A 115,745-nucleotide genomic window follows, 5' to 3' on the forward strand; every position below is an offset into this window, starting at 1 on the left:
TTTATGGAATCTCTGAATCTAAAATGAATCTAAATTTTTTTCGTACTTATGAAACCCTATTCATATATATATATATATATATATATATATATATATATATATATATATATATATATATATATATATATATATATATATATATATATATATATATATATAAAATAAATAGATGTGTACTCTTTGATCATTCCCATATTGATTTCAATTTAAGAGCCACCGGTATACAGCTGTTTCAGCCTATTGGGTATCGTCAGTACAAGGCAGGCGGTCCTCGATTAAAGACAAAATGAGAAAAAAACAAGAAAGTACTTGATAAAAATAGCTGTGTAAACGCAAACGAAACATAAGTGGAACCACCTATTGGTGTGACACCCAAGTCAACTTGCAAAGTTGTATTCTAATTTCAGATGTGTTAATTCATTTTTTCGAGTATATATTCATATTTTTCACTTCTCAATTCATGATCACCATTAATTGTGGAATCTTAAGATGTTTGTATCCTGATTTCAATTGTGTAATTTGTTTTGGCATGTCTATAAACATTGTGTTTCTCAAGACGAATAAAGATACTAATGATATTATTATATTATTATATTGGTTCACAAAAATCCCAAGATACCAATTTTGAATGAAATCACATAATAATATCAAACCTCAATAATAATTATAAATATTCATGATTTCTAGTCGAAATTTCTTTACATCGGACCACACAAACCGTACCGCTTGTTCATCAAATCTGAAAATAAATCACAAATTTCTTCATCTCATTATGAATTAGTTCATTTGAAATAATTAAATTTCAACCCAGTAAATCACGCGCTTTATTATAAAGCCATACATAAATAAAAATCTAGTAAATGGTAGAAAGGCTGGCCTCATTTCCATAATCATTAATAATAAATCAGATACCCTGTAGGAACTATTTCAAGAGAATATATTCTCACCTGAAATGATTTATTTTATAAATATATAATATCCCTCCGATTATCAACTAAACCAACCGCCACTGTGTTATGGTCCAACTTACTTCAAATTTAAACAAACTTACTTTAACCTCTCATTACCCGCCACGATACCTGTTTTAAAATACATGTATTGTATTAGTATAGGCATAGCAACTCTTATTATCACTCTGAGCCTCAAATAGAACGGGTAAATGTCGATGCTTCGAGCTCCGGAGCGACACCAATGTTCCTCACATGGTCAAAAACGAAAACACGTATAATATTTTTAATTTTAGTTCTGTGGCCTAACCACAGGATATTGTTAACTGTTCTGTGGTTCTTTATCTACTTTCCTGTGGTTCTAAGCTGTCCACAATTCGCGGCCGCATCACTGAACTCAAAAAGTAAAGAACCTTGAGGATAGTCTATACTATCGATCAGAAATAAAAGGCTAATGTACCGACACAACTATTCACTACTCTTCCATGTAGATTTATGAAAAATAAGATTAATATTGAAAAAAAAAATACCACGCTGCCCATGCCATACAAAAAAACTGCCGACATTCGGTAACTATTTAGTTTCCAAGCCATTCTAATTGACATTAGTCACCGTATAGAAGTAAAACCTAAAAACGTTTAGTTGTTGTTTTAACTGCTGACATGGTGATGAGTGAAGGTGTCGAGAACGACCATTCACAAAAATGAACATAAATGCCATCGGCATTGGCAGAAAACAATAGTTTTATTTAGTTTCACATTCAGTCCATTATCTGTTTACCGTTTGATATCACCATTTGTTGAATACACTAGCGTCCTCAATGGTAGACATTTGTACCTATACAAGTTGGTGTTGGTGGAAGCAGTGGAAGATTATTAAATTATAAATTCATCAGTCATCAACTCATATTCATCATGTCCAATCAAATTTCGAATATATCCACTCCTGTGTGAGTGGTTATCGATAAAATATAAATTGAAACAAAAACAACAATTGACAGACACGTTAGTATTAGTTAATAGTATACTCGCATACAAAATAAAGGAAAGCATTGATTTACTTCAGAAAATTTAAAAAAAAAGTGAAATTTGTGACCTTTTATAGTTTTACGTCCTGATTATTTACAGGAGGTTGTTCATTGAAAAAATGAGAAGATACCTACTAGTTTTGTATTTTCGTACACAAAGGGGGTATTTGTTCATGAGATAATTTTTCCATAATAATTCCTTACATTTTCCTTTAATTGAAATTATGGATATTCGCCAGCAGAAACAATATGAAAATTTTCTGGAGCCCAGAAGACAAGAGATTAGTAATTTTTTGTGGATATCCAAACATTGGGACCCAAAAATTGCATTCAAACAGGGGTCAAGAAGACCCACACCAGCTTCGCACAAAGAAGCAGTGTTGCAGAGCCCCAGAATACAAGAATTGTTGAATGAAGTAAGTTAAAGGGATACCTATTACTGCCATAAATTCAAAATATAAAACATTTTTTCCATATTGCACTAAAAAGTGTTTTGATATTCTGAATTGAAGTCTGAAAAATGTTATTGATTTGTTGGTCTCAGATCACTTAGGGTATAGAAAGTTAATTAAGTGTTCAACTCTTAGGCCGTTACTCCAGAGATCAAGTGATTACAATTATCATCAAGAATTTTGAACCTCAACCTTTCATTGACCTTTGATCTGCTTCAGATAAAACTCATCGATTTGTCTAGATGCATCTCAATGAATATCAGATTCCAAATTTAAATTAGTTATTCATATTATAACTTTGGCCGTACATTTGCAATTCTCTTTTATGAAAATAAAATGTTCATTTAACAATACTTCAACCCTACTATTTTTGGAGCGCAAAACTCATAATCCTCCATATTTTGCTACTTTTACAATGTATTCAAAATGCTTCTGTATTTTTTCACCACAATTACTAGGTAGTTACACAACAATTAAGAGATAAACATGAATATAGCATCTTGTATTAGAAGAAAAGTTAAAACAAATGACATAATTAGTCAAGATCAAGTTTTTGATCTTATATTTCTCTTGTATTTGCACATATAACTTTACAAACTATTGAGAATGAACTTCAACTCCCCAATATTAACAATAATGTCAATCATCTGATTCAAAAAAGTCACTTCATCACTGCCGATACATATTGCTGATGGTCATGGCTGCTACTTTCCTGAAACATAAGTTAGCAAAATTTCAAAGTATTTTAAATTGGTTGTTTTCATATAATAGCCCTTTGTTGCCACCTTTTTGATTTGCTGATGGTCATTTACATATACCTGCTTAGCAATTTCAACATGTATTTGTTTTCTTCATGGTTAACATTTCTTCCACAAAGAATAATAATTTCTGTCCCTTTCAGCTAAAGTTTGGAGCATTTTACTATTAACGATTCTAGTTTCAATGTTGAACTATTGCAGACCCTAGTAGAGTTTCAATAGCCGGTAGAATTGCCAAAATGATAGATAATTCTTATTCTTTTTGAAGTTAGTACAGTAATTAATTAATGAATTATTCAAATCATAACAGAGAGATGCTTGAAAAATGTGTTGAAAGAATTTCCAATGGGTGGTCAATTTATACCATCTGCTATGGAGTAGCTTTGGCAGTTGAAAGGGGTTGAACTATAAACATCCATTGTGGTTTTCTTATATAATGCATAGCAACCCCAAAAGTCTTTTGGATAAAAATAATTTTTCAAACTATCCAATTATTGTAGGCAATGTAAACTATTATCTGTATTTCAGTTATTTGGAAAATATTGATCAATTAAATAAAAGTAATCACCCAAAATAACTAATGGGCAGTGCTCACTCCAAATAATAATTTTTCTGGTGTTTTTTTTTTCAGCTGAGCAGACAACAAAATATTCCAAAATCTCAACTAGAGAAACAAATTCGAACAATACTTGATGAAATAGGATATGACAGAAAAATGAAAGTCGTTAGATGGCTTGGGTTAGCCTTAACAAAAATATGTATGAAAGTTCTTTCTGGTCTATATATAAATACAGCCAAAGTTCAGGAGGTATGTTACAAGATAATTTTAATTTATCTTGTTTGTTCAGATCATGGAATATTTAAATGTATAAGTTGCACAATTACTACAAACACTTGAACTGCATGAAAACAATAAGTACTTATATAGAAATTCTTCATATATGGATCAAGTACATACAAGAGAAACATTTAGTCCACTTGTTAAAAACTTTTTATATTCTGTTCTACAACTATTTGAGAAAGTGATAAATCATTGGATATTTTCCACTTAACAATAACAATATTTTATAATACCTTTCATTGTAGATATTGAAACTTAACTGTCAGTAATCAGTAACTCAATACAAAATAAACTGAATAAGGGTTAATGTTCAAAATATCTGTTACACTGTGGTATTTGGTTGACTTGGTCGTTATAGGCATTTATTCTAGCTAAAGTAATTTTTTTGATGAAAAGTTTATATTCCAAAAAGCACCAAATCATATTGTTTTTGTACATTCTTATTTGTGGAAAATCACTTCAAAGTAGATTCATTTTGATGTGACATCTGTCAGCCTGTAGATCCACTATGTTACCTAGAAACAGCTCGAGTTAGTTCCACATTTCATGAACTTGTCAATTATAATTTGTAATCATGCTAGAAATCGCACGTTTGAAGGTTATACTTTGTTAATCCTTAGCTCACACAAGTTTTGACTTTGAAGGGTTGTCGTTTGTAGGGGGCGACAGCTGGTTAACGGAAAAGCAGATTTTATACATATAAATGTTTGAGAAAACCACTATTGTCGTTTCATATACTTGGGAAAGCTACAGTGCTAGCGAATCATGTTGTGATTATATTTTTTCAAATTAAGTTTGTGGAGATCAAATCGTGAGGTGTAGTTTTTGAAATTACTATGGATCTTCATCAAGTAACGGCCGAATCAATCAGAAAAAAAAACACTATTGATTCCCTTCTAGCAGTGCGCGCCTCCTATTAATTATTTCATCCAAGTAGTCTTTCACTATGACCTAATTTTACAGGGGTGTAATATCTTTTATAAATTGAAGGGTAATTTGAAAAATATTTGCTAACTACTGGTGACCTGAAATAGTCAGGGAAAATTCAAATTTGTAAAAAGTCAAGGAATTATGTGCCTAATACTTGAAAGTTAGGGAATTTCCACTTGTTTCTAGAAATTTCAAATATTTTTCAGTATTGTTTATCAGATCCACATCATTTTACTGAGATTTTCTGCAGTTTTTTTTATCTGATAATATTGTATTTAGTCATAACATGGTAAAATATCTTTTTTAGCAAGAAAGTAGTTGTTTTCCGGCAGGTATTTCTCAGAGCTTACTTTAGGAAGAGGCAAGGTTGGATTTGGAAGTATGTAGGCCCTGGAGCAATAAAAGAGTGGAGGCCTCCAATTCATACAGCTGATATATGTATATATATATTAGCTGACCCGGCAAGCATTGTTTTGCCACATACATTATTTCTATCAGAACAGTAACACAACTACTATTAATCTCTTAATGCCATAGTGTATACAATATTTTTCGTTAGTCCATGTTTATCTAGCTTTAACAGTGTTTTTCATTAATTTTTTAACGACTAATCCCGTGCCGTTACACATCTGTGGTGGATTCAAATTAGGAAGCAATCCAACCTTCAGTTGTAAATTATGCAAGCCTGGCAAATCCAATGAGTTCAAAAACTCTATTGGATAATTCACAGCAAACTGTATCTACACTCAATGGATAAACAATAATAGTGCCCAAAAACTGCGTAGGCAGTGAGAGAAGGCTTATTCTGTGAAAGAGAGGAGACCGGCTTCGTTCTCATCCCTACTCTGTGCTGTTTACTGAGTGAGAAGTGACATCGGTAGACACCTGGCGGAAATAACTGATCAGAGTTAAAAATTATTAAATTACTAAATTCTCCATTAGAAAATAGAGATTGGTGATAGAAGGGTAAAAATTGAGGGTTATATGTATTTTTCAATGCTACATCATAAAAAAATCATTTTGTCCAAAAAATTATTAAAAATATGTTTCTGGCTATTTACCCTTCGTCAATACGGTACGGTACAGCCAAGTGTAAAGGATAGATAGGCAACACTTGGTTGCAAAAAAGGGTCGAAAACAAACAAGCTGATTCACCATCAGGGGCCAACTGCGGTTTCGTGTCATCGTCGGAAGACCTTGTGATTACAAGGACTAACTCCCAACTTCGTCACGGGTGCAGGATGTCACGCAGGTTGCCATAGCTGCTATAGCTATAGCTCTCTCACAGAATAAGCCTTCTGTCACTGCCTACGCAGATTATGGGCACTATTATTGTTTATGCATAGATACAGTTTGCAATATCACCCAAGCTGTGAATTATCCAATAGAGTTTTTGAACTCATTAGATTTGCCAGATGTGCCACCACATAATTTACAACTGAGATTGCAATTTTTTCCATTGAAAGTGAAAGTTGAAATAGGTTGGCTCTGATTGATGATCAAAATTTAGTGGTTGAAATTTACTCAAAAACTTCAGTCTTTTTTCTACTTGTTATGCTAAGTATTATCCAGTTATCTGTGTCAGACTTTGGTGAAGTGCATAAATAAACTCAGAAGACATTAAAGTTCTAAAAGTAGATTTACCTACAAAAACACCAACAGATAAAGTTAAATAAAACGAAGGGACAATATTGACGTCAATTTCATTCTTGAGAGGATTGATACCCAATTAAATTGAACACTAATTTAGAAACATTATTTCATCAGAATGTCCAACAACTTCAAGTGTTACAAAGGCAAAGAGTGCCCAAATTTTTGTTGTACTCAGTGTTTTAACATGTTCCACACTAGCTGTGTGGACAGGGTAAAACAAATCACAATGGGAGGTACAAAAATACTATGCTCTAAAGAGTGTATGAAGAAAAATAAACAAGAGGCAGACCTACCTAAAAAAAGTGAAGACATAATAAATAAATTTAAGAAGGATAATGCAGAAAAAGTTATTGTGATAGAAAAACTAAATATAGACTGGGAAGATAAAGTTAATAAGTTGAGAAGAGATAATCAAGAGAAAGACAGCTACATATAAAGAGATTGAGAAGAGCCTCAAGCGATTTTCAAGATGAAGCTGGCAGCTTGGAGGAGGATCTTATGAAAAACATTAAAAAACAGGAAAGGGAACTGACAAAACTGAACTCGAATAAAGATGAATTGGCACTGAGAAATGAAGATCTCCAGATGAAATTGGATGAAACATTGAAAGAGATGTCTAAACTGGAGAAAGAACTGGGCGAATTTAACAAAATCAACAAAAAAATGCTTACATCGATAGAAACTTTTCAGCGCAAAATCAAGTAAATTTGAATGAAATAGAGTGTATCCGACAAGAAAAAAAATTCCACATTGAAATTAGAAATAAAAAAAATATCCAAATGTGATACTCAACTAAGACCTGGTCCTAGCTCGCCAAAAATCGAGGGCAAAATACTGCCAAACAATTTTGTGGAAGAAAATAAGCCTCATGAAACTTTGAAAAAATTGCCTGAATCATCAGATGTAGAAGGTTATGATAGAACATATGTAAGCAAATTGTGTATGGGTTGAGTCTCTCCAAAAAATCAAATCCTTATTTTATGCGATGAATTTGGATATGGTTTGGGAGAAATGATATCTAGATTTAATAGGGATAGGTTTACTGTTCAAACTATCATCAAACCAGGAACGTTGATTGAAAACATAATTGAAGATATTGTCAACTTGTCGAAAGATCTAGACAGCAATGATTACATCTCAGTTTTGGCAGGGCCAAACGATTTTAGGGCGAATAAATATCCTTCATTCAGAAAAATCAATAGTCTTCTGAACCTCTGTACAAATACAAACATAATACTATCTTCTATACCCTATGGAAAGATGTATAGTGTTAATCAACTTATCTATAAATTTAATATCAAATTATAGAATACACAAAAAAGCTAAATTATTATTCTCAAGGAGATATTTCTTTCATGGAGATTAACAGCCGCGGTGATAAAAAGCTTAATATTCATATCATAGCGAAAACTGTATTAAACTATAACATTCTAACGAAAAAACATGGAAGTAATTTGAAATATGTTTCTATATGCGACGATTGTTTAGAACAAGCTCAGAACATCCTTTCTATAGACCTGTGATATCCCAAGAAATTAATTCCAAGAGTGAACAATGTTCTGGAATAGTGGTTACAATTTCAAATCTAATACAAAAACCTGCACATTATTTTACTGAATATTCAGTCCCCTAGACGTAAGTGGGACGAACTTTATGTACTTCTGAATAGTCTGAATTTTCCCAATATAGTATTGTTAACAGAACATTGGTGTAATAGTAATGAGCCTATATACATACCTTGCTACTCTGTGGTATGCAGAAACTCCAGAGCAGACTCGAACCACGAGGGAACATTTATACTGGTGGCTGACACTGCAGTTACCGATTACTCTTTCTCTCAAGTCGAAAAGTTCAATGACCTCTTGGATGATAAAACATTTGAATTCACAATCTGCTTTAGCAAAAATTATAATTTATATGTTGTTTGTCTTTACCGATCTCCCTCTACGGATGTTAATATAATTTTGAGAAAACTAGAGCTTCTATTGTCTGACCTGCCGATAAATAGTTCTATAATCATAACAGGCGATTTCAATATCAATTACAATGACTGTGATTCTCTGGTTAATGAGTCACTGAAGAACTTATTTTTATCATTTGACTTAAGAATGCACGTTGATACGGTTACTCGCATTTCTCGATTTTCTACATCCTGCATCGACTATGTCTGTAGCAATATTGACAAGCAAAATGTTTCATGCACAGTTATTCCATCCGGATTATCTGATCATGAAGCAGTGATATGTTCTATTCTTTTAAAATCAACAAAAAAACAAACCATACATAAGTATGGTACATTGTTCAGTCTTTCAAAATATGATAGGTTCTATCAAAACTGCCTTGAAATGGACTGGGTGAGCATACTTTCTGAATGTGCATTGTCCGATGTGTTTAATAAATCGTTTCCAGAACAAATAATTAAAAATAAATGTAAAGTGCCATGGGTGACAAAAGGACTGAAAACATCCTCTAGCAACCTGCGCTCACTGCATTATATCAGAAAATTCACAAATGAAACATTTTTCTGGAACTACTTCAATGATTACAAAAAAGTCTATCGATTCACTATCAGTCTAGCTAAGAGGATATATTACAGCAACAGAATGGGGGAATCAAAGAATAAAATTAAAGAAACTTGGTCAATTATTAGTGATATAAGAGGTAAAACAAAAAAGAAAAACTCTGAACTCCCACTTAATCCTAATATAATAAATGAGTTCTACTGTTCTATTGCTAAACAGTTGAGTAAAACAATTCATGATACATTGATCAACTTAGACAATATAAAAATTCATGACAGTCTTATTTTATATGACACTGACCTTAATGAATTGTTCAAAGCACTCCATGACATTAAAAACACGGCCGGATATGATGATATTTCCGTTAAGATTCTTTTGAATTTACCACTCAATGCTCTACGATTCTTTTGAATTTACCACTCAATGCTCTACAAACTTTGGTCGCCCTTATTATTACCTCATTTAGAACTGGCTCATTTCCTTCTTCTCTGAAAACTTCCGTTGTCATTCCAAAACATAAAGGTGGTGATTTAGATAATCCCTCCAATCTGCGTCCTATTTCCTTAATACCGACTTTATCAAAAATTATTGAGAAATTAGTCAAAGTACGTTTAGATGAATTCTTAAAACTGCACTGTATTATAAGCAAAAACCAGTTTGGGTTTCAGGCGAAAAAAGATACAAATGATGCTATCTTTTTTTTTATATGAACTTTACTCTGAATTGAATGCTGGTGAAGTAGCTGCCGCAATTTTTTGCGATATTTCAAAGGCGTTTGATTGTGTCAATCATAAAATTTTATTAAAAAAACTTCATAAATATGAATGTAGAGATGTAACGAACACTTGGTTCGAATCGTACCTTTCAGGTCGGAGTCAAATGGTGAGGACAATGGAACTCTCGGAGAACAGGGCCATTGAATCTGGTGTACCACAGGGTTCTGTGTTAGGACCTATTCTGTTTCTGTTATATATGAATGACATATCTATGATTAATAAATCTGGTAGTTTCACTCTACTTGCGGATGATACTACAATATTATGGAAAGAAAAAACTCAATGGAGCTAAGGAAAATAATATCATCCGACTTGAAGAAGGTGAAGAGCTGGTGCGATGCAAGTTTACTCTTTCTCAATGTGTCCAAAATGTATATATCATTCAAATGTTCGCTTGATCAAATTTCAATAGACGCTGCCATATTAAAAAATAAATTAAACACAAAGTTTCTCGGTGTATTCATTGATAATAGGCTGAAATTTGATGAACACCTTAAACAACTAAAGAGTAAGATCTCCTCCGCAGTTAGAGTAGTTTCAAATTAGTTGGGTTTCCATGTCGCAAAGACAGTTTACCATGCACAGAGGGCACTGAGATGTCTCTATAAAGTCAAACCCAGAGAATCGTGCAGGAATTTATTCACTGCTAATAAAATCTATCCATCTAGGGGTTCTGACCACTATAGTCTTCTCAATCACTTTCAATTAATTTCTTTAGAAAAAAGGAAAAGATGTGCTTCAATAACCTTTTTGCATAAACTACTGCACAGCCAAGTAGACTGCCATTGCTCCTGTCAGAACTGAACTTTAGGGTACCCGTGCATTGAAACCCGTGCGGAGCCGAGGCGGATTGCCAGTTTTCGTATAAATTAATGTTCATATGAAAGTAGTAGTTTTGAAATGATTTTTTCTTTCGTGTAATTCAATGTTCATGAGAAAGTAATTGTTTTGGGAGAACTTTTTCTTCCAGTTCATATCTAAAAATAACTTTATATGAAAATAACTAAACATCTTTATAAAGAGTTTATTTTTAAGTTTACCACATTTTATATATTCTTATAAATAGGTAGAAGAAAAAAGGCAATAAGCTTTTTTTTTACAAAAAAGTGAAAGTACAAATGTGAGGTGTATTGTATTGTCTTTATTATCCCAAGAAACATTGAATTTTTATGAATAGGGATGAACTAAAGATACAAATTTAACAAATTGATGAAATATTGAACAAAAAAACACAAGTAATAGGTATTGAAAACTGAAATGAAAATAAAAAAAAAAATTATTGAATAAGGAAACACAAGTAAAATAATATGAGCAAACAGTCAAATGTGAAATTATCCAGATTTAATATAAAAGCATTTAGATGATTCTGGCTATATGAAAAATCATATAATCCTGTATTGTTAATTCAATTCATTGAATAATTTTTCAATTGTTTTTTTAAATTTAAGAGCGTTTTAGATTTTTATATTTCTTCAGGAATTGCATTATATATTATTATAATTCCATCATAATGAATCGATTTCTGTTCAAATTTAGATTTGAAAGTACTAACTGATAATAATTTTGTTTGTCTAGTGTTATGACTACGAATATTATTGATTTATATGGAAATTATGTTTGAAATTTTCGATGTATTTGTTGTTGAATGAATGAAACAAAAAATGTTTGCTTGTGTGGTCCACCACCATGCCCCCCCACCACCACTCGGGGTTGAGTGCCACTGTTACTATGTGCAGAAGTTGAAATATCATCCGTCCACCCCTACTCACTTCCGAATGATCCTCAACCTGCTGCTTGGCACTTCAGTCAAATTGAAATCTGACCTCTCGTGATTGGAAGTCAGCCTCTAATACTTTTACACCAATATATATGACTATTTGTAAAACCTGACTCTACTGTGTGTAATGTGCACATGATGGTCCCCTGTAACTTGTTGGAGGTGGGTGTTGTGTGTCGCGGACTAATTTATGGGTGTTAGAACCAGATTATGTGTGTGTGTGTGTGTATCTGTAAAAAAAATTATACTTACCGGGGCCGCCGGATGACGACTCTCGGCGTCAAAACTGCGAGAGGGACAAGCACATATGCTTGTCCTTCTCGCAGAATCTGGGAAAATCCCTATTCAGTGCCTCGTGAATATCACGCAGCGCTGGGTTAGGGTATGTCTGGATATTCTCGAAGATATTTTCGGTGTGTCTGATAAATGTATCCTCATACTGGGTGCTAAGATCCAGGTCCCGGTAGATGAATCGTTTGGGTATGAATCTGCGATCGTTTACGGCAGCCCGTAAACAGGTGTTCATAAACTTTTGGATTTGGCGTCTGTATCTTTCTGCGTACTAGCCCCAGGCAGTGGTTTGTATAATGTGTTCAAATCTAATAAATTTTTTTGTTTATACAAATTCAAGGTAGATTCAGAATACGATAATTTATATATGCATTTGATAGTTTTATTTTATAAAAATTTCGAAGGTTTCGTTGTGGATTTATTGGCTGATCCCCAAATAGTTGGTAAATAGAAAAAGTTCAGTGAACTTTCTTGAGCCACTTGTGATATACTGTTTGGAACCTTTGGTGTAGTAATGAATATTACTGGAGTTTTTTCCCAACACCAAATCGTTATTTTTACACCTCGACACGTGTTTCGATCACCAAGTGATCATCTTCAAGAGGAAGATAAAACTAATAACTACTCAAAACTAAAGCTACTTATACTAATCAGGTACATCATACAGGTAGGTAATCAGTAATACCACCCATACAAGTGTACCACCCTCAATTAATTTTACAATTGGCCTTTCTATTATTTACAATATGTCCTTATGTATGTTTAAATGTTACAGCTATATATAGAACAATTTTCAGCTATATAAAATTAGTTTCACAATATTGCCTATCTAAATATATTTACAATGTGTCTTTTTGTAGTAATCAGTAAACCCAACAATATTATTTCAACAGGCTATATAGTATGCTATTTGGTATTGGTCCGTTGTCGTTATTCATAATATTATTATGTTTACTTATTTCCACACTCTCGTAGGCATCTAGTTGCCTGTTGTTATTAACTTATCTAACTAATCTTAAAGAACTGAAGTCTATGGAATGGTTTTGTTGCAAAATATGATGGGCAACTGCTGATTTTTCAATTCTTCCATATTTTAAGTGTGCTATGTGTTCCTTATATCTCACTTTAATAGATCTTTTTGTCTGTCCATAATATTTTGCATCGCAGTCCTTACATTCAAGTTTGTAAATTCCAGACTTTTCCGAATTCTCGACTTTGTCTTTTGGACTTCCCAAAAGGTTCTGCAGTGTATGACTTGTTTTAAAAACCACCTTCATACCTAGTTCTTTGAAAATCTTTCCAAAGTTTTTCGTATATTGGTGGTATGGAACTGAGATGTATTTATCTTGGTTTTTGTCCTTTCTGAAAGTCGAGATTTCGTTCATTCTTAACCTAAACTTCTTTTTCCTAATTATGTCATCTACAATACCCCTCGGGAAACCGTTAGTGGCTGCTATTTCCTGTATTGTACGTTTTTCTTTTGTGAACCTATCATGTGTTAGAGGGAAAGTCAAAACACGATTCACCAAAAAATTCAACCCAGCACGTTTGTGCTGTCCACAGTGATGTGAACTGTCAGGAATATACTTGTACGTGCTTGTTTCTTTTCTAAATATATCGTATTCTAACCCTCCATCTTTGCTCCTCATTACCAAAACGTCAATAAATGGTAGTTGTCCCTTATTTTCTACTTCATACGTGAATTTTATTGATGGACATCTATTATTTAAAAAGGAAACAAAGTCCTCGATATTCGATTTTTTGGTATCGAATACCGCGAAAATATCATCCACATACCTTAGCCAAATCCTAGGAAAATACTTTGACTTTTCTTTAGTTTAGTTTAGTTTAGTGAACCAGACAAATATGAAAATGTTGGTAATTAACCATCATTAAATCAATCTCTATTCTGAGAGAAATTCATTTTGTAAAAAAATCGTCAATATTGATATTAATCAGTTTTTGAATCAAACTAATTTCATTATAGATCAAGTCAGTGATGGGAAATTGTCCAGTCATATTTGTACCTAGTCATCGGAGTTATGGAGATTTTATATTGATGGCATACCTTACATTCACATATGATGTAGAAATACCTGCTGTAGCTGCAGGCATGGGTAAGTAGTTCTAACATTTAGAAGTTGTGAAACATTATTTTGTACAGTACGAGTTGTTTCACAGACGAGGCGCCGTTTCTGGAATGAAGCGAGTACTGTAATAACACCTAACGGACATATATGTCATTTTGTTTCATTCTGTACTTACTATATTTTATAAATGAATTAAATTTCAAATTTTATTGTGCGGGTTAAAATAATAGTACCGATTTAAAATTAGAATTAAGAGACTATTCTATAGTTTCTCAATATTTTCCATTTACAAAAGTTGATAGAATCATATATTTTACAAGTAAGAAGACTTGAAGATTATCAATAGATATAAAGTCTACTAAAATGAAAATACTAATTTTAGTTGAGCAAAATATATAGAAAAGGATAATTAGGAGTCTATTCCATAGTTTTATAATATTCTTCATCTGCTAAAGTTGCTAGAAATATTTACTTTATGGGTAAAAGTACCTGAAAGATGTCAATAGTTATAGGTCCCGATGAAATAAATTTTGGAGTCTATTTCATAATTGCATGACCTTCTTTCACTAAGGTTGGTTGAAGAGTAGTTGAGTGGTATGTATATCCATGGATCTTTTTTTCCTAATAAATATTAGAAACGAGGGTGCATAGTACGTATTTTTCTAGTTGGCTATGACTTTGGATTATAAAAATTACTTTTAATTGTAGTTTTCATCAGTATACCAAAAATAGTGTACAAAACTTGTACATTTTCTGCATTTTTTATTGAGAACTAGTCGAAAGTGAAACGTCACTAAATTTATAAACAAAAAGTGTTGCTAGGCAACACATTACTGTATCAGGTAATGTTCGATTTGTTGGTCGCAAATGAGTAAAGGGTAAGTTGATTTCCTGGACAGAATGAAATGAAGTATTTTCAAGCTTCAAGCAGTAAGTTTACTTTTCAAATGTAATCACTTTCCATATAGGTTGATAGGTTATTCAAATATGAAATGTATTTAAAGATGATAATCATTGTCATTTCTTCAATCATTATTTACTAGTTATACTACAATCTTTTTTTTCTTTTGAGTTTCTTGACAACTCAGAATAATAGGTTTCTGGCTAAATGAAAAGTTAGTTTTCAGTATCCATTCCGCATAACTAATTAATTTTTCAGATTTTCATGGTATGTGGGGTATGGGAACAGTACTGAGAGACACAGGAGCTTTTTTCATGAGAAGATCATATAATGATGATAGTTTATACTGGACAACTTTCAAAGAATATGTTTTTCAACTAGTCACCAAAGCAGATGTGCCTATTGAATTTTTCCTTGAGGGCACTAGAAGTAGAAGTAATAAATCATTGCCTCCAAAATTTGGTAATTTCCTTATTTCATCCATATATATTTATGCCAATAAATCGTTTTTCCTAAATTTCAGGACTCCTGTCTATGATTTTGAAAGCACTATTTTTGTCACAAGTGCCAGATATACTATTCGTTCCGATTAGTATTAATTATGACAGAATTCTTGAAGAAAACTTATTTACTTACGAGTTACTTGGAGTTCCAAAACCAAAAGAAACCACATCTGTGAGTTTTTTCAAACAAGGAAAGCATAACCATAAAATTAGTGTTTTATTTAGGGCTTCTTCAAGTCGCTCAAAATCATAAAAGAACATTTTGGGGATATTTTCATTCATGTAGATGAAGCAATATCTGCCAAGAAATATTTTGAGGGCAAAATTCAGAGAACTTCGCATAACGTTGGACCCATTCACCAACAAGATATGACAGAAGAAGAAAAAAATCTTATACCACAATTTGCAAATGAGATTGTACATAGGCAGCAGAAAAATAATGTTTTGACTGTATTCAATTTGATAGCACTTGTTATAAATAACAATTATGCCAATGAAAGAGTTTCTTTTACCTTGGATGAATTGACGAAACAAGTAATGTGGATGAAACAAATTCTGGAAACGTTGGGATGCTTTATTCACACAACAAATTTAGAAAAGAGTATCAAAGATTCTTTCATCATACACTCCAACTTAATTAGACTGGATTCCAAGAACAAAGTGTGCTTGATATCGAATGAAGTAACTCAAGAAAAGATCAGTCCTTTGAAATTGAAAGGTCATGCCTTGTCCGACAAAACAATGACTTACTCTGTTCCATTTATTATGTTACAGATTTATGTCAATCCAAGTCTTCACTATTTTGTAGACGTGGCTATTTTAGCCATTATTTTGAACAAGGGAAGTAGTTTAATTAAAGGTAAGTTTTGATCTTGTAGTTTCATTGATAAATATACCAAGCTAAAGAAGAAAATGTATCTCCTATTCTTTACTTTATTACACACGAGTCTGTTGTTTATTGTGTTCCCTGTGTCTACAATAACCCAAGTTTTTCATTATTTTCCTTATATGCAATTAGATTTGAAATATGTATTAATACCACCTAGTTAATAGTTATGAGAAAATCAGGGAATATCACTTGTTTTTTCTAAGTTTGACATATTGAAGAATCTCCCACACCACTTCAACTTTGAAAAGGTGAAAATAGAACCTCTTGCACTTTTCCCAATCAAGAGAAATGCAATACTCGCGTTTCACAAACCGAGTTGGCGAAGAGATGAACAAAACTGCATTGCATTTTTAGTTATTGAGAAAAGTGCCTTCTTTATTATTAGTCGGTGGGCTATGGTTGAAGATTGGCAGTAAACAAATCTAAAGAAATGAACTTTAAATGCTCAAGCCAGTTGCGAATATACCTACACAGTAGGCTGAATGGACTGACGCCTATCAGAAAACAACTACTCCCCTGGCTAATACCACGAAGGGCGTTGGATTATATCCGGCAGGCGTCAGTGCAGAAATCTTCACGGAAAATTTCCTGCATATGCAATTAGCAATACAACGGCAAGAGCCGACCTTCAATTTTGGAACGGGCACACTTGCAGACCGGTTTCGGGCTCATTAGCCACTCATCAGTGCAAGATAGTGGACATCATCGACCTAAAGTCAATGATTTTCCATAATTGAAAATCGGAATTCTTTCAAAGTATTTCATTCCTCTTCCCAAGTTGGAGTGAACAACAAAATGTCACTCCATCTAGTGGACGAGGTACTAACCAACTGCATATCCAGGGGAGTAGTTGTTTTCTGATAGACGTCAGTCCATTCAACCTACTGTGCAGGTATATTCGAGACTGGCTTGAACGTTTAAAGTTCATTTCTTTAGATTTGTTTACTGCCAGTCTTCAAGCATTGCCCAGTGACTAATAAGAAAGTTTTTCTTCCTTATTCAGAGGAATTGGGCAAATTACGGATATGCAGTTGGTTAGTACCTCGTTCACTAGATGGAGTGACATTTTGTTGTTCGCTCCAACTTAGGAAGAGGAATGGAATACTCTGAAAGAATTCTTATGGAATATCATTTACTTTAGGTCGATGATGGCCACTATCTTGCACTGATGAGTGGCTAATGAGCCCGAAACCAGTCTACAAGTGTGCCCCTTCCAAAATTAAGGGTCGGCTCTTAGTTGTATTGCCAATTGCATATGCAGGAAATTTTCTGTGAAGATTCCTGCACTGTCGCCTATCGGATATAATTCAACGCCCTTCGTGGTATTAGCCAGGGGAGTAGTTGTTTTCTAATAGGCGTCAGTTCATTTTTTTAGAAAAGTGCCTTCGTTCTTTTTTTATCTCAATATATCTATTTATTTATTCACAATCTGGCAATTATCTTAATTTTTCAGATGAATTATTTCAGACCTACTACTTCTTGAGATCTCTATTTGCGAAGGAATTTATCATTTTCACTTCTCTGATGGGAATGGTATGTCTATTTTTCACATTTGCTTAACGTTTAAACTAATATTTTCTATAAAAATTGTATACTGGTTATTTCAGGAATTTGAAACTGCTGTAAATAATGGAATAAATTTTGGCGTAATAGAATGTACTGACAGTGGCTGTCATTACCAATTGGGAAGTAATAACAAACTGACAGAATTTCTATTAAATGCTTTGGAGCCATTTCAATTATCTTATTTCATCACTTTCTCTGTGCTACAGGTAAATATATTTTCCTTAAACTCTATCTAAATTACTCTCCAAGATGACAATGGGAACCATGAATATATCTCAAAAGGTTGATAAGAATTGAAATGTCAAGATTGTTGATGAAAAAAATTATTATCCTCAGTTTTCAAGTGCTTACTGAATACATAAATTGAAAAATAATCTCATCAATATACAAGCAAAAAAAACAACAAATAACAATTAATATAGGAATTTGTATACAACATATATTCACGTAAATGTTGGTTGTATTTTATATCACTGTATAAAATGGACAAAACCCAATATAATTATTACAGGGAAACAATTCAAATGTAAGAAATATTATTTTTTCTAATGTAGATGATTCCTAAAATTTTTTTCTATTTTAATAGAATCCAGCTAATACTTGAAAAATACAGTGCCCATTTATAAATTTTTGCAGTTTTGCATGTCGCAGTTTTGTAAACTGTTTAGTGGAAATCACACAATAAAGTATCACCTTGATACTTAATTTTCAATCATCAAAGATTCACATTAATCTTTTTTTTTCTATTTAACAATATCTACAATTCACAATTTGGAACATTTCAAAATTGACCTGGCAAAAATAGAGTCCATTTTCAGCTTCACTCCTGACTCTTTGCAAAGTATCGCGAGTAATTGTTGTACACACTTCCGTAATCCGCGCACGCAACTCCTGAATAGAGTGACACTGAGTCTCCTAGACTTGAGGTTTTGGGTAACCCATAGGAAGAAATCTAAAGGAGTTAGATCTGGTGATCTTGGAAGCCATTCCACAAATCCTCGGCGCCCAATCCATCGTTCTGCATGAGCAGTATTCAAATAAGTCCTCACAGCAACAACAAAATGAGGAGGATGTCCATGTTAAATTCGTCTAAATTATTTTCGACAGTTGCCACTAACAGTGGATGTATCACTGTTTCCAGCATTTCTAAATAGAGGGCACCTGTCAGATTTTCCTTGATGAATAACAGACCTATAATATGGTCACCCAGTATTCCTGCCCACACATTAATTTTGTGGGGAAACGGTATAAGTTTCGCGAAAAAGTCGAGGATTTTCATCAGACTAGTACCTCACATTTTGTCTATGCATGTGACCATTAAAAAAAAAGTAGCCTTATCCCTGAAACAAATGTTTTTCGAATAGCTGAGATTTTGTAAAATATTGTTAGAGACAACTTCACAATATTGTAGACGGCGATCCGTCAGTTCATGCACCACTTTTATTTTGTAGGAATGAAATCAAGTGAGCAATCACTCATCACCCCATGCTATTTAAATGTTTCAAAAGAGTTGCTTCCCCCCCAGTAAGGGATGAAATTAGGGGTGAACTGTTCATACTCAAATGTATATTGTAGAAATCAAAAATCGACGTGTCTCGCCGATTTTCCTAACAAAAGTCCAGTAACGAGTTAAATAGAGGGGGGGGGGGGAGTTAACACTTACGATGCACAGTGTATACATTTTTTTCAGTTTTTTGAGGACATAAATATGTTTACTATTGAAGGGAAAATTACACATACATTCGATATTTCAATTCATCAATGTACTTTTTATCACTTTCAGGGAGCTTCATTGCTAACAGATGAAAAAACCATTCTTGCCAACGTCCAGCAAGTTGTAGAAAATGCTATAAGTATAAATAAGGAATTCATACATCCATATTGTTTGAATTTAGACACATTAACAAATTGTTTGAGTACGTTATGCAGCATGAATATAATGAAAAAAAGCAGAAGGTGAGAACAACTGAAATTATATCTGCCAAAATCTGCTAACCAAAGATTTTTGTTGAGAGCAAATTGATAGTGATGCAATATTGTCATTTCAGGGATAACAAAAATATGTATTCTGGAAATTCAGAAAAATTAAGGGAAATATGTGAAAGATTTGGTAAGTGAATAGCTTTGAATTATGAATTAGTCACTCTTACTTTTTAATTTCAGAGATATACATTCCAAATTGCCATATGAGGAAAACTACTGTCCTGAACTTGACTCTTCAAAACAAATTATAAAAACTACCTGAAATATTTTAGATGTGTGGACTGGTGTACTACATTTTTGTGTTCATTTTTTTTATTACTGTTTGTGTTTTTTGTTTTACATAGATCTTGTTATGTTGTGCAATAAATTGAACAAATTATAAGTATATTGTTCATTGCCATCAACATTCTTTGGGATGGATGTAATAGAGCCTCGCCTCCCCATGAAGCATACTTCCGTATCCTCCACTTGTTTTGAACAGAGTTTTGGTTTTTAAGGAGCGTGCCATTTCACACTGCAAAACTGCATTATTGTCTAATTAGTCAGTAACTTGTATTTACAAATTTTGTATAAAAATATATGATCGAAACATTTATATGGTTAGCTTTCTTAAAATAGCAAACGTTTTGAAAAGTTTATATTCTCGTACTCGCAAACATTTTTCTTAAAAATGAAGAAAATGCAAAATGTGGGGTGGGTAAGAGGCTAGTCAACTATTTTAATGATGAATTACGTTCAATGAAAAGTACTTCACAAGGTTGTGTATAGTAATTACATATACCCAAACATTCTAGCGACATGGCAATATTTAGGAAATTACTAAAAAAAAAATATGAGAATATTTTGATAATTTTAAACGAATCTAAGACAATAAAAATAAAGCTATTTTGCAATTGGTGAACTATGTACAAAACGGCAGGCCTAATGAGTTCACATTTTTTTAAAATATAGTCAAGAATATTGTGCAATAAAGATAATCTTCAAGTATTCGTAAACCTATAAACATTTTCTTACTGCCAATTACGAATAATTAAATGGCACTTGTTATTTGCAAGGTAAAGAATATCTCTAATTTCGAAATATTCAATGTAATCCATTATTATTGTGATTGAGCCGAACCATTCTGAGGGGTATTAAACTGAGCTTCTTCATTATCCCTATTTTTGTAAAAATTTTGGAAATTTTAAACAAAGAGCGCCTAATGAGTTGTTTCAATAAGTACTATTTTCTCAATGGTCACTAGTTCGCTTTTATTATGAAAAATTCTACAACTGATACAATGGTAAGGGTAATTTAACATGTTATTAAAAATGAATAGAGTGATGAAGCTACTTTGTGGGATCTGGGCAAGGCGTTTTACTGTCAATCATGATATTCTTATTGATAAACTGGAATTTCTTGGAATACGAGGTATCGCCTTAACTTCATATATATCATAAACTCATTCACACACACACACACACACACACATATATATATATATATATATATATATATATGCCTGCCCGTCAGTGTCGGGCAGGTCCTCGATTGAAGACAAAATGAGAAAAACCAAGAAAGCACTTGATAAAAATATCTACGTAAACGCAAGCGAAACATAAGAGGAACCACCTATTGGTGTGACACCCAAGTCAACTTGCCAATTTTTTTATGTCAGTGTTGGTGGTTTGACCAATCAACCGACAACTGCGGTAGCAGAAATTTATATATATATATATATACAGGGTGTCAAAAGTACGAAAAAAATTTTGATTTATTTTTTGTATCTACGACTAAAGAAAAACATTTCAAACTTGATGCACTAATCAACGTTTATCAAAGTGATAATTTGAAGTTATACTTTTTAATTTTCGTAAACCAGTATTGTAGTTACGATGGTATGTGGCGATATTTTCTCTCATATTTTCTTTGGACAACCGAATAGACAAAAGAGCGCTTGACATCAGTTAGGCTCATCAATACTCAACCTCAAAGTCATAACATTCCATTTGCCTTAAAGTAAAGGTTTCTGAGATATTTGAATTCCAATTAAATCTCTTTAATATTTACGTGCGATTTTTCAAATGATTTAATGTTTACCTTCAAATTACAAAAAAAATAATTAAAAAGTGAAAACAAATTATTCAATCATTTTCACATCAGTTTAAAGGATGAAGTAGAAAATAAAAGTAAACTAAATATCCAATTGTTTATTAATGATGCATTAACACCTTTGCTTTAAACGTTCTTGGCTTATTGGGAGCTTAAAATTTGTCAAATCACAATTTTTAATGTAACAGCAATATATCAAATGAATAAATACTTAACTACTAGTTATATCATTGGAAAAATATAAATATTATTTACAATAAAATTTACAGCCCATACATTATTTGTGAAGTTGTAAGTTGAAAAAAGTCTTGGTGATAAGTTTTTTTCATATTTGAAGTATTTGGTAAGTTGAACTGAAATCGAGCCCCATACAGAATTTGTAAATTAAAAAAATGTAAAAGAGGTATTGTCTTCATAATTTAAATCCCATAAATAAAAGTCACGTTTGTTTACTTTTTTTTATTAAGAGTTCTTTGTTTCTCAGCATGTATGACTACTTCATCCTCAACCTGAAGACCTTTTCTTCGTCTAACATCTTTCCTCAACTTATTCGCCCTTAAAGAATTTTCAACATTGATAGTTTCATCTTCCTCGTCTTCTTCAATGGGTTCGTAAAAAGGATCACCATTTAGTATTTCATAATGGCTGAATCTCAGAGTTGGATTAGCCTGACCGGAAGTAGTTTTCCTCATTTCGTTAGCAAACCCCTCGCTTTCAATAACTGGAATTTGAGCTTTCACAAGAAATACTTTTTCTTGTTCGTCCATACCCACATTTTCCAGTATTTTACCATGTCTTCTGTTCACCACTGAATATACTCTGCCTAAAATATTTATATTGACTTGAATTTCTGTAATATACATCGGTTCCATTAAACGTTGCTCCTGCTTTTCAAATGCTTTTTTGAAAGTTTCACGAACACTGGACTCAACAACAGAAGTTGACTGGGGTGAAATATCTTCTGAATATACTTCATTCACCATTTCAAATTCACTTACTATAAAGGCACAGTTTGACAATGATTCCTCACATATAGGACCTGCTTTACATATACTGTTGAAAGCTTTCAGTATGCAATGGTCAAATAAAGCTCTTTTGTCAGTACCATTTAGTTCAGTAAATATATTACGTTTATAATTTGAAGTATCATTAATCAGGACATTTAAACAGTTACTTGTTCCACCCACACTCCAAATGTTCTCGTGTAAACCAAACCAGCATTGATGACCGGAAGTAAACGCTGTTTTCAACTCTTCTTTTACATGTGACAAATTCCTTCTTGTTATCTCGCTTTTGAATGTTTTTTCACAAGCTTCTGTTGACTCATTTTTTTTCCCAAAACATTGTTTAGCAATGTCAATAAAACTCCTGTGGCGGTGCTCTTCAACGGTCTTTAATAGCTCATGGTTATTTTGAATAGTTTTTCTTATATTTTCTGGTAAAGATACAGCTATTACAGATAATACAAAGTGTGTTGAGTGCAGAGATTCATATTTAGAGACATCCTTCTTGAAATCATCGGAAGTTTGTAGAATAGTTTCTCTTAGGGACACCATCGGACTTGAAACATGTACTTCAATACCAGTAAAAATATTTTTCAAATCTTCTAGACATTTTTCCAAATGTACGTCTCCAGCTGTAAGCAGTACGAGCTCTCCTGTTTCTTGCATGATAACCTCTACACAGGAATCACTTTGCATAAGGAGTTTTAATCCTCGCCGGAGTATAGTAAGATCTTTCAGGTTCACAGGTTCTATTGCATGACGAACTACTGGATCAGTTCTAGGTCTTTCAATCAAAGGAACAATATTTAGTATTGTAGATAACGTGGCAGTTCGAAGAACTTTAGTTTCAATTCCTCCAATTCCACAGAAATTCCCAGCTGGTATTGAATCTACCAGCATTAATTCTCTACCAAATAACATATACAGTTCTTTGATAACAACTTTATCAACAAATTCATTGTGTTCAACAAAATCTTCTGGATTAGTTGAAATTTGCAACTCATCTGGCAAATATGCCCCTTTCATAACATAAATTTCCTGGCCAATTCGAAGCGTACCAGTGAATACTCTTGCCAATGCAATTACAACTATATTTTCATGTATTTCATCTTTCTGATTCACACCATCTTCTTTATCACATGATTTTGTTTGTTCTTGACATGGTTTTTCTGGTTGTTGATATGGCTTCTCTAGTTCTTTATTTGACTTGTCTTGTGACTCGTCTTTTTCTATTTTAATGTCCCTATTTCGAGGTTTGATAATGAATGCTTTTGGTCTATTTTGTGAAAGATTTTCTACATGAACACAAAACATTTTGGAAACATAAACTATTGTTGGCGTTTCAGCAACTGTAGAAGCATTTTCAAAATAAGGCATTATATTTTCCACGCAACTGTTCAAATAAAAGTCTTCACAAAATTTATTCCAATTGAGTAAATATTCTATTTTGGTTTTTTCAATTTTACATGGTGAAGGTATAAGCTTCAGACACTGTAGAAAAATTATAAAGGCCAAAGGTTGCCAAGCTTGCAATATAGCCTGTACCTGTGTTTTTGGATCATTGGAGGTCATATCCTTACTAATATTTTTAATGCCCAATTTCTTGATCACAGAAGTTGCTTTATCCCTTTCCATTCTTATTAAAAAGGTTTCATAGATATGTACTACAGTTTTGAGACATAATTGAATAAAAATGTTACTTTTTTTCTTGGCAATTGCTCCTTTTTTTACCTCCCTCTTAGAATCAATATAAAAATCAAAATCCCACATTTTTTCATTCAAGGAATCTACAGTTTCATTTTTAACAAAATCCACGAACATTTTTGAGATTTGTCTTGTTGTAAAACCCCAACCATCTATACCACTGGCAAAAATAACATTTCCAGTTTCTGGACTAAACAATAGTCCAGTATCTTCTATATCCACTTCATTATTGATATATTCATATTGATAAAGTTCTGCTACAATAGCGTTACAACCTTCTAAAACTCTGAGTATACACTGAAAAATGTCATCAATGTCTTTTCTTAATTCGACAACAAGTCTATCAAATTTATTCAGAACTAAAATCATTCGTGTGTGTTCTTCAAAAGCTCTTCTAATCGATTCTCTGGTTTGAACACATACTCCTTCAACGAGATCAACCAATATAATAGCACCATCACATACCCTTAAGGCAGCTCCCACTTCAGTGGAAAAATCTATATGACCTGGGGTATCTATCATATTCAACAGTATTCTTTTGTTTTTCCCATCTTCGTCATTCACAACATTCAATAGAGAAACAGCACTACTTTTCATAGTTATTCCACGTTTTTGTTCATCAGGTCTATCATCCAGATATCTTCTTAAACCTGCCATTCGTTTACTAACCAAGCGATTAGTAGCAAGAAGAATATCGGCCACAGTTGTTTTTCCATGGTCGACGTGAGCCAATATACAAATATTCCTTATACATTTCAGATCAGCACTACAAAATTTTAGTTCTTCAGAAGTTGGTTTTAGTGAATCCATTTTAATCTGAAAACTAACATGATAATGTACAACATTAGGTTATTGCAAATAATGTTTCAAGTTGATGAAAACAATCATCTGTCAACAGAAAGAGAGAATGGGCCTTAATCAAACTTAAACGCTGTAAAAATTTCAAACTTTATTGGAATGAATAAAATGGAAGACAGTTTACCTTTGTTAATTCTGTGATATGAAGATATCCACGTGAAGCTGGAGTGTGTGCAATTAAAATTTCCTACACCTGTGAGATAAACCAGCCCAGAATTAACAAGACTATCTTAGACCGGGACTTATGGATTGAATTATTTCGGAGACTTATTTATTACTTATTTATTACCTAAACATAACATGTTGAACTTATCATTAGAAAGAGAGTTAAGCACGCATATAGGTGTTCTCTGAACCTAGTCTTTCGTACTGTAACCACAGTAGAAGTAGAAACGAAACTAAAAAGCTTAAAGTTAAAGCACTGAATAATTGTTTACTATTCTGTGACTAATGCAAAGAATATCGAATATCGGAACTACATAAACTTTTTCTTCTTCTTCTTCTCTTTTTTTGGTCTTTGCTTCCTTTCGGCGGAGTAGACCAGTCTCCTCCTATTGCATAACAGATGTTATGCAACAGTCGCTTCGTCCGGGGACGTACTGTGTCTTGCTTAACGTCTGTATATTGTTGATAGACACTAAGTCCACGTGAATTGGAATTTTGTTGCATAATTGAAACTTTAGGCTTGAGTATCTGCGTTCTATCTTCACTTGCTGTAAGGTACTCACCAGACAAAGAATACATACAAAGGTTGTGACATTAGGATTGAAACTAATAAAATTGGGATGAGGAGTGGATGTGGGTGTACCTCCCTCCCCTCGCTATTATAATTTAATATGGTTATATTCCATGAATTTGCATATAATTTTTATTATGCTAATATTTAAACTTCCCAGGACTGTAGACAAATTTAGAGGAACTGTTATTCCTTTCTGTATGAATTGATTATATATATTATTTTCTGGACTAGTAGTAATTGTACATTCAAGAAAAATATAGTTTAGGGTTTCTGGTTCGCCGCATTCACAATTTTGTGTATCGCTTACCTCTATACGAAATAAGTGTGTTTCAATCATACAGTGACCTGTTTTCATGCGTATAAGACTTACTATATGTCTTCTATCCATTGAGGGAACTTTCCAGTACCATGGTGTTACTGGGAATTCCGAGTGGATCCTAAAATATGCTTTACCTTTTACTTGTATATTTTGTCTCCATCGTACGTAAAATTGTTATTTTTTGTTTCAGGTATGGAATGAAATTATTTTTATCTATTTTCATATCCAGTGAAACATTTGAAGGAGTACCAATTTTTGCCAACATATCCGTTTGTTCGTTGCCTACAATATTATTGTGTCCAGGTATCCAAGCAAATTTGAAAGTAATGTTGTTCTGTTCTGCCCTATTTAGTAAATATTCTATATTTAGCGTAATATAATCACTGTTTACCTTGTTATCTGTTATCTGTAGTCTGAATTCTATCCAGAGCACTTTTAGAATCAGAAAATATAAAGTATTTCTTAATATTCTTGGATATACTACATAAACTTAACTGTGGCTTTACTGATCTGTGACCCAGTTATGGGGGAATCGAATACAGAACGACGAATGATTCATTGTATTCGATTCATTCGATTAAATAAAAACGATTCGATTTTGAGTTGTCGGTTCAGTGCTTGGTTTAGTGTTACCCCTATATGTCCTACGATCCTACGGTCGACGTAAAAATGACAAAGCACAGAAATTTTGACTTGCGTTGTTTAAGTTATTGAGGCTTTGGCCCAATCAAACTCAAATGGAAAAGGCTTTTATTTTCAAAAATTGTAAGAGCAGAGTTCCGATTGAAAAATAAAAGGTTCATTCACAATTCTCATATGATTATTATATAACCAACAATTAGGCTTTGTTCCAGCTACATCCCAGCTTAGTAGGAAATCTAGGGGTTCATTGTAATTAATGGAGTTTTCAATAATTACAAACTCCATACTTCATTAATAGTATATTATTCAACGAGCGTATAATGATGGCTATTATTCACGAGGTGAAGTTTATGGCCACGAGTCGCAGACGAGTGGCTTAAATCACCGAGAGAGTAATACGCATTATACGCGAGTAGAATTCTATACTTTATTCACGATTACCTACTACCTACTAAAATATTTTGTTGAAGTTTCTTTGGTGTAAAATTTTGTTACATCACATACATATTTTCAGAAACATTATCATTTCATTCTAACAAATATATCATACAAAACATTATTGTTAATCTATTCACAGTACAAAATTATAATAATTATATAATATACCTTGATAATTAACACAAAAATCTATGTATTTAGCTCAAAAAATATCACAACGTATGTAATCTTACAAGATGATATTTATATTACAAGATATTTATTTATAGTATTATTTGAACAATTTTTCAAATCGCTGGGATAGAATTAACATCAAAACCAATGTTTTGGTGACCTGTTGAAACATTTGAATTATATGTACAAAACAATATGATAGGTATTATAGCTAAATCAAGGAAGCATCTGACAGCAATGATGAATGACTCACCACCACCAACAAATGACCAAGGACAATCACAACCACGAGTATACCATCTTCTTTAATTTTGGATGAAAATCAATTTTTCATTCGTTTATTGAAGCTATTCGATATCTCTTAAGGCTAGTTCATGTTGGAACGAACATCGCATAAAAAGTGCGATTTAAAATGGCGTCGTGTTTATCGTAAAAAAGTTGAAAAAATTGAACTTTTTTGCGATTTCCGCAAAATATTATACGTCAACATACAATGAGGTTATATTGCTTTGACTCTCGTTTTTTTAAGCCCATACATCGAAATTGAATCCGAAATGGACGAATGTGTCAGGTTGTTCAAATTATATCAACTTTACCGTAAAAAGCTTCATTGAGAATACCCCGTCTTTATAGTGGAAAATATTTTCAAAAATAGAAGGAAATATGGAGAATATCACAATCTTGTGGCTGAAATGAATGAGAATTGGTGATCCAGAGAAATATTTCATCTATTTCACGGTCACTCTCTCATTATTCGAAAAATTATTGAATTTGGTTGGCCCCTTATTAAAGAAAACTCATTTTGCAAAAGAACCCCTCTCCCCTGCAGGCAGTAACATTGAGATAAGTGGTTTGAAGACACGCCTCCATTAAACAAAACTTGAGAAAATTGTTAGTCCTATATTCTGATATGATGGGGTCTGGTCTTGAAAGTCGTAATTCGTATGAGTCGTATGTCGTCATTCAGGTTCATGTAATAAAATTCAAAATTCAACAATGAAATCGCTAGATCTTGCCCGCTTCAACATGAACAGGGTATTTTGACAATTGAGGCAAATTTGCGGAACCGTAAAAATATTACCGCAATCGTTCTAATATGAACTTGCCTTTATTCGATCCATCACTACATCAACCCACAGACTAAAAAGAGACGGATGCCGTGAGTGGCAAGAGATGTTTTCTGGCGTTTAACCCCCAGAGTAACAAAAGACAATAGAGAGGCCTTTTCCATTGATATTTATTGGTTTCAAATGCCTTTTGTTGAAGTCAGAACAAGAAGGTAAAGTTTTAGTTTCACATTGATTGTTTCCATCTGACAATTTTTTAATGATCTTGGCAATTTTAATTTTGTTCTTAAGTGAATTATCTATATTTAATTCTTCAGCAACATTGGTAAACTACCAGCCACAGAGTCTCTTCAAATGTGTGATGTTTCCACTTTTATCAGCAAATAACGTCGTTGAAGTTCGACGAATGCTATATAGCCTGTGTAATTTTTAAGACTGGATGAATTTAAAAATTCTACGATTCTTAATCCGCGATTCCTGAAACTGTGGATCAAAGGGCTGATTCAGTTTTTTTTTTGTAATTCACGAATAATTTGTTATGTATGGGTTAACCGTAAAAATAAATATTGTCTATACAACAGCTGGGTTTTTTGCCCAATTCCAACAATAGTTCTCTCAACATTTGTTTTGGAATCTGTTTTTTCCACAAGCAACATGTCTTCCTTGTTGTTTATTAGATCAATTGTCATTTTTGTAAGTCCTTCCCGTCCACACGCACCGGCTAACCCAATAATTGTTAGTACCTGAAAATAAAGCAGATTGAGTTGATATTTCCATATCCAACATTCGTAGGATATAACGAGAACAAATCATACACGTTTTCTTATCTAGAATTTGTTTTTTAGGCTATATTTGCAGCAGCTGCTGCATTTGAATTTTCGTAAGGCACATTTTCAAACGCACTATCGCTGCTGCTTTCCATAGTTTTTGCAATAATTGCGAACAGATACCATGCAAACTTTCAAAAATGAAAATGTCAACTGATTTCATGTCAAATAGCTGTCAGACGTTATTTCGCTACCGCTACTATAATCACATATATTTAATCTGTGCTATAATAATGATCAATTTCATTTGTCAAAACCATACCTATCGAAATTTTCATATTTACAATGACAAAAACTCTGTGATTCTTCCCGTCCTGGTCCGGTAAAACGTACTTCTCGAAATATGCCAGAAAAATATTACTTTCTCAAAGAAAAAGCATCCGGGAAGAAAGTACTTGCAGAAAAAATAAAACATATTTTGACAAAAACATTCAATGTACGGCATTCTTGATTCTTCATAAAATAAAGAGATCCAACATTCAATTCACAAAGGTGCTAAGCGTACACCAATGTTTTCATTCGAAAACGATTCTTGTTCCATCTATTAACATGTGTAGAAAGTTGGGTCAATCACGTCTCTCGCGTTGACAGCTTTTGATAAAACAAAAGCGATGTCATTGTCTAAGGCTAGGACCAAGGGGTACATATACCATGGGTTTCTAAACATCTTGGCAAAATTGCTAATGCTGATGATTTATCACCAGATTCGGTGACTTTCATGCCAATGTGGTGATTATTTTTCATATTTCTGTGATATTTTGGTGATTTTTGTTTTTTATGGCAAATTTGAAATTGAGACAGAGAAGAAGAATGCTGCGCTTATCAGTCGCACAGCCTGGTAACTGAAAACAATCTGGCAGACAACACACAACTCTTACCTTTTATTTAGCGTATGAGTTCTATGTTCAATCCTTCTCTTGTCTAAGGTTCAATCACATATCTTTTGTGGTTCTGTTTCCAATTGAAATACTAAACCTAACATGTTTTCTTTTAGGTATTATTTGTGAATGACAAGTCTAACTAACCAATTAATGATGTATTTTTTGTAGAAGTTGTTCGTTCTCCAGTTGATACAGATTCATCAGATACAAATACAAATATAATCCCCGATGATATTGAAACAAAACAAATATCCAAACGGAAGAGTAATTAAACGCATAAATACACTTCTCAATGAAAAAAAAAGTTTGAATTCAACCAAGCAAATTAGAAAGCAATAATTTTTTTGTAAATGTTGTAACGTAGATTTGCAAGATGGAAACGCATCAGTACGAAAGCATTAAAGGATGAAAAAACACATGAATAATGTTACAACTTTGAAATTTCTGATGGTATGCTAAAAAAATATGATCAAAAAATGTACGAATCAAAAAAATAGTAGTAGGTAGTTGATGATCAAATTATTCTTGACCAATCATTTTCTGTTTGTTTTTGTTCAAATATTTATTTACAAACTTTGTATCTAGTTTTGTTCACAATTTCCTATTAATTTTTCGTTCATTGGCAGAATTTCTGAAATTTGGTGATTTTTTTTCAAATCTGCTAATTTATGCTCCATAGATTTGGTGATTTTAAATTTTGCCCACCGGCAACACTGCGTCTTGGTTATAATATACATATTGTCTAAGGAAGTTTGAAATTTTTAATCGGAAATCGAAACATGATAAAGGATCTTTTCAAACTTGTTAAAGATGAAAATTCTGAAGAATTTAGGATATATGCAGAATTCAAAGAGAACTGTTTTACGTTAACCATATGGCAAAATTCCAATGCGTGGACAGTTCGTGTAGGTAAATTATGGATATGAAGCTGCTAATTTGAGATAAATCACTTGTAGGTACAGCATGATAAAATACTTGCTTTAGCAGAGAACCTAGAGTTAAATGATACTGAGTATTATTCTAGAATTATAAAAATATTGAATGAATTGCCAGAAAATGTTGATTTGAAAATTGGTCCTGAAGATTTCAGTATTTACTGTAGACTGGAAAACAAAATCAGAATAAAATATTTTTTTTGTCCAATGGAAAAGGTAATGAATATTATGCCATACATTCCATGTTACTAAAAATTAAGACTATTTCATTACTCAGGTGTGTTACAGCAAATGTGTAGAGAATTTATTAGACAACTTCTACCTAAAAAGGAATGATTTATTGTTGAATATAGAATCAATATCAAAAGAAAATGATGAGCTGAAGAAAAGTAAGTTTTCAGTACAGTAAAGTTTGAGAAAATATTTTGTTTTTTTTTTTCGAAGGTAAAAAAAGGATTGAATCTGTTTTACAAGAATTCATTGAGCGAAAAAAACGTGATGATCAAGAATTGTACAGTAATTTCATTCTTGTTTTGAATGAAAAGAAAAGAAAAATTCAACAGTTGAACCAACTGGTAGAAGCCTTTAAACAAGGAAGACCTAAGTTGAATCCACTGGTTGAGGTCAAGAGAAAGAAGTCAAACAAACTTGCAATCAAAGCAGAACTTCCAACGAAAGAAGAAGTTTCTAACTCCGATATTGAAAGTGATTCGGCTGGCTCTCAAACTCATACAGAAAATTCAGATGAAGAAAGTGGCAACACCAGTATACTACCAAGTACATCAAAACACATGCACAATTTTCTACTTGAAGATAGTCCTCCTCGTGAGACCCTACCAAAACGGGTAAAAATTGAAGAAAAATGTACTGAAAATGAAACCCACCTTTCTGGTGGTTCTAAAGGCAAGCTAGAAGACTTCAAAATGGAAGTTACTGATGAAAATTTTGAGAAATCTCCAGATGTTAGTTTCAGCACTCAAGATTTGTTGGATCACATTTAATAGGCATATTTTACAAGTGTCTTGAGTTCAATATTAGCCTTTGAATAGAACATGACGGATTTTTAAGTTTATAGTTTCGATAAAAAATCTGAGGCAGCCTAAAACGTAATTTGTGAATTCACCAATATTATAACAAGAAATTTTTGGGAAAGGTTATGGCTTTCTATTTCTCCATCTGTATACATAAAAATGTATACAGATGAAAGAATGAAAGTAATTCATTCCAAAATAAACTTAACAAAGTTTTGTAGATCATATAAAGAAGTGGCTTTCAATACAAAATGTGTGAAAAATACCTTCTCAAAACAACTACTTTTATATAAACATTGAATTACACGATACATTCCCACATTTTTTCATAGAGATGGAGAAGTAGAAAGCTAAAAACTTTCCCAAAAATTAATCCCTCCTTTCAATTTAAAGTAATTTTTAATATATAATATTTAAAAAATTATAAGAAAAGCAGATATAATAATCATAAAAAAATATATTTTACCCAAAGATACATCAATTCACAATGGAACTTAACAATTAAACCATCACCCCTTTTCTGAGATGGATACAAACAACTAAAATGAATAACAATGCTCGTGCCTGGCTCGCTTGAATTGACTGACTAATTCCCATCCAATCTCTCGGGCCCGCGTTTTTATTTTTTGGTTACCACGTTTTTTTTCACCCATGTCGATAGTGGTTTCTTACAAAAGTTTTGCAATAAATGAAGTTTCCCTTTTTTTCCTGAACAATTTCTATAAATTGAGCTGGAATTCCTTTTTAAAAATACTTAGGGTAGTTTGGTCTTCAATGGTAGAAGTTGATTTTATTAAACCACTGAGTAAACCATGTTTTTATGTTGTGCCAAAAATTATCCAAAGATTTTAAATGATTAACAACAGAAAATGTCTCAAATTGAAGGAATTCATGTTTTCCATTTGTTACAACTTGTGACACATACATACACACCTGTGTAATTTTTTTCACATAAAATTGAACTGGAAAGCATAGAATGGGCACATATTTTTATTATTTGTTTCTTGGAAATACTTGAAAATTCGAGTTTGAAATTGAAGTTTTGGGATTAAAATCATATTTTCGATATTAATTTCGAGTTTTAAGTTGAAGTTTTGGGTTTAAACTCTGTATCCTATTAAGAACGGCCCAACTTCTTGGTAAATATATATTGCAGACAAAAACAGTCACAAAGGTTCTTATCAAGGGAGCTACGTTTTGGCATACAGTTACATTTGTTTTTATTTTGCGTTTCTATAGAAAGTCTGTTCTGTTCAATAATACATACTCGTACCTTCTAGCGATAACTTTTTTTCTGAAATTCATTTCATAACGGGTACTGAAACATAGTATATGCAGATCGCATACCATAAATTGTCCAATTCTAAAATAAATTGTCCAACTCTTCTTGCTCGAGTTAATCTTCATGTTCCTTTTAGAAAAACACGAAATAATCTAGCTTTAGCAATAGATTACTATGGGTGTAACTATGCAGAATAGACACAAATGAGAAGAAGACTAAATTTGATCTCTTTCATATTTTCGAGTATACCCTCAGAAATGAGTTACGAAATATTGATTTTTAAACCACAAGTATATGTCGATTTCTTCCACTGTGATTGTATTGTTTTTGTTGACATTCTATTAAAGATTTAACTTCAATTCAATCAAGGGCGGATTTATGAGGGATAATGGGTGATCCCCCCGACATCAATATTCAATACTGAAATAAAAGGTTGCACTGAAACCTGTCGCATTGCAGAGCTACAACGCACGTTTCACCAACTGAGTTGGCGTCTTGAGGAGATGATTTAAACTAAATCATATCTCTGAAACTGTCTATTCATATCTAACAGGGTACATTTTCACTTTCGGACATGATTGGATGGAAATTCGCATGAAATTTTCTCGTCAAAGTTCCCGTTAAATTTAACAGAGCAATTCATACAGAGATAAACAATGAACTGCTCTTAATTCTCATGCCACACTTTACTATTTCCAGACTTCTAAAAGCCTCAAAAAGTTTAGTGTTAAGTACCGATCTCAACAATTTCTGATAGCTTATTCAAAAAACACTTCAGTTACGGATTTTAATTAAATATCGGCCAATTCCATCATATAATTTCAGATAGTTTTCATTTTTTCTATGGCCGTCCTCCAAGGCGTTATGAGTCTCCGAAATCGGGGTGTTCAGAATCAGAATCATTTTATTCATCACAACAGAATACACATTGTGTGGTGAAAACTACAGAATATGTAACTTATCAGACTAGTCAAAAAAAAAATATTTGTTTATAAAGTAGATTGACTAAAATTGATAAAATATAGACAATACAATATCTAGTGTTTTATATATATATATATATATATATATATATATATATATATATATATATATATATATATATATATATATATATATATATATATATAAAATAAAAAATAGGGATGGACAAAGGGATTATAAAGTGGGAATATGGTACAACTGCATAAAAAAGAGTATAATAAGAATGTACAATTATAACAATTACACAACGAATTTAGTTGAGGTTTGTACAATTATAATTTTAAAATATAGTCAGGAGCCCAGAAACTCTTCTACGCTATAGAAAGCTTTATCGCTGAGATATGTTGATATTCTAGTCCTAACTGCTGACTTGCTACCGCTCATATCTATTAGATTTTTCATCTTATTGAAACATTTCACACCGACATATTTTGGGGAATTTTGACCAATGAGAAGCCTGGAAAAGGGCAGATGAATATTTTCCTTATTCCTTGTATCATGTGCATGTATTTGATCATTTTTCAGAAACGTATTTTCATTGTCCTTTATAAACAATATCAAGTTCAAGATGTAGAGACAAGGTAACGTTAGTATTTTAGAATTTCGGAATAGTGGCTTACAAGATTCTGAAGGGTGAGTTTTATTCATTGTGAGTTGAGGATCCCCAAAATATTATTCCATATTGCATAGCTGACTGTGCCAGTCCGAAATAAAGAATTCTCAGTACATCAGCTGATACTGTATCCCTCAGATTCCTAATAATGTATGTGATTGTGCTGAGTTTTGAACATAAAGTGGTGATATGGTTTTCCCATGAAAGTTTCCTATCAAGCACCACACCTAAGAACTTCATACTCTCTTTGCTTTCTATCGATTTTCCATTGACTGTTAAGTAGAGATCATTATCAGGATTCATATTTTTTGGTAAGAATCGAATATGATAGGTCTTAGCAGTGTTTAGTGCTAGTCCATTTTTACTACAATAGTCACTGATTTCCTTTGATGCCTTATTACCATTCTTTACTAGTTGTTCATTATTTAATAATAATAATACTTTATTTCCGTGTAGACAATATACATTGTATAGGAATAGTCAATAAAAGAAATAAAAATAAAGATAAAAACATAGTATAAGAAACATACAAGTTGAAACAACACCTTAAAACTAAAAAAATACCCTACTTATCTAATCTAAAAAATTCATTCAAAGAATAAAAACATTGTTCAATTAGAAAACTCTTTAAATTTCTCTTAAACATCACATAATTATGTTCTTCCCTTAAATGATCGGGCAGTTTGTTGAATATTTTTATTCCAATGTATTCTGGTGCAAATGAAGTTATTCTTAGTCTTGCATATGGCACATGAAATCTATTTTTTGTTCTAGTGTCATAGTGATGAACATTTTTATTCATTTTGAAATGTGTTTTGTTTTTGAATATGTAGCTGCATATTTCAAATATATAAACAGATGTGAGTGTTATGATGTGATAATTTTTGAAAATTTGTCTGCAAGATTCTCTCCTTGAGACATTCGCAATACACCGTATAATGCGTTTTTGAGCAATGAATACGTCATGAGTCATGGATGACCCACCCCAGAAGCAGACACCATACCTCAGTCTTGAATCAACTTGAGCATAATAAATGCTCATTAGTTGAGTGGTAGTTAAAACTGTCCGCAGATTCATAAATAAAAATTTCATTGAATTAAACTTAGAAATTAGATGCTGGCAATGAGCATTCCAGTTCAAGTTTTCATCAAGAAGAATACCCAGGAATTTAACACTTTTATTCGATTTTGAGTATGTCACATTATCAGCACTGAAACTGAAGTCTTCCATCCTATTTTGTCTATTATGAAAACGAATAATATTTGTTTTATCCGAATTAAAAAATAAATCATGATAATTGAAAAATTCTGATATATGTTCAACTGCAGAAGCACATTTGTCTTTCAATTTGTTCTGGACATTAAAATATTCGTATCATCTGCATAGAGAATGATTTGATCTGCAGCAACACAGGTGTTCTTTACGTCGCTCGTGAATATTATAAAGAAAAAAGGTCCCAGAATGGAGCCTTGAGGTACACCTTTATGATAACTTTCTCTTGTCTTTGATTTTATGGAATCTAGTACAACAGTTTGTTTTCGATTGTCCAAGTAGGAAGTTGCCCAGTTTAGAGCAACACCACGAACTCCTATAGCTTCTAGTTTGAGTCTTAATAAGACTATAGTATCAAATGCCTGGCTTAGATCATAGAATAGGCCAACGACATTTTTTCTTTCATTTAATGCTCTATATATGAATTCCAAACAGTCATAAATTGCAGTATTAGTTGATTTATTTTTTCGAAATCCGTTCTGAATGGATGGCATTAGTTGGAAGTTCTCCAAATAAGCTGTCAATCGTGTGGAGTATGATGTCTCGAAAATGTTTGCAATTTGATTTTGTATGCAGATAGATCTATAATTTTTCATTTCGTTTATAGAACCTTTGTTCTTATAAACTGGAATGCATTTAGACTCTTTGATGGTACGAAATATTCCAGACGTGAATGAATCATTTATTAGTTCACCTAATGGCTGGGCAATGAGTTTACTAGCAGCCTTCAGGACCTTACCATTTATGCCATCCATTCCTGCTGCAGGTTTAGATGTTGTTTTTGAGATGATTTCCTGAACTTCTTCAGGTGTTACAGGAGTTAGGAAAAAACTTTTATGAAATTTATCGAAATGTTGATCAAGATTTGGTTTAGGACAATTCTGAAAGGAATCTATAAAATAATCATTGATTTAGTTGCTTTTTTCCAGTGGATCTGTTATCAGTTCACCATTGTTCTACGTGTTCTTTGAAAAAAAATTTCAATAACTGGCTTAGGCTGACGGATGTATTTTCTGTCACAGTCCTCACAGCTTATTTTATATATCCCGACTTCATTTTCCAACATTTTGTCTTAAGGAATACCTAAAATTTGTTTGAGTGAACAAAAGTTTTGGAGGCTACTTTCATGTTCAACTTTTTGAAAATTTTGTCTAATCTGTTAGGTTATCTTGGTTCACACGGAACGAACTTTGAATTTGAATTGAGATTGCAAAACTCGATAAACGTTCCTGGCACGTAGAAGATCACAAATAATTTTTAATTATGTAACGAATCTGAAGCCGTCCCTGACCCATACGCCAGCTGATTCATTGAATAAATACATGACTCACTGCGAAAGAATGCAGTTTGACACCGCCGAGAAAATTCTAGGTTAGTACCGAACAGACTACAGAATTCTACCATGGATCTCTACCGACATATAAGGCCGGCTCTCGTCCAGAAAGGGCAGTTGAGTTTAGAAAGTGAATCGAGCAGTTAAACAAGGAATGCAAATAGTGAAAATAAATTAAGCGTTAGTTGCTAAGTGTTGAATATAAATTATTTTGTGATAGTGAAATATTGTTAGAAATAAATTTGTTTAAGACAGTTAATTCTTTAATTTGTTACAATTGGTGATAAGAAGTGGATTTGTAAAATAAATCTGAACGCGTGGTAGACAATCTTTGTATTGCGGTGGAATTGACGATAAAACTGGTGATTCGTTGTATTTCGTGTGGATGTGGAAGTGGACAGTACCGGACTACGGAAACATAAACTGATTGACCTTTCTCGCAAAAAATAGACTTTTGAAAGTAAATAAGTGTTTTCGGACTCGATTAAAATAAGTGGACATATACAGTTTTGTAGAAAATAGACAATAAAAGACAAAATGTGGTCGGGGAAAGTGCGCTAAGTGGACCTGAAAGTCGCCGAATTGAAGCCAAAATTGGAGCTAGATTGTTCAGGAAAGAAATTAGTACTTCATAAGAGACTATGGAATAATTTGACTGAATCAGGAGAAGATCCCGAAACATATTTATTCGAAGTTTCTGGAGGTGATTTGAGTTCAATGAGGAGCAAACTCTATGAGAATACCAAATCGCTGAAATTCGGTAAGTCTGGAGGAGAAACTTCTGGAAAATTCGAAGTGCCTGGAGGAGAAACTTCTGGAAAGTTCGAAGAGTTTGGAAGGCAAGCTTCGCGAAAATTCGGCGAGTTTAAAAGATGAACTTCAACAAAATTCAAGTGAAAGGTTCGATGAGAAGGGGCAATCATCAGCCTGTATCCAGCAAGCCCCCGTAAAAAACGCAGATGCCCTGTCACGGAGACCATGTCCTAATGACTGCTCACACTACCGACGAGCAGAAGAGAAGCAAGCAGCTATTTGTAGAACTACAGCTGTAGACGACAACTGGGAGGACAATAAGATCAAGGAAGACCAAGAAAAAGATCCATATCTTGGTTTTGTCATCGGATGGAAGAAAAGTAATCAAAGACCATCGTGACAGGAGGTTGCAGGTTATTCGGTAGCGGTTAAGTCCTACTGGGCCCAATGGAACTCCCTTGCCTTGGAAAACGGGTTTCTGAAGTTTTGGATTCTGAAGACGGTGGAGAAGAAAGGCCCCAGACAGTGGTACCCAGAAACAGACGACGGGAGGTGCTCAAAGAAATCCATGATGGAGTCACTGGAGGACATCTCGGAGTAACGAAAACCCTCCAGAAAGTAAGTCAACGGTTTTACTGGGTTAATTGTCAAGCCGACGTCAAGGACTAGAAAATGTGCTGTCAGTAAGGGACCTCGGATACGACCGAAAGCTCCAATGCGCCAGAATAACGTCGGTAGTCCCTTTGAGAGAATCGTCATCGACATCGCCGGCCCGTTTCCTGAGTCCGACCATGGGAACAAATACATCCTGGTGTAGCCATGGACTACTTCAGTAAGTAGGCAGAAGCCTGTGCCCTGCCCAACCATGAAGCCTTTACCGTCGCTGACGTCCTGGTAAAGGAATGGATATGTCGATTCAGTGTCCCATTGGAGCTGCATTCGAACCAGGGCAGAAATTTCGAGTCCAACCTGTTCCAAGAAATATTTAAACAGTTGGACATTCGAAAGATCAGAACCACAGTTTTACATCCACAGTCCGATGGAATGGTGGAACGAATGGATAAGACCATAAACCGCCACTTGTCCAAGATAGTCTCTGACCATCAAAGAGACTGGGCCAGTACCTCCACCTGTTCATGTTGGCCTATCGTTCGGCAGTGCACGAGTCAACCGGCCAAACCCCTGCCAGTATTATAATGGGCCGAGAGCTGCGGCTTCCTTGCGATCTGAAATTTGGGACGCCGCCAGAACAAGACACTGCGGGGGAAGACTATGTCAGCAGGCTACGGCAGAGAATGGACGACATCCATGAACGAGTCCGTCTGAACATCCGGAGTGCCAGCGATATGATGAAGAAGGCCTATGAAATCAAGGCAAATGCTGAAGGATTCGAAACCTGTGACCTAGTTTGGCTGTACAACCCTAAGCGACGCTGTGGATTATCACCGAAGTTGCGGAACTCGTGGGAAAGTCCGTACAAAATCATGAAAAAGATTAATGACCTCGTCTACCGAATCTATAAGCCACCTCGAGGAAAGCCTAGGGTCGTCCATTTTAATAATAATAATAATAATTTTATTGCAATACGATCTACAAGTGGACACAGCAAAAGTCAAACTTTCGAGAATTTAATTCTCATTTACCCTGGAATTACCAATTTTAAAATTAACAGATATTATTGTATCATCATCGACAAATTACAGTTGAAAATTATATAAATTGAAGGGTTTTTCAAAAATATTCATGATAAACAATATTTACATAGCTATTTTTATTAATGATTTTCGTAACAAATTTCAAATTAGCCAGCAGTTAAACAAATAGTAGCATTTATGTCTCAAGTAAAAAATGACTGAACTTCTAAACTTCTTGAAGACTGTGATATTTTTAGGTTCCTTCGGTAGAGAACTATAAGCTTTTATTGCCTGATAGTAAGCTCCTTTCTCATAATATGTTGAGTTATGGCTGGGAATAGCTAGTTCGTTACATTGTCTGATGTTAATATGCATATTATTCGAATATTTACAACTATTTCTGGGAAACAGGTATGGATATTTTTTTACGAAACAGACAAGACCCAAGAAGTACAACGAGGGCACTGTCAAAATATCAAGTTTACAGAAGAACTCTTTACAAGAGCTTCTTTGATCTAGATTTAGGGTACATCTCAGGATTCTTTTTTGAGTAATAAATATTTTTGTGAGTATACTGAAGAACCCCAAAATATAACACCATATGAAATCAATGACGGCACATGTGCATAGTAATATGTTCTCAGGCTACAAACAGAGACTTGATCCCTTAAGTATCGTATCACACCACAAATAGAGCGTAATCTGTTATTCAATAAATTTATATGGGTTTGCCAACTGAGGGTTGCATCCATCGTGACACCTGAGAATTTAGTGTGATCCGATATTGGAATAGACCTATTTTGGAGTTTTACATATAGAGATTCCTCGCAGTTTATTGATTTGTTAAAAATTACTAGTCCTGTTTTGGTAATATTTAATTTAAGCATATTTGCCTCTGACCATTTGACTATACTATTTGACATGGCTGAAGCTTTGGTTGAGAGTTCTAATGCATTTGTTCCAGTGATAATGACTGATGTGTCATCTGCGAACTGGTATACACTACCAAGATTCAAGGCTTTGGGTAAGTCGTTCACATATAGAAGGAAGAGTATTGGTCCAAGGATAGAGCCCTGAGGTACACCCTGCCTAATCATAATTCTACTAGATATAGATTGGCTCCTTATGCTGGAAATCACGATCAAGTTCGCGCCCTCAGACCACCAGAGGATGAAATGACGTTCCAGAAGTTCATGTCTTTATACTCGAACCGACAGAAGGTCGTACATGGAGTAACTCAAGAAGAGCCTCGAAACCTTTTCAAGGTTCCAGTTGAATACGCACTAGCTCACTGCGTGGCAGAGGATTTCCAAATGTCCAGGGGTATCGCTGTGGTATTCAACAAGAAAATCGGTCAGCTCCAAACATTATGAGAACAGAATCTTGAAGTCTGAAAAGTGCTACAGTTGAAGAAGGGCCAGAGAAACGTCTTCTACTTGGTGACCAAAAACCATTCTCGATACAAACCGTCCTATGAAGATGCCTGGAGGAGTCTTACACAATGCTCGACGAGAATCTCGTGTACTTGGCAATCCCGAAAATAACCTCTGGGTTCGACAGGCTGGATTGGAAAATTGTGAGAAGCATGTTGGAAACGATCTTCAGATCCAGCGGCATCGAGATTTTGGTATGCGGTAACCATTTTCCACGACCGACGACTGTGGGGTGTTACTTCCATCGAACTTTACAGTGCAGATATGGAGAGTCCTGCAGGTATTGACACACGCCAAGGATGACATTTTGGGGCGAAACGTCTTTAAGAAGGGGGCAATGTAACGAATCTGAAGCCGCCCCTGACCCATACGCCAGCCGCATCATCGAATAAATATATGACTCACCGCCAAAGAATACAGTCTGACACCGCCGGAAAAATTCTAGGCATGTACCGAGCAGACTACAGAATTCTACCATGGATCTCTACCGATATATAAGGCTGGCTCTCGTCCAGAAAGGGAAGTCGAGTTTAGAAAGTGAATCGAGAGGTTAAACAAGGAATTGAAATAGTGAAAATAAATTAAGTGTTGAATATAAATTAGTGTGTGATCTGTGATAGTGAAATATTGTTAGAAATAAATTTGTTTAAGACAGTTGATTCTTTAATTTGTTAAAATTAGTTTCAATTTGCTAAAACTTTGCCAACCGCTTGCGTATGTACTAGGAAGCGTATAGTAAATTCGCATAGCAATACAAATAGGGAAATCATCCTGCAAATCATGCGCATAGATCTGTTGCAAGAAATAGAAACAGTTAGCGTTTTTTATATCACCAAAAAAAGTAGAGATCCTGGCAGAATTCAACAGTGCTCAAATCTCACTCGTATTTTCGAGCCAGATCTGCTCCGTACTTTTTTAATTTCTGATATGATACGATCAAATACCATCATTATTTCTTTAGAAAATAATTGAGTTGACTATCCATTCGTGCGACGAAACAGGCAAGAATAATATCTTCCTGAATTTTCATATTTACTCGATTGAATTCGCGAAGAATATTCACACAATAGTTGAATTAAAAATAAATAATTTTTTTATGGAAGTTGAGAAATAACCTGGCTCATACTCAGCTTCAGGAGCATGAGCAGTTTGCTCAACTGCTTGTAAGTCTTCCGCTACTTTTACACATTTGAGAATTTAAGTATAGATTTGACGAAGATTGTTTAAATCAGATTGTTTAAATCAGTTCATTATTGATGTGTACTCTTTCCTGAATATATTATATATATATATATATATATATATATATATATATATATATATATATATATATATATATATATGAAAATTTTTATGAATAATATTTGTTGAAAGAGAATTCATTATTGTATTGGGTCCATATAGATTAATATTTCTTACTAGGTATTGTATTCATAGAATAGTGATCCAATTAAAAACAAAAATAAAAGAAGTTTAAATATAAAGAAAATTCCAAGTACCCAAGTATATGAAATAAATTACTTTTTTATATAATTTTTCATTAGTTCCTACCATTTATTATTATTATACGCCAAGAGCTAACCACAAAATGTTTCATATAGTTAAAGATATTTATATTAACATTTATAGGTAACCATTTTCAAAAAGTTATTTGCTCATTATATTAATGTTTGTGTCTGTATATTTAACAATGTATAAATTACATAAGATTTTATTCGTAGCGTAGCGTAGGGCAACACTGGTATCTCGTCAATACCGTAAGAGTGCCGTAGATGGTAATATAGCACTCTTAAGGCCGCTTTATGTCGATGGATATAGACCGGACCGCATATGCTGGATATGCTGATGGCAAGTGCATTAGGGTGTCAGACGCCTCGCGGCAGGCCCTGCACCTTGTGTCAGGAACCTCTATACCCATCACGCGACTGCGATAGACTAAGGTGTTGAAGACACCATCCTGGCAAGCCATGATGAACCGTCCGACTTCAGCCAACTCTGAGGAAAGCGAAAGTCAGGCGTTTTGATAAGCTAAGGTCTTCAATGTTATTGAAGAAGACCCCATGCATTGGCTTATCCTTGTGTTTCCGCAGAAGTGAGGTGATCTCTGCGACTTTTATATGAGCTTTTTGTTGAACGGGTTCCAACTCGGTGACAGAGTTGTGATCACCTCGTTCAGTGTCGAAAACTAAACTGAGTTTAGCTGCTCGAGTAGCTACCTTAAAGAGAAATGCTCCAATTCCTGATCTTTCATGGTCGCGGACCATGCAGAGAAGGGGATCCGAACTGCTGACGACTTTGCAGGCTACATCCAGTACCATTCTGTCATGTAGCCACTTAAGCCACTCCCAACTCAAAAATCCACGCCTCTCTGTTGTCGGGGGAAATACAAACGTGGAACGGACGATTTGGGATGCAAACTCCTATAGAGATGCATCATTTTTCGGGTCTTTACGTCGAGTTGATACAGCTCCTCCCGAGCCCACTTCACTACTCCAAACGAATAGGGTAAGATTGGAACGGCAAGCATATTTGTTGCAGCAATTTTGTTCTTTCCTAACAGTTCCGATAACCAGATCTGTCGAAGTTTGTGCTGATACTTGCCTCGGAGAAAGTTCTTCACTGCTTCACCTCTTGTAAGTGGCGTTGTTCCACCCCGAGGTGGAATTATTATTATTATTATCATTATTATATTTAATACTTTGCGATAATGCTCACTTTGCATTTATATTTGACAACTGAGATCCCTGTTATATTTCACATTTGCTTAAAAACCTCGCCTTCTGAAAGGCAAAAAACAGATTGAAAATATTGAATGACATCTCAGTAATTTTTTACTCTCTATCAATATCAAATATAGATATCATAACGTTTATCTGGTTTATTATCTGATAAAAATAAAAACAATACATCAAAATATGTTTTATTGATAAAAATCATAATTAAACACCTATGATCTGGCATCGCTGTAAATTTTATTCCTATGGCTATGGCACAGATTAAGTATCTGTGGCTATGGATGGCAGTCTGCGTCAAAGTGTAGTTTTCGTTGCTTGTAGTTTGTGAACTGAGGATCTGTAATAAGACAAATACGAGTATATTGTTTAATAATTACATTTTAGATGTTCTAGTAAATTGTTTTGTTTTATATTGATAGTGATTGTAAGAATTACCCGATTTAGGTAGGTTTTTGGCGAATCTTATGTTTTCTCTGCATGTAAATTCCATCTGAATATGACTGCAATTCTTGTCTCGTCTACGTGGCTGGGGTTTCTGGTGAATTACCAATATATTTAAAAAATGAATGTCGATAAAGTTTATGTCTTCTTGGGTCATAAAATTTTATACTTTTGTATTAACAGTTCCAACTCTTTTTTAGTAATTGTGTATTTTCGGCGAATTTGACAGTACAGTTATGATAGGGGCCAAGTTATAAATAGTTCGGGAAGTTCCCTATCACAAAAAAGAGTACTTTTATGGAAAATTATTATCGAGATGCTTGTTTCATATTTATTAAGATTAACTGAAAACCGGACATTTTTTTCAGCAAAATGGATTTTTCAACGCCATTAATTTTTGTTGTGTTATTTATTGTGGCCAGTTTTTCATTATTCCTTGTTTATAAATATGGTATAAAAGAAAAGAGCTATGAAGAAGCTCTAGCTGAGCAACGTCAACAAACAAATGCTTTATTAGGAGTTAAACCGAAACCAAAGGAGAAGAAGAACAAGAAAGCAGCCAAAAAGGTATAAAACTGTTTCTAATAATTTTACACAATCACAATTTTGATGTCAATCTAATAGAAATATTCTAAAAATGTTGTATAAGTATGCATGTGTAATAGCTGATTCACACACAAAACTTTTATATGTTTTCTTTCACTTTTACTTTAATAATAGTAATGGTAATTGAAAATTGATGAATTGGGTCATTCATAATTCATACACCATTGAAAAAGAAAAGCTGTTGTGTGCACTGTAGACGTTAATTTAGGGTGTTTTGAGTTAATAAAAATTTGTGAAAAATGAATGTATGCAATGGCAAACGTTCGCAGTTGAAAGAAGAAGCGGGTAAAATTATAAATTGAATAATGAATCTGATAATTGTATTACAATTAGTATATAATGGTAATATCTGAAGATTCAGGATATGTTACAAATTATATTGACAACACAATTGGCAGTTCAACCCTACCTGAAACAAATATCCTACTGAAATCAATACCCCTCCTCCATGAACTATACATATCCCATCTACTATCCGGAATTTTAGCAATCTAAAGAAATCCAAAGACCATCCACTATTACTCAAAAACCTCTTTTTAGAAACCATTGAAAAATTAGAAAATTTTCAGTGCATATACATTTACGCTTTACATTCTGAAAGTGGCTTAGGTGCTGCATACACAACAACTGAGTCTTTTGCTAAATTCCAACTACCACTCTTCACCTCCATATGTACTGCTGAGCTTACAGCAATCCGCAAAGCCTTATGTCACTTGAAAATAAAACCAGCACCAAATTTGATAATCGTCGCAGACTTTTTAAGCGCTATTCATTCACATTTATATCCAACTCACTCAACCCTACTCAGAGAAAAAACACAAATGTTCAGTTCCTTTGGTTCCCATCTCACACTGAAATAGAAAGCAACAAGAAAGCAGTCATATTAGCAAGAAGTGATTAATCTACCCACCAAATAATCAAAGTTATTTACCAAGATGTGAAACCAGCACTGAAATAAAACCTCTCATTACACTAGCAACAAAAATGGGATACATTCAATTCCAAACTTTCCAGAGTCATACCATCCGTCATATCATGGAAAATATCACCTAAGAAAAGACGACACAAACCATCGCCTACATATTGGACACATATTTTTCACACACAGTTAACTACTCTCTGGAGAACAAGTACCAATGTGTTATATATGTTATACTGAATTGACTATCGCACATATTCTAACCAAGTGCCCACTATATGTAAACGAGAGACTTAAGCATAATCTGGGAAATGACTTGAAAAATATTAGTGATAAATCAGACCATTCTCGATTATTGAACTGCCTTAGTGCCATAAATGTAATTTAAATGATATAATATTGTACCAATCATACCAATCTATTAATGACATACAGCTGTGATTAAAGCTAAATAAATGGAAAAAAGCCAGTTAGCACATGCCCATACTTTTAATTTAAGAATATTTCTGTATATGGTTAATTTTGAATGTGAGGTAACCTGAGAGTTTATCCTGAATAAAAAAAAATGTTATTTATTCAATGTTGAGTTGTAGGTACTAATATTTTAATTTATATTTATTTATTTCATTATTATATTTTTTATTTCTTGTAGTTATCATTTTTGATTTCTGTATCTACCACTTTGGAATTTATAACTCATTTTTTATCACACAGATTTTGTTCTTGAATTCACATGTATTCATTTAAGATTTAGGGTCTTCATAAAAGATGATCTTTTTCAAATCTAAAGGATAATTTTATGCTCTCTATTTTGCTTATTACCCATTTTATTTAAATAGTTTTTTAGTAATTTAACTTCTGTTCTCTCGAATACTGATTTTTTTTAAATAAGTTTTTATTTTTGAGATATCTGGCTTATGCCCCCCCCTGAATAATTAAATGAAATGATTAAAAAAAAATTGTCTGATGGGAGTAATATTGAAAACATGCTTGAGAAAATCTGGTATGTGGAAAATCTTTCGTTGGAATTAGTATATTATCATTATGAATTCTCTGTACTCTTACTTGATAACAATTAATAACAGTATCCATGATCATAGAATAGTATGTTATCATTGAGGGTCATATCCATTGAATTCCTTCTGAATAATATATTTGTTATATTTCTACTGATGGCTTTTGCTATCATATAGTCTTTTGGTACATTGAAATTCTTTTTCTATAATCTTAACTCGTTTAATTGCAAATTAAATAAATGGCCATTTGGAATCTCCAATTCATAACTCTGTGAACCAGAATCTTATTTCATTTTCAGCACATGCTGCAAAAAAGAAAAATCCTCAGACAATGTGGAACAGATACTTTGATAATCAAAATTATTTTTTTATATCGGTCCTGTATCTTTTTCAATCTTTGTAGTTACGTAGGTATTGCAAAACTCAAATAGTTCAAATAATAACTCATACTAGATAAACTAAAGCAAAATGTTATCAGTGCATTGTCAATAAAAAGTAGATAAGTTATTTCAAAATACCCACCAGTGATATGATAATTTAGAATAATCTCATTATATTTGTTCTTGATTCAAGTCAGCACAGATTTACAAATGGCAGAAGTACTGAAACTGTTATAATTTTCTGTATATAATTTTCACGAAAATGTAATTGCGGCCCTGGATGGAAAAATCCAGATTTGTGGGTTATTTTTTGACTTCTCTCGTGCCTTTGATAGTGTTAGTCATTACCTCTTAATTGTTAAGCAAAAGTATGGTATAAGGGGTGCAGCCTTGAATATAATGAAGTCACACTTGAGTAATCAATCACACTCGGAACCACTTTTTCACAGCTAAACAGGGAATTCCCCAAGGCTATATTATCGGATAGGAACAAACCTATTCATAACGGGTAAAAAATAATTCCAAACATGGTATAACATCTGAAATGGTATATAAGAAAGTAATACAGTGGTCTGAAAAACAATATTCTGATAGTAAATGTATCTAAAGCCTCTGATGAAATTTATCTTGAGGAAACAGTTGAACACATGTCGATTTACTTTGTGAAAAATTAAGAAAAAATTGTTATTCATTGAAATTTTTATCAAATCATTGTAATGGAAACTTGTTGTTAATCCTTTATTACACAAACATCAACTGCCATCTGCGATATGGTATTCCTAACTGGGGTACATGTATCTCTTGGTTGCATTTTTTCGTTCTGCAAAATTTGCTGTGAGAATTGTCGCAGGACTGAAATGGGGGCCTTTAAGCAACTGAAGATTTTAACTGTGACAGGCTTGTTTAAAAAAATCTGTTTAAAATATGTTTTTCCGTCAACCGGCTGTCGCACCCCTACGAACGACAGCCCTCAGTAGTCAAAACTTGTGCGAGCTGAGGATTAACGAGGTCTTATATTTGAACGTGTGATTTCCAACACGGGTTGGACGATAGCAAGTGAAAATCGCTCGTTCAGACCGACCTGGCTTGTACCTATGAACTTTTCATATATGTATCCAAACATGAAGAAAAAAATTTCAACAGATCATCAATATGCCACAAGATCCATAAATCTTCTTGTTCCCAATTTCCATAGAACTATTCTAAATCAAAAAAGTCATTTATATTTGGGATGCAGTGTTTTTAATCACTGTTGAATCCAGACTCAAGGCATTACTTATTTAGAAAAATTGTTACAATATTACAAAAGGGTTACAAAAGGGTGTTCATTCAACTTGTTTGACAGTCAATTTTCATATTTGTTCAAATCACATTTATCATTCGTATTATGACACTTTTAACGTTATTCAAATGTGTTCTTGTGTATCTGCTTTCATTTAGTTTCGGTCATTCATAGGAATTTTCATAAATCTGCATTATATATTTTAGTTCGTTTCTTTTTATATTTTTAACCTATATTTATGTCCATATTCTGAAAATTCCTTTTTAAATTGATTTTTTTCTGTTTATATACTGATTATGACGTTTTTGACAGTTACTGCTTTGATGTATCTATAATACACCTATGCTGTTTAACTGAAAAATGAAGATTTATTATTATTATTATTGACATATATTCACTTTTTAATTATGTAAACTCGAATTCTACTTCTTAGTATCCCGTTAAAAATTGAGAAAATAGCTGTTAAAGTATAAAAAATCAATAATTGACAAAACACAAACTGAACCAAAACTGGTAGTTGACTGACAACCACATTTCATACTTCTCTTGAAGTGATACAAAATCAATATACAGAGAATGAATCTAGTTTATTGGTTGATGTTAAAGCTTTGAGACCGTTTCGTTTACCTTTGATATTTGTGTATCGAATGTTTTGTTTACCCCATAGAAGGCGTCTTCACAAAGGCAGATGTCATCGCCTCTACTTAATGCAAAAGTTATTATTTCTCTCTTCTAAAAATGAATGGAACAAATCCTGTATCGTCAGATTCAATTGTGCATAAATAAAAATCTGTGACTTCGTCATCATGATAAATTGGTAGGGGTTCGTAGTAGCTGTTTTTCCAACTTATAGCAATTTACCAGAAAATAATTTAATAATTCAACTTTTTTTAAGCAAGTACTTAGTAGAAAAACAAATCACTTTTGTCCAGTGCTTTCAATAGTTCATTTGAATCGTCTAATATTTAAGTGACTTGTGTCATCTGTGATTGTGATGCACTGTTTGGAACCTTTGGTGTAGTAATGAATATTACTGGAGTTTTTTCCCAACAAGAAACTGTTATTTTAACACCTTGACATGTGTTTCGATCATCACCAAGTGATCATCTTCAAGAGGAAGATCAAAGTAATCCTATTTACAAAGTTTTTTCCTTATTTATATAATAGGTACCTCTTTTAGGTACCTGCGTCTTGAGTGCCTTGAATTAATTTTACAATGTAACCAATGTGTTATAGTCAGGTAAATCTAATAATTGAAATATTATTTGACCAAGCTTTATAAAATTAATTTCACAGTATTGCCTTATCTACTAGTCTTAAATTAATTTTACAATGTGTCCTTATATAATAGTCATGTAAATCTAATAATTGAAATATTATTTCAACAAGCTATACAGTGCTAGTCAAAAGTCCCCTCCCCCCCTCGTATCTTTGGAACGGGTATACTTATAATAATGAAATTTGGAGGGTGGAAATAAACGGATGTAGGCTTCTTAACTGGTCATAACAGGTGACGCAATAGTCATAAATGACGTCACAAGGCCACTGACCAAAAATTTTAAATGGGACCCTATGGCAAGTGACAGCTCGTTTGAAAGGTATTGAAAATACCTATTCAGTCATACCAATTTTGTTTGGGTTTCGGCTGATTTTGATTGATAAATTGAAGAAATACGAAAATTATTGTTTCGCATTTAATTAATAAAGATTTTAAAGTACGCCTCTGGTTCATTGTCAAAAAGGTTGACGTGTTTGAATTATCTACTTGTCAAAAGTGTTTATACCTTGAAAATTTACCTAAGCTATTGTTTAACGAGACGTTTAAGTGTTTACATAGGCAAAATGGTACGTACTGTAGCCGACAAAGTAGCAGCTATCTTAATAATTGGTGAATGTAGAAACAATTTCCATGCAGCGGAACGACTGTTTAATGAGAGGTACCCCGATCGCCCTATATCGAGGGTTTATTTGAGGGAGCTTCTTCGGAAGTTTGAAGCATCAGGTAGTGTTCAAGATGGCAAACGATCTGGTCGACCAACAATTAGTGATGACAAAAAAATTGACATACTTGAAGAAATGGTAGTGAACCCTACTTCTTCCACAGCCCAAGTTGCGTCTATCTGTGAAGTCAGTCAAAGGACAGTACATAGGGTGTTGGCTAAAAACAAATTTCATCCAAACAAATTAAAAATGGTGCACCAACTTTCAGATGATGACCCCGACCGAAGACTAGAATTCTGTGAAACTATGTCCGATAAAATGAACCAACAACCAGGCTACATACAGACAATTTGTTTTAGTGACGAAAGTACTTTCTTTCTCAATGGAAATGTTAACACTCAAAATGTGAGGTATTGGAGTGACACAAATCCTCACATCTTTCGTGAAAAACATACTCAATTTCCAGAAAAAGTAAATGTTTGGGCAGGTATTTTGGGAAACCACATAGTTGGGCCTCTTTTTCTCAATGCTAACTTAACCGGTGAATTGTATCTGGAGATGTTACAAACTGATATTGAGGCGTTAATTCTTGAAATTCTAGAAGATAATCCAGATAACAGATAACTTGGAAATAACGTTTCAACAAGATGGTGCTCCTGCACACTATTACGGTGCAGTAAGACGTTACCTAGATGAAGAATATCGTGGTAGATGGATTGGACGACGAGGTTCGATCGAATGGCCAGCTCGGTCACCGGACCTTACACCATTACATTTTTTTCTATGGGGGTACTTGAAATCTAAGGTTTACGCTACAGCACCTGACAGTATTGCCATTCTGAAACAACGAATTGTTGAAGAATGTAGGGCAATTTCCGCTGACACACTGGGACGAGTACGACAAGAGTTTAGCAATAGGATGCATTACTGCCAGGAAGTAGATGGAGCACATTTTGAACACTTATTATAAGAACTGGTCCTTAAATCTTTATTAATTAAATGCGAAACTATAATTTTCGTATTTCTTCAATTTATCAATCAAAATCAGCCGAAACCCAAACAAAATTGGTATGACTGAATAGGTATTTTCAATACCTTTCAAACGAGCTGTCACTTGCCATAGGGTCCCATTTAAAATTTTTGGTCACAGTGGCCTTGTGACGTCATTTATGACTATTGCGTCACCTGTTATGACCAGTTAAGAAGCCTACATCCGTTTATTTCTACACTCCAAATTTCATTATTATAAGTATACCCGTTCAAAAGATACGAGGGGGGGAGGGGACTTTTGACTAGCACTGTATAGTATACTATTAGGTATTGGTCCACCATCGTTTTTCATAATATTATTATGTCTACTTATTTCTACACTCTCATAGGCATGCCTATTGTTAATGTGGATGATGTTTTCGCGATATTCAATAACAAAAAATCAAATATTGAGGACTTTGTTTCTTTTTCAAAAACAGATTTCCATCAATAAAATTCACGTATGAATTAGAAAATAAAGGACAACTTCCATTTCTTGACGTTTTAGTAATGAAGAGCCAATGTGGAGGGCTAGAATACGATGTATTTAGAAAGGAGACAAGCACGTACAGGTATATTCCTGACAGTTCACGTCACTATGAACAGCAAAAACGTGCTGGGCTGAATTTTCTAGTACATTGTCTTTTGACTTTTTCTCTTCCACATGAGAAGTTCACAAAAGAAAAACGTACAATACAGGAAATAGCAGCCACTAAAGGTTTCTCGAGGGGTATTGTAGATGATATAATAAGGAAGAAAAAGTTTAGGTTAAGAATAAACGACGAAAACCAAGATAAATATATCTCAGTTCCATACAACCAATACACGAAGAACTTTGCAAAGATTTTCAAGGAACTAGGTATGAAGGTGGTTTTTAAAACAAGTCATACACTACAGTCTTTCCGAAAATCCAAAAGACTGAGTCGAGAATTCGGAAAAGTCTGGAATTTACGAAATTAAATGTAAGGATTGCGATGCAAAATATAATGGACAGACAAAAAGATCTATTAAAATAAGATATAAGGAACACTTAGCACACTTAAAATATGGAAAACCTGAAAAATTAGTAGTCGCCCATCATATTTTGCAACAGAACCATTCCATAGACTTTAGCTCATTAAGATTAGTTAGACAAGTTAACAACAATAGGCATCTAGATGCCTATGAGAGTGTAGAAATAAGTAAACGTGATAATATGAGTAACGATGGTGGACCAATACCTAATAGTATACTATATAGGTTAATATTACTGGAGTTTTTTCCCAACATCAAACCGTTGTTTTAACACCTCGACACGTGTTTCGATCACCAAGTGATCATCTTCAAGATCAAACTGTTGATCTTCCTCTTGAAGATGGTCACTTGATGTTCTAAACACGTGTCGAGATGTTAAAATAACGGTTTGGTGTAAGGAAAAATTTCCAGTAATATTCATCTGTGATATTACAGTCATAAACGGACAATGATATATTTTTTCAAATAAATAACCTACTTTAAAGCAAGAATTTTACAAAATTAAAAAATTTATAATACAGTTGTGTATTTATCCCATTCCACGAATATTTTTATTTTGTAGGAGAAAGCTATTCAAATTCTAACAGGTGTTGGCAGGCAAAATTTTTCCTAGCGTCGTTTTGCAATGCTAAAAATAATGTCTGGCATGAACTTTTATCCACAATAATTTTCTTGTAAATTTGCAATAGAAAACACATTCACTCACACATCCAACCTTTGTAGATGTCAAAATGGTAAATTGAATTAAAAAAAATTGTTAGCTAGCAGGAGATTAAGACGCCAACTTAGTGGTGAAACGCGCGTCGAGAAGAGTATTTCATTTCTGATGATTGGGAATAGTGTTTATTTTTAGATTTTTTATAGGCCAGAGGTTTTTTTTACATTTTATTAAAAATAGAAAGACTTCATTTCAGCTTGTAATTATGTAACCGTTTTTTAAAACATGTATTTTTCAATAAAATAAATATTACTATTTCAGTCTAAAGAAAAAACATCACCTCAAGAGAATGAAACTGATGAATCTGAACATGTAGACAGCAATAAAGAGAACTCTTTACCTAACAAACCCCATGTTGAATTCAAGGAAACACCGGAAGAGGTACCTGACAAAGAAGATGTAAAAGTTTCATTAGTTAAGGAAGTTACAAAGGTAAAAATTATGTTTTTATCAATCATTTATTATTTTGAATTACAATTCTTTTTTCACTATCTGGCTGAAAATGTATTTTTATGTTCAGTTGAAGGTGTATTCAAGAATACGAAAAACTTGTAACAAGTTTTTGCAGAATACAGAGTTTTTGACCTGAGATCTCACTAAAAATTGTTGAGAAATTATACAAAAAGTAAAATTATTTCATCTTTACGGTGAAAATAAGTGGGAGTGTATAACTCAGTTCCTAATCAACGTATTATTATTAGGAAAATGAAAACAGCAAGTCATCTTTGTAATTATTAAAAAAATTAATGAGGAATAATAAGAATCGTAGTTTATTGAACAAAATCACAATTTTGCTCAACTGGCTATTGACCGAGGTACTTCCACCAATTAATGAAGAGTTTCCATTTATATATAAAGTATAGAAACCATTAAAAATAAGTTTCTGAACATTTTCATGATGCTATACAAAAACACAAAAATGAGTATTTTCACTTCAGAAGATGCCAACTACTCACAACTTACTCAAAACTAATCCTAGTCAGTAGTTTTGAAAAACAACGACACATACTGAAAACCTTACTTAGTTTATTATGTGATATGTTATACAAAGATTTCAATTCTAATATCAAAAAATTCAATTCATTATGTGAATTTGTAGAGGAATTTAGAAAAATCACTGTTACAGTTATTGACTATACAGTTTCACATAAAAAGAGGAAAATATCAACTGTTACTCATTAGATTCACACATACACGATGAATTGGACCATTAAAAAATCTTTTCGTGAAGTTTGATTCAATAATTTTTTGAGGACTCGGAGAGAAATCTCAGACAGATTTTGAGATATCCCATAAATAATGGAATTACTGATAGTTATTGCATTCATGGAAAATAGAAATGATATAATTTTCAAAATCAGTAGATTATGAGCACTTATTCAATTTGCTTGAAATATTTTTATTTTTTAAACTCATCTAATTATGTAGCGGGTATGTGTTATCTTGTTTCCAATAATTTTTTGTATTCATTCATGACTTTCATCTGATTTCATGTCTATCACTTCCTTCACAAGAACCGGTTGTTTTTGATTTGTTTCACATGAAAAAATCTTGACTTCCCCTTCAATATATGTATACTAAAATGGATAAAGTTTTCAAGTGGCAATTTGATGAACTATGAGAAAAATTCTGCAATACACAATCTCAATACCTGCCAGAGCAATTTCTTGCACTACCAAAGCATAAACATTTTGAAAAACCTCCACTGTACGATACTATCATGTTGTATAATAAACTACCAGACATACTCAAATATATTACTAGCGATATAAATTTATTTGCTCAACTGATACTAAACTCAACTTTCCTAAAAATATTCCTTTTTCAATTTAAGTTATTAGATTGACTTACAATGTATACATTTTAGTACCAAAGTAGCTAATAAATTATTCGTTATTTCAAAACGGTAACCAATGTGAGCAGTCAAAGGTGTTTTCCTTTGAGACATTAATTTTCAATTTTGGGGTATTAATTCGAAAAGTGAGGGTTCTTTGTTTTGAAATTTTCTAAGAATTGCTTTTATGAGGACAGATTGTTAGCTGCAAAAAAGATTTCAAAATGCTAATCTATAAGTTACAAAAATAAATAATAAACCTGTACCCATATAAATGTGTATAAAATAATATAGGATCAGATCCACTTGTATATTTTTTATATGAAACTAATTCTGTGAACTAGAGAAAAGGTTGAGAGATTCAGTAACGATCTATCATTTAGTAGGTTGTAAATGTGATTGTATTTTAGCCGAAAAAAGTAAAAAAAGTACGTCCGATTCTTGTGAGAAAAGATAAGTCACCTGAGAGAGTCATTTTAGACATCGTTGATACTCCGATTGTGAATCACTTTGAGGAAAATGTTCCTAAAGACGACTTTGAACTAATGAGAGCAAACAGTGTAAGTTATTAAATCGTGGTAAAAATTCCGATATTATTGATTATGACAATTTTAGCAAGTTTTCCTTCTATTGAGTTTTCTAACATATCTCTAAACATGCATGGCTTTAAGAAAATATTTAAATATAATAAAACATAAAATATGTATACTTTGAGGTAACTGTCTCAGCTTCAATGTAGACATATTTTATCTCCATTGAAACTAACTTTTCCAACTGAGACAAAAAATATCTTGGTGTTTATGAAGATTGTAATTTTGGTAAATTCTTTAATATCGGAACTTGTTTAATGTATTAACTGTAGTAAGAAAAGTAGTCTCATAATCGTCTAGCCCTTTTACACTTGAACAGTGACTTTTCAACAATATGCAATTATTAACTATATAGTATTTGTGTTATAACCATTTTTTTGTTTGGCTTTGTTCACTGCTGTCACAACTCACATCGGGATAGTTGTTGGTGCTACTGACAGAAATTCTATTTATAGAGAGATGACATATTCAAGACAGAAATAGTCAAAGAAAAATTAACCAAAGAGAAAAAACAAAATGTGGAGTCAGCTCCTTTGATCAAGAATAAGAAAAACTCCAAACAAGTCACCGACGCCATTAAATCTAACCCCAAGCAGAGTGTACCTGTGTTAGCTGATGAACCTGAAGAGGCAGCGGAAAAACCAGTTGAGACAGTGTCTGCTATTCCGCAGACCAACGGATTGGTCATTGGTAACCCAGGAAAAGAGAAGAAGAAAAAGAAAAGCGAGTTCAACACTAAACAGCAATTGAGTGAGTAATGTCTTGTTGTTGATACCCATTTTCCAAACAGTGCATCATAAACCCATTTTCCATGTTGGCTCATATATTTTCCTGACAAATACTTCTTTGAAATTTAATATATATTAATGAAGTTGATTTTTCCCACCATTAACGCAGCTGCTGAAAGGGATGGACTCATTAATTCGGTGCGTAATGCTGAATTGTCTAAGACTGAAGTTCAATTGCTCATTGATCTATTACTCAACAAGCAGCTTGAGGCCCCGGCTGTTATAGACGAATGGACTGAGGTAATCTTACACTCAACTGAGTAGTTTAGTATACAGTTTTCCAATATAACCATTTACTACTTTCCAGGGCAAAGCTGATCCGGTACAGAGACTGAAGAAACAACTTTCCGAGAAAGAGAAAGCTTTTGCAGAGGAACAGGAAGCTCTTGCTGGGGCCCAAGCAAAACTGCGAGAGGTTCGAGCTGAACAACTGTCCGAAAAATCACAATTCCAACAAAAAATTCGAGGATTAGAAGAATTAGTACAGAATAAGCAGATTGAGCTGCAAGCCTCCAACAATAGATTCCAAGTCAACAGTCAAAAGATCCAACAACTACAAGCTGAACTTAATGCTGAGATTATGAAAACTCGTAAATTTATGGAAGACAATGCAGCTCTACAAATGCAAATTCAACAGTACGACGTTAACCTCTTGCAGTTCCAGGAGGTAAGTTTTATAGTATAGATTCAAAACGCGTTTATGATAAATTTTGAGTTGTAACATGAAATTCAATTTGAAATCTCAGGATTCAAGACTAATGAATAATTAATAAAAATCCTTCAGCAAATCTTATGAAATGATAATTCAGTTTGATTTATTTTCATTAAAGTTATCTCCATAATAAGTCTTCATTGTCACTATGCCCTAGCCAACAAATTTCTATGGCTTCCTAATAATAATTATGTGTTGATAAAGTTGCAATGATGATCAATTCATCAAAATAATACACTGCTACTAGAAAAAAACCTTTGAATTTTGCATTATATATTAAACAGAAATATTATACATAATATGTGTTTATAGGGCTCCTTCATCAGATATGAGTTTGTCTTAAAACACTTGGGATCATTACTCTTGCAACTACCATATAGTTTCTGAAGACTTCTTTCATAATATATCTTTATTAGGGTGGACCTAATGATGTTCCTTCCAACTACAGATCTGTAAAATACTTATCAAATTAAAAAAGAATTCAAACAATTTCGCCTTTAATGACTTTGCTTGACAGTTATTATCTTTTCATCTGTCTAATTCTCAAACAACTTATGATATTCATCAAACAACTTTTACATAGTGATGAACAATTAACTGATATAAGAAAATACAAATGAAATAAGTAACATTCTCCACCCCCCAAGCAGACTTTGCAAGGTGAGTATATCAACTCCTGACTGGAAGAATACACACTTTGGTCTCATATATGAAAGGTCTCATATATGTTCCATGTTTATTTCTAATTCGAACAACTCTGATGACTCCGTCTTTACCGGGAAAGGTTTCTTCTATTTTTCCTATGATCCACTGATTCCTAGGTGCCTTCTCGTCCAAAATCAAAACTATATCGCCATTTCTAATAGGATTAGTTTTGTCATGCCATTTTTTTTTAAGAAATGTTGGTCTATATTCAATTACCAATTGTTTCCAGTACATATTGCTAATGCTTGTGCAATTCTCCATTGCTTTCTGCTAGAAAGCAATGGAGAATTGGAGCACATTGCCGAATGATCTTACATCATCTGGTCGCAGTAGCAGAAAATGATTCGGAGTGATAGCTTTTGGCTCATTGGGATCGACCGATATGTGTGTCAAGGGCATTGAATTAATAATATATTCAATTTCACTCATCAAGGTTACAAAAACCTCTTCTTTTGGATTGATGGACTTCAAACTGATCTTCAGAGCTGTTTTAATAGATCTTATCATCCTTTCCCAGATTCCACCCATGTGTGGAGCTCCGGGAGGGTTAAATTTGCAAATTATATTTTTAGATGCGACTTCTTCTAAAATCTTTTTCTGACCTAAGCTTTGGAACCATTCCTTGAGTTCACGTTCTGCTCCGACAAAATTGGTCCCGTTATGTGTTATTATCGCCTTTGGTTGACCTCTTCTACACATAAAACGTCGGATAGCAAGTATAGCAGAACTTGTGTCCAAAGATGCCGAGAGTTCAATATGGATTGCATGGAGGGTGAGACAAGTAAAGAGTACGCTGTATCGTTTTTCTACTCTTCTTCCTATTGCAACAGTTATGGGACCAAAAAAGTCAATTCCAACATATGAAAACGGGAAAGAAAATGCTCCTAAGCGCTCGGGAGACAGCAAACCCATTTCTGGAAAAAGAGGTTTGAAATTTCGATTTTAACATTCTTGGTAATTTCTGAAGCTCTTCTTCACATCTACTCGTATATTTATAATCCAATATTTGGAACAAAGATTGTTGACCACTGTCTCCAAAACTATGTGTTTAGATTTTTGATGATACTTATCTATGAGGAGCTCTGTGAATTTGTGCTTTGGATCTAACAGAATAGGGTTTCGCGATTTAAATGATATATCCAGTTCTTTCATATCTGGAATCTTACCGCCCAGGCGTAATATAAAATATTCGTCTAAGCAACTAGACTTTGGTAGAAATAGCTTTCTTTTCCAAATGGAAATTTCTTCTCCAAACACTTTCTGATCCATAACTTCATGGAATCTTCGATTTCATCTGCACTCAAAATTAAGTTTGTCGGCCTAGACAGTTTTGTAATCTTGACAACTTTTTTGAAATGTAGAATCCAAGCAATAGATGAAATGAGTCGATTAAATTTCGAGAATCTGGATATATTAGGGAAGTCCATCGGAAGAACTAGACTATCATTAATATCTAAGAGTAGTATCAGATTGTCTTCATTGGAGCAACGTGGTTCTTCCGGCCAATCAGTTTCAGGCAATTTTAGAAAATGCGATCCAGAAAACCACTCACCTCCTGGCAACAAATCGATATATTTCCTTTCTTTCATCGCCTGATCTGCAACATTCAATTCAGATGGTAACCAATGCCATTGCGACAAATCAGAGTCTTCGTGAATTTCTCCAAATCGACAAGCTACGAAAATCGGGAATCTTCTTGATATCATGAGAGGTGCAAGAAAACCAAGCGGGTCAAATACTGACATAACCGTGCGCAGTACTTCCCTTTTAGTTGGTACTTTCTCTCCATCACAGATTTCATCAGGGATTTTTTTCAGGTTCAATATAAATACAAACTCGTCAATCGAGACCAGGATATGCCCAGAACTCTTTCTAACATTTTTGAGTCCATTTCACTAGTTCCGACTTTCATTGTCTACTATATAAAATGATTTGAAATCCCTGAAACAACTAAAAAAGAAGAATTGAAAATGAATAGCTGAAAAATAACAATTATATTAACCAAAATAAACCTGAAATGAAATATAGGTCGTTCGAGTACTCGAAGGAATCTCGGAGGAATCAGTCCAGTCATCACCCGAAGACGTTTGTAGATACTAACAATCGAAACGTCGTGAACTAACGTGACTTGGAATCTCTCCACTTTTTTTTTTATTTTTTTTTTTTCACTTCTTTATTTTAATTTAGTCAATTGTTCTATTTTTACTTGTATTTTATTTCACTATTATTTCATTTCAGGTTTATTTTGGTTAATATAATTGTTACTTTTCAGCTATTCATTTTCAATTCTTCTTTTTTAGTTGTTTCAGGGATTTCAAATCATTTTATATAGTAGACAATGGAAGTCTGAACTAGTGAAATTCATCATGAAACATTGTCAATCACCTTCAAACAAATTTTTGAGTCCAGTTTCACATCTACTTGAGAATTAGCACGTAAGTTCTCTGGAATCGACTGCATTACTTCATTTGAATTACTTATCCACTTCACCATATAAAAATTTGCCTCTTCATGAATAACAATAACATTTCGAATTCTATCGATAGCTGCATCTATCATATGGCAAGAGTCTTAAGTAGTCGTCGACGTAATGTTGTTTTTCCATTGCACGGACAATCCCTGGATATTTATCTTTTAACGACGCTGCATTTTTGTTTTTTACAAACTGTGCTGCAGACGGGGATGATATTGCACCAAAAATCATCGCCTTCATTTCGTAAACATCTGGACTTTGGTTTCTCTTCATACCTCGTCATAAAAATAATTGTGCACATCTGTCTTCTTCGATAATTGAAACTCTATGAGACATATCTCTGATATCACCTCCAAAAGCAATTCTTCCCTGTCTGAATCGCCACAAGACAGATATCAAAGATGGAACGTAGTCAGGACCTTGGCAAAGGATATCGTTAAGACTCACACCTTGAGATTTTGCCGCAGCGTCAAAAACCAGGCGAATCTTTCCAGGTTTGTTGATATTCGCAACCCAAAGTGTGGAAGATACCAGTTGTTTTTATTATTCTGAACTTCAGATGGATGTAACTTCCTGGCGTATCCTCTTTGAAGATACCCAGTAATCTTTGCAGTATACCCTTCAGCAAATTTGGCATCCTTATCCATTTTTCGTTCCATACAATACAGACGATTCAGGGCATTAGTTTTACTAGGTGGTAGAGTAAGGTTGTCACATTTCCATAGGTGCCCTATTTCGTAATGATTACCGACTTTCTTCAGAGTTCTTTCCATGATCTCCACAGCCCTTTTGTCTTTGATTGATTTGATAACATTGTCTGGTATTTTTACACCAAAAGCTTCAAGACGAAAAGTATCTTTCACCATTTCATGCAGCTTGTCATCATTAAAATGTCTGCAACAAAGAGTTACATGGGAAAGAAAGGTTTCAGTTTCACTGGTAGGACCATGCACTGTCCATCCTAATTTACATTGAGACATAATGGGCTGATGCAGATGTGGTTGGATGATATTTCTTGGTACTATGAGGCCACAATTATCCTGACCGATCAACAGCTCTGGTTTAGCATTTCTTATTGATGCCAATAGATCACAGTCTAAATAAGGATATTTCTCTTTCAAGTTATCAACATCTATTTCTTGAGATGGAAGTCGCAAATTCTGCACGGTTCTGACTTGTTTCAGCGTGAAGAGTTTTTGTGGGTTTCAAGAAGCAGCAATTTCTATAGAAACCATTCGTGAATGATCTTCGTGGTGAGTTATTTCATTAGTCCATTGGAAACAGAGTGGAACAACCGGTCCTGGAAGTCGTAATCTGTGAGCTAAGTCTTCCTCAATCATGGTACAGGTTGATCCTTCATCAAAGATTTCCTGAAGATTTACTATGGAAACTAACACAGAAATTGGCCTGACTCACAAGATTGTTTGGGCTTTGCGATTCATTTTGTGGTTGTTGATTATTCACAATATTATTTAGGCTTTGCAGTTCATTTTGTGATTGTTCATTGCGTGGAATATGAAGTAGAGAATGATGTCTACCTCTACAACCATCCTTACCACACCTCGATTTCAAAAAACATTTATTCGACATATGCCCAAATTTGAGGCAGAGGAAACAATTTGAGGTTGAGAACATTCTTTCGTCTTTCATTCACTGATAATTCAGAGAATTTCGTACATTTTGATAATACGTGGTCAAGCTTTTTACAAAAAATGCACTCACTAGTTTTATTTTCCGAAAAACTATCTCTTTTTGAAATCATGACAGTTTCTCTTCTGATAGGATTCTTAGATAGACTATTTCTTTGAAAAGGATTACTAAAAGCGGACATCGAGTTGAGCTCTTCTTCAAACCACTCAGAAAAATCTTCTAACGATGTTTGTATTCCTTTCAAATCACGTTGATGCTCGAATTCTCCCCATGAAAACTTTTGCATTGTAGGAAGCTTTTCTATCAAATTTGTCAACAGATCTGGATTGTAGAGATACAGATGAGAATTGACGTTTTTCATTGTGGTTACCATGTTATTTACAACATTAGAAAAATAAATCCATGACTCCCACTTGTCTTCTTTAATGTTACCAGCTTTTTTCGCCTTTTCTATCAGCGACAAAATTATCCACTCCGGTCTACCAACATTCATTTCTAGCATCTTGATAATTTTGGAGACGTTTCTCGGGGAAATGAGAAGAGCTTTGACAGTTTCTCTTGCTTTGCCCTTCAATGACCGGTTCAAACGGATCAAATTCTCTTCATCAGATAACCCAAGCTGATCTGTAGATCTTCTAAATTCATTGATGAAAATAGGCCAATCAGACAAATCGCCAGAAAATTCCGTGATATTCTTCAATTTTTGTTGTAAAAGAACTTTATTTGTGGTATTCGCATTTTGTGCATATTGTTTGACAATATCTAAAAGCACCTGATTATTCTCTCCACCCCCAACAAAACTTGGAACATTGACATTGAGAGAAGATAAAATATTGAACGATTCTGGTTGATTTTGATCCTTGTGAATACACTGTCTTGACTCTGTTACCCAATTGTCGATAAAATTTGGATTTGCATAAAAATGTTCGGAACATGTTGGAAATTCCTCTTTTTCGTTCACCGAACTATTTGTTTCACTTTTATCGACAATTTTTCTTCGTATTTCAGCTTCTTTTCGTAAAAACTGACGTTCTAACTCTAAGGCTTTTAGCTTCTCCCTTTTTTCTTCTTCAGTAAGTTCCTTCTCTTCTTATCAGCTCCATTTCCATATGTAGTCGATTTATACTTGAATTGTGAGAAGGAACGGAATTTTCTTTTAAAATTCTCACAGTTAATCCCTGGTGGAGCAGAAAATGAGATCTTGCGAAGTTCACTTGTAGGAAATTTCCACTGGCGAGAATCTTTACTAGATGTAACTTTTCTTGCAGAATTTGTGTAGCTACTTGGACCTGGTTGAATTTTACCCATAACCGCACTTGAATCAAATACTACATTTGACATATCTATAAATCTCGAAGGTGGAACTCCTTTTTTTACGTGTGATGATTCATCTTCATTGTATTGTTCCATAGCAGTTCAATAATTACTCAAAGGACCAATGTAAAATACTTAATTAAATTAAAAACGAATTCAAACAATTTCGCCTCTAATGACTTTGCTCGACAGTTATTATCTTTTCATCTGTCTTAATTCTCAAACAACCTATGATATTCATCAAACAACTTTTACATAGTGATGAACAATTAACTGATATAAGAAAATACAAATAAAATAAGTAACAAGCTCTATAGCACTTATTCCTACCCTGAAAAATAATCTTGCACTTACCTATTCCAAATCCTTTATGTTCTCATCAATTCTTCAGTTGTCAATTCTTGTTTCTGTAGAATTTTGTCAAGTTGCTTGATGTTATGTTGAAATCTGAAAACATAAGCTGTGCTCCTTATCAACTTCGTGTAGTCAGAAAATCTTGTCTGGTAGATTTTCAATTTTATCTGAGACTATTAGTAGGATATATTTGTGTTTTAGTTCAAAGGTCTCTGGATTTTTTTGAATTATTTGTCCTTGTTTTTCCTTTTTTATTCCATTGGCCAAAATTCTTGTTTACTATATAAAAATTCCTTACCTTTTTTGTAGATTTATATCTTTGTATCTCGAGTAGCTTCATCTGCAATGTTCAGATTGCGAAGAATCCATTGCCCAGTCAGGGACTTTTGTGTTCTCCCGAATCTTGCCTACTCGATACAAAATGAATGTTTTGAACGTTTTTGGTATTGATCTTAACCAACACCAAACCGTTTTTGAGCCAGAAAAGAATGTTTAATTAACTCTTAATGAATGCTGCTAATCTTCAACACATTACAGCAGCTTGAAGTTCTGAGCATGGAATTGTTATGGGTTTCAGATGTGCTAATTGCAACCTAGTCATGACCAAAAAGACATACATTTTTTTGTTCTTCTCAAGTCTAAAATAACATACTGCCAAAAACGCTTGCTCACTCTCGTGGCAAAAGATGTAAAGCTATAAACTAAAGTCAGAAAGTTCAATGCATAACACCTAGGTATCTTGAGATCTCCAATTTTTTCAAAAGCATTAATCCATTTCTTCAATTTAATATTTTGATTATGAGTTATTTCATCTTCCAAGCCTATGCCACTTCTCCATATATCCTGTGAAAGAATTTTTGCTCTAACGACAATGTTCAATGAGGATCATAAAATTACGTCACTATTTTGAGGATCTGCCTTTCCGTTGGGTTTTTCCCTCTGAAATCATATCTATCATTTCAAAATATTCAAAGAAAACGCCAAATGGTCGGATGATGGATTCCATTTCAAACCAAGAATTCTCTGCCACAAATTGTCTCCATTTTTTCAAAAGTTTTTCATCACCTAAGTTCTTCTCGAATATGTCCACAAACTTCATTCGAATTGCATTCCCAACCCCTTTAGTTCAAATTCTTCTTGTCTTTGGATGAAAATGACTTGCTTCATAAGATGAATAGCTTCTTTCTCTGTGGAAACACTGTCAAGATAATCGTCCATATAATGCCTGTTTACTATTTCTTCTACAGTTTGAGGATACTCGTTATGGAACTCTAATGCATTTTGATTTTGTATATATTGTGCTGAAAAAGGTAAGCCAAGAGCACACAAAAATGAACACCTTCATTTCGTAACTGCTGGGTTCTTCATTGAAATGATTTTTCCATAGAAATCGTCCAATACGATCTTCTAACAAGAGAATTCAATAAATCAGGTCCGGGTAATTAAAAAATGGTTTAAACATATTAATCCTAAATTTGCTAGATTTGTTTTCATTCACAACTCCTGAATCTGGCAAATATACCTTACTTGTTTCTTTATTTTTTTCTATCACTTTCTCTGCATAGTCTTTTTCTAAATATTCTATTTTTGTCTGTATGTATAGCAAATTTCAAATCTTTAGCCATTCTTCTTTCTAGATACTGAAATCTTTGGAGAGCTTTATGTTTACTATCTGGTAAAGTTAAACTATCATCTTTCCATAACAAACCAGTTTCTCAGCGCTTTCCATCACCTATTCTTCTTGAAACTGATTCTATTATTTAGATTGCTGTTTTGTCTTACAAATTTATCGATCTATTTTCAGATGTTTGTTTGAAGGTGGTTAATGGCATGCACTATTTTCAGATATTTTGACTCCAAATGACTCGGTGGAAAAATAATTTTAGATTTCTTCATGTAATTCTTCATCATCTTAATATGGAAAATAACAATATTGTTATTAAGTTTACCTCTGAACTCTCAAATTTTCATGTGGTATCCAACCCAGTTTGGTTTTTGATAATACTGGTTCTTAGGACCTTCAATCACCTCCCGACTAGTGATTAGATCCCAGTTACCTTGTCTTATCAATTATTGCAGTTTTGCTTGAGACACACTACTAGCAAAGTCCATATGTTTCAGACGGCTTCATTCTTCTTTCAGTCTTTTTCCATCATAATCTCTCACAAGTGTCTTTGTGGGTTCACGTCAAACCTAACTCTGTTTCTTCACCAACAATGTTCAACTTGTCTGCCAAATCTTGATCAAGAAGAGTCACTGATGAAGTTTCATCAAATAATAAGTAAATCTCAAGTTCATTCTGAGAAGATCTTCTTATCACCGGAGCGATTTTTAATTAGCCCGAGTACCGAGAGCTAGCTGTAAAAGTTTTTTCAGCAAATATGAAATCTTAACACTTCCATCGTTATATATTTTTGAATTATGTCTCTATATTTTCAAGAATAGAGATAGTTTTGTGAAGAATTCTGATATACATCAAGTAAACACTTGTTCTCAAAATCACTTCCATATTCCAATTTGTAAAAATAGAGTACATTTCTGCTCTCCTGCTAATAATGGCTTACGTGCATTTAATAAATTACCAAATGAATTGAAAAACTGTTCTTCGTTATTGACTTTCAAAAAGCAACTAAAAAAATTACTTGTTACAAGATGTTTTTATTCAACAGATGAATCCTTTTCAGAAGATAGCTCATAAGAATATTGTCATTAATGTTTTTGTTATATTTTACATTTTTATATGTTTTTATATATTTTTAACGGCGAGTCTTTGTATTCCAAAGCTATGAATGTGATATTGTATGTTTCTTTTTACTAGACTTGACTATTCCAATTCAATATTTTGTCTCTTGGGAAATGAATTATTATTATTAAATTTCTGTACAGAATGATTTTGTGGCTTAAGCATTTATTTATAGACTCTCTTATTTTTATCAAACGTGTCATTATGAAGAGTTTTATGATGTATTTTCTCACAGTTGTTCACCCCACATTCCTTTTTGTTGCGACAAAATTGGAATTCATGAAATGTTCTAAAAAAACAAAAACATATACCATCACTTATTACAAAATCATATTTTTTGTCTATCGATAGATCCAAAAAAAGTTTTGCATTTATCTTTCATATGTTTCTCTTTATACATGATGCAATTGTGAATTGAAGTACTCTTTTCTTGAGAAGTGACAAGAGCTGTTTTGAATCTCTCTTTATAAGGCTGATTTTGAGGGGAATTGTAAAAGGCTTACCCACATTCATAGATTGAGTGTAGCTTGCTGCTTCTGACTTTCTCCGCAGCCACTTTTTAAATTATATTAAATTGCTCTCACCATTCTTTTTAAGTACGTTTTCACCCCATGATAGCTGCATGTTGTGGGGTAAATTTTGCAGAATCTCCCCCAGAATTTGAGGGCAATCCAAATATTTCTGCATGTTCATGGTTTCCAGGGTAACCACTAGATTTGAACCATCTTCTGCAAAATGTGTTAAAGACCTGAAATCAATTATTTTTTCATCATAGGAAAGTTTTTTGCTTTATTGACCGGACTCTTCACAATCTAATCTGTTCGATCGTATCTACTGATCGTATCTATTGATCAAAATTTCAATAATCAGTTTGATTGATGAACTAGATAACAATCCCTCAACTGATCATCTAGCATTTCCTTTCAGAGCTTTTCCCAACCTAAATATATTTTTCTCATCTGTTAAACCGAGTAAGTTAGTTGTTGATAGAAATTGTTGCTACAACTTGGCCATTCAAAAGTTTTACCAAAAGAATTCGGTAAATCTTTGTCAGCTGATTGTCTCACCAATAACTGCTTGATTTTTGCACCTGAAACTTCTTCCTTTTTTCTATGGTGTTTATGTCTTGTCCTTGTGTGACTCTTGCTTGGTAACTGAAATTAATACAATTTTGCTAGTATTGATAGTGCAAGTCCTTCCATCGCAGGCTACCTTTGGAATGGGTTCAAGGTTATTTGCATATTTCACTAGATACTTTACTTGCTATCGCTACCATGTCTTGGACTAAAACCGCCTGCTTGATAAGAGTAGAATTTGGAACCTCTGGCATAAAATGAATCAGGTGAAAACATTTCTCCCTCACCAGAACAAAAAAGCTGTTTCTCGACGCGAGCTTCGCTAACTAAGCATCATCAGGAGATGTTCCAGTCATACCTTGATAGTGCTAACTTGATTTGTGAATCACACGTCACCAGACAGCATATTTGTTCTGGTGAGAAAAAAGTTTTTTCAGTAGATTAAGACTGATTGCTCTTGGTAACGCCGTAATTCAAACAGCAATAGAAATGAAAAATATTGTAATGTTGAATATAAAAAAAAAACAAAACATTTTCTTTTTCCGAAAACCAGAAAAAATTGAAACCTCATCATTGGTACAGATACTGGGAGACGGAATAGAAATAGAAAATAATACAAAATCTGTTGTCTTTATTCATGAGCACCTTCATTGGCTCACACAAATAATTAATCCTCTTTCATATTCTATATTGTGTAGCAATCCTATGAATGATACCTGATTCAATTTCATAACAAATGATTGGGAGTACAAACTAAATAGAAAAACGTGTTTCTTTGAATAATTCACTGTTCATATAAAAGTAGTTGTTTCGAAAATATTTTTTTCTTTGTGTTATTCAATATTAATATGAGAGCAGTTGTTTCGAGAGGGCTTTTTTTTAGTTTGTGTCTTTAAAGTTATTTATTTGTATACAGTTAATTTATTGCTTCCCTCCATTCTTTGTAAGATTCCCACATTTTTTTATATAAAGATGAAGAAGTAGAAACCCAAAACCTTTTTTTCTCAAAAATGAATCTCCTAATTTTGAATATGTGATTATAGTTTTTTACAATAAAGTGACTTACGTTTTACCTACAGCCTAATCAGGGGTGGCAAGTCATTAAAAGGCATTGTCTCACAAAATATACAAGTAATCTCTGTAGTATTCATGAAATAAATTCAAAAATAACTAAATCATAGTAGGCGTTTTCTGGCGCTCATGTATTCAAAACGTATTCGTCTGTTATTCAAATACATTCATTCTGGCGTTGAAATGATGACATCACATCAACTATCATTCGAAACTTATTCATAATGATTCAAAACCAGCATGAGGTTGATTTTGAAACGGAAATTGACGGTATGTTACGTCAGTTGTTAGTTTCTGCTTTATTTTGATCGTTATAGTTTATAATGTGCTGAAAACTTTTTATCAAATACGTTGCAAGGATGTACAAAATGAAGTTGGGAAATTATTACTTAGATGTCGATTTTAACACTTTTCTTGTTGGTCCATATTTTGAATAAAAAAAAAGAATTCTGGTACACTGGTTTCAAAAATTCAGCTATATTTGTTATATTTATGTAAAAAAATTGTATGCACAAATCCGATTCTAATTGAGGTTAGAAGAAATTGAAAAGTGATGTAAAAACTCAGTAATGTAAGTAATGTAAACTCAGTAATGTAATCAGAAATTAGTATAGCTAACCAAATCCTCGATTAACTTGCTGAACTATAAAATGTATAGTATATTTCCTAGTAAAAATGTATGGTATATATATATATATATATATATGTATATGTGTGTGTGTATATATATCATATCATATTTATTGTATTGTTATCATTTTCAATTGTATAAATTGTATAAAAATTTCATATTGATTTTGAGAATCCTATTGTTACAGTGCTTTTGTATAATATGATTATATTAAATTATATTAAATTAAATTAAATTATTGAATTTGACATCCGACACAATTTGAATAATTCTATTATGGCAAATCTTAATATTGATGACGTCACTACGAATCGTTTTTGAATATATGCTCCAATACGATTGAACGCCAGAAAACACCTATTGTCTTTTCCCAGAAATATTTCTTGACATGACGACGGCTAAATGTTTGATGAACATTCAAATGAACAAGGGTCATGAATGCTGAGAAACTGAAATACAACTAACTTTAAACTAATCTCTTAATCAATTTCTGGTTATATATCTTTAAGTTACAATAAATTTCATGAGACATTCGATTTTATTAATGAAATTTAATCATACTGAATCAGTAAAAAAATCCTTTAAATGAATACTTTTTTTTTGTATAGAGATCCAGGTAAATTGGTTTAAAACATATATTTTCTATGCAAAGTGGTTACATTGTACATCAAGTGCATTTTCCCGAATCTAAGTGATGAAATGTATGCCAGAAAATTTTATTTCTAATATCGTGGGAATCGCTGTAGTATTACTGTTCACAGTAACAATCAGTAAGATACAAATGTATGCGTTTCAGGCCGAAAATATAATTGTTAAACTCAGGAGTGAAAATGAAGATCTATCGGCAGAAAATCAACAGCTCAGAATGGAACTGCAAAAAATTGCGGGAGAGAAAGAACATCAGCATCAGCATTTCATGATGCAGATAGCTAATATGGAGACGGGATTCAAGGTCAGTGTTGTGTTTTACTGTAGCATGGGTGTATTTATGATTTTTGTCAATGGTAGGAATCTCATCAAGAACTTGAAAAAAAATTGGAACTCGCTTTGAGACAGGAAAATGAATGGAAAATTGAAAAAGCAGGTCTGAATACTGCTCTACAGCAGCAATTTGAAGAGAATCGAAATATGGAACATACTTTGAACCAGCTGAATGAACAGCTGCGCTCCGGAAATAATGAAAATGCCGAATCTGTTAAATATATTGCACAGGTAAGGGTCCTCAATAACTTGTTGATGGTTTACAGAATATTCTGTTTTTTTTTTTTTAGTTGAAATCTGAACTTCAAAAGGCCAATGATGAAATTGCCTACTTACACAAAACAACCGAGGCAAAAAAAAATCAAGAAGTGGAGGTACTAAATCTGAACAACGAATTATCTTCAAAGAAGAATGAACTATCTGCAAAGATAGTCGAATTGGAAGAAGTTGAGAAGAAATACAAAGATGATCTTGAAAATTCTAAAAAGCATTGTGAAAAAATTCAACATGAACTTGAAGAGCAGAAAGAGAAAAATAATGTTAGTAAATCAGTTGATATCATATATAAATGTAAAAATTGCATATTTTTTCAGGAATTGCGGGAAAAGAACTGGAAAGTGATGGAAGCACTAAATGCTGCTGAAAGCAAAACAAAAGCTATTGCTGCAAAAGAGGTGCCAGAAATTGATGTTAAAGTAAGCAAATAAAATAAGAATGCAACATACCAATTATGAATTGCAATGGTAGAAAAAAGAAAGCATCAACAATTAATATTTGGTTTATTTTCAGAAATTGTCTAATGAAATCATTACCAGAGAGCAAAACTCTCAAAAGCTATTCATTCAGAGACTGTTTCCTGATATTGATGATCTTCATGCTGTAACTGCTGATGATTGGCAAGCCGAGTGTGGAAAATTGATCCAGAGTTACATAAACAACTTGAAAAATCGACAAAGTCAAACCCAACCTCCTCCCTCTCAGAACATAGAAGTAGTTGAACTTCAAGCGCAGTTACAACATTATAAAAGTATATTAGATGAAACGGTGAGTTATGATTTTTGTCTTCAGACAACTGCTACAGCTGAACAATTTGAAATGTTAATTAAATTACCAAAAATGTGATATATGAAAAGAATTTGTTTTCATTTTGTTATTTTATTATTTTGTAGGAAGGGACATTGAACAAACTTCAGACGCATATTGAAAGGGAAGAAATTCAGTGGCGGAATAAGTTAGCAGCTAAAGATGATGAAATAGAACATCTCAAAAAGAGCCGTCTGACACCGGTATGTTCATTTTATATTATTATTTGTTTAGGGTACGACATGTCTGATAGAACAGATTTTACACTCTGGTAACTCAATAATAACTTGAAATTATTGTGATGAAACAACTACATACATAAGTGAAAATATAATGAACTAATGAAGTTGAACTGAATTTCTGAGTTGATTAGTCCTTCAGCTAGAGTACAATTTGCGGATGTTTATAATTTGTCAAAATTCAACTTTGGATTAAAATAATATTAATTTTTATACAATTATATTGCTCTGATAATCAAGAAGATGGGGTCCACTTGTTCATTATTTTAAGCATCGCTTTTTTTGTACAAAGTAACAGTTTAAGCAATATGTAACATTTAATTATCGTCATACGACTTTTTATTTTCAATATGAAGATGCATAATGGTGCAAACAATACCTGAATATATTTAAAATGATTTTTCACCGAATGTAGATATGACCTTAATTAGCAAAGCAGAGTATATAATGAACAAAAAAATATACTGCGTTATTGATTCCAAACCGTTTCTTCAGTGTATTTCAATCTTGAATTTTATTTGTTTGGCCTCTTTAGACAATAAACTTTGATATTCAAATTGCTCATATTCTTGGCATAGCAACTCCTCAGATATTGTAAAATATTCCTAGGATTTTATATCTATCAAGAAATAGGTATGAATTCTCCTTAATGTGGATGCTTCTGCAATTTCCAGCCTTCTTCTCTTCTTCTTCTTTTGTTCAAAGGAGGTGGAGAACAAAGTTTACATTTATTATTTCTATTTTCAACTTAGTGGCTACTTGAGAAGATAAATTCACCTCACATTTTTTTTTATTGCTCATTGAATGTTGATGGACTCACAAAAATCTATTGAACTGAAACTGTGAATTCGAGTTTATAGACTGTCGTCTGTTGAAATTTATATCTGGAGCTTTGCTGGCATGAATGGCTGGCATCTTCAGAGATCTGTGTTATCGCTTCACTGGCTCGCTCATGGATGCAGGCTTCATTGACTACAAACTGGGTCGCAGCAAACATTAAGTACTGGAGAGCACGGGATACGTTTTGAGGAAACCCAACTTTTTGTCCACCTAATAGATTTTTACAACTAGTTATTTCGTAAGGCAACTGAAGGCAATTTCAATCAAAAGTAAAAAACAATGAAGTTTAATAGAATTTGGACACCAGCTTCATGAAACACCAAAAGACGAAAATGTCTGGGCCTTCTGAACAGCGAAACAACCTACATGTGATTAGTCAGGAGAGGCCACCTGCTCATCTCAGATCTCTGAAGATGCCAGCCACTCGCATCAGAAACACGTCGGGAAGAAATTCAAACAGACAAAGAACTAAACACAGTTTCAAAAGATTGTCGCAAAGTCCTAAATTTTCACCTAATATTTGAATCTGCATTAGGTTTTAAAATTTTGTTTTTTCGTTTATTTTCAATTTCAGTTTATTGCCTTATTCACTCTTTTTATTATAGGAGTAAGAGACGATAATGTGTGTAAAGTGACTTTAAATTTTTTTTAAATCAATTTTGTTATAGTTTATTTCATGTTTTTCCCAATTTACCTAGAGTCCACGTTCTAACTGTTCTGATCTTAGGATTTCACTAATGTCAATGATATTTTTTGGATACTTGAGGTGTAGACATTCTTATTTATTTATTGCACGGGTTTTTTTTTAAATAGTACAAGCATCAAATATTATGAATATTCATATACAATATACAAAAATCAAAGAAAAGACTAAAAATTCAAAAATGAGACTTGAAGTGAACTCAGGTACTTGAAAATGTTGAAAATAAACATTTACATATATAATTTTGGAAATCAATTTAGGATATGATGAAATTCACAGTTTCATAAAAAATGTATCCATATGCAATCATGTCAAATTATTGGAATCAGTTCAGTTTATCGTTTTGTGTGGTTTTTCCATAATCCCAAAAAGTGTTTTTCAGTTTATCTGACATGTCGACTTTCCATTGTTGTTCAAATTAAATGTGACTGTAGTGATTTTCGCATGTTAACAATAGAATCCTGTAGAACTGCCAGAGATACAAGGAGTTCAGTTTGCCTACAAATGCATAGAAAAATCGCTGCCAATGATAATCGACGAGGTATGGTGATCTGTACAAGTCGACACCTCGTTTACTTGTGGCTTAACATTAATGATTCGAAATTTTGAAAGCACTTGCTTTACAAATTCATTATTTTATTCCATTCTCATGTTTTGCTGTGGAAAGTTATTTTTTATGTAATTCCTTAATAAGTATTAAAGGTTTCAGGTTCCTCATAAAAAGTTTTGCAAGGACTAAAACCCAAAATGCAATCATCTGTTATCAAATTCTTTCAATCATATATGAGATTTTTTAAACGAATCTTGCTCAAGAGTAAGGTGCCCAAAAAGTTGATCGGAATTGTGAATCACATCACATGAGTTTGAGTGTCTGGTGTGTAATAGTGTTTATGTGGGACAATGTGGCCGAAATTTCTCAAAAGGGTATGCTGAACATAAAAGGTCTTTCAAGCTCGGTAAACATGTTCCGATGTTTTCAAATTTGGAATGCAACCACAAGTTCCCAAATCTAAACGATACGGGAATTTTTTGGAATCCTTGGAAATTCATAAGCATAAGAATTGCAGATGTAACTTGCTTAATGACCAAATCGACTTAGTCTATTCGCCGGTTTTCAGATAAGGCAAAAATTGAAAATTGAACTACTGTGTAAAAACACATTTGACTACTCAATTCTTATGTATTTTTTTTTGTTAATCGAATATATCATATACATTATGATATCAGAATCATAATGTTTTTTTTTGTTTTTGTTATATTTCTGTTGCCAGTTCTCGTAACTGGCTGTAGAAGTTAAGTGGTACCTGTAGTGTTTTACACTGTAGTTTTGAACTTCACCTTCAGGTTGTTATATCCTATTTCACCCAATGAATACCATTATTATTAATATTATTATTATTATTACATTGTCACAGGTAAACAAAATTCAGGTACTCAGTTAAAAACCGTCTGTCATTACCTACAGTGGTGTACAGATATATTAGGGTTAGCATTGTTAACTATTTCAGTTTATTATATTCCTTTGAAAATGTGGTAAAGAACATTTTTATTTCTCATTTTTCATGATGGTCTCTTTCCATGTCGTAACGTCTACACCCATCATCTTATTAAAAATTAATACATCTAATTTAGCACGCACTGACAAGCAATGTTTATAAGATACATAAAAATTAAATCATAAAGTAGAAATACCGTTAAATATAATCAAACCTGTTTTTTTACTGTACATTAATGCACTTGCATATTTGAATGTGATTTTCAATTCTGATCAACTTTTTTTGGTAACAATTTCATATATTGTCAAAAATACTTTACGAAACATGAAATAGTTCAAATTTTTCCTTTTTTGAAAGTCATTAATTCTTTCCTCTTGAAAGTGTTTTCAAATTTTCTCAACTAATGCATTATGTGATTTTATTGTTTTCTATGCTTCCAGCAGTTATTTTGTGGCTTACGTGTAAAAGATGTTTTCCATACATTTTATAACTATAATAAATTCTTCAAATATTCACAATTAACTCCAAAATTACCCTTGTGAATGATATTTTGTATAAACATTGTTTCAGATATGCTTGTATATTGTCTTGAGGCTTTAACTGATATTAAAAATATATATACTCTTAGAATGAATGAATGAATGAGTTTATTGAAATAGAAAATATCCTAATAGACATACATAAATTTTTCAAAGTGTACCATGCAAAATTGATGTACTTGGAGACTGGCCGTGAATCAAATTATCTAAAAGAACAATTCGTTCAGGCCACTCTCAAATTACCTATACTGTGGGTTAACGGACCTACAATAATTGTAAAAAATTCCAAAAAATATGCGTAATGACACTATCATATAGAAAGAGGAAAGACTATACATGGTACAGCATGATGACTGTCGTTTAGCCGTATTTTGGGAAGTAATAGGTTCATATCCTGAAAATTGGCAAATATGGGTTTTTTGAATATGCTTTATGAATGAAAATAATAGCGTTTTTCCAACACTTTCCGTTAAACCAGAAGTTGGTGCCACCTTTCTTATCCCTAATGTAACATTGTATATTTTCACATTTTTAATACCTGGTGTAATTCTAATGTGATTTTATGTAATACATTCACTCTATATCAAAAATCAACCGTTCTTAAGATATTATTTATTTGTTTACTCAAAAAAAACTAGGTATTCGGCTCTTGAGTGATTCCTCCAAAATACATTGACAGGCTATTTATTATTGGTTAATTAAAATACTTCATTCCATCATCTTGTAGAAGTAACATTTCCAAAATGTTATAAAAGGTGTTTGGAATCGATGACTAATTCTGAAGATACAAAAATGGGTCAAAACAAAATTTTTTTTCAAATGGAACTCCCTGTAAGATTTTGTCTCATTTTCATAAAGCATTTCCTTTATCCAAAATCAACTGTTTACGAGATACTTAAGTTTTTCTTGAAAAAAATTCGAACAGTTACAGAAAGTTTCAGAGTTATTAATTTTCCGTCATGGTTTTCATTGAAGACGGGATTTCAGATGAATAAATAATGAATTGAAAAATGTTTATTCTAAATGTTTCGTAAAAGAGCGAAAATTCAAAAATATTGCAATGTTTTACAAAATGTAATAACTATTTCAAAGTATGTTCTAAGACATTTCCGCTAACTTTCAGGCATTTAGTAACTCTTCATCAAATTGTTATTCACAGAACGACTGATTTCATCGGAATCCAGGGGATTGAATGCTTGTAAAATGAGTATTGGCTTTGGTTCAAACTATATAATAATGAACTATAAATTCAAAGCGAGATTGAATAATAGTATTGTAGATTGTTTTGTTGGCAATAATTTTCAAGTGGGTAGAAATTCTATTGAAGAAACAGTTACTTTGCTATTTTTTTTAATTCAAATATTGAAATGTTCATTGAAAGATAAATTGTAGTCCAACATAAAACCCAAATACTTGAACTCTGTGACAATTTGGATGTTTTATTCTTTATTTCCAATAAACACGAGTATATATTCAATTGCTCATATCTGTAGTTACAAGCATAGCTTTTTGTTTTGGATATACTCGACTTTAATTTGTTTGTGTTTAAGTAATTATGCTTGTTTTCTAAACATATATTCATTTTGTTCAAAGCTATACATGAATAAGACAACTGTGTTTCATCAGTAAATAAATTCATGAAATCGTAGTTATGACTAGGTTTATATTGTTGATGTAAATTAAAGAGAGCACAGAGCCCTGAGGTTCACCATATTTCTTTTCGGTAGGTCTTGAGAATACATTTCCCACTTTGGTGATTTGTTGTCTTCTAAATAATCTTCGAACCATTTTAGTATCGTGTCTTTGATGCCAATTGCTTCTAATTTTTTAATTAATATGCAACACTCGGTCTTTTCAAAAGCTTTTCTGAAGTGATCAAAAGTAGTCTGCATAATAATTTCACAATGCCAATCCATACTAGTATTAATTTACTCAACTCTTTCATTAAAACTATAAATAAAATACCTATTGAGAGTTTCTATTTCAGATACATCTTTAGGTATTTTTTACTTTACCGTCCTTGGTTTCAAATTCTATATTATTCAGGCCATCACTGTCTTTTTTTGTACTAATTAAAGATTTAATGGTTTTACACATTGGGTTTTGTAAACAGAACAATGAATATGAGATTCTGGACACCCCTTTATGTTGTGAAGACGAATCACATCTAAATGATTTATAACCTGGTGAATTTAGTTCTCAATCCTCAATTTCAGAGGTACTGCGAGCTTCACTGAATAAAATTGCAGGTTGATGATTTAAAACGGAACCAATAACTTCAATACTATGATCAATAAAACTTACTATATTACTATATATGTCTGATTTCAGTAGTGTGCAAGGTCTATTAGGATATTTAGCTAGATTTTTCTATTTGAACTTTTGCTAACAATGGTTGGGATATAATTCATATATTTAATTGTTTTTGTATTATCGTCATTTGATTCTAGATCATGTATTTGACTTTTTACTCGAAAGATTTTTTTTTGTTTTTTAGTTTGACCACTAAATAACCTCATACCCTAAGGAATATTTTTTGAATTGTTTTTCATGCTCTTCAGGACAGAAATTGCATCAGTACTTTCATTAATATATTTTTGTTTGTACGGCTACCCCAACTCTGAATACTGATATGTTGTCGATATTAACACTGTGATTCTGAAATTATACCTTAACTATTTTCAAGTCTTCTTTGCGTTCTAGTGAAGTGGTTGCTTGTGACTCTTCAACATTGGCTATCATAATATTTGCCTCTCGTTTTTGACGTTCTAAGAACTCCATAATAATACCTTCATTTGACATAACTTCACAAAAGTCCGTGATTTCTTTTTTTGAAGAAGTAATTTCAGATTTAATCTGTTTCATTTCTGTTAGCAAACCGGAACATTTTTGAATGAAATGCGGCATTCTTGACAAAAACATACAATACTTCAGCTCTGAGCTCTGATGAACATAAACCTGTGCAAGATTCACCCGGATGTTGTATGGAGTAACAACTATCGCAAACAACCACTGTATCTCCAAGGACTTTCACATTGTACAAATATCGCTCATCTTGTTGCAGTAGAAAAGTGACCTCAGCCGCTTGACTATAACTTCAAACTATTTACTATTTACTTTGCTCTCTTTCAGAATAGACTGTTTTTTAACTGTGCTTAATTTATTTTTGTTTTTATTGTTACTTCCCTATTGATTTATTTCAATTATCGTTTTTCAATAATTCACTTGTATTTCAAACTTCTTCCTTTTTCTAATCTATAGACAACACTTAACTGCACCTTTTAATGTTTGACTGATAAAAAAACTTCAATATACTTAGATGTTTTTCGCTTTTTGAGCAGAATGAATTAAACATGTGTTCAGACTATACTATATGATCCAAGAAGCCATAGTTTTCATTAGATTTTACCTATACGGTTTAGGTTAAAATTACCAAACATCAATAAAACTCTTCTAATTATCATTAAGACATATTCACTTATTTCTCCTATATAATTTAAAATTTTCATTTTGATTGTTTCGTGTTGACTCACAGTGGTACTTTAACAACATGGCACCATACTTTATTTGTAAACTATTATTTCTCTAATGAATCTCTTCTTCAAATAGCAAAATTAACAGAATTTTAGCTTTATTCAATTTTCAAAAACTCAAACACTCGAACACAAGGATACTAACAACACTTTCCAACAACAATAATGCACCAAAAAGAAATAACATATTGTTGCTAATTTTGAATGCGTTCAAAAGTTTCCACTGAAGTATTCACACTTGGCAACACATCAAAACACCGTCTCATAAAGCCTTCTGTAGATATAAATGTTTAAGGCTTGTGCGATTTTTTTTCATTTCAAATTGTTTCATAATTTTCTAAAATTGTCTTGTTCGGAAAATATTTTGCATATGAGACAATCGAATTTAAAGAATGTTTTCTGCCTTTAAAAAATATCTGGATATGGTATATTCATATGATCTTATCAAGATGTATACATTGGCAATATTGAAGAAACTTGTCAAAATTAAGAATTGTTAGTGGAAACTGCATCAGTAATTATTATTTTTTATAGTTACAAACGAAGGTGATTAATTTGGAACAACAGTTATCAAAAGAGATTAGCGAAAAGCAAAGGATACAACAGAATCAACGTTCCTCAGCATATGCTGATTCGACTGCCACAATAGAAAAACTGTCGGAAGTATGTTATTTGGTTTTGCCAATATGAATAAGGTATTTTAATTTTTTGTAATTTTATTGTAGGAAGTAAATCGCTTGAGAGAACAGCTAAGAGTAGAACAGACTAAAAATGGGGAAGTCAATGTGTGTCTCAAAGTAAGTTATCTTAGTTGGATTGGATTTCCACAACACATCCAAGTTTCTCCTATATTTCTTGAAATATATGGTCTTTAAATTTAAATTATTTTATTACTCGTAACTTATTTTTAGGCACAAAATTGTAACAATTCGACGAATGGAAGTAGCTTGATAGAGGTAATAAAACAAATCTTTTTTTATTTATAAAGTTCTGAACTATGCCAAAACAGCTAAATTTTGTGTTTTCCAAATAAATTTTGAGTGACTAACAAAACAAAAATCAATGAATAGTACATGTTTTTTATTTCATCAAATATTAATTGCTATATATAATTATATAAATATCGTTGATTTTTGTTACATGTGGATTTGGGTACTTTCTAATTCCTTATTTTCACCATCATTCTAACCACGTTTAAATTTTACTAACCCTTTTATCCAGCACTGTCTGTCATCATCATCTAGTATTGCTTCATCTCTCATCGAAGAGTTAAACAAAAAACCAAAGAATAAGAAGCGAAAGAAGAAGGTATTTATTGTGTGCATGCTAAGTCAACTTATGAAACTTTTCACCAGATTTTTCATTTCATTAAATTTCTTTTTTTTTTTTTTTTGTAAATGTATACGTTTGCCAGACTTTTATTGGCTTTTATTTCCGGTGCTTTATTTTGATCAGTGACTGTAAAATATACTTGCTATAAATGTATCCTAGATGTTTTGTGGTAGATTCTGTATCTAGTAAGTTGTCATTATTAGTAGCTGAACGGTACCATAGTATGTGTGAGCTGTTGTATTCTCATGAGTTTTTTTTGCTTGTTTTTATTTCAAGTTATTTTAGGTTAACGAATAACGATGAGATTGGAACCTTTGGTGTGACAGTTAAATAACTTTTTTTGAGATCAATTGCTCTAACACCAAACTGATATTTTTGCACTCGACGCGCGTTTCGCCAACAAAGTTTATTAACTACCTGCAAGTTCTTAGTAATTATTCTCTTCCTAACAGAAGATTAAAAAGCGGGCTAAACGGGATGGGTCCCTTATTGCCATTCATGCTGTTCTTACATTTTGCTATTTCTAGACTTTCACATGCATCGAGTAGCCTGGTGTCATGCAACTGCTCAATCAGTTTCAGATTGTTTTCACCGGTTTTAACCCAGATATAGTTGACAAGATAATTAGAAAATGCAAGTTTAGGGAAGCACTTCGTAAATCTTCGACTTTTCAAAAAGAGGAGAGTAATAACAAGTTTATAGTAATCCCATATGAACCCCAATACACCAACAGATATTCGATAAAGTAAATATGAAAGCTGCATATAAAACTTCTTATAAACTGCAACAGCTTCTTGGTAATCCAAAAGATAGACTAGAAAACACAGAAAGGTCGGGGATTTACGAAATCAGTTGTCAAGATTGCAACAGCAAATACATCGGTCAGAGCCGACGAGCGATTAAAACCCGCTTCAAGGAGCATTGTGCACACATGAAATACGGAAGGATAGAAAAATCCAGTGTCGCCCAACATGCTCTAGACAAGGACCACAGAATTGGTGAAAATAATCTGAAACTGATTAAGCATGTGCATGACACCAGGCTACTCGATGCATGTGAAAGTCTAGAAATAGCAAAATGTAAGAACAGCATGAATGGCGATAAGGGACCCATCTCGTTTAGCCCGCTTTTTAATCTTCTGTTAGGAAGAGAATAATTACTAAGAACTTGCAGGTAGTTAATTACCGAGAAAGTCCATATTGGACTTCAGGTATACAACCTCAGGTAACAAATTTTAGTATATTAGGATTAACCAGACTAGACTAGGAAATAAATATTACTGGAGTTTTTTCCCAACACCAAATCGTTATTTTTACACCTCGACACGTTTTTCGATCACCAAGTGATCATCTTCAAGAGGAAGATAAAAACTGTTTTTATGTTCCTCTTGAAGATGATCACTTGGTGATCATCACCAAATCGTTATTTTTACACCTCGACACGTTTTTCGATCACCAAGTGATCATCTTCAAGAGGAAGATAAAAACTGTTTTTATGTTCCTCTTGAAGATGATCACTTGGTGATCGAAACACGTGTCGAGGTGTAAAAATAACGATTTGGTGTTGGGAAAAAACTCCAGTAATATTCATTACTACACCAAAGATTCCAAACAGTACATCATAAGACTAGACTCGGTATCAATTTTCTTCTTCTGAGGATGCTAACTTTGTTGGCGAAACGCGCGTCGAGTGCAAAAATATCAGTTTGGTGTTAGGGCAATTGATCTCGAAAAAAATTATTTATTTTAGGTTGTTTCAAAAGTTTTATCCGCTTTTATGAGTCTACTTTGAACTGTGATATTTCAGTGAATACTTATTCAATTTAATCGAAATAAGCGCCATTTAAATCAGTGCACTTTAGCCAACGTAACACAAGTCGTTTAATTCCGTCAGCATAACAGTTGTGTGCTCGGGATTCGTTGAAGTCGGCGAAGGCCGTTTTTGTCTAATCCTAATTGGCGAAGGTTCTACCGGTGAGAAAGTTATCGAAGTGCTTGAAAAGATGGTAGTCGATTAGCGAGAGGTCTGGGGACTGTGGTGTGAAACATGCGGACGGGCGTTGTCGTGGAGCAGGATCGGACCTCTTCTGTTGACCAGTGCTGGCTGTGATGCAATTTCCGGTACATTTCGTCGATTTCCTCACAGTAGTTCTCTGCTTTGATTATTTGGGCCGGTGAAAGAAAGTAATAGTGGATCACACCAGCCGCTGACCACCATACAGTAACCATGGTCATTATTTGTGGGTTTTCGCCTTTGGGAAGTGCCTGGGTGGACAGTGTCCAACCACTGTCCTGAACGTCTCCTGTTGTAGGGGATCCACTTTTCATCACACAAGACGATTCGATCCAAAAAAAGATCATTTTGGTTGCGCAAAGACAAAGAAGAACAGAGCTTGAATCGTAAAATGTCTGTAGATTTTTCAAATTGTGGGGCACCCACTTTTTGAGCTTTTTGGCCTTTCCAATACGTTTTAAACGATCAAACACACCATCGGATCTGACGCCAACTTCTTCCGCCATCCCACACATCGTTTGTGATGGGTCCTCAAATCCTCGTCCTGTATTACTGAAGGTTGACCACTGGTTAATTTTTTGGGCTGTTTCGGCAGCGCTTTGAAACAGATGAGTTCCTCTAAGATTTCAAGTTCTTATTATAATTTAGAAGAATTTTATGTTGAAGCATCCTAGAAAAAAATAATTTAAGAAATATAAATCTGTGTTTTGTAACAACAAAATTTTGATTTTTATTTCTTGTTGTCGTTTGGATATTTGATACTCCACAATCTGAAAAGTAAACAAAGCTAAGTCAATAGAGAATTTGCTAAAGTGTGATAAGAGGGCAAACTGAAATGTTCACCCCAAAAAGTTACCAAGAAATATAAGAAGAATCCAATCAGTCAGTAACTTGTCATTTTCAGAAATTTTGTCTTATATATGAAAAAATTGAATAATATAAAAAATGAAATTTATATACTTAGCTTTCTTTAGCGGTTTGGAAAGTTACCCCTTTCCATTATTGAAACCCAAAAAATCACTTGTTGAGATGTCACATTCCATAGCCTAGATGATAACAAATACAGGATGTTATTCGAGAATTCATTTCAGGTTAATATTTCCATTCATTTTTATCCAACCTAATATACATAGAAAATATTTTTTTGCGCATTTGTTATGGATAAACTCGTAACATACTTAACCGGTTTTTATCAGCTGAGTAACACGTGCTGTAGTTTATTTTCAAGAAAATTAAGAGATTCCTAACGAAAATTTGTTATAATGTAACCCAAAGCAAAAATTTACCTGTAAATAGACTCTCACCGGTGTGCGAGGCGGATTGTATAAAACAATAAACATATTTCTTTCTAATGAAAGGAGAGAACTGGTTTATGTCAAATGGAAGTAGCTCTGTTTGGCATTGGATCATTAATGAAATATATCTGGGATCTGATATATATGCAAAAAGTTGCAGAAAGTAATTTCTCATTTGACATTCAGTGTCGAAGCTTGGCTTCACTTTGGGACCCTCTTATATTTGTGATTAGAGGGTTTAATTTTTCTGTCGATCCCATCATCACAACCACTGCTTCCTCAGCAATTCTGAACTTTTCCAAATAATAAGTCTGTTTTTTCTTATTTAATCCTGATAAGTTCTTTCAAAAAAACCAACCAATATCATTTCATACAAAATTATCAAAGGTTTTGGCATCCAATATCTGCAAAACTGAGTATAAAATCATAAAAGTAAACAGTAGGAAAAAAATAGGAATAGTATTCATTCATCTTTATGAAAACGCATCTACATTTACCGTTTTAATTTTTTTTTTTTTATATTTTTTGTAGATGGCTTCATTTTTCAGTTTAATGTATAATACAAAGTATTTTACCAATTGCACTCTTATTAGTGTTATATTTTTAAAGGTACCAACAACAAAAAACGCCAACATTTGTTCAAATATGGGTTGTCAGTTCTTGTATTGTGACGGCAGTAGTTGCAGTGGAAATTTGTAATGCGGCATTTAACCTTTCAAAGGTATTTATTGCCTTACATCAATTTGTAATCCAAATTTGCTTTTCAGTTATATTGCAATCAGGTGTATCTAAACAAAGTTAGTGCTTTGTTCATATACGTTAGATAGGACCGCTGAATAATTTTTTGGGGGGATATCTCATAGGGGAGCAGCTGGTTAGCTCTAAAATTAATTTTGAAACTAATTAAATCCTTCAAAAATTCATACGGATTTGGTTAGATGAAATTCATTCAATTTGACTTTTGAAAGTGAAACAATTACAGTTGTAGCTCCTAGAATATACTAGTTTCATGAAGACCACTTTTTATCTTTTCCATTTCAATTAAGTAATAGCATACATTCTACATACATATACTGCGTTTATGTGGAATAAACTTCCTGAGAACTTTTTTCCAAATGAATTTAATCTCCAGCGATTCAAATCCAATGTAAATCGCTACTTTCGCACAGGCACCGTTCGTAGAGCGCGTTGAGGATTTTCCTATAGTGCTTGTGTTTTGTCCTTCAAAAAATTACTTTAATAAGGAAGATAATTACAAAAGTAAAGCCATTTTTATGAGTAAAGTATGCAACATATTTTGCATGATGAAAACGCTCCTCATTTTTTTAGGTACTTCTTTACTCTTGGTATAAAATTCAATTTACTGATTAACTTGCATCTTTTTAGTTTTGTTATTACAATCTGTAACGTATGTGGATAGTAATGAGTTATCCCGCCACATCAAAACCAGTTGCTCTCAAACAGAAATGAAGAGGAAGAATTTTTTAGGATATCAAATTTTGTGATCTAACATGGTTCTGAAACATGGCCCAGTTTAAAAGTCATGAAAATGCCTTTTAAACTGGTCTTGGTGGTTTGAGAAAACTTTCTTCACCTTCTCAAAGAGGCCAACTTTTAATCTTAAGAAAATCAATTTTTAATGATATATCTAGTTTTCGTTTGTTATGAATAGATTAACTTATGTTCAAGTTTGTCCAATGTTGATGGCAACTTTTCCACTCTAATATTTTAATTTAGATCAATTTGAATTTGTTTAAAAGAATTAGAATCAGGCTCAAGGTTTAAGTCTTTATACCTATAAAGAAATGTAAACACACAAAATCACATCTTCCCATATGATTTTGCCATCTCTAATGCTGGAAAGCAAAGTTCGTTTCTATGTTCAGTTTTGACTAAATACATGAAGTCAACATTCATTTGTAATTTACATTGATTCATTATTGGTTTGTTCAAAGTTTAATTATATGATTTTTTTTCAGGACAAAGGAAGTGCAGAATAAACTAATTTTCAACTACAGTATTTCAGTATACTGTGAAATAACCCCCCCTATACTTAATTTAGATTTTTCCAATAGTTGTACTTCAATTTACAATTATCATTCCTTTTTTGTCACTGGTGCAATAATATAAGTCAAGTCAGTTTGTGAAAGTATTTTTGGACTGTATTATTGTAAGGTAACAAACAATATTTATGCCATCCTAACAAAACGGTGGTTTAGCGGGCTTTTCTAAGATTTTTTACAAGTTGAATTAACTGTGAGATTGTATTTAGGTTAGGTGACTTGTAATTAATACCTTGTTGAATTAATGTTAACATTAGGCAATCGCTTCCGTTGATATAGTAAAAGACTTAAAAAGCTTATGAATGATGTATCCAATTTTAGTTACATCCATAGCATATATTCTTGTATGGTAAAAAGATTGTGTGTGTACGAAAAACAGTTTTAATATTAGATTAAATATATATTATACATTATATTTCAATACACTAGAATTTCTTTTGTATAATTTTGTGATTCCAATAAAATAGTTTTACTACACATTTTGGTTTGATTGTGTTACTGAACCCTGATTAGTTGAATTATGCATCCCAAAATTTTGTAAGAGTATTATATGTATTTAATGTTGTTTAATAGGCATAACTGAAATTTCAGCATATAATAATTTTTCTACACCCGTACTCTAACAATACACTTATATGACCATAATCCGTTTCATAATGATATCCATTATGATACAGATTTTTCATAACGATACAGATTATCAACCAATTGAAACCCATAATTTTTCAATCAAGAATCCTGTTCCTTTGTTTGTCCTAGATTCTAACCTAAGTAACTAATTGCTTTATTTGTCAAAATCAGTTTTCATATTACCTACCTATATTATCAAAATGTCTGAAAACAGCGATATAGAAGGAATACCATCGACTCCAATATTTTAAAAGATCAGATTAATTACAGTTGTTATATTCAATATAAATATAATTAGAATCTTTATAGTTTCCATATATCCATGATAATACCATTAAGTTTGTGTTTTTTTTAAAAAAATATGAGTTAATTACTGTAAATGTGTTCAATACAAATATAATATTTATAGTTTTTCATTATTTATCGGGTTTAGAAAAAATAGCGTATACAACTCTCATGTAATGGTTATTAATACACTCGCATATACCATACAAAACTCGAGCATCCCGGTTAATGCTCGTGTCTTAATAACCATCATTACATGATCGTTGCATAATATACTATTATGATGCACTGTTTGGAACCTTTGGTGTAGTAATGAATATTACTGGATTTTTTTACCAACACAAAACCGTTATTTTAACGGAAGATCAAACTAATACTCACAAAGCTATTCCTATTTATACTATTGATACCTGCGTCTTGAGTGTCTTTAATTAATTTTACAATTTGCCTTATCTACTTGTCTTACAATTATTTTACAATGTGTCCTTATGTAATAATCAGGTAAATCTAATAAATGAAATATAAGCTATATAAAATTAATTTCACATGTTGCCTTATCTACTAGTTTTACATAAATTTTACAATGTGTCTTTATATAATAGTAAGGTGACATAAGGACACATTGTAAAATTTATGTAAGTCTAGTAGATAAGGCAAATTGTAAAATTAATTCAAGACGCAGGTACCTGTAACAGGTATCTATACTATAAATAGGGATAGCTTTGTGAGTATGATTAGTTTGATCTTCCTCTTGAATATGATCACTTGGTGATTGAAACATGTGTCGAGGTGTTAAAATAACGGGTTGGTATTGGAAAAAAATTCTAGTAATATTCATAGAATAATTCATATCAACATCACCTACTGATGAGGCCAAATTGATTGGTGAACTCAGTGAGTTTATATTTTTTCTACAATGCATTGTAGATTGGAATGTTTGCTCAAAGGTTCATTGAAATAATTCCAAAACGAAAATCTTTAGGTGATATGAAGTTCTCAGAAGTTTTTGGTTTTGAAGTTGAGAAACAACAATTATGTAAATAAAATGTATTATGTGAAAGGAGTATATATTTTTTTCCCTATTATGTTAGCGAAACGTGTCTAGAAATGAAAAACGTTTGTAAAAATTGTTTAATTACCATGGATAGTGTCATTCATTTTCATCAAGTAACGGGCCAGTCCATTCATTTATATTTATTGTTTTTTTATCGATTTGAAATGCTTTTTAAACATTGTATAAAGAACTTGATTCATATAAAAAATAATACAATTTCAAAATAATAAAAAACAGTTGGATGAAAGCTAGTTGAGAAACCACAATTACTTAAAACAAGTAAGTATATATATATTGTTTTTTTATCAATTTGAAATGCATTTTTAACATTGTACAACGAACTTAGTTCATATAAAAAATAATACAATTTCAAAATAAAAAACAAATGGATGAAAGCTAGATATGATTAAAATAAAAAATACACTCAAATTCTACATTTCACATATTTACATACAAATTCCCTCGAATCTTGACCTGTTATTTCCACATCAAGTAGAAAACATAAGTCAAAAGTATTTATTATGAAATATATATTCAAACAAAAATTCAACACAATCACGACTTAGGAAATTGTCAATATAATAATGAACTTGAAGGTAATTTTAGCATGAATTTTTACTTTTTTCAATATTTTGCACTTATTTGATCAAGGTTTATGTATTAGTCTGTCGATGTGTTTAGATTCACCTAAATGTTTGGTGTTCTCCAGTTGTTGAAAGGATAAAATATTTGAAATACTAAACTAACTATAATGTAGAAAAAAAGTTTAGAATTGAATTGTCAATGTCTGAGTATTACACTATTTTAGGTGTGTTACTTATTGGCTATTATTTTCATCATTATTGTGATGAGGATGAATTAATTATAGCAGTTGTCTGTTTCTCTATCTGAAGTTTGTGTTGAAACCTTGTCTTAGCTGCTGCAAAGATTCCTCTATTCAAAAATCAAAAATTGTTCAAGTAAAAAAATTTTTTTTTAGTTAAAAATAGAAAATTTATAAAAATGTCCCCTTCAACTAAACAATGTTTTGTTATACCTTACACAGTTTTTGATTGGGTGTGACGAATTGGTTTCATAAAATAATATTATCGAATAATATTTCAGTTCTGATAATTCACTGGAAATTGTTTTAGTTCATGAACATCATAGTGGATTGGTGACATTTCTTAAAAACTGTTCAAACCGATCCTTTTTATCACATTGGGGTATAATCTAATTGCACGTAAAGTTGTCTAACACCAACTGATGCAAAAATCATCTGGGTATGCGACACTACATACTTAGGATCAACAGTCTTGGACACTTCTAATTTTAAAGCACCTACATAAAAGTCACTACAAAGTGTCCAGAAATGTGGTTCTTGGACAGAGTACACTCCTGCTAAACTAACCACTTTTTGATAGCACTGCGGTAAAGCATTATCAAGGGCTGTAGGCTGTCTCTGCATTAGGATCAAAATAGAATCTTTTATTAGGGCTAGTACGCTAAGAGCTATAAGAATAGAAATGAACATAGAACAAATAGGATCGGCAATCATCCAACCAAACATCTGCATAAGAACAGCTGAAATTATAACTCCGACACTTCCAAGAGTATCAGCCAGAATATGTAAAAATACTCCTTTCATGATCTGCGAATTTCCTGCGTCCAATTCTATGTCATGAGAGTGATGATGGTTATTTGATGTATGAGAATGGCCATGGGAAGGACCGCCATGAGAGTGCCCATGAGAACTTCCACCGTGTCCATGCCCATGCTGGAAGGCATATATTCCAACTAAATTTACTAACAATCCCAACACTGATACAATAAAAAGCCTTTCATGTTTTACCTGAAACGGAAATATGAATAAGTTGAAGAGAAATGCTAAAGTTGAATCATATCACATAGGCATAAAATGATAGAAGTGAAAGCATACACATGACAAAGCATACCATTTTACAAAGATTTCAATGTAATGAAAACTTTTTTCCAAAACAAAACAGTGCCTCTCGAGACATTTTTGGTTAACCAAGTTAGCATCATTAGCAGATGACTAAAACTAAATCTCACAACCGAGTTAGATCCTTTTATATACATCTACATGAACCAACTCTTGAACATACTTATCTCTTTTAAATTTTCTCTGGACTTCAAAAAATAAATAAATATATACATATAATTTAATATAATTTATATAATTTAATATAATTTATATAATTTAAAAAATTAGTAAACTCGAGAACGGCTGGACTGATTTGGTTAATTTTGGTTTTGAATTATTTGTGGAAGTCCAGAGAAGATTTGAAAGATGAGTAAACTCGAGAACGGCTGGACTGATTTGGTTAATTTTAGTTTTGAATTATTTGTGGAAGTCCAGGGACAGGTTCAAAAGGTGAGTAAATATGAAATCTATGTATAAAAATGAATTGCTGTTCGTTAGTCTCGCAAAAATCGAGAACGACTGTGTTGGTTTTGAATTATCTGTGGAAGTCTAGGGAAGGTTTTCGCTTTTATTGGTAAAAAATGAAAAACATTTCAATAAGTTTGTATTGGAATAACAATTCCAGCCATGATGAGTGTATCAATAACCTATTATTAAATATTAATTCCAAAAGAAGGCATTTTTTTACCTCAGGTGGTTCAATTGCTCTTTCAACCGCTTCGGACATCAAGAAGAAAGATATGAAGAGCAGAAAGAGTCCATTAACAAATCCTGCCAATATCTCAGCTCTAACATAGCCATATGAATATTTATCATTAGCTTTCCACTTCGTAATCACAGAAGCTACCAGACCTGCTAGGAGACCAGTACAATCGAAGAACATATGGAAGGAATCGGATATTAAACCTTAAAATGAATTGTTACCCCTGCAAGTTCTGTATCACATAAAAAAACTTGACTTACCTAAACTGTTGCTCCATACTCCATAAACTAATTCTACAAATGCAAAGGAGAGGTTAAGAAGTAGAAATAAAAATAAATTTCTTGAATTTCTGTCTGAAAATATGAGTCTTATCCACCCTTGAACTTTTTCCTTCATTCTTGAACCAATTCCTCTGGAATAGGATTGGTAGGCATCTTTATGGGACAACGGCAACATATTGTCAATACGTGTTTTCCAATTTATAAATATTGATATTTTTTCAAAACATTACTAATTAAAATAAAAAATATGATTACGTGTCCATTTCAATAACTAGAAAAACTTGTAATTGTTCACAACAAATAATACAAATAATCAATGCGGTAATTTTAATGAAAATACTCATTCACGAAGTAATTTAAAAATGCAAAAAGACTGCTACAGCCGAGCCGGCTGGTGAAAAAAAATTTAGCCTATTCAAATAGGCTATCCTAAATCTAAATAAACCATAAGACCGAACCACAGTTTTCCGTAGCTATACAGTAATGACATTTCTTTAGATTAGTTCGACATCTAGTAATGACACTTCAACTGACAGCTAGGGAATAATAGTCTCTATGTACTCATGCTTAGAGGTTATTATTTTATGTGATTGGGAAATTTTTGTTCAGCAAGTCAAGCAGGTCTTAGAAAACCTCTTTGGTTGTCGCTGTCATTAGAAAAATTCATTTCGTGGTGGGGGATAGGAAAAATCTGTCCATGAGACTATTTCGGTAGCAAAGGATATTTGGTAGCAGTATGATGTCTGAAATATGGGGTTCCAGTCTAATGTATGCGGTAAGGATCGAGGGCAGATAATGGGTTCGCCAGTAGGTGGGACTCATCTTGAATGTATCATGCATTCCATAACTGAATGGATATTGGAGTTCACATAGGATAATAGTTTCAAAACACTGCTCAATCCCAGCCTGTGAGCGAGAGGCATCTCAGAACCCTCCGATAAAAGTATTGAGGTGGAAGTTGAACCCTATTCGTAGTGCTTGAAACTGCATTTTATCCAGCTGGCACAACAAATTTTTCAAACATCTTTCAAAAATGGAAAATAATGCCTTAGCATTTCACCTCTTGTTTTCAGTAAATGATATTATTATTGATTGATACCTATATGATCGCGTCGGGGCCGATATATGTTTATTTGTGAAATAAACTGCCTTGCATTTATTAATGAAAAGTAGCATCCTGCTATCTTCAAGAAAGTTGTGGGTTCTCTCTAGGCCCACTTTAAGATTATCAATTATTTTTGTAGTGTCGGGTAAAACTTCGCACATAAAAGTTTGAAGTTACATGCGAAGTTTCACCCGAATAAAGATACCTGTTCTTCGATTAAAGTTTTCAACAGATCGTTGTATATATTGAAGAGGATAGGGCCCTTTGGTGATCCTTGCGGAAGTCCTCTGTTGGTAGGTTTTTAAGTTGGATTTTGGATGCAGATTTACCTGTTGAAGAGATTTACGATCGATAGCGCGAGATCATTCGGAATTAAATACCGTGCCAGTCTTTCAAATAGTTTGGGTATAATTACATGGTCATATGATATTGATATCCAATAGGATCATTACCACATTGTGGTCTGATGATGATGCTAAGCTAGAATATATATTCCAGTACGCCGAAAACCTGACTGTGGCGGATTCAAAAAATCACACTGTTATATATACCATCCTGTCTGTTTTTGATCATGGTTTCTAATAGTTTTTCTGGGCAAGATGTAAAAGCAATTGTTCTCCAATCCGACACTGATGATATATCCATTTCTGGTTTTGGAATTAGGTGTATTAGAAGTGTTTTCCACTGTATATAGAAAACATTCAAAAGGCTTACCAACCCTGTTTGCGGTAAGTCCAGGTGCAGTGTCTTTTTTCTTTTCGAGTGAGACGTTCATTTTATCCATGCTGAACGAAACACTGTATTGGATCTGGAAATCTGCTGAAACAGTAACTATCTCTAGAATCGGATGAGTTAGAGATTGGAGCATAGTCTCAGTGACATTGTTATTCGTTGGAGGGTTTCGTCGAGACGAATTTTTACAATTAGCAAAAGCTCTGAAAACCATTCGGTCGATATGGGAGTTTCGAACAAAATATTTGAAAGCTTTGTTTACTTTTTCTCTCTTAGCAGTTTCCTAGTCCGTGCTCGTACCTTACGTACCTACGTTAATATAGTTTCGTAGAATTGAATGTATGTAGCGCCCTACCAATGACGTTTTGGTTTTGTTCCTGAAGATTTTTTTTAATATAAATATCGACAGCTCTACCATTAGTTGGTTCCATATCATTGTAAGACATTTCCGTACTATTTATTAGCTCATGTACCCAAAGCTGGTACTGTGTCCAGTCAGTTTTTTTGTGTTATACGTTTGCCGTCTGTGATCTGTGTTAGATTGGATATTACTAGATTCAGTAAAATGACATAAAAACACAAAATGATCGCTTGTTCTCACATCGGAAAATACCGTTCAGTCAATGCTGTGTGATGATTATGAAGAACATAGAGTGATATCAAAAGTACTTACGTTATTACCAGGAGCCGTAAATCGTGTAGGATTGCCATTATTTAGTATAACAGCTCCCCGTGACTTCATAAAGTCCAGAAACTGTATCCCTTGCCTGTTTGATATACCTGATACCATAATGAGTGTTGAGTATTGTCTCCTACAGTCTACAATGGCTTTGAAGATAGGTTTGCGATAATATTCAACATACGTAAAAAATATGACGTATCTATCGGAACATTACACCGAAAAGTGTTAGATGTTGTGTTATAATGTGGTTTTAGAAAATTTTCTTTCAGGACTATAATAGCCATCGTATAGTTTCGAATGTGTGTCACCAATGAATTGTACTTTTGTGAGAAACTACGTACCTATGTTCCAGTGAAGAATATTTAGAGCCATTGCTAACAAATTGTTTAAATTTAATATATTAATGAAAAAAATTGAAGCAACGATATTGGTGCCTCACTCCAGCCGACCAACAGCTGAGATTGATGTTTAGAGGTAGCAAGGTGATTATATTCTATATGAACTTTAAGTATGTTTGAATTAGAGAAAATACCTACTTTGCGGTCCCCGGTCGAACACCGGGGACCTTGCGGTCCCCGGTGGTATTTGTCAGATTTGATATTTGTCAGATTGAACGTAACACCTTAGGATATGTAATCCATTCAAATGCATACTGTAAGATGAAAATAATTACATACCCTAGTAAAAAAACCTTAATAAAAATTTCAGACTTTATATTTTATTTTATTGTAATTTCAATTTTTTTGCTTACAATATAGGTATAATTAGTAGTATAATATAAAAATAACAATAACAATAAAACTTATTTGGCGCTCCGGGGCGTCTTCATTGATTCCAGTGGCGCATTTGCTTTTTCAGCTGCAGGAAAACCCGGAAAAACCTGCAGTACCACATCATCTGAAGATCTTGCTCTGCCAATGTCCTCTCTCTCATAAAACAAAATGTAGGGTGTCTCCAGAGGCTCCAATGAATTCAATACATCACCAGAACACTTCGTGACACGACTGTCGTCAAACTTAAACCAATCCGTTTCGTCTGGATGGTACTGGGCTCAGTACCAGCTTTGGGTACATGACAGTAGCGTAACTATACCGTTTGAGGCCCGTGGCAAATTCATCGGATAGGCCCCCTTCCCTCAATATAAAGAAGCTGAACCAACACTAATACTATTTTTTATTTTATAATACTTATTTATACACTTTTACTTGTAAGAGTACAATAATAAATCACTACGTTAAGTAGGTACATACAAACTTTATAATTATACTTTGGTACTTGATATTTTCTAATAATTCACTTTGAATTAAAAATACCTAATTTGAAGTACAGTCAGCGTTTAATTGATATGGGCACATAGAGTAGTCAAAATAATCTGATAAACAAAAAAGAAATTTGATAAATGCAGTCTGAATCATCATATTGGTAAGCACACAAAGGTGTTCAAAATATAAAATGTTAATTATTAAAATTCCTTCCTTGCGACTTTCTGTACAGCAAAAGTGGTAATGACATCATCAAAGTTCAAATTTTGAGCCATAAAATTTTCGATGGATAGAATAGCCAATTTCCTCAACCTGTCTTATCCATAGAATTTCTTAAATGAGTTTTTATCAATTTCAGTTTTGAAAATGATCGCTCGGCACTAGCCGTAGTCGCAGAAATGGTGAGAAATAATAGAATGCACACTTCAGGAAAGCTTGAAGATATAGAATGATTTTTTATTATTAATAAATCAGCAAGTTCTCTTATAGAAGACGAAGTTTCTATTTCGTGTCTAAAAGAGGATCGAAAACTGAGAATTTCATTTGAAAACGAGATGGATATATCTCCTTTATATAAATGGACAAATGACTTTTCCAATAAATCAGTATCGTTCAAATTTTGCAAAGTGGCAGGTTGCAAGACACTGAAATTGGACCCTGACCGGGGACCCTTCCCGCTGGGGGCCCGTGGCATTTTGCCACCTTGTAGTTACTCCACTGGTACATGAGCTAATAAATGGTACGGAAATGTTGCGATGATCTGGAACCGAGTAGTGCTATAGCTGTCGATATTTATATTAAAAAAAATATTCTCCAGGAACAAAATTAATAAAATATGTCTAATATTTGAGCAAAGATCCCGAAGTATGAGATACATCAGACGGAATATATGAGAATTCAAATGTTGCATATCATGGCAGATATTACTATGTACCATGACCACACGCGTTGAATTAAAGTAGAAAGATAATGTTTTACACGTCTTCGATGTCGTTATTTGGGTCATAATTGTGCTGAAATAAACACAATTTCAAAGTTTGGGCACCTGTGTGAGCACTTTTGAAAACCATGCGAAAAAAGGCACCATTCTGTTTTTACTTTATATATATATATATATATATATATATATATATATATATATATATATATATATATATATATATATATATCCAACTATCAATAGAGCTTCCGTACATTTACAATTTTCTATCAATCGGGCGTCCGGTTTCAATGAGGCGTCCATATATGGACGCCGAATTGTTTCACCATGCCAGGCAGTTCAGAGGTTCCCTATCTTCCATCTGACAAAATTTCAGATGGGCGCCTATTTATCAATTTCATTGTCAAAATTATATGTATTGGCGTATATTCTAGTTGAGTCTTTTTTATTTTGGTGGCGCTCGGGAGGTACGCGTATACTTGTGCCGTATATTTTTCATACATGTGAGCGATTATGAGGCGTCCATATAACTGACAACAATGCAATAGTTTTTGCGAGAGGGAAGTCTCAATGATTTGTTAGAAATATCGTTGATTTGGTATGTTTGTAGGTCGGCGCCGGTTTCATACACAGGGTGACAATTTGAAAACTTACAAGGTCTATCTCTGAGCAACCAAATAAAATATAAGAAATCGCTGAAAACAACTTTCATAATACAAAGGGAGAAACAAATGATGTGATGACTAACTTGTTTTTTCTCTCACACCCTTGCCCCCAGCCACCACAACTTCATATTTTTGAAAGGCAACCACCTACTTGTGATACATTATCTGAAAGCTCTTAAGATATGCTCTTCAATGGTACTCTTCAAAGCTACATTCGATGCAGTAAGTTTTGGTTCATCAAATAAAAGAATTCATTCAGAATAAATTTTATTTTCTATTATTAATTTAGTAAATTTTCAAAAACATTTTTACCATCGTAGCATTAATATTAAGACTTGAATATTTTACGCCTCTTCTATTTTTTTTATTCGTCTCGATAATAGATAGGGATAGATAGGGAAGGAGAGTGGCACCTTGTTTTAGAGGTCTTTCGAATACCTTTACTACTCTGTCAACAGAAAATTTTTGTGACGATTAGTTTTCGAGATAATTTGAAGTTTTAAAGGTATTTGCATTGAGTTCAACTCTTTTTAAAATAAATCAAATTGTTTTTAAGGTGCAAGTTACGTTCAGAACTCTCATAAAAAAAATAAATTTTTGCTTTTTATGACAACCTGCTAATACGTGTCCATTTGATGTCGAATTATTTGTTTATTACGAGGAGATTTCTCCGGGGGATGGGGTTGGTTACCACCATTACATTTTAGGTAAATTGAGTGGCACCTACTTATGAAGGTTGAATTGCCTCTTCAAGAAGTTGTTAATAAGAATCACCGGTTGAATTTCCATCAATGAAAAATGAACCTATAATATGATTGCCTAATATTCCGGCCCAGATATTCAACTTTTGGGGATGTTGGGTATGTATTTCTGCGTATTGTCTTGGGTTTTCATCCGACCAATAACGGCAATTGTAACGGTTCACGCAACCATTTGAATAAAATGAGCTTTCGTCCGAATAACAGATGTTATAAAGCAGTTCGGGATTTTGCATTAATATTTCACTCATGCCCTCACAAAACTCCTGTCTTCGGTCAGAATCATCCTCATTGAGTTCACGAACAAGTTTAATTTTGTAAGGATGGTATTTGTGGTTTTTAAGGATTCTCCATGCGATCATATGGCTTATTCCTGCCATTGCGGATAAACCTCTGGTACTTAACCTGGGATTGGCGATGACTTGACCAAACACTACAATCGCATTATCGTCATTCACTACCCTTCTCTGAACATCACTTTTTTCATTTAAAACCGAACCTGTCTCCCTGAATTTTGTGACCAAATCCAGAACGTGATTTCTGCTTAGGTGTTTACCAGGTTTTTGCTCGTTAAATAAAATTGATGTTTTATTAGCATTTTGGTCGTTGCCAAAAAATGAAGCAATAACTGAAACCCTTTCGGCAGTAGTGAAAGAAATGTTTAAACAAATAACAATACACGACCCCTTTCAACAAAACAATCGAACGTTGTTATTTAACAAAAAATTGATAAGAAGAACTGCTTAAAATTTTTTTTATTTAGGCATACAAGTTACCGAGTGGTCTGTCTAATGTATTATCAACATGGCAATTTTAACTTCAAATTATCTCGAAAACTAATCGTTACAAAAATTTTCTTTTAACAGAGTTGTGAAGGTATTCGAAAGACCTTTAAAACAAGGTGCCACTCGACCTACTTTCCCCATCTAAATAAAGGTCGTCGGACGCACCTCTCTGAGGGGGTGCGTACTACAAAAAATCTGATTAGTCTGAAAGGTGTCCCCCTTCAATTAGAAATCGACGTGTCCGAGCTTTTTTGAAAATCTTACTTTTTATATTCAAAAACGGCTCTGTTAGGTTTTCGTTGTTACACACTGTATATAGATGAAAATGTAAATGGCGAAATGTATGATCACATGCTAGAAAGATCTATCGAACCTCGGATAGTTCATGAATTAGAGAATCACAGAGACATACACGGCAATTTATCTTTGAAAGAAAATGTATTACATTTTCAACAGAATGGGGAACCTTATTATTTTGTAGTTCCAGTTATTCAATGGTTAGATAATAATTATGCTGATCAATGTATTGGAAGAAGAGATTCTACTGAATGGCCTCTCACATCCCTGGACCTATCTCCTCTAGATTTTTTCCTCTGGGCCACTTACTTAAAATAGGTTGTTTTAAAGACGACGCAATCTGATTCAATAAAGCCACTGAAGGAAAGAATAATCCAAGAATGCTGAGCTATTTTCAGAGAAACATTTGCCAATGTTTCGGAATGACTTTCGGAAATGAAAATTGCGAAAGTTATAAACAATTTAGTGAAAAATAAAAAATGGGTCCAGTTTTTTGGAAATATCTCAAAAACTAATTGGAATTTTCAAAATCGAAAAAAAAAATTCGAAAAGAGGAAGAAATTTCCTATCGAAAAGTCCTGACTACCGGAACTGTAGAACCAATATTTATAATTTTCCCGGAGCTCTGAAATAGAGCTCTAAATCGGGTGTTTAGCCGCGTGTAGGCCGTGCGTGTTTAGGTTAATTTTACAAAAAAAAATTTATAGCATATAAAATATATAAATTGAGGAATGAAAAAATTCAGTCATATACTCAAAAGATAAATTAACAGTAATCTGTCGGTAAAAAATTTTTAATGCAATTATTAGATTTATTATGCTATTGTTAATTAACAATTTTTTATCACTCGATTATCATTATTGCAAGTGTGATATTTTTCAAACTAAAAGTGTGGAATTTTTTTCCTTCCATAGAGTTATGATTATAACGGTTAGGAATTGATTTACTTCCAAAATATTGAAAAATTATTATTTTTCAGTTATTTATTAACCATTTACTGCATTTTTGAATTAAAAAGTTTATTAAATAATCGAAGAACAATTTTTTTTTGATTATTATTATTAGTATATTTTTTTTTCAAATCAGAAGCTACATAAAAATATTTTTTTCATCACCTATTGTTTAAAAATTTGTTATAAACAAATGCGTTTATAACATATTTGAATTTATTTTGGATCCTAATCTTTAATAAAAATTATGATTAAAAAAAAATAGCGTTTCTTGAAAAATTGTGTGCAATGCAAAAAACCGCATTTGTTAATTTACAATTTTTTTACCACTAATTGTCAATATTTCAAAAAAAAAATTTGTAAAAAATTAGAATAATTCGAATGAATAATTTTATAAAAAAAATCAAACTTCAGCTGAATATATTCTTTTATTAATGGAGAAAAAATGAGTCTAGCGATTTTTCATTGTATCTCCATTAGTTTAATGAATATAATAATTTAAATGATGAAAAAATAGATTGATTATAGAGCGCCAAAATTTATAAAATTCGATAAAAAATTAAAAAAATTAAAAAAAAATACAGGGTTGTTTTTCATTCATTAATTGCAACAAGAACAAAAATGAAATGAAAAAATTCATTTGTTTATTACAAATTGTTTATTTATAAAACAATGAAAAATTTTAAAAATTTTAATTTTTTTTGTTCCAAATAATTGAAAACATTTAAAAACATTTAAAAAAAAATTGTCAACTAGTGGTGAAAATAAAAATATTAACAATAGCGTAATAAATCGAATAATTGCAATAAACATTTTCACCGACAGATTATTGTTAATTTAGCATTTGAGTATCTGCCTGAATTCTTTCATTCCTTGATTTATAAATTTTATATGCCAAATTTTTTTTTGTAAAAACGGCCCAAACAGGCACGGTTCACGGCGGCCAAACATCCGATTACGATCTCATTTTCAGGGCTTCGGGAAAATTATAAATATTGGTCATACAGTTCCGGGAGTTAAGACTTTATTATAGAAAATTTCTTCCTATTTTCGAATTTGAAAATCTCAATTAGTTTTGAAATAACTAAACCCGTTTTTTATTTTTCACTAAATTGTTTATAACTTTTGCTATTTTCATTTCCGAAAGTTGTCCGTTCCCAAAAACTTTCTAGACGCTATTCCGAATCGAATGACACCTCAACCATAATTTTCGGAGACTGCTGAAGAAAGTTCGGAAAAAAGCACTTCTTGATCAGATTAGTCAAGTTCAAACATAGCTTAACAATCTTTCAACAGCTACAGATTGGGGATGAGAAAAAACAGAGACTCTGTTTTTGCCCATGAAAACACCATAATCATTGGCAGGTTTAGAATTACTGAAACTAGTTCATTGTAGTTGCATAGTAGGTATCTAACTGCAGTAAAACTTAAAGCAGTAGAAAAACAGTGATGAGTGCATCCGATGTTGTTGGGATGATGACAATTTCAACTTCGAGTACGGCATGATTGTTGATCAACAAAATACTAACCATCCAGTATATCGAAAACTGATTCAGGCATTCTACGTATCAAACTCAGATACTAACTCTGACGGTTAAGAATGCGTTAATAATAAATTGTTTTGGTAATAAATGATAAAATTAATTATGAAAAATGTTTCTGTCAATTTGTAGAGAAATGTCAATTATGATTTTCAAAATAGAAAACATTCTCCGAATAATCATTTGAACATTCGAGATATATAAAAAAACGTTCATAAACAATTAAAAATCGTATTTTTTTCTGAATATCATATTATGAAGATAAAAATTTTTTGAATTCCCATACGGTCATACACAATTTATAAACAAATTGCGCTAAAACAGTTTGTTCAACTTACCGAATGTCTTTATTTGATACAGAAACAGGATATAATGATAAATATATAGAAAAATTGAAACAATATGTTATGTTACTAAAAAAAATCATAATGAACAAAATATAATGTTTTTGAACTTTTATAATGTGATCTTGTGGAGCACATTGATAAAAAGAGATTCACGTTCATTACAAGACCAAACACGACTATGATACGATATTTCATCATGGAATCCTAGTGCCTATCTTCCGGCTCCATCATCAGATCAGCTCCAGAGTACCTACCATATTGTCATCAAAATCACATAAAACTGCCAATTTTCATAATGCTACGATCTTTAAAAGATGGTTAAATTAGTTTTCTTAGATTTGACTACATAGTTACATACATACATACAGGTCGACCTAATAAAAGCGTATTAAAAACGAAAAACTCTAGAAAAAATTAAAAAATATTTAGGTCAGTCCTTAAAGAAATATTGAAAAATGCATGACTCGAAAAATCGTATACCATACACGGAAATGAATCTTGACAGGTCTTGATGCCTTCTAGATGGCTATCCTGTGTAGTGTGTATCAGCCAAATGGAATAAATATGACACTGAGTAAATATGACTGTGCTCAACAAAACACTCAGGCACGTCCAATTTTCAACAACCAAATTTTTCAATGCTCAATAACTCAGTTAACGGGAACAACAACTCGACCACGAACTCGGGCTTTGCAACCGTTACCACATCGCCTCTGATAATGTATACCGCAGTAGTAGACGAAACGTCAGGCATAAAAACCTGCAAACCACGCAAACGCTGAAAACAGATTTTACACTGTCATCTACGGCCGTGAATATTTACATTCTTTGGTAATTCATATTATTTATCCTATCGTCTGTCATTTTGGCGTCTTCAACTAGTTTGAATACTTTGAATTCTTGCTGTTTTCTAATGGAAATATACAATGAACTTTTTGTAATTAAAGTTGAACTTTCAATAATCACACCATGCATGTGTCGGTTTCACTTCTCCTATCATTATATTCGGCTCGCTTAAATATCATACAGTGTTAAAATGGAAATATGCCAACCAAGACAAAAATTATCGAATGATATTGAAAATTTCGTTATGGAATAAACTTTTCATGATCAGTCAATATCACTTGGTACCTATGTAAAAATGAAATACATACCGGCTACCTGAAATCCATACGCAATTTGTCGTTGGCACAACGCTTGTTGAAAAACAGATGTGAAGAAATTAAAACCCACTTGCTGCCTACATTTAATGCGGTAAATATTGGCAACGTTGTAAGGATTCCCAATAATCTATTTCATGTATGAAAATATACTTATTGGACTCCCTATTATCAATCAGATGTCTGATGATGGTGTATACTGAGGAGTTCTTATGAATGTTTGACGGACGGACGCTCTACTATCGAATCAATAGTGAACTCAATTTTTTTATGGTGGTAAAAATGTCATGCCAGCCTACAGAAATCAGTTTTCTAGTACTTACCATGAAATATATTCGGTAAATTCTTCAAATTATGATGGACGCCCTATCAGCGCATTCAATGTATGGATGCCATATTGATATCGGGATGTATATATATATATATATATATATATATATATATATATATATATATATACAGTGTGACCCATTTAAGTTGGAAGCACCCTTATAAAACTTACTTTTTTTAACCGATTGGAATGATTTTTTTTGTTAGGTAGATATTCAAAAAGTCTATTAGGACACCAAATATCATGAATAAATCTCAATTTCCAGGGCCAACTAATATTATTTTTCAAGGTCAAAAATCTAAAAAAATTACTAGCGATTTTTTTAGAAAAACTCTGACTACACCACTGGATTTGTGACATTTTCAAATGGGTAACATGTAAATTACGTTGAAATGCGTCAATCAATAAAAAAGTTATAAAGGAATGAAATTTGAAAAATATGCCGTTTAATCAACCCACCAATTCATGTTCAGGAATTTTATGAAAATTCTGTATACTCCACTGGATTCAGGATGTCTTGAAATATTACTGACAGTTTCATCGAAATCTGTTTGGTAATAAAAAAGTTATAAAGGAATAAAATTTGAAAAATATGTTGTTCAATGGAATTTTAGCAACGTTCTTACTACACCACTGGATTAGGGGCAATATTCAACAAAATATTATTTATTCAAATAAAATTCATGAAACGTTTATGGGAGAATCAATTTCCTTTCATAATGTATGTCGAACCATATCAATCAATCAGTTTATCACAACAAACTTTAGTGTCAATAATTTCAAATGAATCTACAAAAAACTAACTGTAAGTACATTTTTCTAATTGCTACAAACTAGCGGAAAACAATCTTTTATTCACAATCAATGTAAAAATAGAAACCAAGAAGATACCGAATTGAAAAATAAATGAGTGCAATTCATATTCTGGTGGCCTCCACCAAACCTCCATCCAATTCAATGCATTTATCATATCGCTTACGAATATTTTTTAAAGTATTCCTCAATTGTTGTGGAGTAATTGCATCGCAAGCTTGCTGAATTCTGGTGCACAGTTCCACTCGATTCCTTGGTCGTGATTTGTAAACCTTATGTGTAACATAACCCCAAAGGAAAAAATCGAGTGAAGTAAGGTTAGGCGATCTTGGTGGCCATCCAATTAATGTACTCCCCCTTCCTATCTAACGATTAGGGTAATTTTGATTCAGCCAACTCTTCACAATTCCCGCATTATGTATGGAACAACCATCTAACTGAAAATATAAATTTCTTGTTTTTGCAAGGGGAAGTTCATCTATTGCATCCGAAAATTCATTCCTTAAAAATTGTAGGAAAATTGCGCCATTCATGTTGCCGTCGAAAAAGAATGGTCCAATTATCCTTTCATTCAGTATTCCACACCAAACGTTCACTTTTTCTGAATACTGCCTTTTACAGTTTATCACCCAGTTAGGATTTTCAGTGGCCCAATAGCGAATATTTTGTGATGAAACCACTCCATTTGTTGTGAAACTAGCTTCATCACTAAATAAAATTTTCTTTAAAAATTGCCTGTCATTAAGATACTCGCCCTGGGCCCATAAGTAGAATTCCAATCGTTTTTCTTGATCACCTAGTTCCAGAGTATGTAAAAACTTTGGTTTAAATGGCCTCAATTTATTTTTCTTCAGACATCGCCTAACATTCTCCCTAGGTAAGTTTAAATCTAAGCTGGCATCCCTCAAACTACTATTTGGATTATTTCTGAAGTAATCTAATATAGTCTGGTTATTTTCGTTCCTTCTTCGTATATTGTTCTTTAAAAAATATGTGGTTACTGCTCCAGCCCGATTGAAAACTTGGTTTATTTTATGTACCGTGCTGTTACTTATGACTGGACGATTTGCTTAGACAAGGAAAGATATATGGACTCGTAACAACCAACAGCATGCTGAGGCAAATCTGCACCAAACGCTAAACGCCAGTGGCGTATCTATGAGAAGGGTTCAAGACATAATCCTTCCATAATCTATATATCAAAGCAGTATGGACTGAATTATTTTATCGCCTCATCATATGGAGTCTTGAGTAAAAGTAATAAATAAATAAAAGACTTCCGGTGTATTGTTATAGGTATTTCACCTATAAACGATGAGATTGGAACCTTTGGTGTAAAAGTTGAAACTACTTCTAGATATTAATTACCCTAACACCAAAACTGATATATTTGCACTTGACGCGCGTTGCGCTAACTAGCATCTTCAGAAGAAAATTAATACTGTTAGCGAAACGTGCGTCAAGTGAAAACATCAGTTTTGGTGTTAGGGTCTAGAAAAAGTGTTTGTATTTCACTTGACACATTAATTGAATTTTAAGACTTATATTTATTGCACTTTCAGATTAATTCACTTAATACCAATTATTATGAATAACCTGAGGTATATTGAAGTTTCAACTTTGAATATTTCTATAAAAAAAATTGTAACTTCATAAAGCATTATAAATTAATTCAAAATATTAACAATCAAACTCGTAATAAGTAAACATATTTATTATATTGTTATATACATACATACATCCAAAATTGTACAATATAGCCCTACTGCCCTTTAAATAAAATCATTTTAGTGAAATAGTTTCGAATAGCATCTTTTGCTTCACTCTGCTTTTTCATTATGAAGTGTATCCTTATATTCAAATATTTTTCAATAATTGATTTTATTAAAAAGTAGACATGATTGACTTCATTGTCTAAGATGTGGTTATTCAGACATTGAAACATATCAACCGAAAGACATTGTCTCAATATAGTATTGGTTAATTTTTTAACATTATTTCCTTTTGGCAAATCTTCGTGGTTGTGTCTTATAAGTTTTTCACTAGTCTGGCAAATTTTAACATCAGATGAGGGATATATTAATCCGCCTTCAGTTTTTTGGGAAATAAGGGAATTAAGAAAATTCGCTTTGTTACCTATTAAGCCAGTAACACATGATTCACATTTCATTTTCATCGACAAATGTTTAGTAACAAAACCAGCTATATAGGTTACAATTTCTTCTGAGCAATGAGATAAAACATTGGTGTTCATGATATAACTATGTTCAGAAAAAATTGTTTCTAGTGATTGAGCTTCTTTTTCGGTTTCTAATAAATTGTCTTCCGTTATAATTGGTATTGAACTATTTATTTGCTCCTCAGGAGTTTTATTGGTTGTACGTGAAACCGATAGAATAGAAATTTGTTCTAAAGGTAGACAATTACCTATGCCCCCACTTCTCACTTCCGTTCTTATAAGGAGACGTTTATATGCAGCCATAAATTGACGGGCGGTTGGATTATTGTTCCAACCCCCTCTAGAACGAATTGAAGAAAAAAAGAGTTCTATATGGTCTTGACTCATTTTATAGAGAGGAAAATAAATCAAAAGTTCTTTATGCCATACTATGTCATCAAACAGATCCACTGCACTTTTGAGATCTAAAATAAAGTCAGTTTTTCTAGGTGAATTTATTATTTTTTCATTATTGGGAAATTTCAAAGCACAAATATATTCATTGAATTTCGCAACAAAGCTTTTTTATAGCAAGGTGCTTGCACAGTTCTCGAGTTTAAAATATCAAAAGCGGTGTTGATATATTTAATAAAACGGACTGTGCCTTCACAATCTTCAAAATCTTTTAATTTTGTGGGGTGTATCTCTTTGCAGTTGAGCACTTGTTGATGGATAAGGTTCTGGTGTTTGGGGTCTAATTCGTTTCCTGTTTTTCTGGAAAATAAAAATTTGTTTAGTACACAACTCTCTTTATGGTAAGGTACTCTTAAATACTTTCAATCTGCTGAACAAAAAATGCATATTCTTTAATCTCTATTTAGCTGAAAGACATTGTCGACTGGCCTCTAAATAGAGAGTATCAATAAGGTTTGAAATATTAAGGTTATCAAATTGTTTTTGCAGTATACCTGTATTGACTGAAGACTTGAAGGTCGTTCTGGGAAAATAGTGGGTACAGCTTCATTCAACAATTTCGTTTTTTCCTCAGTTCTATAAAAATAACAGGTTTCAAAATGTTTTGAGCAAATACGATCGTTTTTTGATGGGGACCAGTTTGAAATCTTCATATTAGCTACCCAAATGGCCCGTCTATCTTCATTTCTAGGAAATCTGAAAAATGAAATAGTTATTAATAATAATCTATAAAATTTTCTTGTAATATGAGTAATGTATTGCACAGATCATTTTCAATGAAATAGAAAAGAAATATTTAATTTGTCTAGGGTCCACAATGTAGTCATTCATTTTTTTCAATCAAAAATGTATTTTCAAGATATTCCAAATTTTCACTCGATCTGACCCTGCTATAAATGCACGCCTATGCAAAAAAATGGAACTTTCAAGGTGAATCTGAAGTCTATTATAAAATTATGAATGAAAATTCACAAAGTAAGCACTGAAATCTTCTTTAACCGTAGATTATCCACCACTGAGTTACATACTTGAAAATCTAGACATTTGCATTCATAGTTTTCACATAATATCCATGTTTGGCCTACTGTTCCTAAATGTACTGATGTTTTCTCACCTGTGAAATGATATACCGGTTTCCTTTTTCTCGCTATTACTACTACAATAGTAAGATGAGCACTTCACCATGTTTATACAGAACTCACCCACAAAATAGTTCAAAATACACTCAATAATTGCACAAAATCGAACAAGCACCAAGATCAATGTTTAGCACCAACAATATGGCGGCCACTCGGAAATCGGTCACAAACTCGATTCGTACGCAGAGGTTGGCGTTATGTATCCCCTCTTTTACCTAATCTAAGACGATTTGGGTGTCTTTCATTGAATATTCTAGTTACTCTCTTTCACTCCGGTAATCATCACCGGAAAGACGTACCTGAGTTCTTCTTCTTCTTGATATGACCTCTTCTCCCCGTTAAGGTTTCAAAGTTAGATCGAAGGTTTTCACGGTCAGGAAATAATTCACAAAATCATCATGAAATATATGAAGGATTTATTTTTAACAGTCAATTTTTAATTGCTTATTCATCATAAAACAATTTAATTTAGTGGAATAATAATTGATAGTCAAGTTTGAACAATTACTTCCAACATAAATCAGAATCGTTTAGATCAGAAATGTTTAGATATTTCTTGAAGAGTTGATTCCACAATTTTATCAAATGTTTCGATTTGTTTGGAAGAAGAAGAAGTCTGTGAATGAAAGGACTATAGTTTGTATAGAACGGAAAGGACGGCAAACTGACTGATGAATTCGGGTATAAGATTATTGAGATAATGTTATTTACATCTAATGATGAAAATAACGAATAAAAGATTAATTAAATTTACTAACAGTTCACTTCTAACAGTCACACTGGGAGTAAAATGCACCAAAATATTTCGAACTCATCTGCAGCTAATGGGATACAAATTTACTAAAAAAAGGACTGCGAGTGTAATATAAGAATGAAGAGAAATACGTTTATTCGATTACTAACATATTAACGACTATACATTGAAAATTCTAATCAGTTTAACAATGAATGAAAAAATTTAAATGAACTTTGCAACAACAAAGACGATATTCTGGAGATGTATTTATTTATCTTCCAGGTAACAGGCCAATGCGGGTATTTTCTGGGCAAGGTATTGCCCATATTCATGAAAATTATAAAATTTGAAGTCCAAATTTCGAGCAAGGGTATACAATTGGAAACTGAGCAACTTTTTTTTTGAAGTTTTTAGAAATTTACAAAAAAAACGATTTTTTGAGGGTTTTCGAAAAAAGAAATATCCAATTAATTTGACAGGGTAAGACATGACAGAAGAAAAGAAGCAGTTTTTATAATTTTTCAAGCACAAACTAACTGAGAAATAAAATTTTCATTTTGTCTATTAAAAAAATCCATATCTCACGATCTTTATGTGTGACACTGTATATGGAACCGAAATTGCCCAAAAGTGTATGCAAACATTAGCAATCCTTTTTATTGTATAATTCAGCAGTCGTCAAACTTTTCTGGCATAGGGCCACACAGAACAATATGGGTGTCAGCTCGGGCTGCAGAGTATGTGACGCTTTTACACTAGGTCGCGCGACAGCCACGCGGTTTTTTTTAGTATGGAAGTCGCGCGGCAACCATGTGACCTAATGTAAAGGTCTTCTAACAAGTACGATGCTGGTACGATGCTTTTGTAATAGCCTCATTCTGCCCGACAGCTGCCGTTATTATATTTTGTTAACGATAAATTGATCATTTCAAATGAGTTATTTTATTCTTTCTTTCAATCGATTTTGAAGGGTAGGCTTCGGCTTGTGTAGTGGCGAAATAAATTATATCGCTTTATTCCGATGACAGTTTTCACTTGTAAAAAGAAAATTCTTCCTCCTATTTTTCTTGAAAACTACTATGTTTTCCACCAATTGCCTTACTTTGAGTAGCACTTTTAGATGATACTTACGCCATTATACATAGAATATCGCAGGCGTAATCGATGAATCAAGAAACGTTCAGTCTTGTGCGTTAAAACAAACGAAATAGCTCGCGGCTCGTCTAGACTCGAGTACAGTGTACCACCGAGCGAGCACAATGCGTGCGACTACGCCGGATTCGAACGCAAAATCCTTTTTTGATTTTGTTTGGTACATGTTGTTGACTATTGAAGTACTTTACTTTGTCGCTGGCCGCACCACGGGTAAAAATGATTGATCTATAGTAGGTGATGAGTTTTTAGAAATATTAATGCATTAAAACGAAAACATTGTTGTCAAGGTTGTGATTCTATATATTTTATCATCAGTAGTGCCTACTATTTTGAAATTATAGTATAGTGATACTTGAACTTATCATTAAAGCTGACACCCGATCGAACCGGTAATGCATTTAACGTACATGACAGTGTTCCATGAATTTTATTTAACCTATAAACGAGATATTTGAAATACCCTACTAATAGGCGTACAGGGCTTTCGACATCATATACGGGATGCCAGTAAGGCATTCAAAGGTACAATGTACAATAAGGTTCGTTGAATGTCGTGAATATATCAATGACGTATTGCAGCTTGCAAAGCCACTTTTTGTTTTTTAATGTTTCCTACTTTGACTTTGACACAGAATGTTCCGATATTCTGTGACTTTGACATAACGTAAATTCAATTTCCGTCAACGAGTTTCCGTTTTGCATCCTTATTCTTTTGTGTTCATATTCCAAGATGGTATGTATTCAGTTATTCGTTTTCTTGAATTTTTAGAAAAAAATCATTAACTTTGCAATGTTTAATGTTTAGTTTGTAACTTTACTCTATTTAGAATGAATGTATCTAATTCATCATGATTAGTTCGAAATCAATATTTTTTTGTAAGAACTAAAGTAGTCCATGTGCACATGATGTGATAATATTGTCAAGACCATCTTCATGGTTGTTTAATGATTTAATGAGTCTGAAAAGCAATCATTACTTCAATCTTCAGAAATTGCCGAAGGTGGATTTTGAAAATTTCCATTGTTTTTTAGCCTCCCAAAAAGGATTCCAAGTCCAGTGCTAAACAACCACAGAAAACTCAAAAGAAGAAGGAGGGTTCTGGTGGTGGCAAAGCGAAAAAGAAGGTAAAGTAGGGAATTTTGTTTGAATTTGGATATTTACTAATAATGCTATTTTTCATGTAGAAGTGGTCTAAAGGAAAAGTACGTGACAAGCTAAATAACCAAGTACTTTTTAATAAAGATACTTATGATAAACTCTACAAAGAAGTACCATCCTATAAGTTGATCACCCCATCTGTAGTCTCTGAACGTTTGAAGATTCGTGGCTCACTCGCAAGGAGAGCTCTTATCGAGTTACAACAAAAAGGTAAGGATCTATTCCTCAAACCAGCTATTGTCATATCACTTGGGAAAGAGGGGGCTACATTATAATTTTGAAATTAATGTTGTAATATGATAGTCCACTAATAGCAGTCTAGTGGAGGCATAAGGTTTACCTACTTTTGCTTACTTTAGACTTACTATTGAGTCTTGCTTTGAACTTGAGCTTTCTTAATTCATTAAAGGGACTTGCATAATCAGTTGGTTGTTCTGACTAACCATAGACCGAAATTATATTAGTGAATGATCATACCTACAAAAAACTAATAATAAAGATAATAGCAAGAATTTGAAAAATATACTATATGTCATATGTAATGTATAAATTGAGAATGTAATCGTCATTATAACTTTTCATACATATACTTTTATGAAACGAGATGTGGCAAAAATATGTTTGTTATTCCATATTTATTGTTTGTTGAATATACTTTCTTTGGAGCAACTTGTTTACTGTTCGCATATCCGATTTAGCCAAAATCAGGCTACACCTTTTCATATGCAATGTAACAATCAGCTTAAAGTCTTCCACTCTGACGGTCTACAGTGTTCGAGCCTAACTTTATGAAAACCCTATCAGAGATTTCTGCCTGAACATTTTGTTTTATTACAAGGACTATCAAAACGATCTACTTATTGTATTAAATTTACTGCTTAATGAAAATAATGAAATGGGATTAAAGTATTGAAAGGTATATACAAGATGATTTAGGTTTGTTCCATATAATAGACTGTGGTTATCCATGGCGTATTCAAGCCAGGCCAAAATATTTCAGAAGAAATGTATGTGTTTTTTTAAGAAGGTACATTTAACACGTCAAATGTGGTTTCTTGAAGATTTCATACTCGTAAGGAGTGAGACCGGAGATGTGATATTGTCCTTTTGACAATGTTGTCATGAATTTGTTAAGGGCTTTAGAAAACTGAGTGCATTCAGATCCTGGTTCTTCATAAAATAAAATTATATTGCCTGCTAGTAATAATAAATAATAGCTGTCACTTGATTTTCTGCGTTTAAGATGAAAAAGCAGAAAGCACTGCGCTGAATGCAGTGTAAAATTGGTTTTCAAATCAACTAAGAAGTATATTGATCGTCCCTAACAATATGCCAATCTTCAGCTTTTATCGCAAAGGAAAGATTTTCTCGTAATAGTTTGATGAATGCAGCTGTGTTTCACTATAGAATATTTGTTTCAGGCATGCAGTGATACAAATGTGACACTTTTGTTTGAAGGTGATTGACAATGTTTCATGATGAATTTCACTAGTTCGGACTTTCATTTTCGACTATATAAAATGATTTGAAATCCCTGAAACAACTAAAAAGAAGAATTAAAAATGAATAGCTGAAAATAACAATTATTTTAAGCAAAAAAACCTGAAATGAAATAATAGTGTAATAAAATACAAGTCAAATTAGAACAAATAATAAATAAAAATAAAGAAATGAAAAAAGTAAATAAAAACAGTTGAGAGATTCCAAGCCACGTTAGTTCACAACGTTTCGATTGGTAGTATCTACAATCTTCTTCGGGTGATGACTGCAATTGTTTTGAAGATACGGGGCGAAAAAGAATTTCGACCATAACAATTTATTACCAAAAATTACATAATTACATCTAACGTTTCTTAATCTACAAGATGAAAGAAACCAATCTTCTCCTTTTTGACTCCCGAACTCTCAAAAACACCAGGATTGTTTCTGATTGCGTTAAATCCAGCAATTATCCAATTTCTCAAATCTTCCACTAGAGTGGTATAAATTAGTGACTCTAGGTGGCCCCATAGGAAATAATCCAGGGGAATTTAAGTCTGGTGATCAAGCAGGCTCTGCGTTACTATAGCCACTCATGATAGAGGACTTCACTTACAAGACTTTAAATATTTAACACAGAAAATGCATGTCAAAGGTCATCAGTTTCAACCTATTCAACACATACAAATGATCACTTACGAGACATACTATTCAAATTAAATATCTGCAGCCGTTTGTAGTAATCGGAATGTTGTTAATAGGTACCAACGGAAGTGTTAGATTTTTTATTACTTGTAGGTTCAGTGTAGTATGTTATTCTTTTCTGTTTAAAATATGTTTTTCCGTTAATCAGCTGTCTCCCCCATACGAACGACAACTCTCAGAAGTTGAGAAACTTGTGCGAGCTAAGGACTAACGAGGTCTTACCTTTAAACATGTGATTCCTAACACGGTTGGAGAATCATTCCAGCTTCAACCAGATAAATTCTCTCGAGAAAAATATCTGGTCGAGGCAGGAATCGAACCCACGATCTTCCGAGTCGGGCGCACTACCACCGCGGCCAATTCCACTACGTTATTAATTGTAAAATTACCAAAATTGTTATTGTCGAAATTCTTTGAAAACAAAGGGCCTATCAAAAATAATCAAAGGACAAAATATCCCTAGAATAGTCCCTTAATTTTTTGCTGCGTGTTTAATAAACACCATGCATGTGTTTGAAACGATGAGTAGTACTGCCCAACTAGGCAGTACCACTTGGGTATATTCATTATGTTTACAATTTTTAAATTGAATAACATTTGTGCAAAGGATGCTCTGTCTTTGGATTATATACTATGATGATTCCTTTTTGCTTGAATATCAGTGATAGCTAAAACTGATTTAATGAGTCTGAGTGTTATACTTGCATTAAAATTGAACATTCGTATTCAATAAAAATTTTTAACAGCTTTTTATTTTCGTTTTCAGGATTGATTAAACAAGTTGTACAGCATAGGGCACAGCTGATCTACACAAGAACAACAAAAGGGGATGATCCAGTTGCCTAATTTGAAGATAGAATGTATCTTGTAAAATAAAAGCCAAAAAAAAACTGTATGAATTTTAATTCTTTGTATCAGATTATTTCTTTAAAGGGATATTGTTGAATATAGATCCATTAAAGTGAAGGAAAATGGAGTGTATATCCTTACATATAAAAAATACTGCATTCAAAAAATTCATTCAGAATCAAGGTCTTGATTTTAATATGACACCCAGTATATAAATTTTGATAAATACACATTTTTATGTTAATGGCCGAATAAATTAACAAGAGTGTGCTAAATATTAAAAGGAGCAATCAATTATGTTTGTTTTCGACCCTCATTATCAGCTATCAATTTATTCAGTTCTAGCTCAAGATATTTACTTCACTATTTTATTTTCAAAACATTTTTATTGGGAGTTGCATAAGTTTTTTCATGGTATTTGGTTTTCATGGTGTGTTCATTGATGAACAAACAAAATATTTCAATGTAAAGAGAAATGAAAATTTCTATTCTTTTTACCACTTTTAATTGTAACTAACGTTACTGCAGTTTCGTCCTATATGGACATTCTCAAAATAATACAATAATATCAAGAGTAGTGATTCCAATAGCAATGGTGAACAATGCGAAAAAGAGATACCAGTGAATAAGATTCGGATGCATTTGAATATGTTTCAATGCATATAAGAATCTACATCTCGAATTCGGTTTCGAGGGAAACAAACTATTACAAGTAACATCAGATTTGACCGAAATTCCTTTCTCAACTGTACGTAAAATGTCAGAAACAAACCCAATAAAATCATGGAAAAAAACAATATACGACTGTTACAAAAGCAATATGAGATTCCTACAACTGAAATCATAGGGAAGAAATTGAATACTTCCGGTAATAACGTGAGCTGCTGTGACAAAACTCTTCAGAATTGAATGAAGAAACTAGGATTTAGATTTAGATAGATCTTTATTTCAAAAATAGGTAACCCTAATATACATATATATCCCAATAAATCAACGGTGTATATATACAACATTAGACAAACACAAAAAAAAAGAAATACAATGCAGCAATAATATACGAAAATCACAATTTTAAAAATAGAATTAGTAGAATTACAAAAATTACAAGAATTGCTTTCAATACGTTATCTATTTCATCTTAATAAGTTCTTTCAATTGTTTTTTAAACAAATTCAACGATGATGATGTTTTAATGAAGTCTGGTAGTTTATTAAATTCTTGGAAACCTTTGAAAAATAAAGAGTTCATAGTACTGCGATAAGCAGTGCTGCTAATGTGAATGTCATTTTTACCCCGAGTGTTATAAGTGTGAATGTCTCTATTCAATATTATAAATGTATGAAAGTAAACAGGAGCCAGGTTATTCAATATTTTATATACAAAAATCATTGTGAAATAATACAATCTTTTTTCGACTGAGAACCAATTAAGCGTTGCTAACATAGATCTTATGGGGGTGAGACGATTAGTTCTCAGAATTATTCTCATGCCACGATTTTGAAGTTTTTGTAGCATATTCAGCTTAGTAAGATCAAACAAAAACAGGGCTGATGAGCAATAATCAAAATGCGGCTGAATAATTGAATTATATACCGTGATTTTTGTTTCGGTTGATAATTCCTGGGCTATACGAGAGAAAAAATAAAGTTTTTTTGAAATTTTTTTTATGAATATAATTGAAATGGGTATTGAAGTTCAGAAAGTTATCCAACTGGAAGTCCAAATACTTGATATTCGATACAATTTCAATTTGTTCATTATTGATGTTTAGGTTAAGGCTATTAATATTAATGGTATCATATCTGTATTTACTTGTGAATATCATAGCCTGACTTTTAGACACATTCAATTTCAATTTATTCAAACTCAAATACTTGCTAATTGATTGTAAAACATTATTCATTTTTTGAATAGCCGTATCTAGGCAGACGCCACTACAAGCAATTAAGGTATCATCAGCAAAGAGGTTAATGAATTCGCATTCCACAAAGAGGTTAATATCATTAATGTATAATAGAAACAATAATGGGCCCAAAACACTTCCCTGTGGAATGCCAACATCATTATCTAACTCAGACGAAACTTCAGACTTGAAACGTACCCTTTATTGGCTACGTTGCTGGAGGTAGTTATTTAGCCACTGGTATACCTTGCCCCTTATCCCATATTGCTTGAGTTTATCCAACAATATTTTATTTTGGTTTCGAATGCTCTCTTCAGATCAAGGAACACAGTAATTACATATTTCTTATTATCCAATTGAGTTTTTATATGGCATAAAGTTAATTGTAACGCGGACTCGCATGAAAACTGTTTTCGAAATCCTGACTGATTATTCATTAAAATACAATTTGACTCAACATGATGTAATAATTGATCGTATACAGCCACTTCGAGTAATTTTTCGATAGGTGGTAATGTATTGATTGGGCGAAATTCATCAGCTTTATTGGTATTAGGAACTTTTTGAATTGGTACAATAGTGCTAATTTTCAAACTTTGTAGAATTTCACCAGTAGTTAACGATGTATTAACGAAATTTAGAATAGCATGTCCTATAGTTTCAAATATCTATATATATAATTC

The 115,745-nt window shown here is 32.8% G+C and overlaps 7 protein-coding genes and 1 long non-coding RNA gene across 17 annotated transcripts; 4 read left to right on the forward strand and 4 right to left on the reverse strand.

Annotated features, from left to right (window-relative positions):
• Nucleotides 1–1,785: 1,785 nt before the first annotated feature.
• Nucleotides 1,786–20,288, forward strand: Dhap-at (dihydroxyacetone phosphate acyltransferase). Of its 2 annotated transcripts, XM_023161290.2 has the most exons (12): nt 1,786–1,951; nt 2,075–2,390; nt 3,816–3,992; nt 13,962–14,091; nt 15,224–15,427; nt 15,489–15,640; nt 15,694–16,327; nt 17,811–17,890; nt 17,965–18,129; nt 19,707–19,879; nt 19,972–20,033; nt 20,087–20,288. In XM_023161290.2, exons 2-12 carry the CDS (start codon nt 2,199–2,201, stop codon nt 20,155–20,157), a joined length of 2,040 nt encoding a protein of 679 aa, XP_023017058.2. In that variant the 5' UTR covers nt 1,786–1,951; nt 2,075–2,198; the 3' UTR covers nt 20,158–20,288. The 2 variants fall into 2 exon arrangements, with proteins under 2 accessions (XP_023017058.2, XP_023017057.2); XM_023161289.2 differs by lacking the exon at nt 1,786–1,951 and having other exon boundaries at nt 1,958–2,390.
• A 1,792-nt stretch (nt 20,289–22,080) lies between these two features.
• LOC111506263 (elongation factor-like GTPase 1) lies at nt 22,081–26,027 on the reverse strand. 2 transcript variants are annotated; one of them, XM_023161288.2, is made up of 2 exons: nt 25,688–26,027; nt 22,081–25,521 (listed from the first exon to the last, which is right to left on the reverse strand). In XM_023161288.2, exon 2 carries the CDS (start codon nt 25,513–25,515, stop codon nt 22,447–22,449), a length of 3,069 nt encoding a protein of 1,022 aa, XP_023017056.2. In that variant the 5' UTR covers nt 25,516–25,521; nt 25,688–26,027; the 3' UTR covers nt 22,081–22,446. The 2 variants fall into 2 exon arrangements, with proteins under 2 accessions (XP_023017056.2, XP_023017055.2); XM_023161287.2 differs by having other exon boundaries at nt 22,081–25,528.
• A 3,067-nt stretch (nt 26,028–29,094) lies between these two features.
• LOC111506269 (uncharacterized) lies at nt 29,095–30,022 on the reverse strand. Its single transcript, XR_002722240.2, has 2 exons — nt 29,758–30,022; nt 29,095–29,685 (listed from the first exon to the last, which is right to left on the reverse strand). It is a non-coding gene; the product is annotated as an uncharacterized lncRNA (long non-coding RNA).
• A 1,338-nt stretch (nt 30,023–31,360) lies between these two features.
• LOC111506262 (DNA repair protein XRCC4) lies at nt 31,361–34,002 on the forward strand. Its single transcript, XM_023161286.2, has 4 exons — nt 31,361–31,555; nt 31,607–31,801; nt 31,863–31,974; nt 32,030–34,002. Exons 1-4 carry the CDS (start codon nt 31,430–31,432, stop codon nt 32,584–32,586), a joined length of 990 nt encoding a protein of 329 aa, XP_023017054.2. The 5' UTR covers nt 31,361–31,429; the 3' UTR covers nt 32,587–34,002.
• Nucleotides 34,003–44,920: 10,918 nt separating this feature from the next.
• alt (SMC superfamily domain-containing protein aluminum tubes) lies at nt 44,921–86,537 on the forward strand. Of its 8 annotated transcripts, XM_023161276.2 has the most exons (20): nt 44,921–45,100; nt 45,466–45,664; nt 54,264–54,434; nt 56,247–56,396; nt 56,882–57,176; nt 57,324–57,454; nt 57,522–57,881; nt 70,740–70,895; nt 70,952–71,155; nt 71,215–71,463; nt 71,518–71,619; nt 71,714–71,968; nt 72,094–72,210; nt 74,247–74,330; nt 79,892–80,020; nt 80,083–80,154; nt 80,269–80,313; nt 80,579–80,665; nt 84,607–84,718; nt 85,977–86,537. In XM_023161276.2, exons 2-19 carry the CDS (start codon nt 45,470–45,472, stop codon nt 84,694–84,696), a joined length of 2,892 nt encoding a protein of 963 aa, XP_023017044.2. In that variant the 5' UTR covers nt 44,921–45,100; nt 45,466–45,469; the 3' UTR covers nt 84,697–84,718; nt 85,977–86,537. The 8 variants fall into 8 exon arrangements, with proteins under 8 accessions (XP_023017044.2, XP_023017045.2, XP_023017047.2 ...); XM_023161277.2 differs by lacking the exon at nt 84,607–84,718; XM_023161279.2 differs by lacking the exon at nt 80,579–80,665.
• Nucleotides 86,538–88,092: 1,555 nt separating this feature from the next.
• On the reverse strand, nt 88,093–91,435 carry ZnT86D (solute carrier family 30 member 7). Its single transcript, XM_023161285.2, has 3 exons — nt 90,917–91,435; nt 90,642–90,859; nt 88,093–89,860 (listed from the first exon to the last, which is right to left on the reverse strand). The coding sequence occupies exons 1-3, from the start codon at nt 91,110–91,112 to the stop codon at nt 89,225–89,227; spliced, it is 1,050 nt and encodes a 349-aa protein (XP_023017053.1). The 5' UTR covers nt 91,113–91,435; the 3' UTR covers nt 88,093–89,224.
• A 13,568-nt stretch (nt 91,436–105,003) lies between these two features.
• On the reverse strand, nt 105,004–107,297 carry LOC141482538 (THAP domain-containing protein 2-like). The gene is made up of 3 exons (XM_074176017.1): nt 107,052–107,297; nt 106,432–106,633; nt 105,004–106,237 (listed from the first exon to the last, which is right to left on the reverse strand). Exons 1-3 carry the CDS (start codon nt 107,120–107,122, stop codon nt 106,139–106,141), a joined length of 372 nt encoding a protein of 123 aa, XP_074032118.1. The 5' UTR covers nt 107,123–107,297; the 3' UTR covers nt 105,004–106,138.
• A 2,289-nt stretch (nt 107,298–109,586) lies between these two features.
• Nucleotides 109,587–113,286, forward strand: RpS25 (Ribosomal protein S25). The gene is made up of 4 exons (XM_023161274.2): nt 109,587–109,700; nt 110,000–110,092; nt 110,153–110,336; nt 113,077–113,286. Exons 1-4 carry the CDS (start codon nt 109,698–109,700, stop codon nt 113,154–113,156), a joined length of 360 nt encoding a protein of 119 aa, XP_023017042.1. The 5' UTR covers nt 109,587–109,697; the 3' UTR covers nt 113,157–113,286.
• The last annotated feature ends 2,459 nt before the right edge of the window (nt 113,287–115,745 follow it).

Source organism: Leptinotarsa decemlineata, unplaced genomic scaffold (assembly GCF_025532065.1).
Source record: "Leptinotarsa decemlineata unplaced genomic scaffold, Ldec_3_MD MMD2_tig00001393_RagTag_RagTag, whole genome shotgun sequence".
Classification (NCBI taxonomy): domain Eukaryota; kingdom Metazoa; phylum Arthropoda; class Insecta; order Coleoptera; family Chrysomelidae; genus Leptinotarsa; species Leptinotarsa decemlineata.

Bases quoted from the DNA above. Each gene is read 5' to 3' on its own strand.
- Dhap-at (XM_023161290.2), top strand. From the start codon at position 2,199: ATGGATATTCGCCAGCAGAAACAATATGAAAATTTTCTGGAGCCCAGA. The intron at 16,328-17,810 runs GTAAGTTTTGAT...TTAATTTTTCAG, and splicing joins GGGAAGTAGTTTAATTAAAG to ATGAATTATTTCAGACCTAC. The intron at 20,034-20,086 runs GTAAGTGAATAG...TTTTAATTTCAG, and splicing joins GGAAATATGTGAAAGATTTG to AGATATACATTCCAAATTGC.
- LOC111506263 (XM_023161288.2), bottom strand. From the start codon at position 25,515: ATGGATTCACTAAAACCAACTTCTGAAGAACTAAAATTTTGTAGTGCT.
- LOC111506262 (XM_023161286.2), top strand. From the start codon at position 31,430: ATGATAAAGGATCTTTTCAAACTTGTTAAAGATGAAAATTCTGAAGAA. The intron at 31,556-31,606 runs GTAGGTAAATTA...AATCACTTGTAG, and splicing joins CCAATGCGTGGACAGTTCGT to GTACAGCATGATAAAATACT. The intron at 31,802-31,862 runs GTAATGAATATT...TTCATTACTCAG, and splicing joins TTTTTTGTCCAATGGAAAAG to GTGTGTTACAGCAAATGTGT.
- alt (XM_023161276.2), top strand. From the start codon at position 45,470: ATGGATTTTTCAACGCCATTAATTTTTGTTGTGTTATTTATTGTGGCC. The intron at 54,435-56,246 runs GTAAAAATTATG...ATTGTATTTTAG, and splicing joins TAGTTAAGGAAGTTACAAAG to CCGAAAAAAGTAAAAAAAGT. The intron at 72,211-74,246 runs GTATGTTCATTT...TGTTAACAATAG, and splicing joins AAAAGAGCCGTCTGACACCG to AATCCTGTAGAACTGCCAGA.
- ZnT86D (XM_023161285.2), bottom strand. From the start codon at position 91,112: ATGTTGCCGTTGTCCCATAAAGATGCCTACCAATCCTATTCCAGAGGA. The intron at 90,860-90,916 runs GTAAGTCAAGTT...ATTCATTTTAAG, and splicing joins AGTATGGAGCAACAGTTTAG to GTTTAATATCCGATTCCTTC. The intron at 89,861-90,641 runs GTAAAAAAATGC...TTTCCGTTTCAG, and splicing joins GAGCAATTGAACCACCTGAG to GTAAAACATGAAAGGCTTTT.
- LOC141482538 (XM_074176017.1), bottom strand. From the start codon at position 107,122: ATGGTGAAGTGCTCATCTTACTATTGTAGTAGTAATAGCGAGAAAAAG. The intron at 106,634-107,051 runs GTGAGAAAACAT...TTCATTTTTCAG, and splicing joins ACCGGTATATCATTTCACAG to ATTTCCTAGAAATGAAGATA. The intron at 106,238-106,431 runs GTATACTGCAAA...TTTATTTTCCAG, and splicing joins CAAGTCTTCAGTCAATACAG to AAAAACAGGAAACGAATTAG.
- RpS25 (XM_023161274.2), top strand. The intron at 110,093-110,152 runs GTAAAGTAGGGA...TTTTTCATGTAG, and splicing joins GTGGCAAAGCGAAAAAGAAG to AAGTGGTCTAAAGGAAAAGT. The intron at 110,337-113,076 runs GTAAGGATCTAT...TTTCGTTTTCAG, and splicing joins TATCGAGTTACAACAAAAAG to GATTGATTAAACAAGTTGTA.